This window comes from Megascapheus bottae, chromosome 2 (assembly GCF_031878675.1).
Source record: "Megascapheus bottae isolate mThoBot1 chromosome 2, mThoBot2.hap1, whole genome shotgun sequence".
Classification (NCBI taxonomy): Eukaryota; Metazoa; Chordata; class Mammalia; order Rodentia; family Geomyidae; genus Megascapheus; species Megascapheus bottae.
The window spans coordinates 47,107,776-47,227,737 of NC_143510.1; the positions used below are offsets into that span (position 1 = coordinate 47,107,776).

Genomic DNA, 119,962 nt, shown 5'->3' on the forward strand with positions numbered 1-119,962 from the left:
CTATTTGCAATTTTTTTCTCTGAGTCTTATAATTTCCTGAATGATGACATCAACTAAGGAAAGAAGAGGGGAGAGGCCAGATGAAGAACAGGTATGAAGAACAGCTGATAGGACCAGTTGGCTCAGCTTAACTACCTAGTTTGTACACACAAGGAAAAGCGAAGTGCGGAGAAGGGAGGCAGCTTTCAGAAGTAAACTAGCCTTGTGGGGGAAAACTTGGCTTTGTTTAGTGTTTGTGAGTCCTGTTAGGAAGAATCCACAAAGCAGAAGGAGGCTGGAGACTGTCTGTGGCAGAGCTGGCAGGACTTAGCTGGCAGGGTCCATGGCTCCTCTGCCTGGACAGTCTTTTTTTCTTTCCTCTAGTCCTGGGGCACTATTCGAGTTTTTATTCTCAAAGCTAGTGCTCTACCATTTGAGTCATAGCTCCATTTCTGGCTTTTTTGGTGCTTACTTGGAGATACATCTCACAGACTTTCCTGCCTGGGCAGGCTTCAAACTGAGGTCCTCAGATCTCAGCCTCCAAAGTATCTAGGATCACAGGAGTGAGCCACTGGTGCCCTTTGGTACCACTAACTTTTGAACAGGCCCAGCATGCTCCCTGTCCAGGTACTTTTTCCCCAGCTGAGATGGCTGTAGTGCTAATACAGCAAGACACGTTGATCAGCAGTGGTGGGGTGCTGAGCATGCGTGCTGTCCAGGCAGCCTTCAGGCCTGAGTGTTATGGTGAGTGGGCCAGAGCGGGCTGATTTACTCACATCATGTTGTCCAAGCTGGCAGGGAGTAGGGCTGGTGGCTCTTGGTGGTCTTGCCTAGTTCCAGGCCCAACAAGAAGTCTCTGGAGACTCTAAAACAGTTCCTGAAAGCCTGGGTTTCTCTGGCCTCCCCTTCCTAAACTGACTTCTAGAGCTGGAGGCCTTGACACTATGCTATCACTGGGCTCATATAAGCATTGAGTGCATGCTCCCCCCCCTCCCCGCCCAGGCCAGGGAACAACCCCAACCCCAGACACAGTCCAGCCCCCCTCCCCACTGAAAGTGTCTTCAGCAGTTCCCTGAAGGATGATCTCATAAGGGTGCTGGGTCTCACCCCTCAACCTGGTGCTTCGGCAACACTCATCCACCTAACCTGACCCACCCAAGAAGCCAAGACAGGGAAGGGAGAAGGAGCCTCCACGTTTTATTAGGGATACTGCAGAAGCTGAGGCTGGAAGCAGAGCAGCCATGTTTTTAACAACATAAATTAACCGCAGTGCGGGTTGGGGTTTGGGGACTTGGCCAGGCGCTTTAATATTTAAAAAACGAACAACAACAAAAAAACAAAAGAACAAAAAGACAAATCAACAAGACCCCAAGATATGGGGAGGGAGGGCAGCACCATCCAGACAGCAGGGAGGACCAGGGCAGAGAGAGAAGGCAATTTGTCCCCCTCACCCCAAATTCCATCAGCACAGAGCCTTCAGAATGGCCCCATGGTAGTGGGGGGGGGGCTTTGGGGCAGGAGAGCAGCCAGGTTGGACAGAGATGGCACAGCTGGCGGGCAGGAAGCCCAGCACCTCAAGATGGCTCAGCCTGAAGTGGGAGGTGGGATATAGTGGCCTCGAATCCCTAATCCCTAAAGGAAGAGCTTTACTCTGGGTGATCGAAGGGACCGAGGATGGGGTCTCTCCCTGAGCTGAGTTGTCATCTCATCCACAGCAGCGGTGGGGTATGCCAGGGACTCCGGTCTTCTTATCCACCTGCCTCCTTGGTCCCTTAATAGGGGGGCCTCCACGGGCTCTAAGGTGTGGAGGGGGAAATGTAGGTCCAGTCTGTAGTCCCCAGCTCCAGAAGGGCTTTGGGGGACACAGCCCCTAGCCTTGACTCCCACAGGAGGACAGCGAATCATAGAGTGAGTCACTGAGAGACTCTGAGGTCTCCAGACCTGGAGCACCCCCACTGGCCACTCTGCCTTCTTCACCCATGTCCGATGTGCTGGGGGTGCGACTGCCCCCAAATGCTGGGCCCTGGGGTGTAGAGGATGGGCGGTTGGGCTCCAGGCTTCGCTTGCGATCCCCAGGCAGAGCCTGGAAAGAATAAACAACTTGAGAACACTCTTTCCTTTCTACCTCCAGGTCGATTTTGTATGCGCACATGCACGTGTGCACACGTACACACACACAAAATCCTGGGGTGTGAACTCAGGGCCTAGATACTGTCCCTGAACTTTTTTGTTCAATGCTGGCACTCTACCACTTGAACCACAGCTCCACTTCTAGCTTTTTTGGGGGGTGCATTGGAGGTAAGAGTCTCTTGGACTTTCCTGCCTGGGCTGGCTTCAAATTGTGATTCTCAGATCTCAGCCTCTTTAGTAGCTAGAATTACAGGTTTGAGCCACCAGCACCTGGCCTCCTGGTTGATTGTAGGAGGAAATGGGCTCTGGGGGACATTACTACCCACCAAGGCGGAGTGCTTTTTAGACACACTATGACCATACACAGTCCCAAGGTCGTGTGTGTGTGTGTGTGTGGGCGCGCGTGTGCACGCACGCGCGTACACACGCGCGTGTATCTACACAACACTTTTCTCTAACTCAGGTAGCTGAGCTGCCCAGACACTGAAGGGTAGTCTCAGCCCATTTCAGGCCCGGGAAGAACACAAACTGTGTATATATTTCCCATCATCCCGCTCCTCCCTTCCTGCAGGTCTCACCATGGGTGCCCTCGGCAGCCCCTCCAGCTGTCGGGGTGCACAGAGGAAGGGGTCAGCAGAACTGCCAGCTGCCCTGGTGTTAGGGAAGGTCCAGTTCTTAGCCAGCTGGATAGGCGGGGCCGGGCCTGGGTCTTCACAAGGATCTGTCCAGGAACAAAGGGAAGGTGGCTGGAGCTGTCCAGCCCCTAAGGACTTCCCACCCACCTTTGCGAGACTCACCATCTGGGCAGGCTGGATGGCCACGGTGGCTGGGAGTAGCAGTGAGTAGTGCGGGGAAGGCTGGCATGCTGGGGTGCCGCCCGCTCACCAGCAGCTCCTCTATGCCTGGCACCTCCCGCTCCAGTGTGTGGGCACGGCGAGGGACTTTGGTAAGGGCTGCAGGCCGTGCTGGGGGCACCCCTGGTGGGGGATCCAATCGTGCTGGCTTGGTCTTGGGAAGATTCTTGCTGGGGGTCCCACTACTGCTATGGTCTGGGGGTGGGAAGGTCCCGATGCCACTGTCCAAAGTTCGAGTCAAGGAGCCACAAGCTGGGGGTGGGAAGGAGGACAGTGTGGTGTAAGACAGAGCTTCCCCCTCTGCTTCCTTCCTCTGCCTTCAGGTTCCGCCACAGTCAACCCTCCTGGCCCAACAGGCTCCTCTGAGAGGCCATCCCCCCTCCCCGGCTCTGCCAACTGGCCATGGACTTGGAATTGGCACCCCTGGATAATTCAAGAGCCCCCCCCCACTATCTCAGTGCTAGGGCACCAAGATGGAACAAAGGCTTGGCACCTGCCGAGGTGACAAGGAGTGGAATGGAGGTAACGAGGCGCCTCCCACCCTCCATCCACAACCCTGCTGACCTGTGAAGTGTGAAGTGGGCACCGGCTCTGCCAGGCTATCCTCTGAGGGCATCTCTTCCCGTCTGCCTGGCTCACTGTTGGGCTGTGTGGGGACAGGAGACTTGGATGACCCCTCTAGCCCCTCCCTGAACCCACCGACTCATCCAGCAGCTTGCAGCTCTACCCAGTCACATGCTCTATCTAGTCCCACCCAAGAACTTACCTTTCCAGGTGTTTTTCCACAGCCCTGAAGTGGGCCCACCAGGCCATTCCGGGGTCCACAGGCTGGCCAGGGACTCTTGGGGTCAGTGGACGCTGGCTGGAAGTCCCCATACTCAGGCTTGGGCTCCCGCCAGTTCTTAGATGGCAGTTCCTTGCCATCCACCCTAGGGGCAACAGTGTACATGGAGGTGAGGAAGGCTGGTGCCCGGCAGGGATGCCAGCTGTTGCTGCGGTTTGGACAATTCACAACCCTCAAGTCTGCAGGTATTCCAATTTAATCCTAATTGTGGGGAAGGAAATGAAAGGGTGGAAACTTAATCTGACTATGGCCATTGGGGAGCCATCAGGACCACACATAGCCAACGAGGTAGAGCCCTCATGGTTGAATCTTGTTGGCTTTGGGGAACCAGAACCACACACACACACACACACATACACACACGCGTGCGTGCACGCGCCATGTGACATTCTTCACCACCGCAGGACTTTGCCAACAAGAAGGCTAATACCAGATGTGGGTCCTAGACCTCGTACTATCACAGCCATGAGCCAAAGTGAACTTTTCTGTATAAAGTAGCCTCCCTCGATTATCTTTCTTTTTGGTTATGGGGCATGGGCATTGACCCTGAGCTCTTTTGCTCAATGGTAGTGCTGTACCACATTGAGCCACAGTGCCACTAACCGTTTTCTGGTTAGAGGTAAGAGTCTTATCTAACCCAGGCTGACTTCAAACTGTGACCCTCAGATCTCAGCCTCCTTAGTTAGGATTATAGGTGTGAACTACCAGACTGTGGTGAAAAGTGCATACAGCCTGGCACCCAGGTGCTTGGCCTCAAGATACCACAGCCACCACAGGAAAAGGTGGCCTATCATTGGTGGTTGTTCTCACCAACTCGTTTTTGACTCTAGTAATGGGCAGGAGAACCCTAGAGAAACAGCCAGGGTAAGGGAGAAAGGTAGAAATCCTCCCCCAAAGTTACCCAGAAACTGCAATACTGGTAGACCAGGCTATGGCCTGGTACACAAACAACACACCTACTTGTTCCCTTGGCCCTTCAGAGCACACTGGCCATTCAAACCCTAACTGGGGTCCCATCTCTTTACCCAGCAGTCCTAAGATGAGTGAGCAGGTCCCCTCTGTAAATCACATTTCTCCTTACAGTGGGTGCCAAAGGGTAAGATGGGAAGGGGCCCTCCTCTCTGAAAGACTTTCAGCAGCCCAGAGATAGAATGTAATGATCATCTGACTGTCATATAAAGGTCCTAGACCTCATCTGATGCAAGACAATTCAGAAAAATGGGGACCATGAACTCTTCTCAAATGAGAGCCAGTGTGCTAACTTGTTGGCCATAAGGATGACTGATCTTTCCTCTGGGCCTTCACCTTCTCCCTATGCCCACCCCATCTCTGGTGGCCCTCCGGCCCCCACAGATCTCTGGGAAGCCCAAGTTCCTGAGGACAGCAATGATCCAAAGTTGGGTGTATCCCAGCCCTCACCTGTTGAGCAGCTGTTGCATGAAGGTGTCTGCCCCTTGGTACATGCCAGCCAACTGGCCCTGCATCTGCCCCAGACCAGGGCTAGGTCCTGGGCCTGAGCCCCCAGGTCGTGGGCGAGCCCGGCTGCTCAGATAGGCCTTCTCCTCCTCCAAGGCCCGGCGCAGGTCTTCTGCCTTAGCCATCAGCTTGGAGATGTTGAGGCTCTCGGCCTCCAACTTCCGGGCTTCCACTTTGACCTCCTTCCGGAGTGGGGAGCCCCCACTAGCTCCTTCCTTACTCTTGGCAGTCTCTGTGCGGCGGTTCAGGGCAGGCAGCTTGCTCTTTTTAAGGCCAAACCAGCTGGCGATGCTGCTGGTGTTACGATGTTTGGCCTCAGAGCTCGGTGCCCGTTCCTGGCCCTGGAGCCTCAACACGTTCTCCTCAATGCCCTTCATCACCTTCTCCTCGATGGCTGAGTGTGGGACTGGCCCCTCGGGGCCCTGGCTTGGGTCGGTGGGGCCAGGTACTGGGGATGTAGGCTGTCCCGTGGAGCTACCACAATCTGCCCAGGGTGGGCCCTTCCCCTTGTCAGGTTTGGGGGGCTCCTTCGTGACTGGGGAGGTCCCAAGTCGGGGTACCACCTTGGTAGGTGACTTGGAGGGTAGCTTTGTAGGGCTGCTGTGAGGGCTCTTGTTGGGCTTGCCAAGACTGGGGGTTGAGGTTGGCACTTTAGCAGGGGTGCGGGGCACCTGAGGGCACAGGGCCCCTGCCAGTCGGCTCTTGGCTAGCTCTACTTTGGTGAGGCAGCTCCTTGGTGAGACAGGCTCCAGGTCCACCCGGGCCCCCATGGAGTGGGATGAGTAGACCCGAGGGGCCCCAGGATCCCCAAGTCCAGGTTCCTGTGGCTTCAGGCTGCTTGTGCCTAAGGCCACTGTTCCCCGAAGGACTCCCTTAGCTTCTGGCTGCTCAGGGGGTCTGGTGGTGGGGGGTAACACGTCTCCAGTGTTCTCCCCTGACCTCCCTGGTCCCCGAGCCTTCTCAGTGCCTGGCCTGGCTGGCATCCCATTCTTCTCAGGGCCCAGGGACCCCTCGGGGCCTGTCTTCAGTTTCCCAAGGGCTGCCAATCTGTCCCGCAGAGGTGTATAACTGGGATCCCCGGGTCGCCGCCCTGACCCCTGGCCGAGCTTCTTGGAGGAGCTGCCAGGGGTCCTGCGGCTGGGGTGGGGAGACTCTGAGCCTGCCTTGTCCGGGTTTTTCTCCTGGGTGCTCCCATAGGAGCAGGATTCCGGGAGGCAAGGGCTGGAGACACCAGGGCTTCTGAGGACCTCAGGGGCCTGTGGCACCTCCAGAGTCAGCTGTTGGTAGGTGGGCACCTGCAGTGGCGATGGAGGTGGCTCTGGGGAAGGTCCCCTAAAGGTGCTCCGAGAAAGGTCCAGAATGTTCTCATAGCAGGGAGACACCACTGGTCCTGGGGACAGGGTGGTGGACAAGGCTGACTGGGGGGGTCTGAGTTGTGCAGAGTCGGTGGAACAGGCTGAAGGGCTGGTGGGCAGGCCCTGTGTCCCCTCTGGGGATAGCTCTCCCCCACCCAGACCCCTGCGGGCTAGTAGTGGCGAAGGGCTGCCATCCGAACCACTGTTGCGACAGGGGATTCGGGAATTTCGGGGGAGTTGGGGGCTGAGTTGGGGGCCTCCTGGGCTTGGGATCTTCTCTGAGGCTGGAGGCAGCTTGAGGAACTTGAGACCTCTGGCTGGAGAGGGCAGAAGGGGTCCCTGGGCTTCTCCAGGAGAAGGGGGCCCAATTTGGAGCTTGCTTTTCACCTGAGATGAGGAGTGGGGCTGGCCAAATCTCGAGCCCAATGGGGCGTCTCCTGTACCCACAAACATGCTGAGAAAAGGGAGAGGCCCCTGGCTCTCTGAGGTAGCACCAAAGCCCAGCCTGTTGGCCTCTGGGGTAGTCCCACCCCAAGCTGACTTTGGGAGGCCTTTGGGCTTGGTCAGCTGTAGGGGCCCCTGGTCTGGGGAGGTTGGCTGCCCAGTACTTGGGTGTCCCCCGTTGAGCGGGCTAGCTGCCCCAGCTAGGAAGGCCTGTAGGTAAGTTTCCGTGTCCTCAAGGAGTTGGCCCAGGTTCAACTGCTTGCGAGCCAAGGCACCTAGAAGGGTGTCAGGGCTGGGTGCCTCGTTGGGGTCACCTGCCTCATCTGAAGAGGAGGAAGAGCTGCTGCCTGGGGCACAGTGTGGCCCAGAGCTAAGACCCTGGGCTGCTGGTGGGGCCCTAGCAGAGCCCCAGTGTTTCCCAGCACCCTCTTCCTCCCCTGGGGCCCCCAAGAGGCGCTCCCAGTGCAGCATACCTCCCAGGCTGCCGGGGCCCAGGAGCAGATAGGGGGTCCAGGGTGTGGGCTCAGGCTGGGATGGGCCACACAACTCGCCATTGATAGGTTCTGGAGAGCCAGGCCCCTGGCCTGGAGGCTGCCAGGGGGTCGCAGGTGAGCACAGAAGCAAAGGGTCCGTCTCTTCCAGGGCTCGTAATACCTCCAGAATCTGGGCTTTCTTCCGAAGGAATGGGGACAGAGCATCCAGTGATGGGGGCGGGGCAGGGGGGGGGCCTGGGCCTCCTGGCCGCAACTGCTGCTCCCAACACACCTGGGAGAGACGGGGAGAAAAAGCATGAGGAGGGAATCCTCCTCCAGTGCAATAGGCCTAGGCCCTCGGCCTCACCAAATATATCTGTTACGGGGCTGGCCTGGCTGGTCTGTGTCCTCAAAAGTAACTCACAGTACTTAAGATAAGATGGCTCGGCTCCTCCAAAGATGGCTGAATCCTGGTTACATTAGTTCTTAGACCTGGCACCTTAGTGACCCATCCTCCCCAGCCTGCCATCCCCATCGCTGTTTGGATCTGCAAGGCTGACCAGCTATACTGACCTCTGACTTCCATGCTTCTTCTGAAAGGGAGGCTATGTGGCAGGGCTAAGACCTCTAAGTTTTGCGATAGCTAGTCTGCCTGGTCCTGAACTTTAGCAGAATACTGGGGATGATTCCATGTGAAACTTCCCTCATGTTACCTACCACTCTCTTTTTTATTTGGTGCAAGTCTTGGAGTTTGAATTTATGTGTCTGGTAACTGTCTCTAAGTCCCCTTACCCCTCCCCCCAGGCTAGTGTTCTACCATTTGAGTCACAGCTCCACTTCCAGCTTTTTTTTTTTTTTTTTTGTGGGTCAGGAGGCTTGAACTTGGCCTGGGTGCTGTCTCTTCAGCTCAAGGCTACAGTCCTACCTCTGGGCCTGGGCGATGTCCCTGAGCTCTTCAGCTCAAGGCTACCACCCTACCCTTGAGCCACAGCCCCACTTCCTGTTTTCTAATGATTAACTAGAGATAATAGTCTGTCAGCTTGATAGCTGTGCAGGCTGGCTTTGAACCGTTATCCTCAGATCTCAGCCTCCGGAATAACTAGGATTACAGGCATGAGCCACCAGGCCTGGTCAGTTTTTGAGTGGTTAATTGGAAATATGAGTATGTCATGGGGCCTTTTCTGCCCAGACTGGCTTTGAACAGTAATCTTCGGATCTCAGCTTCCTGAGGAGCTAGGATTACTGGTGAGCCACAAGTGTCTGGCTCTAGCTCCACCTTAAGACTGACACCATGGTTAACTATATCTGTTTTGGGGTAAACTCAACAATATTAAGTCCTAGTTCCACTTAGCTCTATGACCTTCAGCAAGTTATATGACCTCTAAATTTCATGGTATCATCTGTAAAAAAAAATGAGATGTAATTATGTTAAACTCCATAAATAAGACAAAAGAGTCCCACAGGGCTCTGCACAGTGTCTGGCACAGAACGAATCCCTAAGGGCAACTATGACTCTCACCACATTACTAATGTGTTTGCTCACAGGCCAGTGGCTGGGGTGGGACCTGTTTTTCTCGGTATAAAGCTGATAGCTGAGGACTCTACACACTTCCAGCCTGGACAAGAGCCTGTGCCTGAGAAGCAGCCCTTTCCCTGGGGCTTGTTAGAAACTCCAGTGGAACATGCACTGACTAGCCTCTAGCCAGCAAGGCCACCAATCTCTTACCTCTCTCTGTCCAGCACAGCGCCCTAGAGGCAATGAGGTGGCTGGTCCTTCAGCAGCACTCAGGGAAGGAGAGGCTGGTGGCTCTGAGGGTGGCTGGAGTGGAGTGAGTGGGATCTGCAGAGAAAGAAGGGTTAGCACGGCAGCCATCTGGCTTCTCAGACTTGGGTTTTCCTATCTAGGTAGTCCCCTCTTAGGATGTCTCCTGACCCCAGAGATGGCTCATCTTGCCACCCCTATGTGGGTTAAGAGCAGCCTCAGGAGAGCACAGCACACATAGATCTGAAAACAGTATAGGCCCAGATGTTAGGAGGTGAGACCGATCCAGAGGGCAGTGGAAGAAATCAGAATCCACCTTGAGTCCAGCATACTTTGTTTTTCTGGGGGACTTCCTAACCTCTTGCAAGGGAGGCTATCACAAAACTCCCTTCCTGTCCTGGCTACCTGTGATTGGAGGATTGTAGAGAATGGCCTTAAGGAAAGGGAGGTATCATTTTGGGGCCCTTAACCTGGTCTCATGTGAAACAACTATAGAAGACTGTAACAAATTTACAACCTGTCCTTGAGAATGTGATTCTTTCTCCCAGGACTCTCAACTGAGGATGAGCCCCCTTTAACTCTTCCCTTCCCCTCACTTCTACAGAGCTCAAATTCTGCAGTAACTGAGCCTTGCATCTGGCTGCGTGCAACCAGCTCCTTTAGCTCAGATCTTCCACCTGTGCCATTCCAACTTGTCTCCTTAACCCAGGAGAATGGCCTTTCAGTTTCCTACATTCAAAGAAGTTAAAGCATGTCTTTTCTTTTCCTAAAGTATCAGTGCTGGTCCCAAGGCCTCTTTGCCCTGGATCTTTGATTATGCTGTTCATTCTACAAGGAAATCCCTCTTCTTGGTCTCTCTGAATTTTTTTTTTTTGCCAGTCCTGGGGCTTGAACTCAAGGCTAGTGCTCTACCACTTGAGCCACAGCACCACTTCCAGCTTTTTCAACGTATGTGGTACTGAGGAATCGAACCCAGGTCTTTGTGCATGCTAGGCCTAACTCCCAGCCCTTTCTGAACTTTTTGTAAATCTCCCAGTCATCCAAGTTCAGGTCCAGTGTTACCTAATCCTGCAGGGACCTTCTCTGAGGGCCTGTCTCCCCTCCTTGGCTCTAAGACAAATGGGACTGTTGTAATTTGCTCTTCAGACTATCTTGGAAACCTGGGCCCCAGTGGTTCCTGCTTTCTGGGATCCTATCTATCCTACACAGGCCATAGTCCTGAGACGGGGCCTTGCTAGGCACTAGTCCACAAGCAGAGCTTAATTAGTACTGTACAAAGCAACTTTCAGCACATCAAAGCACAACCTGGGAATCATATTAATAATATAAACGGTTGCCATTTATTCACTTTCTCTGAAGTGTCAAGTCTACACATTCTCTTTTTTCTCTCTCACTTCTCTCTCCCCCCTCCATCTCTTCTTATGCCAGTACCACGGCTTGAACTCAGCACCTTATGCTTTTGCTTAGCTTTTTCTTTTAAGGCTGGAGACCTATGACTTAAGCTACAGCTCCACTTTCAGCTTTTTGCTGGTGAATTGGAGCTAAGAGTCTCTTGGATTTGTCTCCCAGGGTTGGGTTAGAACCCCTAATTCTCAAATCTCAACTTTCTGAGTAGAATTACTGGTCTGAGCCACAGCACCAGCATATTTTCTCATTTAATCCTCATAACAACAAGCAATATAGGTACTTTCATATCATTTCTAAGAGAAAAACCCTTGTAGTTCTTCAGGTCAGATACTTTGTATACTAAGTTAAAAGCAGTTAATTCAAGAGTTTATCTGAGGCCAGGGTTCATGCTCTTTCTATTGTATCATATCACCTCTGAGGAGTTGAAATCTATTGGCTAGAATCCCAGGAGTCCCAGAGTTCACTTAAAGCTGCTCTGTTATCAGCAGTCATTTTGAAGAGGTGTGTTGTTTTGGGGATGAATTTTAGAGATTCTGTGGTGAACCCTGAATTAAGGAGAGAACTGAGTAGAGAGAACTGCAGTCTCTGTGCTAATTGGGATCCAGTTCTGTACCACCTTGGATGCCTGGATCTCTAGAAAGGCTTCTTCAGGGACCAGATATCCCAGTCAGAGGAAAGGTTCTCTGTTCAGGGATGAGGGTCAAGAGCTGCTTGTGTTGCTCAGACATACAAATTCAGACAGAGACACCTCAATATACAGAGAGTGTTTCTCTTCTGGTAAATGCCCTCAGAAGTAACCTGCTGTTCCCCTCTGCCACCTACATCTGCTCCTAATTCTCCTTCCCAAGAATACCTTTCCATCCTTGGGGTTTGTAGCAGAGTAACCACTGTGACATCTTTGTGTGTGTGCGTGTGTACTCATACATCCAATCCTTGGACTTGAATTCAGGGTCTGTGTGCTCTCCTTGAACTTTTTTTTTTTCTCTAAAAGCTAGTACTCTACCACTTGAGTCACAGCTTCACTTCTGGCTTTTTTGGTGGTTAACTGAAGGTAAGAGTCTCATGGACTTTTCTGCTCTGACTGGTTCAGAGCAAAATCCTCAGAATCCTCACATCTCAGCCTGCAGAGTAGCTAGGATTACAGGTGTGAGCCACCAAATCTAGCTTCTGTGATATCCCTCTTCTCCTTCCCCGACTCCCAACCCCAATTGTGGGGCTTGAACTCAAGGCCTGGGTACAGTCTCCGAGCCTTTTCTGCTTCAGGCTAGCACTCATCACATTGAGCCACAGTACCACTTTCCTTTTTCTGAGGGTTAACTGGAGATAAGAATCTCATGGACTTTCCTGCCCTGACGCTTTAAACCACAATCCTCAGCTCTCATCCTCCAGAGTAGTTAGGATCCCAGTTTCTGTGACATCTTGAGCCCAGGATACATTCTGCTGCTCCTAGGACGTTCAGGGAGTCTGGGATGGCAAGAGAAACCAGTGTCTGTGAACGTGTGTGTGTGTGTGTGTGTGTGTGTGTGAATAGGTACAGATACTAATGCTATCTGTGCACACAGTAGTGATGAAATCTGCCCTCCTGCTTTTGCTGTGACAGAAGCTCGGGGCTGCCTTATGGAGGGCCACAGCCCAACTCTGGCCTGGAAGAGGCCATGTTACTAGCCAGAGTTTCCTGGGAGCTTCAAATAGCAACATTTGCAGTCTCCACCCATTTCCCCACAACAGAGCAAGAGCTAGTGAAAACTTTCTTAGGCAATAAGAAGGAATGCAGCCCAGCTAGTGGGAACACCTGGAAGGCATTGCGGGGGGGGGGGGAGCTTGCAGGGGATACCTGTTTTTACCTTTCCTAAGGTGTTAATCTATAAGGCTGGGCAGGCCTTCCTCTGGATGGCTACAGCCCCCACTGTGGAGGAAGGATGCTGGGGGCCTGCTTCTGTGTGAGTGGGAATCCTGGAAGCAGGTTCTGAGAGGAAAGGAAAAACCCAGTGCTCACCTGCGGGGGGAGGGAGCCAGTCGTGAGCTGGAGCTTTTGCTGAAACAAGGCGCTCAGCATCTGGTTCTGTCGTTCCAGGTCAAACACTCTCTTCTTCAGCTTGATGCACTCCTCCCTCAGGTCCTGCCCACCCATGGGTGGAGGAGGTGAAAGAGAGGGGAGAATAGGATGACTATAGTTTCACCCCAGCAGCAGCGGAGTTCCTACTAGAGGACCTGGGTGCCCACTGGACCACACCCTTCCGTAGCCATCTCCCTAGTGAAGGTAGCTAAATTAGCAGTCAGAAAAGAGGAGTCCATTCTCTGTCACTTTCCCATCTTTGGAGTCAACTACTTTCCCTAAGACTGGTATTTATACAAGAAATATTGCTTTGAGAGCTATCACAACCTGGAGAAACAAGTTGGGATGAAGGTAAGGGAAGGACTGCAGTCCAAATCAAAGTTTCCATAGTTCAGACTACTGATCTTACCTAGTCTTAACCTGGCCTCCAAGTAGAAAACAATGCCCTTGAGGCAGAAGGAGTGGAGTCAGTAGAGGGCCAGTAGGCCATCTTCTCCACACCTCTTCCATAGCTCCTAATGTAGGCTTAGGGGAGCAGGCTTTGGGATCCCATAGAAGGAGCTCCCAACTCTGTGCAGGGCTTTCCCCAGGGTGGGAATGTTTCCTGTGCCCACTCACCTTCTGGTTCAGCAGTGCCTGTACCACATGGTTTGCAACCTGGGGACAGAAAGCCCTGAGAGTGAGCTGACAATCCAGGTCCCCCCGACTGGCCAGCCCCAGCAGATTTCTCACTAACCTCATCCAGACAGCGCTCATAAGTCTCCCGCTGGTTCTCATTGGCCTGGGCAAGTGCTGAGTTCTCTGCCTGCAGGAGTGAGGAGGAAGAGGGAAAGAGGAAAGCTTTGGGGATCTTTTTCTTCCATTGTAGATAAATACCTTCTGAGGAAGGGAGGCAAGGAATCAACCAGGAGACCCAACTTCAGTGAGACTAAGGGCTTGGGGAGAGATGGTGCTCAGGAGAACTTGAGTGGGAGGTGGCAAAGGGAACTGACTTTGTTGAACGGCAACTCCACTGTACAACTACCTTGTTTTTAATTAAAACAAAACACAAAGGAGAGGGGCAGCTATAGAGACAGAAGATGACCTTGGAGGCAGAGTGAATCCATACTATGAAGTTATCCATAGTATGGGAGTCCCTATTTATCAGGATGTTCATGACATCAACAATGCTAGGCACCGGTGAGGACAGAGTATTCAGAATGGGCCAGGAAGCTTGGCCTGCACTTAGCCCTTTAACTTCTGAGCTATGGGTCATCCAAATGTTTCCTCCTGGGGCCTCTGTGACCATCTCCCCTCTCCCACTCCAAGCCAGCAGGAACATGAAAATGGGAGATAGGGAGAACTGAAGACTCATTTTCTTTTTTGCCAGTCCTGGGGCTTGAACTCTGGACCCAAGCACTGTCCTTGGGCTTTCTCAAGGCTAGGGTTCTACCACTTGAGCCACGGCACCATTTCTAGCTTTTTCTGCCTATATGGTACCAAGGAATTGAACCTGGGTCCTCATGCATGCCAGGCAAACATTGTACTACTAGGCCAAACTCCTGGCCCACTTTTGAAGACTTTAATGGTCAACTCCTGTGCATGCTTCTGGGCTCTGAGCTTGCACCTGGGATAGATAGCTAAGAGCAAGGAAGGGCTTCTCAGAGAGCTCTGCTAAAGAAATGCTTGGCTCCCTCCGAGGTAAGGCCAGATAGCTCCGGTCATGGGAGGGTGAGGAAGGCCTATTTGCACTCATTGCTCACACAGGGCATCTCTGCCTCCCCTGGGCTCCAGGCAGCACTGCCATCCCACCAGCCTCCTGCCACATACCTCCAGTTCCCGAAGTCGGTGCAAAAGCTCCTGGCAGGTGCTGGACTCCATGCTGTCATCACCAGTGGACCCTGGCCTCAGGTTTCCAGGACTCCCAGATGGCTGGTCCATGGCCTCTGACATCACGCCCTGTGAACAAGTGAGAGATGACTCCAGGGCAAGAGGAGGAGAAAAGGAGGAGAAGAAAGGGGAGGAGGATAGAGACAAAGCTATGCTGTGTCCTGTTGTTTAGATCAGACTTTGTAACAATTCAGGGTCAGGCTGCTCACTCTTCTCATTTTGAAGCAGAGACAAATGCCCTATAAAACTCTGCTCTTACAAGTACTTATAGACATTGCTCAGACAGACACTGAGCAAGGAGCTAATGGGATTGGCTTCAAAATGGCAAATTAATCATTCTCCTGTGCCTCAGTATTTACCAATTACAAAGTAACAGTAATGTTACTTAATTTACAGAGTTGGCAAACAGAAATTGGATCTATAAAAGTGATCTAAAAAAGTTAGAAAACAAAACTAATACTTAAGCATGGTAGCACCTACATCTACTTCTCAGCTACTCAGGAGATAGATATATTAGGTGTTCAAAACCAGCATGGGTAGGTTTAAGAGTTGACCTCAAAAGCATAATATAAAAACAAAAGCAGGGCTAGGAATATGGCTTAGAAAAGATAGGGGAAACAAGGTGCAGGTGGCTCATACCTGTAATCATAGTTACTCAGGAGACGATTTGAGCATCTGAGGATCATGGTTCAAGGCAGAAAAGTCCCTGTGAGGCTCATATATTCAATTAGTCATTCAAAAACTGGAAGTGGTACTGTGGCTCAAAGTGATAGAGTGCTAGCTTTCTCAAGGCTAGAGCTCTACCATTTGAGTCACAGCACATTTCTGGCTTCCAGGTACCGATTTCTCTGTACCTGGGTCTTCATACATGCTAGACAAGAACTCTACCACTAGGCCAAACTCCTGGCTCCCCATTTTTCTTCTTTAAACCAAAGGTTCTACTTGGCTTTTCTAGTAGGAGCCAGGTGAAAACCTGCTGCTTAGTTCATTCACTCACATGCTAAACTAAATGATCCTGTCTTCTAATTCTGAGAAATGGGAATGATTCTTCCTGGCAGTCACTATGAGAGTCAGAAGCAGCCTGCAAGGGTGTGCATGTGACTTGGGTAGTTGTGAAGATAGCTACAGCGGGGATGCAGTATCTTCAGACCCAACCTTGGACTTCATGTCACTTGTTGGGTAACCTTGAGGCCAGGCTCTTCTTCCTGGTCACAATAGGAAAGAAGACTCTAGAAGGAGTGAAGAGCACTGCCACGGAGGCAATAGTGGAACAGCTCCTTTTACGCATGCTGGTCTTTCCATTGGAGCCTTTATTCCTCCTTTGTGCTGATACCGGGGATTGAACTCAGGTCACAGGCACTCTCCCTTCACTTTTTCAATTAAGGCTGATGTTCTACCACTTAAGCCACAACTTCAGTTGGTAGTTAATTGCAGATAAGAGTTTCAAACTCTCCTGCCTGCGCTGGCTTCAGAACATGATCCTTAGACTTCATCCTTCTGAGTAGCTAGGATGACAGATATGAGATACCAATGCCTGTCTGCAGAGGCCTCTTGATAGTACTTCTGCTTGATTGGGCCTTCAGTCTCTAGCTCTGTAATGGTTTCCTCTACCAGGCTGTCAGCTCTATGGCCATGAAATCCCAGGTGTAACAGTTTGCATGCAAAACACAGATTGGTTACCAGAAACTAGTATGTCATGGATCAAACTCAACCAAGGTTCTAACCTGCACTGTGTGACTTTTTTTTTTTTTTTTTTTTGTGAGCCTTAGGATTAAACTCAGGGCCTGAGCACTGACTGGCCTTGGGCTTCCTCAAGGCTAGAGCTCTACCACTTGAGCCACAGCACTACTTCTAGCTTTTTCTATGTATGTGGTACCAAGGAATTGAACCCCAGCCTCCACAAATGCTAGGCAAGCACTCTACCACTAGGCCAAACTCCCAGCTCCTGGCGACTGGTTTTTAGCTGCTATCCTTTGTCTTCCATCCAAGTTCCAGTTTTTCTTTTGCTTTTTTTTTTTTTTTTTTTTTTTGCCAGTCCTGGGCTTAAGCTCAGGGCCTGAGCCCTGTCCTTGGACTTTCTCAAGGCTAGAGCTCTACCACTTGAGCCTCAGCACCACTTCTGGCTTTTTCTAAGTATGTGGTACCAAGGAATTGAACCCGGGTCTTCGTGCATGCTAGGCAAGCACTTTAACCACTAGGCCAAACTCCCGGCCCTTCTTTTGCTTTCTTTCTTGTTTTCAGTGCTGATCCTGGGTTTGACAGGGCCTGGGCACTGTCCTTGCTTAAACCAAAGCTCGACATCTGGCCTTTTGGTGATTAATTTGAGACAAGAGTCTCATAGACTGTCCTGCCTGCGCTGGCTTTGCATCCTGATCCTCATATTTCAGCCTCTTGACTAGCTGAGCCACCAGTGCCCGCTGGGTTCCAATTTTTCTATTAGACAAAAGTGTTCACTCTCTCTTTCTACACAATTATTGTGGAAGTTTCCAGAAGGTGGGTAACTCTTCTTATTGCTCCATTGAAAACCCCACAAGGTGCCCCAGCCCTTTCCCGGTCTCTGTACTAGCATACACAGGCCCCAAAGCTCCTCACCAGTCTCTGTCCTCACCCACGCCGGCACGTTCACACTGGCAGCCAGAACAGTCACCTCACCTGTGGAGAAACAGAGAGACATGTCAGCCACATTCTGCACAAGCAACCCTGGCAGGTTCCTGCTGTGTGCCAGGTGGTAGGGCACAAAGATGAACAAACCAGAAATCTCTGCCTTTCTCATTGCAAAGCTTCCACTCTATTGGTGGAGTCAGACAAAATCTGAGATGTGATCATAGGCAGAGACTTATATGAAGTCTGGAGTTAAGCCCAAGATGGGAGAAGCACTCAAGACAGAGGAAAGAGTCAAGGTCCCACTCTCATCTAGGAGTCATTCAGCTAAATGTCACATGTTGCTTTCTACCCTTCCAAAGCATGCTGTGATCCCAAACAGAGTTAAATGCTACTATTGATTGGGCACTGATGGCTCAGGACTGTAATCCTAGCTGCTCAGAGGCTGAGACAGGAGGATCATGGTTCAAAGCCAGCCCAGACAGGAAAGTCCCTGAAACTCTTATTTCTAATTAACCAGCAAAAAGCTGGAAGTGGAGCTATGGCACAAGTGGTAGAATGTTAGTCTTGAGCAGAAAAGCCAAGAGACAGCATCCAGACCCTGAGTTCAAACCCCAGTACTGGCATAAAGAAGCAAATTCTATTATCCTATTATCAATGCCTATACTTTAGATGCACAAACTGAGGAACAGAAGTCACACTGACATACACTGACTATATGCCACATGCTGTGTAGTGCTGGAACTTTCTTCTGCATCATCACATCTAATTCTCCTAACAACTCTGGTAGGAGGCAGCCTGGGTCTGGGAGAAGAAGCCAGTTCTGGAGGCAAAGGATGCTTGCTGCCCAAATCACATGGTTGGTTCACACAGACAGGCCTGAATGTCTCTCTCCTCTGTAGCCTCTTTGCACACATATATCAAATTTTACTTGGCCAGCCAGCTCTATGGAAAAACTTACATGAAAGCTTCATTCAGCTGCATGGCCCCTGCAGCCAAGAGACTGCCTAGAAAGTCCTAGAGCTTTGTAGGCAGATAGATCTGAGTTAAAATCCTAACTCACCTAGAGAAAAAATCTCCCACTCTCCCACCCGCTCTCTCTTTCTCTCTCTCTCTGCCAGTCCTCCTGGGCTTGAACTCAGGGTCTGGGCACTGCCTCTGAGCTTCTTTTGCTTAAAGCTAGCACTCTACCACTTGAGCCACAGGACCACTTCCAACTTTTTTCTGTGTATGTGGTACTGAAGAATTGAACCCAGGGCTTCATGCATGCTAGGCAAGCATTCTGCCACTAAGCCACATTCTCAGCCCCTAGAGAATCTCTTTCCTGGCTTGTGAATTGGGTAGTGGACAGAGTACTGTAGAACAAAGGTGATAATGGATACAGAAGATAAGCATGAACTAACTGGAGGTTCTCATATGACATGCTAACCAGGGCAGTGAAAAGCCTGAGGTTCTGCAGTCTGCTACTCTTGGCTCATACAAGGTGACCTAAGTCCCAGACTTCTCCCTTTGGGGTGTCAGCTGCAGATCTCAGGTACAGCCTGGACTGGCCTGCCCTCTGAGGCTCTATCCTCACAAACCTATTGACCACCCCCCACCTCCACCCTGCCATTTGCCAGCCCAAGGGCCAACACAGATGGAGAGAGGAAGGAACAGCTGGAAATTCTGAGGTCAGGGGAAATAAGCAAAGGGAGCCTCTCTCTGATTTTTTTTCCCTTTTGGTTGGAATTGAACTCAGGGCTATGAGCATGATAGGCAAATACTTTACCATGTGTCATGCCCACTGCCAGTCTGAGATGGAGACTCAGCACCTGATACTTTTGCTCCTTGGCCAGTGCTTGCTCTACACACTGAGCCATACCTCAAATTCCAGTCGTTTGTTATTTCAACATTGTAAAATGTATTTGATATGATTTGGTTTGTCCATGACATTATTACGGTTGATACATTTAGAAGTGTACAAGCCTGGGAATAAAATGACAAAGATTTGAATAAAAAAATTCTCCTTCTGATAATCAAAGGGATTATAATCAAACCTAAAAAGGCTTCAAGTTCCCTTCATAATTTAACCAGTTCTGCCCCTTAACTCCAGTCTCCCAACATTCTCTTCGGAATCCACTGGGTGGCAAGTCCCAGGGAATAGGACTAACAGTGACCAGAAAAGGATAAATCTAAAAACCAGGGGAAACCCAAGGTTTTGTGTTCTTCACACAAAAATATAATCCAACTAAACAATAAAGGTTGCAGCTGGGTGCTAGTGGCTCACACCTGAGATCTAAGGACCATGGTTCAAAGTCAGCCTAGGCAGGAAAATCCATGAGACTCTTATCTCCAATCAATGATCAAAATTCTAGAAGCAGAGCTGGGACTCAAATGATAGAGCACTAGATTTTAACACAAAAACTCAGGGACAGTGCCCAAGTCCTGAGTTCTAGCCCCAGGACTGGGGGGGAAAAAAAAAGAAGATTGCTTAGCAGGATGTTTTTTCCTGAAATAATAAAAAGCATCCATGTCCGGAGCAAAAGCCAGGCTGTATGCAAATGTAATGGTTTTATGTGCTGAGGTGAATAGGAACCCACAAAAGCCAGCCACTGTCACCTCCCCATCTGAGCTACACCAGTCCCCAAATAGGAGGCTCTCCCAGTTCTTTTTCTTTTTTTTTTGGTTGGTCATGGGGCTTGAACTTGGCCTGGGTGCTGTCCCCTGAGCTCTACAGCTCAAGGCTATTGCCCTACCCTTTGAGTCATAGCCCCACTTCCTTTTTTCTAGAGGCTAATGGGAGATAAGGTTATTTTGTACCCTGGCTGGCTTTGAACTTTGATCCTCAGATCTCAGCCTCCTGAATAGCTAGGATTACAGGAGTGAGCCATCACATCCAGCGAGGCTTTCCCAGTTCTAAGCCCTGGAGGCTAAGCTATACTACACAGCTCTATGTGCCTGAGAGGCTCCGGAAGTGCTGGCCAAAGGAAAGCTATGAGTCACTCTCACACTGCTCTCATGCCACAGTGATTTGAGCCGACTCAGGATGGAGTCTGCAGGTCTGCCACTGCACAGGGAGGAAGCTGTGAGCCTACACTGGTGAGGAGTTGCAGGAAAAGAACTATGACATTTAAACTTCGTGGTGGTGTGGGAAGGGTATATGCCTTTAAGTAGGACCAAACTGAATATATGACTTAAAAAAAAAAAAACCAACCAGGTAGCAGTAGCTCATGCCTGTAATCCTAACTATTCAGGAGATTGAGATCTGAGGATGGAGGTGTAAAGTGAGTGTGGGCAGCAAAGTCTGTGAGACTCTGAACTTCAATTAACCAGTGGAGCTGTGGCTCAATGGTAGAGTGTTAGTTAGCCTTGAGCAAAAAAGGTAAGAGACAGTGCCTAGGCCCTGAGTCCAAGCTCCAGAACCAGCAGCCCCCCCCCTCCCCAAAAAGCCAGGTGTAGTGGCACAAACTTAAAATGCTGAGCTGGGAGGATTGTGAGTTCGAGGTCAGCTGGCTGCATAGTGAGGCCCATCTGTCATTAAAAACAAAGCAAAAACAACCAACCAAAGAAATAAAAACCTTCCTAGAAGTGTAGGAGTGGCTCAAGGGCCAAAAAGCCAAGGCGGAGTATAATGTCCTGAGTTCAAGCCCCAGTAATGCACATACGGCGCACACACACACACCAAAGAAGGAAAGGAAGAAAAAAGAAAAAAATAAAAACCTTTCCTGGCTCTATGCCACTGGAATATCAGAATTCAGCAAGACACTACACTACCAGCTCCAAATCAAACATCATTAAGAACTTGACTGTTCAAGGCCTAGGTTTCATGACTAAACCTCAGAAGAAAAAGCCAAACCTAAATCGGTTCCCAAGTGGCTGTGTGAGGAGTCAGTGTCTCCCTCCCTTCTCCCAGGGGCTTTAGCATTCTCCACCTCTGACCTCTGTAATTAGCATCCCAGCCCAGCTGGGAGCTGGGGAAAACCCAGGCCTGGGTCTCCCAGGATGGCTTTGGTCTCAAACATTCCTCTATGTATTTCCCCAACTTCTGTTGGGTCTGGAATACTCCATGCAGTCCAGGCTGGGCAGGGATGGGGCCACCAGGGCTGGGAAGTCCAAGTTGAACTGGAAGCTTCTCCAGCCAGAGCTGCCAATGAGAGAGGCCCTTCCCTCCACAAAGGCCTGATTCAGAGGGAGGTGACCTCAGTGCTCAGAGGAGAGAGGAAGGGAGGGTGAATAGCAGCAGCAGCAGCAGAAGCAGCAGCAGAAGCAGCAGCATGCTCTTTGGGGGCAACCAAGGATAGGAAAAAACTGCTGCTCTGGAGTGTCTGGGTAACCCGGGGACTTCGCTGAGTACACTGGGTGCTGGCTATCTCTTTGACTTAGTAGGTTATTTAGGGCCTCTATCTCCCACTTCCAGCCCAGGTCCCCACACATATGACACACCGAGCCACAAATTTCCCTTTAAAGGAGGGTCTGCAGCTCCTATCCCTCCCCAGGCAGGGCACAGGGGCCAGAGAGGTGGCAGCAAGCCTGCTCTCTATCCTTCTTGACCCTGGTCCTTAGCCAAGGTTTTCTGGCTCCCGTGGAGCCCCTCATTTCCCAGCTGTTTTCCCCAGAGTCCTCCAGGGAGAGAAGCCAGGGGCTAGGGAATGGGGGAGGAGGTGGGCAGCTGCAGGAAGGCAGGGATGGAGAAGTGACTCGAATAACAGACATCATTCACAGCACCAGCCAGTCCCCTCGGCAACTCTCCCAGCTGCTTTCTGGAATCCCAGCCTGTCACACCCAAAAATCTACTTGTAAACAGCAACTTCTGCAAACACCTCTTTGCTCCAAACTCAGCCCTGCACTGCCATGGTATGTGGGGAGGGATAAAAAAGACAAGGCCAGAGCATTACTGGTTCAGAGTGACTACTTCATCTGTGGCCCAATGGGTCTTTTAGCTCTAAGAATTCCAACTGGTCTCAGCCTTCCACAGGGAAAGAGGATAAAGAGGGTAAGCAAGAGTTTCCTTCTTCCCACCTTACAACCATCATGTACTTGGGGAAAGGACCACTGCAAGCCTTCAACTTCCTCTTCACAAGCACTCCAAAACCCTCCCGTGATGGTGCAGCTTCTTTTGAAGCAAGAATGAAGCAACTACAGCATCAGGCCTTGCCCTTCCAGGCATGGCAAGAGGAAGGATACTGCATTATGATCAGCCCCCAAACTTCTAGGCATTCTTCATCTTTGCTCCCTCCTGTCCTCTGTCCAGAGCATAACCCAACAACAGAAATAGCAGCTGCAGGAGGTGGGGAGAGGGAAGGGGTTCAGACACAATGGGTTTATTTATAGGGCTCCACACCAGGGGCGCTGCAGCCAAGCAGCCTAGGCCCCATTTCCCAAAGGCCAGTGCCTGGCTAAGGCAATGGGAAAAGCCCCTAGCAGGAAAGCACAGCCCTAAGATAGCCTAGCCCAGCTCTGCTGTTTCCTTATTTGCTGTGTGCTGCCAGGGAAATTACTCAACTTTTTTTTTTTTTTTTTTTAAAGTTAGTTTGGCTTGAATTTGGAGCCTGAGCTCTTTTTGCTCAAGGCTAGCACTCTACCACTTAGAGCTGCAGTGCCATTTCAACTTTTTAGGGACAAGTTCCTTTCCACTAAGTGGAGGCCTCCAAAGAGTGGCCAGGACTCCATGGTGCTGTCAAGGGGTCCACAGGTCCAAATGATTTTGACAGGATCACTACAGGTATCTGCCATTTTCATCCTCACCCCTGAATGCATAGTGATGTTTTGCAAAGACTGCTACAGGAAATCATAGCAGGAGAGTACAGCTGCCTTCTGCTAAGTCAGACATGAGAGACTTTCAAAAATGAACGTCGGCACTCCCCACCTCCTTTTTTGTTTTACAAATGATTAGTTATCTTTCATAAAATATTAACATATGAATTTACTGTTATTTTTAAATGAATGGGCATGTTTAAAACTCTTTAGTTTGTGTGTGCATGTGGTGTGTGTGGTATGTGTCTATGCCAGCACTGGGGCTTGAACTCAAGTTTTTGGTTAGCTTTATTTTTTTTTTTTTTGCTCAAGGTTGGTGCTCTACCCTTTTAGCTATACCTCCACTTCTGGCTTCCTGTTGGTTAATTAGAGGCCAGTCTTTCAGATTTGTCTCCCTGGCAGGCTTTGAATCTGGTGCCTCACATCTCAGTTTCCTGAGTAGCTAGGATTACAGGGGTGAGACACCAGCAGTGCTTGGCTTTATCTGATGTTCTTGCTGATCAGATAGAAATTGTGGTTTGAGGGAAGACCACCACAGAGAGTGTTTTTCCATGAGCTGTACTACAAGGTGGAGATATCTTACTACTGATGAGGCTTTAAGCTTCAACTCTGTGGGTTTCTCTACTGCAAAGTTACTAGATTTCCTTTTGTAATTAACAAGTATTTTAAAAGGCAATACTTCCAGTTAATGCAACTATCTAATTTCTCCTTAATCTTTCACCTACTAGTTTTAGAATTCATCAGTGGATCATGTTTTGCTAAAACTACTTTGGTGTTCCTCTTGTTCCTTTTACAATAATTACTTGGAAGTTTCCTGTAAGGGATTGTCTTTCTTTCTGAGTATGCATGTATTGCTTCATGAATTTAATTAGTTAATTACAGATGTATGCTGCTATGTACTAATTGAATTTTTATTGTTTGGATTGTAATCTACTACAATCATCACTTATTTCATTGCTCTAACTCTGCTCTAGCCATTGAGAATTATTACAGATTGGCTTAGTGACTTTTAAACTCAGGGCCTGAGAACTGTCCTTGGGCTTTTTCCTCAAGGCTAGCACTCTGCCACTTGAGCCACAGCACCACTGTTTTTTTTCTATGTATGTGGTACCGAGGAATCGAACCCCATTCTTCGTGCATGCTAGGCAAGCACTCTACCACTAGGCCAAACTTAAAGCCCCTTCACCCCACTTTTTCAAGTTGCTCCACACCAAAGCAATCTTCCCAAACAATAAATTTGCTTATGTCCTTCCCTCTCCAGATCTTCTCATGACCTCCTCCTGCTCTGAGGACATAGCAAACTCCTCAACACAACCTTAGAAGCCTTGCCTTGTTCTGGTCCAGGCACAATTCTTCTGAAAAGCTGTCGTTGATCAGTCACTGCCTAAGGAAATTCCTGCACAACTGTACTTCAAAATGCAATGTGTCCTCTGCTGCGACAGTTCTGTGAGGAGGAGGGACTTCCTGTGTCCTGTCAGAAAGGGAGCTCCTTGAAAGAGGAAGGCACTTCTGTATTTCTGACTCCCCCCACATGCACTGCTAGTCTACCCTTCTTCCAACAAGGTCCCAAGGCCCTGAAGAATTTTCCTTTGGGTGCCATAAGGATGACTGATCTTTTGTTCCAGTCAGAAAAAGCGCAGAAAGAAGAGCCAGTCACATTGGGAATGTGAATAGACTTCCTAATTTCCCTATCCCCATCTCTCCTCCCAATGGCTCCAAGCCATATAGAGGGCAGCAAGAGATAATTTTAGCTTTGTCTCTACTGTTGAGGTGTGGTGGGGGATGTAGCTCAGGAGTAGAAGCTCCTGCCTAGCATTGCCTGAGCAATGAAAACAAAACAAGGAAACAAACACCCCAACAACCCAAGTAAAATCTCTCAGTTGACTCCCAGACCACAATGGCTCCTTCTGACAAATAGGATATTCTAAAGATTATTTCTAAACAGATGGGAGACAAGGTATTGAGAGAACAGTTGATTCAGAGATGGGTCAACTAACTCTTCTGGGGCTTTTTGGAGGTTTTGGTGGAATAGGGGGCATAAGACATACAAATTCAGTAGCATTTGTTAAAAAGAAACAATGAACTACTGGAAAAAAGAAGTTAAGAAAACAATCTTATAATAGTTACAACATAATAATATTTAGGAATAAATTTAACCAAGAAGGTAAAGGACATTTAATATAAAATCATTAAAGAAAGGTAGCAGGGCACTAGTGGCTCATGTCTGTAATCTTAGCTACTCAGGAGGCTAGGATCTGGGGATTGTGGTTCAAAGCCAGTCCGAGCAGAAAGTCTGTGAGACTCTTTCTCTCCAATTAAGTATCAAAAAAGCTAGAAAAGTAGCTGTGGCTCAAAGTAGGAGAGCACTAAGATTGAGTGGAAAAACTCAGGGACAGCACCCAGGCCTTGAGTTCAAATCCCAAAAGAAAAAAGAGGATTAAGTGGCTCATACTTGTAATTATAGTTATTTGGGAGGCAGAAGTAGTGGTCAGCCTGGGCAAAAGCACAAAACCCTAACTAAAAAAAAAACAACAAAAAAACCCTAAACCAAAAAAAAACCCAAAAAGACAGAAGCAAAAAGAAGGACATAATTTAAATGGGAGAACATCTGTCTAGCAAGCACCAGGCCCCAAGTTCAAATCCCAGTACTACCACCATAAAAAGAAAGGAGGAAGAGAAGGAACTAAAGATATACATAAGAAAAAAATAGTGTGTATTTATGGGTTGGATAATACTTTTAAAATTTTTGCACTTCTTAAATAGATCTACAGATTCACTGCAATTCCTATCAAAATTCCAACAACATTTTCTACAGAAATAGCAATCTTAAAATGTATATATAATCATAAAAAACTGAATAGACAAAGCAATCTTGAGCAAAAAGAATGTATCTGGAGGCATTATATTACCTGCTTGAAAAAAAACCTGCTCCATATCTATTGCAATCAAAACAGTAGAAGATATAGAAAAGCAGACACTAAGCTGGGTACCCATGGCTCATGCTTATAATCCTAGCTATTCAGGAGGCTAAGATCTGAGGATCACAGTTCAAAGGCAGGAAATTCCGTGAGACTTATTTCTAAGTAAGCAAAAAAAAACCAAAAAAAAAAAACAAACCAAAAAAAAAACCTGACATGGAGCTGTGGTTCAAATGGTAGAACACTATCCTTGAGAAAAATAAAAAGTTCAGGGTTGTGCCAAGGCCCCAAGTTCAAGCTCCAGGACACACACACACACACAGAGTAATGCTAGACCAATAGAACAGTACACAGAGCCCAGAAATAAATCCACACATAAACTGATCTTCCACCAAGTTGTCAAGAATATACATGGGGAACGAAAGATAGTTTTCTTCAATAAACAGTATTGGAAAAGCTGGGCAGCCAGGTGTACAAGAACCAGAACTAGGTCAAAATCATCGAAAGACTTAAAGGTAAAACTGAAAACTACAAAACTACTACAAGAAAATATAGCAGAAGCACTCCATGATACTGGTATGGATAATGAGTTTTGGATATGAGTCCCAAAGAAAAAACAAAAATAGACAAAAAAGATCACATTAAACTAAAAGTTTCTGCCCAGCAAACAATCACCAGCATGAAGATGTAACTTATGAAGAGGAAAAAATACTCAGAAACCATGCATCTGATAAGAGGTTCATACGCATAATGCATAATGCATTTCAAACAACTTAATAGCATGAAAACAAATAACTTGATTTAAAAAATGGGCAAAGGAGCCAGGTACTAGTGGCTTATACCTGTAATCCTAGCTACTCAGAAGGCCAAGATCTGAGTATTACCATTTAAAACCAGCCCTGGTAGGAAAATCCACAAGACTCTTATCTCCAATCAATCACCAAAAAGCCAGAAATGGAATTGTAGCTTAAGAGGTAGAGTGCTAGCTTTGAGCAAAAAAGCTCAGGGACAATGGCCAGGTCCCAAAGCTCAAGTCCCAGGACTGGAAAAAAAAAAAAAAAAAAAAAAAGAAAGAAAGAAGAAAAAAAAGGGCTGAGTGTTGTAGCTCATGCCTGTAATCTGAGCTACTCAGAGGCTGAGATCTGAGGATCATGGTTCAATGCTAGCCCAGGCAGAAAAGTTGAAAAACGCCCTTATTTCCAATTAACCTGCAAAAAATCTGAAGTGGAGTTGTGGCTCCAGTCACAGAGTAGCATCTTTGAGAGAAAAAGCCAAGTGAGAGCTTGAGTTTCTGAGTTCAAGTCTCAGTACCAAAAATGGTGAAGAGAAAAGGAGGAGGAGGAGGAGGTAGTGGAGGAGGAGATGATAGTGATGGCGACAAAAAAATGTAGACAGTTGTTAAAAAAAAAAAAAAAAAAAAAAGGTGGGGCCGGGAGTTTGGCCTAGTGGTAGAGTGCTTGTCTAGCATGCATGAAGACCCGGGTTCAATTCCTTGGTACCACATGCATAGAAAAAAAGCCAGAAGTGGTGCTGAGGCTCAAGTGGTAGAGCTCTAGCCTTGAGAAAGTCCAAGGACAGTGCTCAGACCCTGAGCTCAAGGCCCAGGACTGGAAAAAAAAAAAAAGATGTTTACCATGACTCATTATGGGGAAATGCAAATGAAAACCATAATGAGATATTGCCTGCTACTTATAATAATGTCTGTTATCAAAAAGATGAAAGATAACTAAGGTTGGCCAGGTTATGGAGAAAAGGGAATCACTGAATGCTGATGGTGGCTATATGAGTAGTACAGCCATTATTGGAAGTAGTATGGAGATTTCAAAAAAACAGAAAGAACACATGATCCAGTATTCCCACTACTGGGTATATAGCCAAAGGAAATGAAATCAGTGTCCCACAGATATCTGTTTTCCTTTGCTAATTGCTTTATTAGTCACAATAGCCAAGAGATGGAATCAGTCTAAGTAAACACATGTATAGAATAAGGCAAAGTAGAATGTGTATGCAGCAGAACACTAATTTTAAAACTAAAGAAATCTTGTCATTTGCTATAACATGAAGGAATCTGGGAGACATACTTAAATGAAACAAATCAGGCACACAAAGACAATATACAGCAGGACCTTATAACATATAGAATCTGAAAAAAATAGAACTTATAGAAGAAGAGGATGAAGTAGTGGTTACCAGAGTCTATGGATAGGGGGTAATGGTGACACTAGTTTAAAAATATAAAAATTCCAGTTAGTCTGGGGGCAGGTGGCTCACATCTGTTATCTTAGCTGAGATCTAAGGATCATGACTGGAAAGCTAGCCTGGGCAGGCAAGTCCATGAGACTCTTAGATCCAATTAACTACCAAAAAGCTAGAAGTAGAGCTGTGGTTCAAGTGGTAGAGGGCTAGCTTTGAATACAAAAAAGCTCAGAGATAGGACCTAAAACTGGCATAAAACAAATAAAAACTCTCACAAAATCAGTAAGGAGGTAATATCTACGTTAATTAGCTTGATTTAATCGCTCTACAATATATTACATACATTATGCTGTACTCTACTACTTGATCCACAGTGCAACTTCTGGCTTTTTCTGTTTATGTGGTATGGAAGAATCAAACCCAAGTGCTTCATGCATGCTAGGTAAGCACTCTAAGACTAGGCCAAACTCCTGGCCCATAATTTTTTTTTTTTTTTTGGCAAGTCCTAGGCTTGAACTCAGGGCCTCGGGCTTTTTTTTCCCAGCAAGGCCAAAGCTCTGCCACTTGAGCCACAGCACCACTTCTAGCTTTCTTTGTATGTATGTCATACCGAGGGTCTTTGTGCTTGCTAGGCAAGCATTCTACCACGAGGCAAAACTCCCTGCCCTCAGCCCATAATTTTTTGTCTATTTTGTCATTGCAAGCAGCAGGAAGGACACACAGAAGAAGGCATAAACCTCAGGTGTATATAGAAACAAAACTAAGAAGAGCCGAAGCTAATAGCTCTGAAGGAGTTTCCTACATCCCTGGCTGAGGCCAGTTTCTAACTCTTCTTCCTGCCTCTGGGTACAAGAAGGGAGTCAGCAATATTTCAAGATCCTGAGAAACCAGAGCCAGGTACGGGATCTCACAGAGGCAGAGCCTGCTGGGAGGTGACAGCAGAGCTGATGGCTGGAACCAACATAACTACCTACTGTCTGTTTGACAGGAGATGGAATAGCCTGGGAGGCTCATAGTTGCCTCCTCCAAGGGCTTGAAGGCTGTACCCAGAGGTCTATCAGAAGTGAGTAGTTATCTTCTAGCCCTTATGCCTATTCCTCAGTGCCTGGTGACCTGCATATCATCATCAATCCTTTCTTTGTTTTCCTTTCCTTTCAGTGCCAGCCCTGGAGCTTGAACTCAGGACTTGTTTGGCTTTAGCTACTCAAAGCTGATGTGACTTAAGCCACACCTCCGCTTTCAGCTTCTTGTTGGTTAATATGAGAATTGTCTGCCTAGGTTGGCTTCAAACCATGATCTCAGCCTCCTGAATAGACACTAGAATTATAGGTGTGAACCACTGGAGCCCAGTATCTTGACCTCTTCCTATGAAAGGAACAGATTCTGGACAGCTGACTCTCTTTTGCACCCAAATAGTTCCAGCGCTGACCCAGTGGGCCAGCTCTGGGCCAGCCAGAGCTCAAATGTCACCTCCTAAACTGCCATTTTGCTCTGGGAGGAGACCAGCTCTGGTTTACCCACAAGTTCCCACTAGGCCCTGCTCTCATTTGTGCCTACAAATAGAAGTCTGGCTTTTTGGATTCTAGCTCTGGCTTGCCAGGAACCTAGGTAAAGACCATAAACTCCTGTGGGCCTCAGTTTTACTGTTTGTAAGAAGAGGGTGAATTCTCTTTGACATCTCTCTCTCAGCAGGGGAAAAGATAAAACTATATAATTCCAAATAGATCTCAAATTATACAGGACTCTAGACATTCACACACAGTAAGACCAAAAGAAGATAGATACTCTTAGGGGAGGAACACACTGGCACAATGCCTCTGATCATATAAAATAGTATTTTTCAAAATTAACTCCATTGGAAAAAGAGCTTTTTTTTATTTCTTTTTGTCTGTTTATCTGGCTTTTTAGGGGAGTGATGGGGGAGCACAGAAATGTAGGGACAAAAGATAAACAAATGTAGCAACGGTATTAACTATTCAATCTATGTTGAAAATGAACTCTCTAACTTGTGGGAGGGGACAGGAGGGACATAGTAGGGGAGAGTGGCAATGTCCAAAAAGGAATGCACTCATTACCTAACTTATATAACTATGACCCCCCCAGTATTTCATTTTTATAATAACACTAAAAATATTTTAAAAGAACAATGACAACTGTAGAAAAGAATGGCAGCTGAGGATATATCCCCCAGCCCTCACTGGCCAAAGCACAGTAATGGGGGAGGGGGTTAGAAGTTCAATGGGTCTCTGGGTAAAAAGGCCTCCAGCTCTGAAGTAGCCTTTTTTTACAAGCCCACAGGCTTCCTGGGAAAGCAGTGGGGGAGGGGGAAGTAGAGACAACAGAGCCAAGAGCTTTAGGCTTCTTCTAGCTTGGGGAAAAGGAAGTGAGGTGCTGTCTACAGAGGAAATGAGAAGCTAACAATCTTCCAGCTTCCCTTCAGTCTATAAGGAAAGCAGCCTGCAGCTTCAGAAATCTTACAGGCCCAGAGTTAGGAAAATAGAAGCATTGGTGTGTGTGTGTGTGTGTGTGTGTGTGTGTGTGTGTGTGTGTGTGTGTGATCTCCAAAATCACCTGATGTAAGACCAAATAGAAGCATTGGTGTGTGTGTGTGTGTGTGTGTGTGTGTGTGTGTGTGTGTGTGTGTGTGTGATCTCCAAAATCACCTGATGTAAGACCCCAAGGCCCCAGAGACTAGGAGAGCCTGAAAGAAGAGAAGCTAAGCAGATGCGGCAATGCATGATCTGCAGTGTTAGCTCAAGGCTTGTCAGTAGCAGCAAGCCACATCACACTCCCTGGCATTTGCCACTCCTAACCCTGGTAGAGCAAGCCCTCTGCTCGCTCTTCCCACAAGTATCCTTTTCTTAGTTTTGTAGCTTGACACAGATTCATGCTAATGGGCTCCAGTATTGTAATCCAAGGCTACCACCTTGCCCTTGAGCCAAGCCCCACTGCCAGTTTTCTAGAGATTAATTGGAGGTAAGAGTCTCAGGTCCTTTTGTGCCCAGGCTGGCTTTGAACCTGGATCCTTAGATCTCAGCTTCCTGAGTAGCTAGGATTACACGGGTGAGCCACTGCGCCCGGCTGAATTATGTTCCAGATGCTGGGTACAGGGGTTCCCACCTGTGATGCAATCAATTCAGAAGTTTGCGATCAGGAGGACTGTGGGTCAAGGCCAGTCCGGGGAAAAAGTCATTGACTTTTCTCATCAAATAAGTGATCATGGTGGAGCACACCTGAAGGAGGAGGGCGTGCGTGCGTGTGTGCGTGTGCGTGTGTGCGGTGCGTGTGTGTGTGTGTGTGTGTGTATGTGTGTGTGGTAAAAAATGTGACCAAGTGGGGCACCAGTGGCTCATGCTTATAATCCTAGTTACTCAGGAGGCTGAGATCCGAGGATCACAGTTCAAAGCCAAAGCACAAAATGTCTGTGAGACTCTTATCTCCAATTAACTGAGAAAAAACCGGAGCTGGTACTGTGGCTCAAGTAGTAGAGTGCTAGCCTTGGGCTGAAGAGCTCAGGGACAACACCCAGGCCCAGAGTTCAAGTCCCATGACCAACCAAAAAAAAAAATTGATAAGTCTTTTGACTGCTTGGCTAAAATATGCTTTGGATGATAACCATGGAATGCCAATTAAACCTAATTCCAAAGTTTCCACTGGAGCATTAATATTTAAATTTGGCTTCACTCAGTGGAAAATAAAAGATGTGATATATACATATATAAGCAGATTATACATATTATATATACCAGATATTTATGATATTAATTCATTGATAACTTTTGTGCTACATAAATTATACACTGTTCTGAATCCTAAAAAAGTTAATAAATATTCCATTGACAGAGGATTTCCTATTTGCTTTCTTTCATAAATAGATGTTTTATGAATATATTTAAGACATTATAATCTTCATTTCATGAAGCTATAATAAGTAATAAATGAATCTTAATTGAAACTAAAAAAAAAAACCCTGAGAAATAACTAAAGCAAAAAGGACTGAGGATGTGTCTGGGTTATGGCTAGAGAGGTAGAGCACCTGCCTAGCAAGTGTGAGGCTTTGAATTCAAACTCCAATAACTCCAACAAAACAAAACATACATCTGCTGGCTAAGTGAATGTCCTAGACACAGCTTGAAAATTCCTCAGAGACTGGAACTAAATGCTGACATTCATAGTACATGGAGAATGAAGACTTCTCATAGTTTGGGATCAACTCTGCGAGCCTGGGGTGGATCTAAATGTTTGGGTATGCACCATTCCTCTCCCCCCCCAAAATAAAAATCATTGGTTAAGATCCTGTCAAGGGGATGGTATAAAATAGCAAAGGAAGCCAGGAGCTGGTGGCTCCCACCTATAATCCTAGCTACTCAGGAGGCTGAGATCTAAGGATCACAGTTCAAAGCCAGCCTGCGCAAGAAAGCTCATAAGACTCTTATCTCCAATGAGCCCCCAGAAAAGTGGAAGTGTAGCTCAAAGTAAGAAGAGCTTAAGGGGCCAGGAATATGGAGTAGTGATAGAGTGCTTAGATAGCATGCATGAAGCCCTGGTTTCAATTCCTCAGTACCACATACATAGAAAAAGCCAGAAGTGGTGGTGTGGCTGAAGTGTTAGAGCTCTAGCCTTGAGAATCCCAAGGACAGCACTCAGTCCTGAGTTCAAGCCCCAGGACTGGCAATAAATAAATAAATAAATGAAGTCTGAGAGATACCCTATGGCCCCTTCCTGCATGTAAGAAGGAGACGTTGGGTCATAAGACATTGATTATGCTAGCACTCTGATCTTATGATTTTTAGCCTCCTGAATTGGGAGGAATGAACTGTTGTTGCTTTTAAGCTATGCAGTTTATACTAGTTGTTATAGCAGCCCAAGAAGACTAAAACAGCTAGAAACGGGAGTGCTAAGTGCCAGGAGAAATACACACACCAAGTGCTATCAATAGGTAAAGTGATATATAAAACAGATATGGCTATATGCTGTGTTTTAAAAAGAAGGGGAAAAAAGAACACGTTATTTATATTTGACTCTGTATAAAGAAACTCTGGAGAGAGTGGATGTGGTGACACATAGCTATAATCTCAGCACTCAGGAAGTAGAGGCAGGGTGATCACAGACTATAGAGAGAAGGTCTGTCTCAAAACAAAGTACGAGGCCACCTGTAACTGTAGCTATTTCAGAGGCTCTGGGATCTGAGGGTCACAAAAACCAGGCTAGACTGGAACTTGCCTTGAGTAAAAAAGCTCAGAGTTGGCACCCAGGCCCTGAGTTGAGTGCTTGGCTAGCACTTATGAGGCTAGGGTTTAATTTCTAGCAGTGAATAAAAAACAGCTCTGGAGGAATAGATAAGTAATTGTCTATGGGGAAAGAAGGGAATGGAGAGGAGAGTATGGTTCTTCAATGTACTTTATGAGTCATTTTGTATTCCTCCCTCCCCCGCCATGTTTGCCAGGTAAGTGCTCTACCATTTGAACTATGCTCCTTCATTTTGATTTTTGGGGGGGTGGGGCTTAAACTCAGGGCCTAACATTTGATAGGCTCATACTCTACTACTTGAGCCATACCTCCAACTTAATTTTTTGCTGATTTTGTGTGTATGTGGGAGGGGGGAGGGGACCATAGGGCTTAAACTATGGACCTGGGTCCCGTCCCTGAGCTCTTTAGCTCAAGGCTACTGCCATACCCACTTCCCATTTTCTAGTGATTACGTGGAGATAAGAGTCTCACACTTAGTACCCGGGCTGGCTTTGAACCGTGATTCTCAGATCTCAGCCTTCTGAGAGGTGTTAAGCCACTGTGCCTGGCTTTTTTTGCTGATTTTTTTTGGCTGGGGGGGGGGAGAGATGGAATCTATTAGACTTTTCTGACCAGGTTTGCTTCAAACTTTGATCCTCGGGTTGGGAGTTTGGCCTAGTGGTAGAGTGCTTGCCTAGCATGCACAAAGACCCGGGTTCGATTCCTTGGTACCATATACTTAGAAAAAGCCAGAAGTGGTGCTAAGGCTCAAGTGGTAGAGTTCTAGCCTTGAGAAAGTCCAAGGACAGTGCTCAGGCCCTGAGCTCAAGCCCAGGACTGGCAAAAAAAAAAAAAAAAAAAAAAAACTTTGATCCTCACAGGTAAGACACCATTTCCTGGCTCATTTTGATTTTTTGTTTTATTTTGTTTTTGCCAGTCCAGGGGCTTGAGCTTTGGGCCTGAGTGATGTCTCTTAGCTTCTTTTGCTCAAGGTGAGCACTCTACCACTTAAGCCACAGTGCCACTCTGGCTTTTTTGAGTACTTTAGAGTCTCATGGAATTTCCTACCTCGCTTGGCTCCTCACTGCAATCCTCAGATCTCAGCTTCCTGCACAGCTAGGATTATAGGTGTGAGCCACCAGGGCTCAGCTTTCATTTTGACTTTGCAAAACTATGCTAGTGAAAAACTAAAACCTTTTTAGTTTATTTTTTTCAGTACTGGGATTTGGGTTTGAACTCATTCTCTAGCACTTGAGCCATACTCCCAGCCCAGTTTGCTTTTAGTTATTTTTCAAATAGGTCTGATGCTTATGCTTGGGCTTGGATTGGACTGTGATCCTTTTTTTTTTTTTGTGGGTCGTGGGGCTTGAACTTGGCCTGGGTGCTGTCCCTGAATTCTTCAGCTCAAGGCTACCACACCCTACCCCTGGGCCTGGGCACTGTCCCAGAGCTCTACAGCTTAAGGCTACCTCCCTACCCTGGAGCCAAGCCCCACTTCCCGTTTTCTAGAGTTTAATTGGAGATAAAAGAGTCTCAGGTTTTCCTGGGCTGGCTTTGAACCTTGATCCTCAGATCTCAGCCTCCGGATTATAGACGTGAGCCACGGCGGGGGTGGAGGGGAATCCTCCTTTTTATTTTGGGATGATACATGGATGATACATGTGCACCACTGTACTAAGCTTTTATTGGTTGAAATGGAGAGCTCGCTAACTTTTTGCTTGGGCTGGCCTCAAACATCAACCTTCCCAGTCCCCCCATCTTCAGTAGCTGGAACTACAAATGTGAGCCACTGTATCCTGAAGTGGGTGGATGGGACTTTAAATTGGGTATGATGTTGCATGTCTCTAATCCCAGCACCTGGAGGCTGAGGCAGGAAAGTCATGATTATGTTTGAGGCCAGTCTAGCTACATAGCAATAGCAAGAGCCTGTCTTCAAAAAGCCAAAGTAACAGGGGCTGGGACTGTGGCTTAGTGGTAGAGTTTGCCCTGATTTCGATTCCTTAGAACCACATAAACAGAAAAGGCTGGAAATGGCACGGTGGTAATAGTAATAGAGTGGTAGCTTTTGATCAAAAGAAGCTCAGGAGCAGTGCCCAGGCCCTAAGTTCAAGCTCCAGCCAAAAATAAAACAGAACATAAACAAAAATAAAACACTTTAGAAGGGAACTGTGGATATATTTCAGTGGTAGAGTACTTCACCTATTTAAATTGCTTTCTTTTTTTGGTGTACATGCCCGTGCACGCACACACGTGTGTGTACATGTGTGTGTGTGTCTGTGTGTGTGTGTGTCTGTGTGTGTGTGTTGTGTGGAGCTCCCCCCCCCCCCACAGTCCTGGGTTTGAGCTCATGGCCTGAGCACTGTCCTTGGACTTTCTCAAGGCTAGAGCTCTACCACTTGAGCCTCAGCACCACTTCTGGCTTTTTTCTATGTATGTGGAATCGAACCCCGGTCTTCGTGCATGCTAGGCAAGCACTCCACCACTAGGCCAAACTCCTGGCCTCCAGTGTGTGTGTTGTTTGAGACTGAGTCTCTCGTATGCAGCCCAGGCTGGCATAAAACTGGGTGATCTGGACAGACGAATGTGGGGTCTTGGACCACAGGACAACAATGCCCTTCACTTCTTTTCTTTTCTTCCCTAGGACTACGGCAGAGGTTCCAAAACTCCAAGCTGTAGTGTGAGCCCAGAATTCAGTCAGGGACACTTTTTTTTTTTTTGTTAGAGCTAGGAATTGAATCCCAAGTGTCATACATCCTCTACTACTAAGCTACATTTCTAGCCCAGTCAAGTCCATCTATGCTGATGTAAGAGCTGGGTTCTTTTTAGATCCCTGGGAAGGGAGCAAAATCTAGTCAAGAGCAGAGTTGGGAGAAACAAATACCTCCCAAGTTGAGGGCTAGGGGAAGAAGGCTGGGCAGGGGGAGAGTTTGGAGTAGATGGGGGTGAGAAGGGCAAAGTACTCCTGCTACAGGCAGGTTCTGGGGGTGTCTCAACAGATTCCTGTACAAAAGGCCCAATTACAGCCTGTACATTAAGCCATCTTGGGGTGAGGTGAATCAGCCCCTAAGAAACCAAGAAACCACACCCCAGGAGTGCCAGGGTCCCTCACAGCCCTGTCTAAGAAATGAATGTCATCAATCGCTCCCCCAGAGAATCGAGATCAGAAGCAAATTTAAACTGAGACTCAACATGTGAGGGACAGGTAAACTCTACAGGCAAAAAAAGGAGTGTTGGTATGAGGTCCTTCCTCCATCTAAAGTTGCTATAATTTTTTTTTTAAGTGTTGGGGATCAAACCTGGGACCTTTTGTATTCTAGGCAAGTATTTCTTTTATCATTAAGCTACACCTCAGTTCTATAATTTTTTAAAAAAATACATAGAGTAAAAAGCTCAGTGAAAACCGCAGAACCCCTATGTCTTGAGGACCAGTATAAAGCTAAGAGTGCTGGGCCGCCTGGCTCTTTTTAGCAGTTGCTAGGTTTTTAGAAATCAGTAATAACAGCAATGATAATTCACCTTAATAACAGCCTGGCCTCTCTGGGCCTCTTTCATCTACATAACTCCCAGAGCTAGAAAAACGGTAATTATGGAGCAGGTACCACACCCCAATGATGAGGTGTTATTAACCTGTGAGCACTGGCTGGGAAACTGAGGCCCATGGAGAAGGAGCATGCCTCACCTGGTGCAGAGGACTTAGGTACCAAGGGCTGTGGAGCAATGGGAACCTGGAGGTGCTGGTTGCACACCTCCAGTGTTTGGGTACACATTTCAGACATAGGTCTGGGGTTGAAGATGAGGAAGGATCTGTCCATGTGTCCCAAACTCCTTCCCTGGACCTCAGCAGGGTCTGGGGGGCATCCCTGGCTGGGAATCAGGGATTCTGTTGTGGAGCCCTTGAATCACCCTTCCAGAGTGTGGCAAAGCAGGCTGATGGCTGTCTGAGCACCTCTGCTATCTGGGGGGCATTCAGGAACCACAGGGTAAGGGCTCCACCCTCCGCAGCCTTAGGCCTCCGGTACAAACTAAGAGGAGCAAATGGAAGAGGGTACCTTACAACTTTGCGGGGAGGATCCCCATTAAGAACACATCAAGCCAGTCGTGGTGGCTCATGCCTGTAATCCTAGCTACTCAGGAGGCTGAGATCTGAGAACTACAATCTGAAACCAGCCTGGGCAGGAAAGCCCAAGAGACTCTTGAATTTCATGAAAAAACTGGAAGTGGAGGTGTGGCTCAAGTGATAGAACACTAGCTTTGTGCAAAAAAGCTCAGGGATAGTGTCCTGACCCTGAGTTCAAGCCCTAGTACCAGCACCAAAGAGAAAAAGAAAAAGGAAGGAAATAGATTTGGGATGGGGTATACATGCAGATGCCCTGGATATTATCCCTAGGACATTAGGAATAAAAAACATCATCAGGAGGCTGCTTCTTGGGAACTAAACTCACATCTGCAAGCCTCGTCCATTTTTGGCACTGAACCTAATGCAATCCTCTCCACACAACCTGGTCACTCTTGCAGAAACCTACATAGGAAGCCCAGCTGATCTATGCTGTCCAAGAGGTAGGGGAGTCACAGAAGACCAAAGTTCTTTTTCCAGTGATGAGGGAAGGAAGCAACAGAGCGCAAACTAGGTTGGAGGGTAAAGTGAAAGGCATGTCACAGGCAGATAACCCATGGCCTATCGTGAGCCTAGCTCTGTGCAGATGCTGAAAACTAACAAAAGCTCTGCTACAGGGAACATAGAAGGGACAAGCCAGGCTGTGAACAATGAATGACCTTGTTCTTTAGACGGCAAGATAGTATCTAAAGGAAGATATGAAGGGTCTTATTCCAAAAGACTTGGAAGTTTTTCTTCAGCAGGAGAGACAGCTGACCAGAATCCCTAAGGTTCTGGGTTAACTGGTCTAGAGGGGGCCATGAGTTAACACTCTCACCTTCTAAAGGCCAGCTTCTGGCAATCTAGGTTCAAGAATTTACCCTTTCAGATTTAAATGCAATGTGGCTCCCTCATGAATGAAAAATTTCAACAGAATGCAACCATGTAAAATTAGACCAGCAGCAGTAGCCTGTGTCTCACACTCACCACCACATGAGTCGCTTCCCCCTCAGGACTTCAGTTTCCCCATTTTTAACATGAGGGTGTTGAACTAGACGGTCTCTAGGATTCCTTCCAGCCTGTGGAAGCTCCACGGTTGTTTTGATGTGGTGGCAGAACTCCGATTGATTTACATAAATTTGCATGTTCAATCAGAAATCCTAAACTCCAAGTATAGAAAATCCAATCAGTCCATTAGTGCAGCCAGACAGGCTAGAAGAGCCTGCCAGGTTTGGGTGAGGGTTGTCAAAACTGCCTGTGGTAATAACGGTGATTTGAGGGGAGGGGGATGGGAAAGTAGAAGTGAAAAAGGGCATCTGTTCAGAGGACTGATGGGCCAGGGACCCAGCTTCAGCTGTTCTTGCTCCTCCTGCTTCTAACGGGGCCTCTGGCTGGCTAGCCTCAGAGCCACACCCCAAGACAGAACAGCAGCTTCTGCCTAGCAACAGCTGCATCTTTCACTCTGACAGGGACTCCACCATCCACTTTCTGGGAAAGTGACCTCCCTGGGAGCTTCCATTACCATTTCAAGGGCTCACAGCAGTGAGAGGGGTTTCTTGGGCTCTAAGCTAGATACTTCTTGCTGCAGTGTTAGCTACAGAGGGCAGCAGGGCCTGTGGCAAAGAGCTCCTGAGGCCCAGGAGAGCCTGCAGAGGGCAAAGCAGTACAGAAGAATGAGCCTCACATCCCAGAGCCTCTTTAACCACCACCTCTCCTTCAACACCCCCTTTGCCTGGGAGACCAAAGCTGAAAACAAACAAGAGCATAAGGCCTTTGGGCTCTTGGGCTGGAAAGCAAGTTTCAACCTGGAGAACCTAGCTCCTGAGAAGCCCTGCCTAACTCCCCAGAAGGGAAGGGGGCTGGGAAAAGTGGGTGAAGGAAGCTTCTCCTGGGGGCTGGGATGGGTGAGGGCAGCTAGGGAGATGGCTTTAGTCTGTTGCCTGAGAGTTAGGGCTCTGAATGTAGAGGTGAGGTAGGTGTAGGACCAGGAGGGTGGGTTGGGCAGCAGCAGTGGGGCCCTCTTGGTTCTCTTCCCACAACAGGGTGGATGAGTGTGCTGGGCACCCTGGCGCAGATCCTAAAACAAGTCCCAACAGCTGAGGTGCAAACTGTCTCCTGGGAATCTGCTTACCCCCGCTGGCCCTTGGCTGCCTCCTCCTTTCTCAGCTCCGCCCCAAACACTCAACTCAAAGACTAGTCCAGCCAGGATGTCTCAGCAGAGGCCTTGATGGGTGGGCCAAAACCAAGCCAGCCAGAGTTCATATCCCAAGGCATCAGGGATGAGCAGAACAATGACTTATTCTTAGGCAGGAAAATAAGAGTTTTGCTTCTCTCTACCCCAAGTTATAAGTCGGGCACTGGTGGCTTGTGCCTGTAATTATAGTTGAGAGGTTGAGATCTGAGGATTGTGGTTCAAAGGCAGCCAAGGCAATCTGTGAGACTCCAATCAATCAGCAAACCAGAAGTGGCACTCAAAGTGGTTGAGTGCTAGCCTTGAGCAAAAAAGCCCAGTGATAGCACCCAGGCCCTGAGTTCGAGACCCATGACCAACCAATCAAAAAAAAATGCCAGTGGGCCATTCTCTCTACTACAGTTATGTACTAGTGGAACCATTCAATGTTAAACTGTGGGTGGAGATTTTAAAGCTTTCCAGTCAAACTGGCTTTTTGTTTTGTCTTTTTTCCTGGTGGTACTGAGGTTTGAACACAGGGTCTCATGCTTGTGGAAGAGTCACACACCTCCTCCCATCTGGCTTTCCTTTTGTCAGATAAGGTCTTGACCTTTTAACCTACAGGCCTCTAACCTGCATCCTCTCAAAGAGCAACTGTTCCTGCTGCTGGATTCTAATGTTGAGTTTTAGGAAATAAAGGAAACTAAGATCTAGAGAAGCATACTGTTTGGCCAAGGTCACACAGCAGGCAAAGCAGGGGATCAGAGCATCTTGTTTTTAATCTAATACTGACACAGGTTTCCACCTGCCTACCAAGAACTACCTTATTTTCTGCAGTGTAGGACATTATCTCTAGGTTCTCAACTAGAAGGATGCTGGAGGACAGAAAACACGCACGGAACACACAATGAAAAACTGGAACTGCCTAAGAATTCCTCTTCAAAATACATGTTGTTTCTTTGAGACAAAAAATACACTAGTCCTAGATTATTCTTAGGGAAAGAGGGAGGAGAATGGATTTGAAGTTTGTGCTGTCCTTCTGATCACACAAGAAGGGGGCTCATAAAGCCAGCTGGCATGCCTATAAGAAAGGGTCTACAGGGGCCGGGAGTTGGCCTAGTGGTTAAAGTGCTTGCCTAGCATGCATGAAGACCCGGGTTTGATTCCTCGGTACCACATACATAGAAAAAAAAAAAGTCGGAAGTGGTGCTGAGGCTCAAGTGGTAGAGCTCTAGCCTTGAGAAAGTCCAAGGACAGTGCTCAGGCCCTGAGCTCAAGCCCAGGACTGGCAAAAAAAAAAAAAAAGAAAGGGTCTACCACAAGGCAACTGGGTACCTTCGTTTTCCCCAAACTTGTTAGTCATACAGTAATTAGATATGACTCTTTCTCCACCATCCCTCAAGACCACTTCTGTCCTAAGCCTTTGCCTCCAACCACATTCTTAGGCTGACAATTGTGCTTAACACGAGGACTTAGGGAAAAGGGGAAGAAGTAGCAGGGAGAGAATAAGAGAGACTACATTTTTAAGTCAGGGAACTCCTTGGTCTAAGACCCCTGACTGGCTAGAATATAAGAAACAGCAGCTGGGCAGGCTGGGTGGGCTTGGCTGATCCAGGCCTGGGCCTACTGGAAAACCAGGCCTGTGGAAGGTGAAGGCCGTCTGTACCCTTGGGGCAGTGCCAAGGCTGGAGAGATCAAGGGGCTGCTTCGGGCTCAGAATAAGTATGGGATAGCTGGGGTTTGCACTGACTTTCTCTGAGGCAGGCCAAACCAGGGGAGTGTCAGGCACAGATAAATTCTCTGCATTCTTCTCGCACCGCAGTCAGGACCTGGAGAGCCTTTTCTGCCGGTGCTGTCCTGTCCCTACTTTAGTCTAATCCTTCTTCCTCCCTTAGTCGTCGAAGTGGAGCTCTAGTGACTCCCTCCTCTCCACAGCCCCTCAAAGCGGGTGAAGGGCTGCACCCCAGGCCCGGGTCTCTCCGCCTCTCCCCGCCTTCCCCACGCCCTACCGCCCCGGGCCACAGGGACTAGAAGGAGAGCGCAGAGAAGCCCCAGGCTTGGCTCCGCGCCTGCGCTTTGGGGGAGAGCCCCCCACCCTCAATCCAGCACCGCTAAGTGGCACCCGGACTGTGGGGTGCGGGTGGGGTGCGATGCGCGGGTGGGGCAAGGTCAGTGCTTTCAAAGAGCGAGGGAGACTGGCCACCGGAACATCCCCCACTCCCGAAAGTTTCCCTTCCGGGGCCAACGAGTGTGCGCGAGGATGGCGCAGGGGGGCGGGAGGGGGTGGGGTGGGGGTGGACAGAGTCGCAACCAGGACGCCCCCCCACCTCCGAGAGTGCGGCAGGAAGGATGGGCAGGCAATGGGGTGCGGGCTGGAAGCCTTGATGCCATTTAGGAACCAAGGCTACCACAAGAGCCTTTCCCTCAACACCTCTCTCCCCCGCGCCCAGAGCTTACAGACCACCCCAGCCCAGCGCTCTTTAAATCCCAAAGAAGAGTAGAACTCACCGAAATTAGGTGTCGAGCTAGACCAAGACAGGCCGAGTCTGCTGGGTCCATGGCCGCGGCTCGGGGGCGAGAGGAGGTGGGGGGGCAGAGAAAGGGGGGGTACCGGAGCCGCCTCTTGGATGTCAAGGCTTTAAAGGGGCCAGTGAGCCCCGCCCTTCACACAGACCACGCCCCCCATCCAGCGTAGCCAATCGAAGCCCACTCTGGATAGGCGCCCCTCCCATCATCTTCCAGATGTTCCCAGGACGAGAGCTAAGTCTGCCCGGCCGGCGCGCGCCGCTTCCGCCTGGGTGGGAAGGGCTTCCCCTCCCCCGCCCCTGTGGAGAAACCTTCTCCCTAGGCCTGGCTGGGCCTAGTAAACCTCGCCACCGCCCGGGTTGGCGACGCCACGCTTGGCTCAGCAGGGGTGAACTGGGGAGGGGGAGTCTAGAGCCGCTAAAGCGAGGTACGCCCTTACCCACGAGCATGCGCGTCTGCTTCAGTGGGGTTGGGCTTGCACGTGTATATGTGGTTGTGAGCGTTGGTGTTTGTAATTTGCCTTCCTGCATACGTGTTGGGTGTAAATCCATGGGAAGAGGCTTGAGTGCCTTCGTGGCCTTAAATGCTCCCGCCTACCCAAGGATCGGGTCTTCCCAGCCATCTGGAAAGCCGCATGGGGGACAGGCTCGGCTTACCAGAATGCTGAGCTGGCCGTTTTCTCACTGGGAAATTAGTGCAGAAAAGGCATACAGGCTTGTTTTGGCCATAGTCTATCTCAGAGAACGCCAGTTCCAACCACCTGCGTAAAGCAGCAAGGTCAATGTTCTGCCCAGGCCCTGTGTAGTCAGAGCTCCATTCAATACCGTTTTCATTGGTCCTTAAACATCAGTTTGCCCTTGTCTATAATCCTCATAACCTGCACTCTACCCAGATATGAGGTTATGAACTGAGTTCTGCAGGGAATTAGAAATGCATCCTCACAGTGTCTGCCTGTTTTATTAAAATTGCTTCTGTTGAGGGTATACAAGGGACATGACTTAAAGCATCATATTAGTCCAATAAAGGAACATAAAAACAGAGGAAGCATAGATTTTTCAGATTAGTTAAGAGTTGCTCTATAGAAGAAGTTTCTTGTTTAAAATGTGCTTGGAAGGAACTGGGAGTTTGGCCTAGTGGTAGAGTGCTTGCCTAGCATGCACAAAGACCCAGGTTCGATACCTCGGTACCACATACATAGAAAAAAGCCAGAAGTGGTGCTGTGGACAAAGTGGTAGAGCTCTAGACTTGAGAAAAACCCAAGGACAGTGCTCAGGCCCTAAGACTAAGCCCAGGACTGGCAACAAAAAAAAAAAAAAAAGAAAGAGAGAACTTGAATAGGAAAGAGACAAGATAAGAAAAGAAATTAAAGAAATTACCTGCCTAGACAGTGAGCAGATCAGTGGCAAGTTAATGCAGGAGGTTCTGTATGGATATCAGAATGAGAAAATGGATGACAGATGACAAAAGGAGTAGCATGCATGAAGCCCTGGGTTCAATTCCTCAGTAGGAAGTGGTAGCCTTGTGAAAGCCCAAGACAGTGCCCAGATCCTGAGTTCAAGCCCCAGGTCTGGCAAAATAATAATAATAATAATAATAATAATAATAGTAATAATATGATAAAAGGAGTCTTCCCCCCCCGCACCCTGGTCTTGAACTCAGATTTTGCTTGCTGTTACCTCCTATGTGCTAGGATTAGGATTACTGGTGCATGCCACCATACCCATTAGTTTATTTTTTTGGTGTTAAGAGATCAAACCCAGGACTTGTGCATGCAGGCAGGTACTTTACCACAAAGCCACATCCCAGCCCTTTCTTTTTTTTTTTTTTTTCGCCAGTCCTGGGCTTGAGCTCAGGGCCTGAGCACTGTCCTTGGACTTTCTCAAGGCTAGAGCTCTACCACTTCAGCCTCAGCACCACTTCCAGCTTTTTTTTTTGTATGTATGTGGTACCAAGGAATCGAACCCAGGTCTTCGCGCATGCTAGGCAAGCACTTTAACCACTAGGCCAAACTCCCGGCTCCATGCCCTTTCTTTTTTTAAATCTTATTTCTAGATAGTGGCAACATCTGAACTCTACAGCTTTTTTTTTTTTTTTTTTTTGGTCATGGGGCTTGAACTCAGAGACTAGGTGCCATCCATAAGCTCTTCTGCTCAAGGCTAATGTTCTACCACTTCCCGTTTTCAGGTAGTTAATTGGAGATAAGTGTCTCACAGGCTTGCTTGCCCAGGCTTTGAACAGGGATCCTCAGATCTCAGCCTTCTGAGTAGCTAGGATTACAGGCATGAGACACCAGTGCCTGGTCAATGGGTTAGTCTTGGGAATATAACAAAAATTAGACATGGTCCTTCCCTCAAAGAGCTTAGAAGTTAAATATGACTTTTGATTCCTAAGATTCTGGGTGGAAAATCTTAGTCTTCCAGGAATTTTTGTTTTGGGGTGTTCTCAAATAACTGGACTTTAACAAGTAAACAGAATATCTAAATGATATTTTACATCGTCATTCAGATGTTTACTTGTTTAATAAACACAGTCAGAGCACCTGCATTTTCAGAGCAAGTCCCTGCCTTACTTAAAAGCTCTTGTATACTTGATGTTTTAACATTCAGTTTGGCAGATTTTTTTTTTCCCTTTTTTGTGATACTGGAGTTTGAACTCCTAGCTTTGCATTTACTGATTAGGCAACCTGAGCCAATCAGCTCAGACTGACATTTTTTATGTTTTACAAACCTTTACATTCTTTCTCTCTTCCTTTGTTTATATCTCTGGAAGTACAGGAGTTTGAACTCACAGCCTTCTGTCTCCTAGGCAAGTACTCTGCCACTTGAGCTACACCCTCGGCTCTATAAAACTTCAACTTAGTAACAACATATGCTCTATCATCTTTTTCAGTATTTGTTAAGATACTTTCTCAGTGCTATTATCTACTTAAATTATTAAAAATTAGAAGTTCCAGCTGGGTGCTGGTGGTTCAGGCTTGTAATCCTAGCTACTCATGAGGCTGAGATCTAAGGATAGCAGTTCAAAACCAGCCTGGGCAGGTAAGTCCCCATGAGACTCTAATCTCTAATTATAACCACTCAAAAACTGGAAGTGGTGCTGTGGCTTGAGTGGTAGAGTGCTCATCTTGAGCACAAAAAGTCTCAGAGATAGCACCCAGGCCCTGAGTTCAAGCCCCATAACCACCAAAAAGATAAAAATCAGAAGTTCCGGTTACTTCTTTATTCTTTATATGCACCAATAATCATACACTGCCCTTTGTAATAGTTACAAAACAAGCTAGGTGTCTTAGGTGTCTGGAATTGTAAGCTGTTAGCAACAAACCAGTTTGGTGGTCTGGTCAAGCTATGTATGTAAGTGCTGGTTACATACTTGTAGATGATCTCAGAAAACCACCCCCTCGCTGCTCACATCAGTCCTTGAATGAGGTCCCCACTTCAATACTATGTGGTCATTCATTCAATGATGGAGCATCTTCACTTCTCAGAAGCTGATATTGTAGCCATTTAGCCATTGTGCTATACTGCTGGATAAGATGGTTTAAGTTTAGAACTCTTGACAGCAGGAGATAGCCAGGTGAGTTAACTGACCTCTAGACACATTCTAATTTGGCTGTTCTCCAAGCTGGGTTAATTCCTGAGTACATTTTAATGTCTTCCCTAGTCAGTAGGGGGAAGGAGTTTGTTAAATGTTTGCTCAATAGCTTGTTACTACTGGTACTTAATTCTACTCAAGACAATCATGTTCCTTGGATTCTAATAGCAGTGCTAATATGAGCTTTGAAGCCTCTTACCCAGCACAGGTATTATAGATCTATCAGATCCATGGACACCCTTTTCTTTACTTCTCATGAATTCAAAGCATTGAGCCTTATCTCTGTATTAGGTGTATATTCATATGGTAATAGGCAAGTAACATGGAGTTCATATGGAATATGCTTGGAAAGGCCAACTATGAAGATCATGTTTTATCGACAGGCAGTACAGATCCCTTGAACAGTTTTAAGTAGGGGTGCTGGTATAGTGGCATATTCAGATCTGCATTTTTGGAAAAGATCACAGTGTAAAATAGAGAAAGCAAGACTGAAGTCAGGGATACGGAAATATTTTCTAGAAGTTGTGTGAACTGGAATAGAAAAGCAATAGAGATGATAGACAGACCTTCAACAATAAATAGTAGTAACATCAACAGAGCTTTGGGAGCAAGCCTGGGACTGGCAAAAAAAAAAATAAATAAAATAAAAAATAAATGTGTCCCCAAGAGATCAGAGCTTCCCAATTATTGTGCCTCAGGGTTACTGAGAATGGGGAAATTCAGCTCTGTCACCACAGTGATCATTGAGACAACCAAAAATTAGCTTCATTTCCAACAGTTCTATATACCCCCCGCCCAACACTGCTTTCTTTAAAACCTGCACAGCCAAGTGCCAGTAGCCTAGTTACTCATCAGGCTCAGATCTGAGGATAACAGCTCAAAGCCAGCCTGGGCAGGAAAGTCGGTGAGACTCTTACCTCCAGCTAATCACCAAAAAGCTGGAAGTAGAGCTATATAGGGCTCAAGTGGTAGTATCAAATTTGAGTGAAAAAGCTCAGGGACAACTTCCAAGCCTTAAGTTAAAGCCCAGGACAGGCACAAAAACAAGCAAAACAAAACAACAACAACAAAAAACCAGCTCTGTAACCCTGAATCTTAGCTCCTAATTACTTTCTTAATGAAAATAAATTATTGGACACAATAAAATGCATGTTGTCAGAGATATTTCTGTTATATGCCTTTGCTCTAATAAGCCTCTAGCACAAATATAGTGCCATCAGAAGGTAAGTAGTAACATTTTACTTTTGTTTAACACCATAGTCTGTAAAAATCCTTTTATGTTCTATAGGTCATCTGGACATAGGAAAAAAAAACAGTGTAATTTAAGTTGTACAAATGAGTAAACTATTACTGCAGAATAGGAAATGGATTAAAGGCAGGTGACAAAATAAAATAAAAAAAGCAAGCAAGCAAGCTAAACATCAGTGACTCATGCCTGTAATCCTAGCTACTCAGGAGGCTGAGATCTGAGAATTGAGTTTCAAAAGCCAGCCCAAGCAGGAAAATTCATGTGACTCTTCTCCAGTAAACTTTTTTTTTCCTGCCAGTTCTGGGGCTTGAACTCAGGGCCTGAGCACTGTCTTTGGACTTTCTCAAGGCTAGCGCTCTACCCCTTGAGCCATAGCACCACTTCTGGCCTTTCTAGTGTATGTGGTACTGAGGAATCGAGCCCAATGCTCCTGGACCCTCCAATAAACTTCTTTTTTAAAAAAAGAAAAAAGCAGTGGCATTGTGGCTCCAATGGTATAGCCCTGTCCCTGAACAAAAAAGCTCAGGAACAGGGCTGTGAGTTTGGCCTGGTGGTAGCATGCTTGCCTAGCATGCAAGAAGACCAGGATTTGATTCCTCATTACCACATACAGAGAAAAAGCCAGAAGTGGTGCTGTAGCTCAAGTGGTAGGGTTCTAGCCTTGAGAAAACCCAAGGATAGTGTTCAGATCCTGAGCTCCAGACCAAGATGGCAAAAAAAAAAAAAAAAAAAAAAGCTCAAGAACAGTGCTCAGGCTCTGAGTTTAAGCCCCAGATTCAGCAGAAAAACAAAGAGGCTCACACGGTAAATTTTATGCATATTTTACAATAAAGAAATGTATAAACTTTTCAGATACAAATCACTGTCTCTTGGTTCATAATTAATCAAAACTTTTTTTGGTGGTGCTGGGGCTCAAACTTGGGCTTTGCACATGCCTAGCAAGCAGCCTTAAACATCTAAATGATAATTAATGCATCTTCCTGGTATCTGTGATGACTGTGCCACTAGGGCCTGTTGGAGACTTTCCTATCCATAGAAAAACAAGATGCTTTTTCTACTAACCACTTTCAACCAGTCCACTAACTTCATTATAGGATTACGTTGTAAGGCTTTGCCTTTATGGCAAGTATAACAAATCCAGAAAATACCTATGGAAACTAAATCTGATGTAAGGTTCCCAAGGAATGGTTACATTCTCAGGTTAGTATGATCTAAAGTATCATTGATCTCCCAAGTGCTGGTGATATGGCTCAAGGGTAAATTATTTGCTCATCACACACAAGAGAGTAGTTCCATCCCTAGCACCACAAAACAACAAGCCACCTCCAAAAGCAGCCCATTCCACTTCCCCCAACCAGGATCCCACTCTTAATTCACTTCTCTATGGATTCGTTTCCATAATTTCCCCTGGAATTGTCCTCAACAATTTGGAACAGACACTAGTTCTTTCCTTTGTATGCAGTGGTTATTGTCCCAAAAAGCTTCAGCCAGGTGTTGAAGCTTCCTCACTGTTCCACATATAACATAATTCTCAGTATAAAACCTTTTCAGTATCTTTCTTGATTTTCCTTTCTTTCCATATCACTGCCTCCAGAACCCTAGTCTGTTTGCTTCTTTTTCTTCTTCTATCAATGATTCAGGCATTGGATGTGTCTCTATGAAATGCTTTGCCCGGAAAAGCAGAAGGCTTCGGTCCCAACTGGTGTTGCCAAAGCAGCACACTAATTCCATGCCATGGTCTTGGGTCAGGATCTGCACAATCTGATTGGCCATATCACCTCGGATGGTAAGGGAGCGGAAGTGGTCAAAATCATGGAGTCCCAGCTTTCGGAGGCGCCTGGCAGCTGCCCGATAGCACTTCCAGGGCTGTGGTTCTACAAGAAGGTAGTGGCAGAGGGAGGAAAGGTGGCCCAGGAACTCCCATAGGCCATGGTCTCCATGGTTCAGATGAATCCACATGGTTACTGACATGCAGAAGCCAATGTCAAAAACTGAACGTCCAAATTGGCTTAAGAAAGAGGTCAAGAGAACCTTCCGGGTCCTTTGGTTCATGAAGTCCAAGGTGATAAAAGTCAAGGCGTCCGGAAATGGACATTCTTTTTCAGCTCGTTCCACCAGGACTGGATCTATATCACAACAGAGGAGGCGGAGTTCTCTGGAAGCATCTGAGCAGGTCTCTTCATCTAAGGAAAGGAAGTGTTTGTATAGAGCCACACTCAGATCCTAGAGGAATCCAAAAGAGTTTTGTCATTGCAGCGCTCAGCCAGTGAGTGAAAGAGATATCTGTCATCCCCTGAGCCTGCCTCCTAGACTTAGAAGTTATGACGCTCCAAAAACTAAGAAAGTTGCACCATTTTTCATAAACAGCCTTTCAGTGCCCTCCAGGGGTCACAGGCTGTAATGCACGATCTCTATATTTGACAACAGATGGTAGACTAGTTTGCCTGGCTGAAAGGAATAGTCCAGTGCCTCAGCAAAGGAAACGAGAACAGTATTTCCAGCTTAAGTCATATGCTGGTAATCTTAAAGCCTTTTTCTGAATATTTCAGACCCACAGGAAAAGGAAAGGGGTCAGAAGCATAACTAATGTCTCTTAATAGTTGAGGAATAGAGCAAACACCTTCTAACAACAACAAAATCCTATTTTTTCAGACCTGTGGTCATCAAAGCCTGAATTCTAAAGTTTCCATTCAGCCTCCACTCTACAGTTTCCAATGTTACTGTCTTACATACTTCACTATCTCCTTCCGAAATTTACTCTGCTCTGTAGATGCTATTAATCATTTATTATTGACCTGCTTCTAGCCAAATCCAATGCTCTGAGATTGTCACCATCTTAGTGCCCTTTTGACTTTTTTCTTTTTGGTCATGGGGCTTGAACTCTAGCCTGGCTGCTGTCCCTGAGCTCTTCAGCTCAAGGCTACCACCCTACCCTTGAGCCACAGCCCCACTTCTTCTCATTTTGTAGTGATTAATTGGAGATAAGAGCCTCCTTTCAGCATTGTCCTGCCCAGGCTGGCTTTGAACCGAGATTCTCAGATTTCAGCCTCCTGAGTAGCTAGGATTTCAGGCGTGAGCCACGGTGCCTTTTGATTCTTAAACCAGATATTATAATTTTTGAGTAAGATACTCAAATTTGTGATGTAGCTTTTCAAGGCATTTTCTTATTTACTACCTCTGCATTTTTTTTTTTTTTGCTTGAATTCTGGGCCTGAGTGCTGTCCCTGAGCTTTTTTTCAGCTCAAGGCTACCATCCTATCCCTCCTATCCCTCATGCCACAGCACCACTTCCAGTTTTCTAGTGGTTAACTGGAGATAAGAGTCTCTTGGTCCTTAGTGCCCAGGCATCACTTTGTGCCAGGATCACTTTGAACCGTGATTCTCAGATCTCAGCCTTCTGAGTAGCTAGGATTACAGGTGTGAGCCACTGTGCCTAGCACCTCTGCAAATTTTTGTGAGGAAAATGCTCAGTGGAAATGACCCATATGTTCAATAATAGTATGGACAAAAATGGCATAACCATTAAGATAGAATACCAACTGGATACTGTGAGCCAGACTTGTCATACCAGCTATTTTGGACACAGAGACAAGGAAGAGGGGGAAAAAAATGAAGATTTCAACTCAGCAGTAAACTAGACAAAGTAGCATGTGCCTATAATCGCAGCTAGGTAGGAGGCCATAGGATAACAGTCTGAGGTCCGTTTTGGGCAAAACTACAAGATCCTACCTGAAAAATAAAGAAGAAAAAAAAAGGTTGGGGGCATGGCACAAATGGTAGAGTTCCTCTCTAGCTGGTATGGCTGGAATATTTTCTTTCTTTCCTGCCTTCCTTCCTCTCTTTCTTTCCTTGTGATAGTCCTAGGGCTTGTACTCAGGGCCTGGCCACTGTTTCTGAGCTTTTGGCTCAAGGCTAGTCCTCTACCATTGAGCCACACTTCTGCTTCTGGCTTTTTTTTTTTTTTTTTTTGCCAGTGCTGGAGCTTAAACTCAGGGTCTAAGCACTGTCCTTGGACTTTCTCAGGGCTAGAGTGCTACCACTTTGGCCATTTCCAGCTTTTTCTATGTATGTGGTACCTAGGAATCGAACTGAGTCTTCATGCATGCTAGGCAAGCACTCTTACTACTAGGCCAAACTCCCAGCCCCTGCTTCTGGCTTTTTGGTGGCTAATTGGAAATAAGAGTCTCAGACTTTCCTGCTTTCACAGCCTCCTGAGTAGTTAGGATTAGATATGCACTATAGTACACAGCCTAAACAGCAACTTAAAATGATGGAAATGAATGAACCTGACAATATATATTTCTCACAGATATATCTCCCTGAGTTACAAAGAAAATATGTGGCATATTTTCATTTATATGAAGTCCAAAAGTGGGTAAAAATTAAACTACACAGAAAAGTAGTAAGCTATAAAGAAAAACAAGGAAACAGTAATCTTCTGGGCCAAGAGGGGAGTTTTGAGTCAAGTGCTATAATCCTAACTACTTAGAAGACTAAGATCTGAAGATCAAAATTTGAAGCTAGCCCAGGCAGAAAAGTCTGTGAGATATTTTTCTCTGATTAACCATAAAAAAAGTCAGTAGAGCTATAGCTTAAGGGGTAGAGCACCTATCTTGAGTGAAAGACCTAAGGGACAGAATATACCCAGGCCTAGAGTTCAAGGGCACATGTATACATTACATACAAAGGGTATTTGTTTTATACACAGAAAAACACATACAAGGAACTTCTGAGGTACTAAGACTGTTTTATTCTCCACGCCCCCCCCCACCCCCCAAGTACTGGGGCTTAAAATCAGAGTCTGAGCACGGTCCTTGGACACTTTTTTGTTCAAGGCTAGCACTCTACCACTTGAGCCGTGGCACCACTTCCAGCTTTTTCTGAGTATGTGATGCCTAGGAATTGAACCCAGAACTTTGTGCATGCTAGGCGAGCACTTTACCACTAGGCTACAATGCTGGCCCAAGACTGTTTTACTCTTGACTTGGACAGTGGTCATAAATCTGTGTTTCATAAGTTATATAGACTTAAGGTTTTATTGATTTTCTTGTGGGTCATGGGGCTTGAACTCTGGGCCTGGCTGCTGTCCCTGAGCATTTCAGCTCAAGGCTACAGCTCTACCCCTTGAGCCACATCCCCACTTCTGTTTCCTAGTGGTTAATTGGAGATGAGTCTCAAGTTCTTTAGTGCCTGGGCTGGCTTTGAACCTTGATCCTCAGATCTCAGCTTCCTGAGTAGCTAGGATTACAGGAGTGAGCCACTGCACCTAGCTAGACTTAAGTTTTATGTGCTTTTCTGTACACATGAAATAGATCACTTAAAAACTTGCATTTTGGGGCCAGGAGTTTGGCCTAGTAGTAGAGTGCTTGCCTAGCATGCACAAAGACCCAGGCTCGATTCCTCAGTACCACATACACAGAAAACGCCAGAAATGGTGCTGTGGCTCAAGTGGTAGAACTCTAGCCTTGGGAAAGTCCAAGGACAGTGCTCAGGCCTGAGTTCCAGTTTCCCAGGATTGGCAAAAAAAAAAAAAAAAATCTGTATTTTTAGAAGTATGGTTCAGAGTCTAGTGACTTATTTGTCCAATGTCATACGGTTAATACATGGCAAAACTTAGGTCAAATTATATTCCTTCCTCTATTCCAGGCTTTTTAAAAACAAAAACAAGCATCAACTAGAAGTACAGATGTTAATTTGATAGATATAGAGTAAGAACTAAGAGTGTCTTTATGAGGGGGGAGGGGGAATGTGAGGGAGTTCTAGAGACAGGGTCTTACTATGCAGCCCAAGCTAACTTAGAACTACTATTTGTAAAAATAAAATATAAATGCTTGGGTGCATACAAGTATTAGTGGTTAGACTTACAGCTGGATTTACCCTAAATTCCAGATGTATTTTTTACTATGCTGTCATCTCTACATGAGGGTTCCAGGACTCTTAAGGATAGGAAAATCTATGAATGCTCAAATTCCAAATGTAAAATGGTGTAATATTTAGAAAAAATCACCCTATACATATCTACTATACTTTAATGTCTAGATGGCTTATAATAACTACATGAATAGTAATGACTGTATTATTTAGGGCATAATGACATGAGAGGCAAGCTTCAGATAGCACTCTATAATCTAAGATTCTTTTTTTTTTTCATCAGTCCTGGGGCTTGAACTCAAGAGCCTGGGTGCTGTCCCTGAAGCTCTTTCTGCTCAAGGCTAAGGCTCTACCACTTGAGCCACACTGCTTCCTACTTTTTCTGAGTAGTTTATTGAAGTCTCCTACCCTGGCTGGCTTGAAACCATGATACTCAGATCTCAGCCTCATGAGTAACTAGGATTACAAGTTTGAACCACTAGCACCTAACTCACATGAACTTGAAGCATCTGTAATTATAGGTGAGATTCTATGCTTCTGTAGGAAATTTAAGTGGTTAGCTGAGAGCCTTTTCCTATTTTGCATGTGGTTTGATTAAACTCATTTTGTTTATGACTTTTGCAGTAAGAAGAGTGACAAGGCTTCCTCTGCTTCACTCTTAAACAGAATGCTGTATTTTCCTTCCCAATTCTTTCCATTGCCCTCCATGTACTTTATCAGGAATGTTTTTGGGTGTGTGTGCGTGTGTGTTGGTACTGGGGCTTGAACTCAGGGCCTGGGCACTGCCTCTTAGCTCTTTCACTCAAGCCCAATGCTCTAGCTACAACTCCATTCTGGCTTTTTTGGTGATTTAAGGTTTTCTTTTTTTGGGGGGAGGGGGTGAGATTTAAGAATCTCACGTAGTATCCTGCCCAGGCTGGCTTCCAAATGTGATCCTTAGATCGCAGCCTCCCGAGTAGCTAGGATTACCACCATGAGCCACCAACACCGATCTCTCAACAATGATTTGTAAAATAAATATGCACCGGACCTCAGGGTCTGTCCTGAACTATGTAAATATTAGCACACAGGACCCTCAAATTCCAAGCATGATTCTGTCATCGCTGGCTCATCTCTCAGTGAACTAACTAACTACATGCTCTCATTCGGGGTCCCTCCAAATTCCCTTTCCTCAACAGGTGGCTAGCCACTGAGCCTGAGGTAGGAATTAGGTGACCCTCCTCACCAGGGGTCTTTGGCTGTGAAAGCCAGGCAAAGGTGGCTCTTGCCTGTGACTGGCTTCTCAGGAGGCTGAGATCTGAGGATAGCAGGTGGAAGCCAGCCTGGCGAAAGAAGGCGCATGAGGCTCTCGAATCAAGCACCCAAATTCCGGAGGTGGAACTGTGGCTCCAGTGCGGTGGACCCTTGAGGTCCATTTGGGGCAAGACTTGCGGTGGGGTGGGCGGCCGCGGGGCTCCCGCGCTCCGAGTCCTCTCCGTCACTCACCCCGGAGTTACACCCCACGTCGAGCCCCACGATCGGTCTCGTCTCAGGACCCTCCTCGGGAGGGAAGAGCCGTCGAAGTAGCTCCGGGGGCAGAAGGCAGAGCCGTTGCTCGGGAGGATGGAAGCGGGAATAATGAGGGAAGTTTCCGAACGGGGCGGCCCCTGGTTCCAGAACTCGCGAATCCTCGGCCGCGGCGGGAGCCTCAGCGCCCCCTCCCGCCAGCCTCGCGGACGCCGCCATTAGCTTCACTCCCGCCCGGCACCTCAGCGGAAACGGAAGCGGGAAAAGCTGGGGTGGGCGGGGCAGAGGCGGCTCGGGCGCCCACTGCGCGTGCGCGGAATTGCACTTGCGTGACAATGTGTCACCGGGGCCGAAGGCAACCTTTCTCCGAGCGTTCCTACCGCGTCGTCTCCTTCGTACAGTCTGACACTTGGGCGCTTAATTAGAGCAAAGCGCTTGTCGGTTGATATTTCTACCCCCTTTCCTTCGTGCTGGGGACTGAACACAGTGCGCGCTATGCCGGACCCTGACCGGCATGAGCCACGCCCCCAGCTCTTAGTATTTTGCTGCCCAGACAGTCCAGCGCTGGCCTTGAACCCAAGATCCTCCTGTCTCCACCCATCAAACACAGCTGGTCTACCTAAAAACCTCCTTCCTTCCTTCCTTCCTTCCTTCCTTCCTTCCTTCCTTCCTTCCTTCCTTCCTTCCTTCCTTCCTTCCTTCCTTCCTTCCTGAGGGTGATGGGAAGGCTGGAGAACTGAGGAATCATTCTGGGCAGTTAGAATGGTGCAGCACACCCAACATGGTCAGCAGAGTTGTGTTGACTTCTTGCCCATCCTAAAGGTTATCTTCTGCTGTATGCGGCCAACAGTTAAGTATGATTCGTATAGAAGTTCCAGCAGGGGTTAAATTAGGTCTTTTTTAAAATTATTAATTTTAACTTTCTTTTCTTTGGCGGGGGAGGGAGTGCCAGTCCAGGGCTTAATCTTGGTGCCTGAGCTCTGTCCCTGGGCTTTCTTTCTTTCCAGGCCTGGGCTTGAGCTCAGGGCCTGAGCACTGTCCTTGGACTTTCTCAAGGCTAGAGCTCTACCATTTGAGCCTCAGCACAACTTAAGGCTTTCTTTTTCCTATGTATGTGGCACTGAGGAATCGAATCCAGGTCTTCATGCATGCTAGGCAAGCACTCCCAGACCCCACTTTGCTTTTTTCTAAACACTTTTTTTTTTTTGGACTAGTATAGAGTTTAATTTCATTAAGGACATAGCCATGCTCTGTGTTCTCAAAACTTGGTCTACCAGAAAAATAATAACCAACAGATCCAAATGATGAAAGGCAGGTTCTTCTTGAGCAAAGGTTTCTCCAAAAATGAAGACAGGTGTGAGCCTGATGGTAATATTGGTGATCTAATATGTCTCAGAAGTGACCCCATAAAGTCACTTTCATTGAACCCACTGGTTAGTTTTCTAACCTGTGCTCATTTGGGAGAACCTGATTAATCCAGGTCTCAGGCCATAGTCATCTCTAACACCTCTGATAGCTGTAGTTGTACCTACTTGCTGTGTACTTTGTCCAGCCAGATTTTGTGGTGCTGAATGCTTAGACAATTCCTTGGGATGTGTGAGGGGGCTGGAGTGGAGGGTGGAGGTGTCTCCTCTCTGTAAAGGAAAAAATCCACCATATTACAAATATAAAAATAGCTATGAGGACTGGGAGTTTGGCCTAGTGGTAGAGTGCTTGCCTAGCATGAACGAAGACCCGGGTTCATTACCTTGGTGCCATATACATAGAAGAAAAAGCTGGAAGTGGTGCTGTGGCTCAAGTGGCAGACCACTAGCCTTGAAAAAAAAAGCCGAAGGACAGTGTTTAGGCCCCATGACTGGCAAAATAAAACAAAAAACAAAAAAAAACCCAAAACTGTGAGTTTGTAATGAGAAATCACAAATTTTAAAAAGCTGACATGAATCACAAGCATCACAAAAAATTCTCATAATAATTAGGTTAATTAACTGCAAGTCACACTGGAATATTATTTTTTTCCTTAATTTTTTGGCTTCACACTATTTTATTACTTCTTTGCTTGATAATGATATTTTAGAGGGATCAGAAAGATAATTCAGTCTTAGCATGGTGGATCAAATTTGTCATTTATAATTTGATGACTTAAAAATATGTACCAATGCTGGGTGCCAGTGACTCATGCCTGTAATCCTAGATACTCAAGAGGCTGACATCTGAGGATCACTGTTTGAAACCAGCCTGGTCAGGAAACACCATGAGATTTTTATCTCCAATAAACTAAAAAAAAAAAAAGCTGTAAGTGGCATTGTGGCTCAGGTGGTAGAGTGCTTACCTTGAGCAAAATAAGCTCAGGGACAGTGCTCAGGACCAAAGTTCAAACCCCAAGACTGCCAAAAAAAATTTTTTTAAGCCTAGGAATAAAAAAGAAAGAAAAGAATGAGCTGTGTATGGTGGCACACACCTGTAATTCCAGCACTCCAGAGGTATAAGGAGGAACATGATACATGCTACATAATGAGACCCTGTATTAAGAAACCAAGGGCAGGGCTAGGAGTTTGGCCTAGTGGTAGAGTGCTTGCCTAGTATGCACAAAGACCCAATTCCTTGGTACCATATATATAGAAAAAGCCAGAAGCGGAAGTGGTGCTGTGGCTCAAGTGGCAGAACGCTAGCCTTGAGAAAGCCCAAGGACAGTGCTCAGGCCCTGAGTTCAAGTCCCAGGACTGGCAAAAACTAAAAAGAAATAAAAAGAAAAGAAGAAACCAAGGGTTAGGCACTGGTGGTTCATGCTTGTAATCTTAGCTACTCAGGAGGCCAAGTTCTGAAGATCTCTGTTCAAAGCCAGCCTACTCAAGGACATCTGTGAGACTCTTATCTCCAGTTAACCACCAGAAAACTGGAAATGGCACTATGGCTCAAAGTGATAGAGTGCTAACTTTGAGCAAAAAGAGCTCAGGGACAGTGCCCAAGCCCTAAGTTCAAGTCCACAACCAATCAAAAAAAAATTAAAAAAGAAGAAAGGAAGGAAGGAAGGAAGGAAGAAAAGAAACCAAGGGGCTTGGAGGTGTAGGTCAGTGCTGCCTGACTTGCACAAGCCCTGAGTTTGAGCCCAATATCTCAAAAAGTAAAAACAAAAACAATCTCCCCCAGATATGTTATTGAGTATATTTGATTAGTGCCAGTATGTGATGGAATCCTCAGTTTATAGTCTCATGGTTGATGATTGGAATAATTTTCTTCAGAGTGTCTTCTGGCTTCAGGTATTTCAAGCCTCAATTCTCTTCTCCTCCCACATACTTCCTGTGCTAGGTGCTGTGAGACTTGTTTATATCCTCATTTGACCTCTGGCTGTGTACATACAGGCCACAGCACCAGGTGAGTCACATAATGGGTGGATAAGACATACTCTGTACTCCTGGAAGGTATTCCTGGGCAATGGGTAGTAACTATGCATGCAAGTGTCTGAATCTAGGAATAGATCCCAAATGCAACATATTCCCAACTAAACTTTCCCTTAGCTGGATCTCAAAAATGCCAATGGCCACTTCTGTGTGGCTCAGCACAAGGGGAAATGTGAAGGAGGAGTTATAGATAACAGGCAACTGCAATAGAACATACTACGCGTGGGCTTCATTAGCTCCACGGAAAATCCACATTTGCCCAGGACTGGCAAAAAAAATAAAAAAAAGAAAGAAAATAGGCGTTGGAGGCATGGCTCAGTTGGTGGAGTGCTACCAATGAGCAAAGCATCAGGTACTGAGTTTAAGTCCCAGTCATGCAGTAATAACACACACACACACACACACACACACACACACAGAGAGAGAGAGAGAGAGAGAGAGAGAGAGAGAGAGAGAGAGAGAGAGAGAGAGAGAGAGAGAGAGAGAGAGAGAGAGGGGAGCGGTAGAAACTAGAACTCTCATGTGATCCAGCGATCACACTAATAGATATGTATACAAAGGAAATTCAGTTTGCTAAAGAGACTTTACTCTTTTCTTTTTCTTTTTTTTTTTCTAGTGTTGTGCTTGAACTCAGGTCCTCTCACTCTTGTTTGACCTTTTAGCTACTGTTGGACTACTTGAGCTACACCTCTACTTCTAGTTTTTTGCTGGTTAATTGGAGATAAGAGTCTCTTGGATTTGTCTGCCTGGGATGGCTTTGAACCAGGAACCTCAGATCTCAGGCATGAACTGGCTGCACTTCTATGTTTCTTTCCCCATTGTTCACAACAGCCAAAGCATGAAATCAACTTAGGTGTGTATTGGTGAATGAATGGATAGCGAAATTGTGGCTTATATATAGAATAGAATTTTATTTAGCCATAAATAAAGGAATAAAATCCTGTCATTTGCCACAGGGTAGACGGAACTGAAGGACATTATGTTAAATGAGAGATAAATAATGCATGTTCTCATTTATATGTGAAAGCTAAAAAGAATCGATCCCAGAAATAGGAGAGTGAAGTAATGGTCACCAAACACTGGAAAGGTGCCAGGAAAGAAGATGGAGAGAGGATGGTTAGTGGGTACCAGGAGCATCTTCTGTGTTAGCATGGTACCACTTAATTAGACATGTTCCAACATGAATGATATATATTTCGAGGGAGAGACTAAATATGCTAATCTGATCATCATACATTATATATGTTTTGGAATATCATACCATACTTCATAAGTATGTAATATTATAAGTTGTTGTGGTTTGGGGCATTAAATGTCCTCCAGGGACTCATGTGTTGAATACTTTGTTCCCCACTGATGGCGCCCTTTGGGAGGTGGTGGAAGCTTAGAGAGTTGGGGCCAATAGAAGGAAGTTAGGACACACCCATACGCAGCCGCCTCCCTGCCTGCATTGCTCATCTCAGCACTGGCTTCTTGCTGGTCTATGCTGGTACATGCCCAAGTTCTTAACACTCTGTAGGATAAAGCAAGAGGATCACAAGTTGGAGGTCAGCCTGGCTACCTACTGGTGAGACATTGCCTCAAAAAGAAAAAGCATCACAGGGCCAGGAGTTTGGCCTAGTGGTACAGTGCTTGCCTAGCACGCAAGAAGAACAGGGTTTGATTCCTCGGTACCACATACATAGAAAAAGCCAGAAGTGGTGCTGTGGCTCAAGCAGCAGAGCTCTAGACTTGAGAAAGCCCAAGGACAGTGTTCAGGCCCTGAGATCAAGCCCCAGGACTGGCAAAAAAAGAAAGAAAAAGCATCTATTTAGAATTCTGTGGTCTACATGCCTATTTTCTCTCCTCAGATGAGGGTGGCATCCTCTCCCTCATCCATGGCATCTATTGAAGTGTTTTCTACACCTTAGCTACCTAAGAAAAGCTACTGTTTTTTTTCCCCTTCACTGTCTGCTGCCTCTTGCCCTGGTTGCTTTTTCTGTCACCTTCCCAGATGTGGAAAGTTGACAGTTGCAGTTGAACTTACACCAAAATCTTACTAGAGAAAAAGGATAAAGTCCCCAGCAGTTCCATTGTGATGGTGACCCCTCTCTCATGCTGTCCCCACTCTGAGACCTTCACAAGAACCTTCTATTCCTACTCCTACTGGGAAATTGATGTATAAATTTGGACAAGTCTGCAACTTCTGCTTCTTAGTTTCCCCCTAGTTCAATGAGGGATTTGGAAAATATTAACTTCCTCCACTCTTCTTCCCTCTTTCTCTCCCTCCCTTCTCTTCTTTGCTTTTATCTTTCCCTTTCCTTTGTCTTTTCTCTTTATTTTCCCCCATCTTCCCTTCCATTTCTTTTTTTCCAGACCTGGAGCTTAAACTCAGGACCTGAACACTGTCCTTGGGCTTTCTCAAGGCTAGAGCTCTGCTGCTTGAGCCACAGCACCATTTCTGGCTTGTTCTATGTATGTAGTACCGAGGAATTGAACCCCGGTCTTTGTGTATGTTAGGCAAGGACTCTACTACTAGGTCAAACTCCCAGCCCCCATTTCCTCCTTTCTCCTTCCCTTCCCTCCCTTTCTTCCCTTTCCTTTCCTCTACTCCTTTTCCTTCCTATCTTTTCTTCTCCCTTCCTTCACCTTTTCCTTCCCTTCCTCTTGTTGAGAATGTCCTGCAGAAGACAGCTCTAGAATGTTCCAGTTGTACAGGTTCACAGCTGCTACTTTTGAGGGTCTGTTCCAGTATTTTAGGCTCAAAATAAGGGAGAGACTTGTAATAGAACTATCAACCAAAGAGCAGTCTCTCATGACCCAGTGAGTACCCAGTCAGTCCAGGATTCCTTCTAGCTCTGGGGCCCTGATAGTCTCTGAGAGGGGTTTATTGAGCAAGTAGACAAGTTACCTGCATGTGTGCGTGCATGTGTATGTGTGTGTGTGTGTGTGGGTGTGTGCTTTAATTCACGTGCTGCTACACCAGAAGTTACTCAGTACAGTTGTTCAACTGTTCAGTTATAGACTCTGGGAGTCTTAAGCCATGAGCAAAAGGCAGACAGAATCATTAGCCAGGTGGCCGTGGCACAGACTTGTAGTCCTATCTACTTGGAAAGTTGAGATTTGAGGATCACGGTTTGAAGCCAGCCTAGACAAGTCCATGAGGCACTCATGTCCAATTAACCACCAAAAAGCCAGAACTGGAGGTTGACTCAAGTGGTAGAGCACCAGCCATGAGTGGAAAAAACTCAAGGGCAGTGTTAAGACTCTGAGTTCAAGCCCTACTAGTGGCAGGCATACACCACACACACACACACACACACACACACACACAGAGTAAATAAACAAAAAAACTAGCTCAGGTGTCCTAATAATGCTTTTTTTTCTTTCTTTTTTTTTTTTTTTGCCAGTCCTGGGCTTGAGCTCAGGGTCTGAGCACTGTCCCTGTATTTTCTCAAGGCTAGAGCTCTATCACTTGAGCCTCAGCACCACTTCTGGCTTTTTTGTATGTATGTGGTACCGAGGAATCGAACCCGGGTCTTCATGCATGCTAGGCAAGCACTTTAACCACTAGGCCAAACTCCCGGCCCCTAGTAATGCTTTTATTCTTATCCCCAGTCAGTTATTACCCTGGGAAGGTGAATCCTGGGAGGGGACAGGTGAGACCTAGAGAACCTGGAGGAATTGAAGCCGGAAGGGCAACAGTGCATCTGGAAGTATGGCAGCCAAGCCCTTGCTCTAGTGCTGTTCTCAGATATGCCGGAAAAAACCCAGGGCAGGTGGCTGTGTAGGAGTGGTTTCACAAAGACAAGTAAACAGTGCCCAAGAGATGTGACAAAAGGGACATTGTTGGACAAAAAGGGCCAGTGACTGCTAAAAGGAAATCCGACCGTCAGTTCCTTCCTGCCGCCTCCCTCTCTCCTGAACTCTTATTTTTCTACCCACTCACTGTACAAGGCTCTACTTTTTCCTCATTTGGCCACTAGAGGGCAGTGCTTGTGTTTTAAAAAAATGCTAACTTTCTCCAGGTGGGTCAGAGACGATTGCTGGCTCCACCTAGTTTAAAAATAAATAAATAAATAAAATAAAAAATTAAATGTAATCCTGCCCTTCCTAGCTCTAGCCCCGCCCATGCCAACATGAGCACCCAGCAGGTGTCTTACCTCTACAGCTTGTGGCACCTGCTCAACTTTGTCTTCAGTTTCTCATAATCTGTAACCTTGCATTCCTCATAATTCCTGTCCTTCCCTTGTCTCCCACCCCCACCATTCCTCCTAAAACCCATCCAGTCACTTGGATGGTAGGGTAAATGGTCACAGGTGGGGCACCTGAGCTTGAGCTCTGCTCCTATGGACAACTCAGCAGTGCCTTAGCCTGTGCTCAGGATCCTGGATAGGATCCTCCCGTCCCTCCCCCCATCCCTTAAAAAAGAGCCATCTTTGAGATGTCTGTGGTTTGTGCCCAGGTCATGTTACTTTATGTCTGAGGGTTTACTCCTCCCCCAGTCTTTTGGAGTTTAGGTTTGGAAAATTTTTCTCAGCCCCCAGTTTCTGCATAAATTATCTCAGGAAGAGGAGGACTTGGACAAGTGGATTCTGGGAAGCTGGCCAGTATGATAGTGGCAATGACAAGGTGGGGACCTTTGTACCCCTTTCTAGAACGACAGCCCGAGATAAGGAGAGGGACCTAAGGGCAAGGGAGGAAAAATGACATGGGGTGTAATAAATGTTGTGGTGCCTCTGCCTGTATCACACTGGCTGGGGCCATTTCCATTTTGTAGGTAGGAAAACTGAATCACAGCTCATGCTTTAATCCTAGCTATTCAGGAGGCTGAGATCTGAGGATTAAAATCCATAAGACTCTTATCTCCAATTAACTACCGAAATGCTGGAAGTGGGGGTGTGAGTCAAGGGGTAGAGTAATAGCCTTAATGAAAAAAGATAAGGGAAGCCTGGGCACTGGAGGCTCATGGCTGTAATCCTAGCTCCTCAGAAGGCTGAGATCTGAGGATCAAGGTTCAAAGCCAGCAGGAAAATCCATGAGACTCTTATCTCCAATTAACCACCAGAAAACGGGAAGTGGCGCTGTGGATCGAAGTGGTAGTGCTAGCCTTGAGCTGCAGAGCTCAGGGACAATGCCCAGGCCCAGACTTCAAGCCTTACGACCCATAGGGGGGAGGGAAAAAAAAGAAAAAAAAATAAGGGACAGTGCCTAGGCCCTGCATTCAAGCTCAGAATCAGAGGAAAACAAAATCAAAAATACCCTGAAACACAGACAGTAAGAAACCTTTGCCTAATACTACAAATGTGTTGGCAGGGAGACTAGAATCAGAAACCAGAAATCCTGCTTCCCAGATGGTAGCCAGGAGGTGGAAAATCTGAGTGCAGAATCTGATGATGCAAGACTGAGTGGCACTGTGGACCACTCCACCACTCAAATCAATTTCATTCCAGCCCCCCTTGCTCAGACTGGAGGACTGGAGGGCATAAGCGATGCCATTTTCATGAGGCAGTGGTGGTGGTGGGGGAGGGGGAGGCTGAATCCCAGACCCTCCATTGTTAGCTCTGTGACCTTGGACTCATAACCAAGCCTTTGTGAGCATGCTGGCTCTGCCCTCCCTCTGCTGGAGATGCAGGGGATTGCTGCAATGGATTAATTGAGCCAGCCGGCATACCACGTGTGGTCCTTGGGTCCTTCTCTTCTCCAATACCCGAGACAAATAAAACTTCAAATGCTTTTGCAATATTTCTTGAAAGTTACAAATAGGAGGGGGAGAGGAGGATTGGGGTACAGAATAGATAGCATTCCTTATCACAGTTCCTAGGAGGCAAATGGGAACCCCCCCCCCCAGATATGAGGAGGGAAAGAGTCAAGGGAGGGGTCCCAGTAGCTACTCAGAGCCTCTTTGCTTTCACTCAGTAACTTTCCACTGGCTCAGAGTTGGCCACGTGCAAATGCTGGCTGCATATGGTCCCAGGTGTGGCCCCCTGGTCCCCTCCCCAGTTGGCATTTGGCCAGGGGTGGGGGGCTGGGTGACTGACGCACTCCCTGCCTGAGATCCCAGCCTCCTGCAGGCTGATAAAGAAGTCTGGCTTCATCTCATGGGACCAGCTCAAGGGACTGGCCCTGGCTGTTAGCATCAGCTGGACAGCTTCCAAAATGGAGAGATGTGGAGATAAGGGGGCAAAGGCTCAGGGACTGAGCCGAGTGACTGGCCGGGGAAGCTGGGGGATGGGATGCGGGCACAATTCCTTGAGGCCTCAGGAGACCTGGCTGGAGGTGAGCCAGCAGGTGGCAGCAGATGGTGGAGAGCTTAGTAAACAAGAGGTGCAGGAGGGAAGGGGCGGCCTTAGGTGAGGGCTGGGCGGGGGGCAGGGCAGAATTCTCCCACATGAGGCTGGCCCAGCAGTGAGAACCGCCTCTTCAGAGTTCCCACACCTTATGTGGATGGGAGCAGCCCGGGGCCTGGGGTGGGGAAGAAGATGTGTGTCTTCCAAACACTTCCCAAGAGGATGTAGGCCTGGATAGCCCCACATGGCTCTCTGCCATCACCTCTGGTCAGGACCCTAGAGCCAAATGAGGAAAATGGTAGAGGCCAATTACCTTGGCCTCAGGGCTCAAGTCCCGAGAATAAGCCACTGATCCTGGAGCTGGGAGAAAAATGGGCATCTTGGGACCTCATTACCCACCCCTCCCCTCATCCCCTCATCTCCTAGCTGTGCCCCACCCCAACCTCTTTCTTACACTGTCCTTGACCCAGAAAAGAAGACAAAGGACAGTGTGGCCAGGGTCACCTAATATGGCAGCCCTAGGAGTCTTAGGGGTCATTGGTCACAGCCACGCTTCCTGGGTCAACTTCCCACCACTGGGCTCCCCCTCCTTGTCCTGTGAGTCCTCAAACAGAAAGGGGTCCTCTGCCTTGATGGTCCCAATTGAGAAGATGTAATTGGGGAGAAAGGGGGTGGTACAGAGGATCGTGTGGCCTCAGTGCCATGGCGCCCAAAGGGTGGCGTATGTACAAGCAGCAGACGGCAGGGTGAGGGCTGGCCAAGGGGGCGAGTGCTGGCCACAGGCTGGCTGCAGCAAGTTTATGTGTGGCATTGCGGGGGCACAGAGAGGTCACAGGACCGGGTGGGGGGCATTCTCTGGAGGAAGATGGGGGTGGGAAAGGCCTCTCATTCCCGATTGGTGCCAAAGAGCTGCAGGAAGAAGGTGAAGATATAGATAATGTCTAGGTAAATGTTGAGAGCTCCAAAAATATACTCCTCAGGGCTCAGCGAGTGGCGTCGGTTACCCATCAGCAGCTGGGTGTCAAATGCCAGGAACTGAGGAAGGAGAGAGAGAGGAAGGTCAGAGGTCAAGCACTGCGACATGAAGGCAAGCCCAATTATTGTTTACTTTTGGATGCCCGTATCTGAAGGCTTGAATTCCGAGTCTGGGCTCTGTTCTTGAGCTTTTTCATGCAAGGATAGCACTCTACCACTTGAGTCAACAGCCCCATTTCAAGCTTTTTTGGTGGTTAATTCAAGAGAAATGTTTTATGAACTTTCTTCCTGCCTGTGCTGGCTTTCAGCCTGAATCCTCCAATCTCAAGGATTACAGGATTAGCTAGGATTATAGGCTTAAACTACATGCCCTCTGCCTCCACCTCTGATTTTCTTATTTTCACCTTTATCTGGCTGCTTAGTCACAGACTGGAATCTAGAACTTTCTCAACACCTTCCACCCCCAAGTTGATGCAACACCTATTTACAGAGCACTTACTATGTGATAAGCACAAAACTCTGAGGCTGGGCAAAGAGCCAGAGATATGGAATCCCTGCACTCAAAGAGCTTAGTGTGTTAGTGTGTTGAGTGGAAACCCTAAACATTGCAAAGTGCTAGAGTGAGAGGTGCTGACCTATATGAGTAGCAGAAATTTAGGAAGGCTTCCTGGAAGAGGGGACCTTCAAGCTGAGCTGAAGCTGTTGTTTGTTTTCCCATTTCCCTAAATGCCCTGTGCTGTATAGACATCAGTCTATACATCTATACAGCCTATACAGATGGATGTCTAACAAATGTTCATTCAGTCCCTGCTGGCTAGTAACTTGAAGCACTGGAGCATTCATCTTCCTTCATTTCCTTCCTTCCTTCCTTCCTGCCTTCCTGCCTTCCTGCTTTCCTTCAGTATTAGGGACTGAACTCATAACACTTGAACAATCCTCTAGCTCCTTTTGCCTTCATTATTTTCAAGGTACAGTCTCTATGCCTTAGTTACAGTCTTTCTATTTGTGCTTCTCCATGTTGTTGGAGATGACAGCAGGCATACACACTGACTAGCCATTGTTTGAGATGGAGTCTCACAAACTTCTTTTTGCCTGGGCTGGCTTCCAACCATGGTCCTCTGATTCTGTCTCCCGAGTAGCTAGGATTATTGGCTTGAACCACTGCACCTAGTGCAGCCTGCAATTCTTTAAATCCATTCATACTTCCACTGCTTATAGGTGGAAGACTTATGTTCCTTGAGTCCTCTGAAACTCATTCATATATAAAAAAAATGTGTGTGGGTAACAGCTGTAGCCAGGAACTTGCTGAGAGTTGAAGAGACACTGAGGCACACAACACTGGGTCAGCTTTGGGGAGATTCACCGCAGAGAGGGGTATACTTAGAGAGAATGACAAGAAACTATGATTAAGGTTGTGGAAGAGGGAGTTTCTGATTGGGTGGGAGGAAGGTGTCCAGGAGAGGTGACATTTTACTGGAGGTGTGAAGGATGAGTAGGAGTTTGTGGACAGAAGTCCTAGGGGAGCCCTGGGGACTAGAAGAGGTCTCCTATGAAGAGTGAGGAATTCAGTGTGCCAACAGCAATGTGGGAAGGGAGAGAGAACAAAGCAGCTGGACTTGACCTTGAAATCAGCACAGGCATGCTGCCCCCCAGCTCCCTGAATCCACATTCTTCTTTGCTTTAGATGCAGCCCTGTAGAACCTTGGCATCAGTGCCAGAGCCCCCAGTGCCCGGGGCATCAGAGACACCAACAGGAACAAGCCCATCAGCAGTGGGTCATAGAGGCAGGTCATCTCTGAAGGTGGGGCAGAGGGGAGTGGTTATCAGCTCAGTGATGAACAGCAAACCTGTAGACTGTCCTGCCCCTTATTAGCTGCCTTGGGCAAGGCATTCAATCTCTCCAAGTCTGTAAGTCCAGAGGTGTAAAAGGAAGATGAGAGTATTTGCCTATGAGGCTGTCACGAGAGTCAGATAATGTGTGCAAGGCATCTGGCATGGTGCCTGACACACAGCCAGGGCTTAATGAATAGGAGCTGTTAATGGGGCTCATTGTTATTGTCTGCAGAAGGAGAGATGCTCTCCTGAGGACAGGTAGATACTGCTGATAAGGCTCAAGTGGCCCTTAAATCTCATCAGGAAGGCAGAAATGTTCTTAGGGGAAAGCTGTATGGCCTTAGCAGAAGAAAACAGGAGAGCTGTGGCCAGGGCTGGAAGGAGCCAATGTGGGTGTGTCAGGACTCTGAGCTTAGCAACACTGAGAGACGTGTACTCAGGAATCCAGACTATAGCTACCTAGATTTGAGTCCTGGTTCCATCTCCAAGTCAGATCAGTCACAGGACCTCAGTGTCCTCATCTGCAGCATAGGACAATAATAATAATAATAATAATAATAATAATAATAATAATAATGCCCACACTCCTGTATCAGTGTGCATTGGCATCAGCTGTTACTATTCTGTAGTATTTTACTTCATTGTACTCTATGGCATTCCATTTGCATTTCCAAGTAAATTTTCTGTCTGCAGAGAGAGGGGGGGAGGGGTAACGAGACGGACTCAATGCTATAGGCTGTTTGGCAGTCACAGCTGCCAGCATAAGTTAATACATTTCTGAGCTGGCTTATCAATCCGTAGTTTGCTTGGTTGATTTCCCAGAGTCTGGTCACCCCTGGGTGAACTAATGAAATTGAATCTCTCAACCTAGAAGCCTTGGCCCTTAATCAGGTCTTGGGGTGGCCTCTCCAAGGAGGCTGTTTAGAACAGCCAGCTTTGCTTCTCTCTACAATGAGAAAAGGAATGGAGTGACGGCGGCCTCTGCCTTTGCTCTCTGGCCTGGACGCTTATTTCCACAGGACCTGCTGCTCTAGATGCCAACACCAGTGCCTGGTTCCAGCACTGAAACCTCAGGCCTGTGAGTTGATGGAAGACTTTTTGCTCATTTAGTCTCAGTTTTGACTGAGTACCTACTATGTCCGCTCTCATAGTACTGACAGCTTAATGAGGTCACAGAGCTATCAGAGCTTCTGGTCTGAGCATGAATTCATTACAGAGGAAAGTAATCAACTGGGTTCCCTCTGTGATGGAAAGCGCTGGTGGCGAGGGTCTTAACTGACAGCTGGTTATCTCGGTTACGGCTGATATCTTAGATTTTATTTATTTATTTATTTAACATTTTAATTTTAAATTGAGAGTTAAAAACTGAGTTGATTGCCAACACCTTAAAAAATAGGAGGGGCAGACAATGGTGGCTCATGCCTGTAACCTCAGCTATTCAGGAGGCTGAGATCTGGTGACTACAGTTCAAAGCCAGCCTGGTCAGGAATGTCTATGAGACTCTTATGTCCAGTTAACTACCAAAAAGCCAGAAGTGGAGCCATGGCTCAAGTGACAGGGGACCAGTGCTTTGAGTAAAAAAGCTAAGCGACTGTGCCCAGTCTCTGAGTTCAAGCCTCAGTACTGGCACACACATACACACAAAGAAATGGACACCTCCACTAAGAATTAAAAAACAAAACACAAAACCCAAGACAACAACAAACAACCACAGAACAGCAGGTGCCTGAGTGAGCCATCTGAACATAAGAACCTGCAGAAAGGCACGTGGGGTGAGAGTGACGAGCAGTGGCAGGACCAGGATATGAGGCCACTTTCAATGGAGTAGCTAATACCATAGGAAGCAAGGAATGCCCAGAATGACTACAGACTTGCTGACAGTCACTTACCTAGAGCTGGAACCTGATTGTGGTGGTGGGGCAGGGTTGGAGGGCAGGTGGGGCAGCTTCCCCACTGACCAGGTGTGCATGCACTCAGATCCACAACTACACACCTGGCCTGACCCTGCTCTGTCAGGACTCAGGTTTAGATCTGTTACCCTTCTCCCCCCAAAAACACCAGCCTCAGAGAAGCTGAGGCACTCTGAGAGAGCTGTGCCATGGAAAGGTTACCAACAGACAGGCACCGAATACAAAGAGCCTGGGCTGTAATGTGTTGAAACAGCATAAAAAGAAACTCGTGCATGGAGTCCCTCCTACAGCAATGCCAGCAGGGGTGCAGAGAGGGGAAAGTTCCAGGCCATTCTCAAAGGCTGCTTCTAACAGTGATTTGTTGGAAACAACCCAAACACTCAACAGGGGACTGGCTAACTCAACTGGCAGTGGTACTGAGGCGGAAACAGCTTTGATAATTGCTAGCACAAGAAAGAAAGCCAGCTGCCGAAAAATCCCTACCATCCCATAAAACTAGATAGTCTCTCCTAGGAGACTATCTAGAAAGGTCTGGAGGAAGATTCTACTGTCTACAGGTGTGATCATGTGTAAGTTGGGAGGAGAACATGTTCTAAATTATGTATATTTGTGTGTGTGTGTGTGTGTGTGTGTGTGTGTGTGTGTGCGCGCGCGCGCGCACGCACACGTGTGCTGAACTCAGGGCCTGGCTGCTGTCCTTTAGCTTTTTTGCTTAAGGCTGACGTGATACCATTTCAGCCACAGCTCTGTTTCTGGCTTTTTTTTTCTTCTGGTGATTAGTTAGAGATAAGAGTCTCATGGACTTTCCTGCCTTGGCTGGCTTTGAACTACAATCCTCAGATCTAAGCCTCCCGAGTAGCTGGAATTACAGGCATAAGCCCTCAACATCCTGCAACACACTTTAAAAAATAGTAAATAAATTGACTGCCATTTGATTCTCACTAGAAGCTTCTTTGACAGGTGTTGCATTATAAAGTGCAGAGGGGAAAAGGGATTTGTCCAGGTCATGCAGCCCAGAAGATAAACTCAGATCTTCTGGCTCTCGTAGCAATTATACTATGTATGTGTGGGAAGATCCACTGCCATACACAGTGATCTTGTGCTTTGGGTTTAGTTTTGGTTTTTTTTGCCAGTCCTGCGGCTTGAACTCAGGGCCTGAACACCATCCTTTGGCTTTCTTAAGGCTGGAGCTCTGCCACTTGAGCCACAGTACCACTTCTGGCTTTTTCTTTGTTTGTGGAACCAAGGAATTGAACCCCGGTCTTCATGCATCCTGGGTAAGCACTCAACCACTAGGCCAAACTCCAGATCCCAGATTCATTGTTTTTTTTTTTAAAGGCAGGATCCCACTATGTAGCCCAGGCTGGGATTTGATTCGTAATCATCCCGCCTCTACTTTCTGTGTGCTGTGTTATAGGTGTACATCACACAGGCTGCAGCAGCATTGGGGATTCTTCCAAGAGTCTGCCAGCTCTAAGTCCTGGGCCTCAAGCCTGCAAAACAGTGGTATAAGGCAGCAGGGGAGGGAGAAGAGGCTGCTGAGAGGTCTTGGTTCCATCTCTAGCCATCTCTCCCCTTCACTGACTTCTTTGCCTTAACTGGTACAAGCAATAGTTGCACCTACAGGTAAGCCTCTAAAGAGTCAAAGTCTAGAGGCATTCTAGCCAGAAATTCTGGTCCAGAATGAAAGGGGAGGGTGTAGAAACAAGTCTGAAAGTGCCACATGGCCATGAAGAATGGGTGTAAATGCAACATAGTGCTTGAGAACACTGACTGGTAGATAGCTACACAGACGTGGATTTGAAGTTATTCTTAATTAGTAAGAGTTACTGAGCATGGTGGTGCATAAAGACAGAAGAGGATCAAGTGTTTCAGGCCTTCCTGATCTACATAGCTGATTCCAGGCCATTTTGAGCTACATAGTGAATCTCTGCCTCTAGAAACCTACCCAGCCAGGTGCTTGGTGGCTCATGCCAATAAAGCTTGCTACTTAGAAGCCTGAGATAATGGAGATCACAGTTCAAAGCCAGTCCCGGCAGAAGAGTCTATGAGACTTTTTCTCTAATTAACATCAATATGCAGAGTTGAGTTTGAAGTGGTAGAACCCTGGCCTTGAGCAATAAAGCTAAGGGACAGTGCCCAGATTCTGAGTTTAAGCCCTAGAATTGGCACAAACAAAACAAAACAAAAAAATGGAAACAAACAAAAAACTCCAGTTCTCCATCAAGGATAATTTGCTACGTTTTTCCTATGACCTTCACATCTATCAATCCACTTAAGGTTCATGACAACCTGAGCATCAACAGCACTCTTGCCCTATTCTACAGATGAGGAAATGGAAGCACAGAGATGTTACCTCATTTGACCAGTTCACATAACTAGAAAATATGACAGAGAAGGGCTTGGAAGCTGGTACGTTGGCTTCAAACCTTAGTTTCCCAAGTAAAAGGTTAACATTTACAATAAGAATAAAAGCTCCCACCCACCATAAACCAGAGGCTAATCCAAATTGCCTTTTATTTTTCTTCGTCTGTGATCTTAGCCATTACAACAGCCTTGTAACATTGGCTCCATTTTTATTTTTAGTTTTTGCTGGTTCTGGGCACTGAGCTTCTTTCCCTCAAGGCTAGCACTCTACCATTGAGCCACAGCACCATATCCGGCCTTTTCTGCTTATGTGGTACTGAGGAATTGAACCCAGGGCTTCATGCATGCTAGGCAAGCAATCTACCACTAAGCTACATTCCCAGCCCTAGCCCCATTTTAAAGGTGAGCCAACTGAAACACAGAAAGGTCAAGTAACTTGACCAAGGTCACCCAGTGGTAAGGATGAATGAGGCCTTGAATGTGTGGTACACTAACCAGCTGGCTAGTTTCTTCCCACTCAAGAGCACCTCCCTGGTTCTGCCTATAGTATCTCTTCCTGGCTCTATTCTAGGGAGCCCCATTTAAGGTGATATGAGAACAGTAGTTCCTCTGTCCCTGCCTTGGTGGCTTGCAGGTGTGGGTTTCCCTGCTAGCACTGGGCAGGACTTCCAACCCTCTTCCTTCAGCCCCCCCCCTTAGGAATAGAGGCATTTTTTTCACCACCCTCTGTCAGATTGCATTAATATCATATCCAGGTGTGAGCAGGGCATGGGTCCAAAGTCTTAGTTTCCCCCCTCCCCGCCCCAAAGGTGAGGCCTGGGTGGGGGGGACTTGCTCACTGGTCATTGTCCACACCCTCTCACCCCTCCCAGGGAGAAAGCCACTCCATTTCCAGATGACTGAGTGAGACTTCAAGGGAGGCAGCCCTGTGAGAAAGGGTGGATAAAAGCTCTCATGGACTTTTTCCAGCTTATGTAAACTCTCAGTGTGAAAGAACGTCTAAACTCAGAATGGAGAAAAGATGTCTAACTTAAAATCACACTATAGCCTTAGATGGCACAGCCATCACTACCTCCAAGTAGGTTCTAATCGAGAACAAGGTGATATTTATATCATACAACTGAATGGGAAAGGCAGGATGAGGGAAATGACAGTCTATTCTCTTAATTCTCCCAGATGCTGTTCATGACTGGGGAGCATGGTTGGATAGAACTGCCAAGCCTCACCGTATACATGAGAGACTGAGAAGGCCTGTCTAGGTCTGGAGACAACCTGGGCCTCTTTTCCAGCTGTGAAATGGGCAGAGAAATAGTAGGCTGAAAGCACTCTTCTCCAGGCTGTGAATACTGTGTGTGTGTGTGTATGCACGTACATACATATGTACCTGCTCTCTCTGGGCCTCTGCAGAGACTAATGACAAATGGCCATTTAGGGGTCACCATCTAGCACCTCTACAAAGCATCCTTCACGCTTGGCCAACCCATTAGGCTCCACAGTATTGAATCTTTTTTTTTTTTTTTTTTTTTTTTGGTCATGGGGCTTGAACCCTGGGCCTGGGCGTTGTCTCTGAGCTGTTCAACTCAAGGCTACTGCCCTATCTCTGGAACCACAGCAACACTTCCGGTTTTCTAGTGGTTAACTGGAGATAAGAGTCTCATGGACTTTTGTGCCCGGACTGGCTTTGAACTATGATCCTCAGATCTTAGCCTCCTGAATAGCTGGGATTACAGGCATGCGCCACCACGCCACCACGCCCAGCTGATGTTGATCAGTGCCTAATGTTGACCACACATATCCCCCTACCACTCTGTTCCTGACTCTGGGACATAGCCTCTGAACTGCTCTTCCAGGTCCTGGCCTATGCACTTGATTTCTCATTAATCTTTTCCTAAGTGGGGTGACTGGTTTATTTCTTAGCAACGCTCAGTGACTTCTGAGATCCTCAAATTGGCCAGGCTGGGCAGGGAAGGAAATTTTCTGTTCCTGACAGGCTCATCACTTGATTTCTAAAATCCTACTCCTATTTTTTTTCTCTTTTGGGTCCCCTAGGTCTTAAGGACTTGGCTTCCTGATTTGCATGACTCAGAGGCTTTAGCTTCCCCAAAGATAGCCCAACTCTAAAATGGAGCAAATTTCCAAGTCACAGAGACCCTGGAGGCTCAGCTCTTGCTAGAAACCAGCTGGCTAAGGTGTTTGATCCCTGCCCCCAGTCAGTTTTGCCTCAGCTTCACAATCCTGCCTGCTCCATCACACCAGACCAGCCCATGAGTACACACACACACACACACACACACACACACACACACACACCACACAGCACCTAAGGAGAGGGCACAAGAGGGGCAAGACAATGTGTCCAATGCTTCTTCAAGGCAGGGCCTTGCAGCTGACTCACCCACTTCCACTGGCATTTGAGTTCTGGCTTCCCGGGAGGGGAAGAGGAAGGCTTCCTGACAACGTACAAGCACTGGATGTGGGTCAGGGCTAGGAAGAAAGGGCTTGCTCTTCAGAACAGGATCAAAGAGAGCCCTGAGAAGCCCAGGCTTCACTCTCTTCAGCTGTGGCCCAGTCCAGCTGAGTGGCCCTACTCTCCAAGGCAACAGAGTCTCTTAAGGCACGTCTGAGAAAAATCTAACTGGAAAAAAAATCACTAGGTTCTCCCACTCCTTTAAAACTTGACTGATATGGAAGGTCCTTCTAGAAGTCTGAGATTCTCATCTAACTCACTCTTCACCCCTTTCTTTACATGCCCTGCTGACTATAGCCTGCAATTCTTGTCTAGCTGCAGGGTGGCAGGGGTATGAGAGAGAGCCCCTGCCCTTTAGTGCTGAGAACCCCCACAGGCCAGGGTAGGGGATACCTGGATGGGTAAGAGGAGAGAGCAAAGGGTCCTGGGATGGAGCTGGGAGGAAGCCATGGGACAAGTGGTGCTGGAAGGAGGAGACACAGCGCCAGAGCATGCTGTTGAAATGGAGTTTGTGAGTAGAGGGATGTGAATTTTCATAGGGCAGCCATTGAGGACCCTGTCCACCTGAAACTGAGAGAAAGAAGGTGGGAGGAGTCTGGCTGCCCCTTGCCCTTGACTCTCCCCTGTACAGGGACACTGAGGAGCCTGTCTTCCCTCCTTCAACCAGATGGACCTGTCCAAGTGCTCTCTTGGCCACTGTTTATGTAACTTGCAATATGATCCCAACCAAGGCTTTCTGGTGCGTGGACTGAATGAGACATTAGGAGGTAATTGAGCACCGCAGTTCCTCCTTCTCCTCCCTGTGACTCACAGAAGACTGCCTGGGCACTGCCTCATTCAGCTGTGCAACCGGGCCATTTTAGCACCTCAGGGGACCAGCCCCACACCGCACCACACCTTCCAGGCATCCATTCATCCAAAAAAACATCTGTGCCAAGTGCCATGGCATGGGCTATTGTAAATAAAGCAGACCTTCAGAGAAGGGGGATACAGAACTGAAAGCCCCCAAAGGGCAAAACAGGGCAGCACTCTAGGGTAGGAAAGGTGTATTTGTATTAAACTGCACTACGTTTGACTGTTGGATTTAGCACCAGAGGCAACGGTGATCTGAACAAGGGCACTTTTTTTTTTGTCAGTCATGGGACTTGAACTCGGGGCTGGGTGCTGTTCCTGAGCTCTTCAGCTCAAGGGTACTGCCCTACACCTTGAGCCACAGTACTACTTCTGGTTTTCTCGTGGTTAACTGGAGATAAAAGTCTCATGGACTTTTGTGCCCAGGCTGGCTCTGAATCGCGATCCTCAGATCTCAGCCTCCTGAGTAGCTAGGATTACAAGCATGAGCCACGGAGCCTGCCTAAGGAAACTTTTTTGTCTGCCATCACTGGGACTTAACCACAGAGTCTGAGTGTTGTCCTTTAGTCTTTTTTTCCCCTCAAGAATGATGGTCTGTCACATGAGCCACAGCTCCATTTCCAACTTTTTAGTGGTTAATTGGAGCTAGGAGTCTCATGGACTTTTCTGCCTAGGCTGGCTCTGAACCACAACTTTATATCTCAGACTGTTTCATAGCTAGGTAGATGAGAGCACTTTGAAAAGTGGTGGGCTGAGAGAGCGGATCAGTGGCACAACATATGGTTAACATGTACAGGTGTGGACTGAACCATCCATGCCCAGGCAGCCAGGGGCTGGGGGAGCTGCAGTAGGGTGGGTGAAGGGGGCAGCAGAGATGTCCTGTGAGAATCAACTGCTGGCTACCTAGCAGGGGATGCTCTGATCTGCCTCACTCCAGCTCCTGCTGCAGTGTGGAGGAGGCTGTGTGCCCAGCAGGGGAAAAAGACCATGATGACAAGCCCTGGGAGAAAGTCATAGTAGCTGAGGACCATGAAGATAGACTGCACTCAAATTCTAGCTAGGAGATAGAGAGGTTGGAAGCATGGCTCAGTGGGTAGAATACCAGCCAGTGAATGGATGTGTCAGGTACTGAGTTTGTGTCTTGGTCTTGAACCACAAAAAATACATAGGAGATAGAGATACAGAATGTATAAGCAAAGGGAGGTATAAACAAAGGGGAATAGTCATGAATGTCACCAAGGTGTTTGTCCTGAGAGACAAGAAGATAGGAAGGCTGTGGGGAAGCAGGCAGTGTGGGAATGAGCAAGAGATGGGCCCAGCAAGTTTGATTTGGATGTATCAGACTTCAGATGAGGAGTGGCATTGATTAGGCTACGGAGCATCCTTGTCTGGAACTCAAGCTGGAGATGGCAATGTATGCCATCAGCAAAAAAGGATGGCATTCAAAGCACTGAGAGTGCCTGAGCTCCTAGGCAGAGAGGAGGAAAGAGAAGAGCCAGGGCCTGCTCAGGGCAGGTAGCACAAAGGGACAGGCTAGAGAAAGACTAAGTGAAGGGTTGCCTGGACACCCAAAGAAAAACCTGCTTCTGGGGAGGAACAATCAGTCATTTGTATCAAGCCCTGCTGGGTAAAGAGGGAGACTGAGCTTGACTACTGGATTAACAATATGGAGGCCATTGGTGATCTGAATGAGCACATTCAGATGGATTAAATGGAGTGGGAGTGTGGCTCAGTGGTTCAGAGTATGCCTAGTATGCACAAGAGTTTGGGTTGAGTCTTGAAACCCAAGACATACACGTGCATGATGGTTAACTGGTGAAGAATTACCTAGGTACATATAATCCCAGCTACTCAGGAGACTGAGAGCTGAGGATCTCAGACAAATGTGTGAGATTCTTATCTCCAATGGACCAGAAAGAAGCTAGAAATGGAGGTGTAGCTCAAATGCTAACATGCCAATTTTGAGTGGAAAAGCCAAGCAAGACCACAAGGCTCTTGGTTCAAGTCCTAGTATCAGCATAAAAAGGGAAGGAGGGACTAAGCTGGATGTAGTGATGTGTATCAAGAACCAAGCCACCTGCATAGAGGCAAAGGTAGGTGGATTGGGTCAAAGACCAGTTCTGGGAAAAAAGGTGAGATGCTATCTGAAACACACAAACAAACAAACAAACAAACTAGGGGTTATTTAGCTTAGTGAAAGTACTTGCTTGGCAAATGGAAGACCCTGAATTCAGTCCAAAAAACCTAAAGTAAAGTTCTAAGGGCTTCATGAGCATGAAGCCCATAGTTCAAACCCTAGTATCTCCCTTAAAAGAAATGGGAAGAGAGAAGGGAGGAGGGAAAGAGGGAGAAGAGTCAGGAATGGTGAGTGTGGAGTCACTCTGTGCCCTGCTCCATGTTGAGGATCAAATCCAGGGCCTGTGTGTGCTACTCAGATATTCTACCACTGAGCTACATCCCCAATCTTAGATTTGTTTTTTTTTTTTTTTCCGGGTGCTGATCCTGGGGTTTGAACTCAGGGCCTGGATGTTGTATTAGCGTGCATTTTTTTGCTCAAAGCAAGCACTCTACCACGTGAGACATAACTCCACTTCCTCTGTGTGTGTGTGTGTGTGTGTGTGCGCGCGCGCGCGTGTGTGATTAGAGATATTGTCTCACAGACTTTCCTTCCAGGGCTTTGAACTGCCACCCTCAGATCTCAGCTTCCTCAGTAGATGGATTACAGGTATGAGCCACCGGCACCCATCTCCTAGATTCTTTTTTAAAGGAATCTTGTTTTATATGGAGAGCAGAGAATGGAGCAGAAGCATCAAGGGATATGGAACAAGAGTGTTCTGTGAATTTTCTTTTCAGATAGGAGCTTTCATGCTTGGCAGGAACCATTTATTTAGGAGAGAGGGCAAGGCGGATGATGTGAGAGAAAAATTGCAGGTGACCTCAGTCTTTCCCGAGTCTTACACCAATAGCAGATGTTCTCTTTGAGAGCAGCCAGCGGGTACTAGAAGTGGTACCAGGGTGGGGTACAAGACACTGGGTCCTGGACCTAGATCTGCCCCTTAGCTATGAGACTCGGCTGGCCCTATAACAACCAGGACTTCAAATGTGAAAGGCTCTCTCTCTCTCTCTCTCTCTCTCTCTCTCTCTCTCTCTCTCTCTCTCTCTCTCCTTCCTTCTTCCCTCCATCTTCCCTCCACTCACTCTTTGGTTTCACTATTGGAGTTTGAACTCAGGGCTTTGGGCACTGTCCCTTGAAGGCTATTTTTATAACATCGGTGCTGCCTTCCTCCCAGAGCTGTGGTAGAGATCCAATGAGGCAATAAAATGGAAAGTGTTTTTGTGGCATGTAACGGGTGGAACAGATGGCTGGGATTATTTTTATTATTCTAATAACACAAGGGATTATTAAGCAGATTTAAGGGCTTATCATCCACTCAGCCTTATTGTAGGTGCAGCTCCCACACGTGCGTGCCTGACCCGATCTTTGTGAAGCCCAGTACACACCCTAGTCCTCTCTGGATGATGCTAGTTAGCCCTCCTCCAATCCCACCATCCCCCTCTGTGTCCTTGACCTCAAGTGACCCCACCACTGTCCTCCACAAATGCTGACCTCCCAAACCACACTGCCCAGGTGCACACTTCCTCCCTCCCTCCCTCCCTCCCTCCCTCCCTCCCTCCCTCCCTCCCTTCCTTCCTTCCTTCCTTCCTTCCTTCCTTCCTTCCTTCCTTCCTTCCTTCCTTTTTCTCGGTTCAGTTCCTCACTGGATCCTCTTTTTGGTGTGTGTACCAGTCCTGGGCTTGAACTCTGGGCTTAGGCACTGTCCCTGAGCTATTGTGCTCATGACTTAGCACTCTACCACTTTGAACCACACCTCCATTTCTGGCTTCTTGGTGGTTTATTACAGATAAGAGTCTCATGAACTTTCCTGCCCATGTTGGCTTCAAACAGCAATCCTCAGATCTCAGCCTCCTGAGTAGCCAGAATCATAGGGATGAACCACTGATGCCTAGCCATCACTGGATACTTTTGAAGAGTATTTTGTTTTGAAACATATGGTCTGGATGGAAGGGTGCTGGTCCTCTCTTGGTGCCAAGAGAGTGTCTTAAAGTGCCAAATCATCACAATTTGCCCAGCATTTAGGGGCTCCCTAACAAGTAGAAATTGTAATAATGAAACTGGGAATGAACCAGGTAGATTATGGGATAAACTGGCATCCTAATTTTCAGCAAGCCCATATGTAGTTGACTTTATTATTATCTTTCTGGGACATTTTGGGCCAGTGGTCTAATTTCTGTGGAATCTGATTTTTCTCATCTCTAAGAGGAAGGATTAGAACTTTGGACCTTCCCAGCCTTCAGAGGCCAAGGCTGCTAGTCCTTGGTGCATGTGGATGCCTTCCTGTGAAGGTGGCAGAGATGACCTGTTGGTTGGGACCTCAGACACTGTCACACGTAGGTGCTCAGAGCCTATCTGAGAAAAATGCCTGGGTTGCGTTATTCATGGCATGAATCTGCCCCAGATCACTTCCTGTCTCCTGAACCTGCAGTAACATTCTATCCAACTTGTGACTCTGAGTAGGTCTCTGGAATCAGTTCCCAGCTAACCACTTCCTAGCTTGCTCTACAACCATAGTATGTTATTTGATGTCACTGAGCTTTGATTTCCTCACCTTCATTTGCTAACAGTAGAATCTATACAGAGAGCTTTCTCAGGCAGAGCATGTGCTCAATAAATATTAGCTATTATTGCTTACCATAATCGTCTCACCATCATCAATCCTGTTCAGTGAGGAGAGCAAAGAACAACCTCAAGCTAGTAGAATTTCTCACCAGATAACTCTCCCTGACTCTAAGCCTTCCTTTCCAGATTGTACTTGGAGAACATTAGTCTACTGTTCAGGATACCCTCCGACCACCCCCCACCCCAGAGAGGGAGGGGCGCCTCTTCCATGTAGATATCCCTGCCCAGGTCAGCTAATCTGTCTGAGACCTCAAGCAGAATTCTCTGAAGGCAGCACTGAGCTAACCCAACCCCTAGTTGCTTTAAAAGGAAGCCCTGTACACGAGGAGGAAGACAGGGGTGGTAGAGGGACGTGATGAGAGGATCATAGAGCTGCAAATGTTTCCTTTCCCCCGGGGACTAAGGCAAACTTACCAGCGTAAATACGCCTGCGCCCAGCACAGCATAGACTGCATGCAGCCAGGGCACCTGTGGGCAGAGAAAACTGAGCTTAGGATCGGCTCGTGAACAGGGCTGAGTCCAAAGGATGAAGGATGTGGACAACCTCTCGCTTAATGTGGACTTCTTAGGGAGGAGTCCATGATTTTCTGGGTGCTCATGGGGGTGGTATGGTATGATGAGGTGACCCCAAGATAATCACTGAAGGACTGGCAGGGAGCTCTGAACAGACCTGCTTTTAAAAATATTTATTTAGGGCCGGGAGTTTGGCCTAGTGGTAAAGTGCTTGCCTAGCATGCACGAAGACCAGGGTTTGATTCCTTGGTACCACATACATAGAAAAAAAGCTGGAAGTGGTGCTGAGGCTCAAGTGGTAGAGCTCTAGCCTTGAGAAAGTCCAAGGACAGTGCTCAGGCCCTGAGCTTAAGCCCAGGACTGGCAAAAAAAATTATTTAGGGAAATGGGGACAAAAACATGAGAAGGGGTATCAATATTTGTGAAGTAATGCACCTTCTAGCTGGTAAATATAATGTAACCCTTCTATTAATTACAATAAAAATATTTATTTAGGATCGGGGGTTTGCCTAGTGGTAGAGTGCTTGCCTAGCATACATGAAGACCAGCTTCGATTCCTTGGTTACCACATATATAGAAAAAGCTGCAAGTGGTGGCATGGTTCAAGTGGTAGAGCACTAGCCTTGAGAAACTCCAAGGACAGTGCCCAGACCCCAGAACTGGCAAAAAAATTATTTATGTAATGTATTTTGCAGGTACTGGGGTTTGAACTTAAAGAGTCTCATAAATGTTCTATTTGTTTTGCTTGGCTAGTGTTGTACCACATGAGCCATGTCTCTAACCCTGCATTTTATTTATTTGTTTATTTGTTTATTTATTTATTGCTAATCCTGGGCTTGAACACAGGACCTGGTCCCTGTCTCTGAGCTTCTTTTGCTGAAGGCTAGTACTCTGCCACTTGAGCTACAATGCCACTTCTGGCATTTTCTGTGTGCATGGTACTGAGGAATGGAACCCCAGCTTTATGCATGCTAGGCAAGGACTCTATCACATTCCCAGCCCTCTAGCCCGCTCCCCTTTTTTTCTAGTTATTTTGGTGATAGAGTCTCCTCTGGATCTCAGCCTTCTCCAGTTAGGATTACAGACATGAGCCTATAGTGCCAGACCTGATATTTCTTCCCTTTATATAGCCTTAAGGCTCTGGCTGGAATTGAATTCAGTCAGGTCCCTGTCCTGTCTTCAGCCTAGGTTTGCTAGAGGCTGCTTCTGCCTCCCAGTTTACCCACACCTTTGTCTAGTGCAGGCTCTGTCTGTTTCTTAGTCAGAGGGCTCCCTGGGTGGGCCTGGGGGAGTCTGGAGTCTCTGCCAGTTGTGCATGCTTCTGGAAGCCCCTTCAAACCTCTGCTTCCCCAGGTCTTTCCCTAAGTCTCAGAGGCACCCAGCCTACATGCCATGTTAGTCCTTCCCCCTCCCAGGAAGCTTTCTAGAAGATTCCTGGAAACAAAGGCATCCCATTAGCCAGACCTCAGTCAATAATGGGTTCTTTGAAGTTCTAGGGTTCCTTCCTGTAATCCCTCCTCCTCATTGTAGATACATAGAGGGCCCCCAGGCCAGCTCCGGGACCTCCTTTCGTCAACAGGATCCTGGGACATGCCAAGGAAATGCCAGTAGAATCAATCTTGATGTCCTGGATAGGGAGCCAAATGCTCCTGGACTGGGGCTGTTAGGATGGCGGTGGGTTGGGGCATAAAGGAATACGCTTGGCAGACAATCGGTGATGAGGGGACCAAGCCTGGCTGAGTTTGGTAGGTAGCCCACAATAGGGGTCCAACTGCTTCTTCTCTTCCAACTTCCCAGGATTCAAACCTCATGCCCTTCCCGTGATGGCCCTAATTTACCTTTACGATCATGGCCTGAGTACCTATACAGTCTCAACTGGCATTCCCCAGGGCAGGTGGACGTCACTAGAGGAGCTGAGAATTGCCGAGTCTAGGGGGTGGGGGCTCTGCTTCCGTCCCACTGGCCATCCTTCCACTGACCAGGATTCTGCCTCTCTGAACTCAAGGCTGATCCCTACCCCCTAGTTCATGCCCTCTCCTCTCTCAGCCCTGCAGTGGCATGGGAGAATGCGAAAGGTGAAGCCGGATGCGACTCATGGGGCCAGGCAGGTGCCCAGACCTGCCAAGAAAGAAAGGCCTCCTTGTTTGCTTGCTGACACTGCCAACAAGCCTGAAACAGGTGCCAAAAGGGGTTGGACAGGATGGCAAACTAGGGCTTTGGCCCTAGGCCTGCCCTGAAGGGTGCAGGAGGGAACAGCACCCTGGCAGTGGGCCCTCTCCACCCTTCCCATGGGCCTACAGCTGAAGATACACTCACATATTGGAAGGGCAGGAGGATGGCCAGGATGAGGCCGCTGAAGAAGAGGGTCATGAGCAGGACGAAGAGCACACCCTGGCAGGAAGTGAAATCAAACTGCAGACAGAGGAGGGAGACAAGAGGGGGCGGTCAGCACTGGGCCTGAAGCCATGGAGCCCGATCTAGACTATGTGTTGATCACAGGTTAAAGCCACATCCCCCCTCCCTCCACACTCTCTCTCACTCTTTTCTTTTTGTCCAAGACTTGGACTTGAATTCAGTATCTGATGCTTTTGCTCATTGGCTGGAGTCCTACCAACTGAGCCATGCCTCCAAGCCCACCATCTTGAGTTCACTCCCAGAATCTGGCATATCTCTTCCCTTTTCCCCAAATGGCCTCCCCAGACCCAATTCACCCAAAGACCTCTCTCCCTCTCTGTCCCCCCCCCCAGGGCCTAAAGCTGCAGCAGGAGACTGCCCCTTGCCCATGGGCCCAGGAGCTGACCTTGGTCTGGAAGCTGAAGACGGTAACTGAGAGGCAGACGAGGGCCGTGATGCCCAGGCACAACAGCACGGATGTGGTGTTGTAGTAACTGAGAATGGGGAGGCGGTCAGTCTCTGCCAGCGCGCTGCTCTCCCTCCAGCTCTCCTCTCAGGCCACCCATGTCCACCAGGACCTGATCTCATGAGCTATGGCCTTAACCCTAGCCCTATTCCCAGGACCTTGCAGCTCTAAGCTTCCTCAGGCTTTCTTCTGATCCCTCACTTCCCCCTCCCCCTCCGGCATGCTCAGACTCACTGTCCTGTTAGAAGGATCTAGAATAAGTGAGATGTTGGTGGGAAAGGTTTGTGCTGCTGCTTGGAGGTGATTTACAGGTAATTGCAGGATCGGGGTGGTGGGGAGGAGAGATGTGTGCGTACACACACACACACACACACACACACACACACACACACACACACACACACACACGTGCCAGTTCTGGGGCATGCAGGTAAAGCCAGGCCACTGTCCCTGAGCTGTTTTGCTCAGGGCTACCACTCTACCACTTGAGCCACATCTCTACTACTTAATTGGAGATAGGAGTGTCACAGACTTTTCTGCTTAGACTGGCTTCAAACACTGATCCTCAGATCTCAGCCTCTGGATTACAGGCATGAGCCAGTGGTGCTCGGCTCTGGGGACTTTTAAGCTGCAGGCTTAGGGGAATCACCTTGCTCCCACCATCTTTGACCCCTACCCCACCAATCTGGGTAGGTCCTAGAACCACTGGCCAGGTGAGGGCTCAGGGAGTGAGCTCTAAGCTGAAGTTTCCTGCCGGCTGAGTCCCTCCGACTCCACCCAAGTGACTGTAGGAATGACAGGGTTTGGGGACAGTGACCCTCAGGTGTGGCCAGATTCTGGCTACAAGTCTGACTCTCCTCTCCGTCAACTTGTCCCCCTTACCTGGACAACATCCCAGTGAGGTAGGCCATCGACAGAGTCTGAAAGAAGAGACAAAGTAAAGGAATGTCCCAGTACTCAGACTTGAATTGCCCAGCCTCCCTCAAGTCTCTGCCTCGGCCTCTACTGATACATATGGCCCTCCACGCTAAGTCAGCTGCACTCCGACATAGGTTCGTGTTCAGGACTCAGCTCTGAGACTCCTCTGTATAAGCCTCGTAAGAACTAGAGCACAAGGAACAGAGAGTAAATGCAGAGGGAGAGGCCAATCCCGTTTGGAAAGGGAGGGGGGTGTCTTGCTGCCCCCGCCCTCTAGTGATCCCACATAGGATGTCCCCAGTCCAGACTCCTTCGCCCTCAGAGCCCATGAAGCGCCTGTCCTGTTCACACAGCCTCCCTCTGTCTCCAGTTGACTGCAGTCACTTACAAAGATGGTCAGCAGAATCAGGTTCCATGGGAAGTGCCTCCTACAAGGAAAGTCAGGGCTTCAGATCAGAGTCATTCACAGAGGGCCTCATCCCCCGCCCTGCCCTGCACACTTATCAGAGTCTTTGTCCTCAGCCATACTCTGCTGTGCCCCCATCTGTCCATCCACCCTGCTCCCATCTCAGGGGTGTCAAGTGAAGGAGTGAAGGACTGGACTGCTGGACAGCCTTAGAGAAGGATGGGGCTCTCCCTGGGGTACCCAGCACATTGGTGGTAATCAGGCTGGGCCCAGACTTTCAGAGATCCCCAAACTGTAGCCATACCTGGGTCCAGAACAGCAAGCCAAGGTCAAGTAGGTTGCAAAGAACACAGCACTGTGAGAGACAGGCAGATGGGTAAGTTCTCCCCCAGATGAGACCCACCATCCAGCCCCTGCTGCATTCTATGCTCTGCTTCCCTTTCCTGCTGGGTACCGGGCAGGATGGTGGGGGCAGGGAGAAGGACTTGATTATCTTATATACTTGGTGATCCAATTCCAGAAGAGAAGAAGAAAGAGAAGTCTGCTCCGAAAAATGCTGAATCGGGAGAGCTGTTTCTGACCAGGCTATTTTATTTGTTTATTTATATGCTGGTTCTGGGGCTTGAATTCTGAACCTGGTTGCTATTCCTGAGCTTCTTTTGCTAAAGGCGAGCGCTCCACCACTTGAATCACAGCACCACTTCCGGCTTTTTTGAGTAATTTATTAGAGTAATTTATTGACTTTCCTGCCTGGGCTGGCTTCAAACCACAGTCCTCAGATCTCAGCCTCCTGAGTAGTTTGAATTACAGGTGTGAACCATGGGTGCCCGGCCACTACTTGTTATTTTAGATGCTCCTACATTGCATTTTCTTTTTTTGCCAGTCCCAGGGCTTGAACTTGGGGCCTGAGCACTATTGTTGACCTTTCTCAAGGCTAGTGCACTACCACTTGTGCCACAGCACCACTACTAGCTTTTTCTATGTATGTGGCATCAAAGAATCAAACCTGGGTCTTCGTGCATGCTAGGCAAGTACTCTACTACTAAGCCAAACTCCTGGTCCCTCTACGTAGCATTTTCTATGTGCTAGGCTGAGATTGTGTGTGTGTGTGTGTGTGTGTGCCAGTACCAGGACTTGAACTCAGGGCCTCACATTCTTGCAGAGCTTTTTTTGCTCAAGGTGGGGGCTCTACTGCATGTGCCACATCTCCACTATGGCTTTTTGATGATTAATTGGAGATAGTAATCTCAGAGGCTGGCTTTGATCTGTGATTCTCAGATCTCAGCCTGATGAATACCTAGGTGAGCCACCAACACCTGGCTTAGGTATAGTTTATAAAGTGCATCATGAACACTAACTAATGTAATCCTCATCGCTTCACAGCAAGACTAGGTGACTTTTCCAAGGTCAGGCAGTTGCCATGTTTCAGAAACAGGATTGGAACCCAGATGCTTTGGCAGATGCTTTGGCTCCAGGGAGCTCCTTTATAACCACTATCTCACATTGCCTCTTCCGGTCACTGACTATAAGAATCTTTTAGTTACTTTGTTGTTGGTCAGACCTACTCGGCTGTGGTCTTAGCCATACCTGGCCCAAGCTGGAAGCAAGACCTTTGAGACGAAGGAGTCATGTGTGGTGGGATACAGAAGGGGCTCAGGGGCAATTCAGAAATATTACTAGGAGGCAAGGGAGGATGAGAGACAAAGACAAGGGTAGGGTGAGTGTCACCATCAATGCATGGTGGCACTGCCATCCTTTCTCCACCTCCTTCCTCTGTCTCTCACCCACCCTTCCTAGCAGCAATTCTAAACATCTTCCTCCTTCTCCAACCCCTCCTAGGCTGCCTCACTCTCCACAAAAGCTACCTGATGAGTCCCAGAAAGATCTGAGATAATGAGATGGGGCTCCTCTGGCTCTTAGCCTGTCACCTACAAACCTCACATGGTGACATGACACTCCCATCTCTCTCCTCCCTCTGCAGGACAATCTCCCCCACTCCCAGCCTCAGCTCTGAGATTCATCCTTTAACAAGACTTTTCTTTTCTCTTCTCTCTCTCTCTCTCTTTTTTTTTTGCCAGTCCTGGCACTTGAACTCAGGGCCTGAGCCCTGTCCTTGGGCTTTCCTCAAGGCTAGTGCTCTACCACTTGAGCCACAGCACAACTTCTAGCTTTTCTATATATGTGGTACCAAGGAATCAAACCCAGGTCTTTGTGCATGCTAGGCAAGCACTCTGCCACTAGGCCAAACTCCAGGCCTCTTTTCTCTTCTCTTTCCCTGGTCTTTTCTTCCTTCCTCCTTCCTTCTTTTCCTCCCTCCCTTCCTCCTTTTCTTCTTTCCTTCTCTCTCTCCCTCCTTCCTTCCTCTTACTTTCCCTTCTCTTTTCTTTTGTGCCAATCGTGGAGCTTGAACGCAGAGCCTGGGCTCTGTCCCTGAGGCTAGTGCTCTACGATTTGAATCACAGTTTCACTTCTGGCTCTCTTGCTGGTTAACTGGAGATAAGAGTCTCTTCGATTTGTCTGCCTCGGCTGGATTCAAACTTCAATCTTCAGCCTCCGGAGTAGCTAGGATTACAAGTATGAACTACCAGCGTCTGGTCATGATCTCTTTCTGTAACCCTACGGAAGATTTTCTCAGCCTTCTTATCTTCAACATCTTCTCCTGGCTAACTACAATTTCTATCTACCCTGTCAGCTGAACTTTAAAAAAAAAAAAAAAAAAAGGTGTCTCCACTCATGTCTTCTTCTCCATGTCCCTAATCCAGCAAACTCCACCTCCACCTGAATGAGAGAGGTGCCTTGGCCGCAGCAGGGTGACCTTGTTGAGTGGATTTAATGCTTACCTGGCCTAACTTGCCATTACTTTACCTGACTTCTTAATGTCTGGTCACTCCTATTGTTTCTCTGGTTCCATAATGACACACTTTTGGGTCCCTCTCCTCTCCCTGGACACTCTTTGGTTTCTTTCAGGGAATTTAGACATACCCGGTTCCTTCATTACAGGCTCTACTCTCTTCACACTTTCACGAGTTGGGCTCATTTGAACCCCATATTTCACATCTTTGTTTTCCTTCTCCATCCTGAACTGAGGCATCTAGCTGCCCAATAGGCAGGCCTGTGTGTGTGTGTGTGTGTGTGTGTGTGTGTGTGTGTGTGTGTGTGTGTGTGTCCTAGGGTTTAAACTCAGAGTCTGGCACTGTCCCTTAGCTTTTTTCACTCAAGGCTGGTGTAATTGAGCCACACGTGGTGTGGTAAGAGCTTCCACTTCTGGCTTTTTGCTGGTTAACTGGAGATAAGAATCTCATAGACTTTCCTGCTGGCTTTGAACCACAATCCTCATATCTCAGCCTCCTGAGTAGCTAGGATTACAGCCCTTAGCCACTTGAGTTTTCAGAAATGCATCACACTCAACTGGAAAGAGCTGAGCTCTCTGTCTACTCTGTTCCCTTTTTCTACCCCTACTGTAGAAGATGCCATGCATCTGCCAAGCTACCCAGCTAGAGGCTTCAGCATCATCCTCCACGTTTATCCTGACACGCCCAATTAATCACCTGGATCTGTTAATCCTCCTACTCTGACACTTCACAAATTTGTCCTCTTCCCTCCTTCTCTACCACCTTCCTTTGAGGGTGGGCCACTCCTTTCTCTTTTCGGCTTCTTCTGCCTCCAGCCCTGCCCTCCACCCTCCATGCTACAGGGGAATCCATCCATTCCGTGGCTCCAAAGTCCAGCAGCTCTCTGGCTCTGCTCTCACCATGCCCCGCCCTTCTACTCCACCCTTCTCGCCACAACCTGCTCAAACTTCGCCTGCCTCTCTGTTCCTGCTGCAAAGGACTGGCTAACAAGGACTCTGGAATCTTCCTCTTCCAGGAGGCTTTCTCTGCTCCATGGGGTCCTCCCAACTGATCCCAGATCTTGCCTACCTCACCTGACTCCCCAGATACTGAAATATAACATCTGATGACAATCTGTCACTTGGTCATCTTGTATTCCCACCAGGTAACCAAGGGGGCTGGCACCTGGGAAGTGCTCCTTAAATATTTCTGAGTGAAATGAAGAAACAAAGCAGAACGAGGCAACGAAGGAACTGAGACAAGCCTATCCACTTGTCACTCTCTCATGCCAGCCAGCAGATGTGTCCAACCCATCACCTTGTTCATTTTTTGGTCTCACTCGAGTCACTGGTCAGTTCATCTCAACAACAATAACAATAATAGTACCCTTGTCTGTATTTCTTGGGTGTGGGTCCTGTCATACTGGCCAGACTAGAAGCTTCCTGAGGACAAGGATCTTGTCTCCTTGTCACTCCAGTCTTTCAACCCTTAACAAAGAATTAGGAGATGGGCCGGGAGTTTGGCCTAGTGGTTAAAGTGCTTGCCTAGCATGCACGAAGACCCGGGTTCGATTCCTCGGTACCACATACATAGAAAAAAGCCAGAAGTGGTGCTGAGGCTCAAGTGGTAGAGCTCTAGCCTTGAGAAAGTCCAAGGACAGTGCTCAGGCCCTGAGCTCAAGCCCAGGACTGGCAAAAAAAAAAAAAAAAAAAAAAAAAAGAATTAGGAGAACCCAGAAACCCCAACATCTGGGGTCTACAGTGCAATTTTTGAGCCAGATGCCAGCACTCACAAACATTGGCCTGCTACTACTACTCTGTGGTTGTAGATGAGTCACTTACTAGCCAAATCGGAACTCCCTAGTTAGTTGAACAAGAAGATGGGTACTGGCCAGATGAGAGGATGCGGATGAAGCATTTGGCATCAGCACAGCTCCCGGAGCTGCTATTATTGTAATTAAAAACTGTCTGGTAGACAGCTTCCTTGCTCCATCTCTACCTCAATTTCTTACTTTTCCTCATCTCCTCTTCCTGACTTTTCCTTTCCAAGCTCTGCATCCATCCTGGCTCACTGGGAACAACCAGACAATAAGGTGAGGACCCAATGGAGGGAGATGACAGGGACTTTGGAAAGCAAAGCTGGTGTAGTGTGTGTGTGGAGCAGGGAGAGAGTCTGGTGCCCCAAGGGGCAAGAATGAGTCACGAAAGGGTGAATAGCTGAATCTACGTCAGAGCTTGAGCCTCAGGGCCTGGGATGGTTTGTTTACAATGTCAGAATAGGGAGTGAGACTCAGGTGAAGGTTAGCTACCAAACCCAAAGTCCTTCCCCAACTTGTCCTGTTCTAGGACCTGCAGACAGCAGTATACAGATGATACGTGCATGAGTTTCACCATCAGACACACCTGAGTTTCTATCCTGGCTCTGCTACTTAGGAAGCAGTAACTTCTTTCTGCCTCGGTTTCCTCATCTGTACAATGGAGGGGTGTAATTATAGTACCTGTTTGTTAAGTTATTGAAAGGATGAATGAAAATTATTTGAAAAGCACTTTGCACAGGGCCTCATGATTAGGAAAATAACTTAAAAATTATCTTTGTTATTGTTGCTGTTCTAAAAGGAAGGAAATTAGGGGCCAAGCACCAATAGCAGATATCTATGATCTTAGCTATTCAGGAGGCAGAGATCTGAGGAGCTCCAGTCAAATCCAGGATAAGCAGAGAAGTCCATAAGACTCATCTCCAATTAATCACCCAAAAGGCAGGAAGTGAAACTGTGGCTCAATGGTAGAGTACTAGCTTTAAGCAAAACAAAACCAAAAACAGAAAAACCTCAGAAACAGCAGTCAGTCCCTGAGTTTGAGCCCCAAGACTGGCATATACACATGTATACACACACACACACACACACACACACACACACACACACACACACACACACACACACACAAAGACAGACATTAGGACAGTGTCTGGAGGGACCATTTTGTGTGCTGAAGGCTATAAGGACACTCCAGGATTCCAACAGGAGTTGCTCTGGAGCCAAGTGGGATGAGTTGAAGAGTGAAGAGAGGGCAAGGAAGAATCCCAGGTTGGTTTCCTGTAGGAAAAGGGCATTCTAGTAGTGGGCCTCCAAGTACCTTCGATGCTTTGTGACACCCTACTCAGTCCACATCTACTTTCTTTCTTCTCTCCACCTGTGTCTACCCTGGAGCCAGCCAGTACATTTCTGTTCTCTGCCTGGGCAAGGTGAAGAGGCAATGTTCTAGATCCTACCATTTAGAGACCAAATTCTTATGACCCCCCCCCCCCCCGGCCCCTGGCCAGGCTCTCAACACACACACACACACACACACACACACACAGAGTGAACTAGACTCTGCTGAGCTTGCTCGCTCCTGGTCTGCCCACTGTTTTCATCTACATAGAGCATGGGATCTCCAAAGCCCTCCCAAAGAAAGCCAGAGAGCAGCCCAAGAACTCAACTCCTAAGTTCTTAAGGGGCTGATCAGGGCTGCCAGGCGGTGCTGACGTGTTGGGAGCCATGCCAACCTGCCATGCGGGCTGTCTGGGCTTGGCTGTCCCTGGGGTCTCATTAGCTTTATACACAGTATTTCCCAATGCCCCCAAGACACAGGCCTCCCTGCTGGAGGGCATCCTGTCCTGTGACCTAGGAAAAGCCCTAAGCTGAATCTACTTTTCTTCTTGTTGTTCTTTTCTTCCTTGCCAGTCCTGGGGCTTGAACTCAGGGCCTGGGCACTGTCCTTGGGCTTTCTTCAAGGCTACTGTTCTACAACATGAGCCACAGCACCACTTCCAGATTTTTCAGTGTATGTGGTACTGAGGAATCAAACCCAGGGCTTCCGCATGCTAGGCAAGCACTCTACCACTAGGCCATGCTCCCCGCCCCTGAGCCTACTTTCTTATCCGATTCTCTTTCCCAAAACAGGCAGGGCAGTATAATAGGTCAGGATGATCTACATCCTTCACCCTGCTGTCTGAGATCCCTTACCGGTCCTGAATCCATCCAGGTCCCTGTGTATTACACACACCATATACAGTCTCACACCCATGATTTTTGCTTTAAGCCATTCATCTCTTGGAAATAATCAGCCCTCTTGGCGGATCCTTTGAGGTACACCTCTTGATGTGGACTAAGAAGCTGGTGTGTGCTAGTGTCCCTCCACCCATCCTCCTGCACACTGCACTTGAGCACGTGGCTAGTTCCACCCACCACCGCCCCCTGCAGGCAAAGGCCTCTTCTTCCCTTGCAGCCTCAGCCTTGGGTTGGGCTCACCTTGGCAGTGGAGGGATACTAAGATTGAGCAGCATTTCTCTGACCTCAGGGAGGATCTTACCTAGAATCATGCAGGTAAGATCAAACCTCTTCCCCAAGTTACCTACCATATTCCTTTAAGAGTATTAAACAGAAGCCAGTGGTTCAAGGGCTGAAAAGAAGACTGCCAAGCAGAGGGATTAAGGATACATGCCTTAACTTGAATCCCAGATCCACCATGGACTGTGTAACCGTAGGTAAATCACCACTGACTACCTGTGATACCTCGGGCAAATTACCTAACCTCTCTGAGCCTTCGTTTTCTGAGGTAATAGTAGTCAGTGCATGTAAGTATCAAATGCAATAGTGCACATCAAGCACACAGAACAATACCTAGCCCTTATTAGGCACTCTTTAAGTGGCGGTTGTTATGATTAATAATTTCATAAGCATTAATAACAATGTTCCGAAGAGTAGTAATATTATCATTAGTGTGCTTCAAAGTGTTCCGGGGCCCTCCCTCTAGAGCCAAGGTACTATGTATCTCCAGCCTCGGGTCTCTCAACTTGTGCAGGCACTAGAGCCTAGCCTTATCTCTGCCTGCTCCATCAGCTCTCAATAACCCCACGTGGAAATTCTGGTTAGGCTCTGTAGCCAGTAGCATGGAACAAGGCTGGAGGGTTTGTGATGAGAGTCTTCACTGAGTTGGGGGAAGGCATGGGCTTGTACTCCCTCCTCATGCCTGGGTCTTCTCTGGGAAGGGGTTGGGGAGGGGTATACTTACTAAGATGCCCAGTACCAGCCTGGGTTGGCCTGGACATAGTCCTTAACAGGGTCACTGCAGAAAAAGGAGGGATGGAGAATCAGAAATGACTTGAAGTCTCTGCTTCAGGACCAACATCTGGCACCACACCCCACACAATTCTCAAGATTCCAGAGGAAGGGAGAGGGATGTGATCCCGGGAGGCCCAGGGACCCCAGGTCCCAGCACAGGCTGGAACCCAGATGTCTGGCTGCATGGCAGGTAGAAGGGTCAAGCTGTGTGTCTGCCTCATGACACCTGCTGCCCAGGGGGCCACTAAGTCCTCCGCACACTGGGTGGGACCTTCTCACCCTTGGCATCCTTAAGGGGGGAAGGGGATTGGTTCTACTGCCCCTCCCCATCCAATCTCTCCAAGGGTACAGTTTTTTTTTTTTTTTTTTTTTTTTGCCCAAGGCTAATGGTCTACCACTTTTGAACCACAACTCCATTTTCAGCTGACTGTGTGTGTGTGTGTGTGTGTGTGTGTGTGTGTGTGTGCTTAATTGGAGATAAGAGTCTCACAGACTTTCCTGCCCTAGCTGGCTTTGAACCATGATCCTCAGATCTCAACCTCCTGAGTAGCTAGGATTACAGGCATGAGCCACCAGCACCAGGCTACCAAGGGATCACTCTAAAAGAAAGAGATCCATCGAATGGCCCTAGAGGTAGCAGCCTTTGCCATCAACTTACCAGAAGGTGAAGAGAGCCACAACACCCAAGGTCACCAGTAACTGGATCAGCAGGATGGTATAGACCTGGGAGGAGGGCGAGGAGCAGGAGGAACTCAGTTTGAAGCTGGGTAGTCAGTCCCTTTCCTCCACTTAGGCTCAGGGAGGCACTCCTTCCCCCTCCTCCCACTCCAAGGAATCTACTGGAATCTCTAGCAACATTTTCTGAGCTCCTGACTTATCTCCTCAGAGGTCCTGCACAGACCCAGGACAAGGAGGAGAGAAAGATATCTTATAACCAGGAGCCCCCCCACCCCGACAAAGGGAGCAGCCCCCACAGGACCCAGAGATGTGCAGAGGGCTCTGAATGAATGCCTCCCAGCAGGAGCCACGAGCTGAAGTGGGGATGGCTTCTGCAGGCAGAGGCTGCTCCCCACTCAGCTTACTCAACCCTCCCCAGTCCTAGAAAGCCAAGGGAAGATAGTTACCTTTCTGATGAAGACTCGGCGAACTTTCTGGTCATCCCAGCTGAAGGTAGAGAACAGTTCATGATGTCCAGCAGGGAAACCACTGTCATAGCTGGAGCTGCTGCCTGGTGGGCAGGTGAAGGGCTGTGAGCCACAGATCCACCTGCCAGCTGCTCAAAGCTGCCCTCCCCCTGGGTTCTGCACACCCACTGGTGCCTTCCTCTCCAGCCCACTCCAGCTCACCCCCATCTCTCATTGGTTCTTCCTTCTCTGAGTCCCAGAAATGAACTCTTTCCCCTCCCTTTCCCTCCACCCTGGCTAGGGTTCTGCCATACAAATGTGTCCCTTCCCTCTGCTCTGTCCCTCCCCATTATGGACCCTGACTTCCTGTGGCCAAGAACCAGAGAAGGGACAGCTATTTTCTAGACCACTCAGCATGATCTCTGGGTCCTGGTTTGCTTTGAGACCTTTAAGAGTTGGGGACCGAAATCATCAGAGCTCCTTTCTTTGTGTCAGTTCTGGGGCTTTAACCTAGGGCCTGGATGCTGTCTTTGAACTTTTCTACTCAAGGCTAGCCCTCTACCACTTGAGTCACAGATCCTCCTCTGGCTTTTGGGGGGTAGTTAATTGGAGATAAGGGTCTCATGGGCTTTCTTGCCCAGGCTAGCTTCGAACCATACTTCTCTGAGCCTCTTCTGCCATGGAGTGGTAATGCCTACTTCATAAGAAGATAAGAATAAATGTCTATGAACTCTGTGCCTGGTGGGGCCTGTGCGTTTCCTCATGGCTCTTCCCAGGTCTTCACATGTATCCACTTTGGTGCTGCCACACCAGGTCCCCCTACTGCCTACCACTCAAATTCAAATTCCTAATAAAGTTTCCATGGGAACCAGATGCTTGTAATCCTAGCTACTCAGGAAGCTGAGATTTGAAGATCTTGGTTCAAAGCCAGTCTGGACAGGAAAGGCCCTGAAACTCTTTGTGTTCAATAAAGTACTGAAGAAGATGGAGGTAGAGCTGTGGCTCAAGTGGTAAAGTGCTAGCTGTGAACAAAAAATGCTTAGGGATAATGCCCAGGTTCTGAATTCAAGCCCCAGTACACACACTCTCTCTCTCTCTCTCTCTCTCTCTCTCTCTCTCTCTCTCTCTCACACACACACACACACACACACACACACACACACACACACACACACACTCCTATAACCTTCATGATTGGAGTTCTTCAGACTCCTACACATTCCTCTCTCCCCTTTTGCACCTGAGTGCACTGTTCAGCCAGCTGCTCTCTTGCCCCTGGACCTTTGTGTATCCTATTCTTTCAGCCTCAATATTCTCTTCTCTGTCTCTTCACCAGTCTCACCAGCAGCATCCTTCAGGGCTCATTGTGGATACCCTTTGCTCCAGGAAGCCTTCCTGGACTGGTAGGTAGGCCAGGTGACCTGCCGAGGCCTATGTCACTGCTTCTGTGTCACTGTGTGGTAGACAAGTCTGCTCTGCAGCCCTGTGCACTCCCAAAATGAGTTCACTGCTGATACTGCAGGCATCATATGCGAACCAAAGGCATGTAGCCTTCTCTGCCTTGACAGTTTCTTGGAAAATATTTCTTGAAGCAAAGCAGCAGTCTCAGCATCCAAGGTAGGAGAATGAGGAAGAGGCGATGGAAATACAAACAAACCTACTGGGGGCCAGACATCCTCCCTTTCACCCTTCACCTCACTCACATTTCTGCCTACTTCTTCTACAACCCAAATGGCCAGGTTGCAGAGGGGAGACAGAGAACAGAGAGACAGAGACAGAGAGAAAGAGCAGCCGGGGGCAGAGAGAAGGGCTCCCATATATCAAACCTTTTGGGATTTGCCAGTAGGTGACACTAGGGTTAGTTCTTGGGCCTTTGCGCCCAGGGGCTTTGTGGGAAGAGGTATAGACCATAGTAGTGGTCACTCTCTCCTGGGAGCTGAGATCACTGTGTCTAGGGCATTGTCCCTGGATCCCTTCTAGAACTCTGCAGGTGACAGGGCAGGAGGGGGGAGGGGAGGTTGAGAGGCCTCTTGGGGACTCTAAAGTGACTGAAGAGGACAGAAGAGCCCTTCCTTGCAGCCTATGGACAACTGTGCATTCCCAGTCCCAAGGCAAACAGTGGCTCTGTCATCGTTGTTGTCTTGATCCACAGGAGTGACACTGCAGGCCAGTGTGCCAGTGACTATGTCTAGCTGCAAATGATACTGGGCTCGTGCCCGCATTCCCTGTCGCACACTGTGCCTCAGAAGACAACAAAGGCTGGGGAAAAGGCAGGGAGACAAGTGATTGGGGAGGTAAATCCTGGGCCCTGCCCCCAGATCCCTAGCAACCCTAGGGCCTCTGTAAGAACCCCACCTCACTAAGGTTTCAGATTACCCACTGTGTACTGTACCCCTGTCACTGATGCCAGGTCCAGCCTTAGCTGTGTCCAGCTGCAGGGTTACACTGCCCGTTTCTGATCACTCACTCCCCTGACACCTTGTCTGCAATCCTTTCTTCTAGATTAGACCCAAGCTTTTGTCCACTATCTATCCCTTCTACTTGCCGTAGCTCAATCATATCTAAGACCACCCAGACTGCAGACATCACATTTCTCTTTTCTCAGAGTGGTCCTCCAAAGCTTACGCCTTTGAGAATACAGCTCTGCACAACCACCACGCAGTACATCACATGTGGGCAACTTCCTCCCACCCAGTCCCCACTCCCACCTTCTGTTCCTTACTCCAGAAGCTAAGAGACTTACTGGGATCCACATAGGCCCAGCTTGGGTGGAGAGGCACAGCCGTGGGGGCTGGAGGGAAGGCCCCAGCCTTCAGTCCCTCCCCAGAGGTGGCCTCCTCGTAGGACGGTGGGGCTGAGGGCACTGCTGGAGCCTCCTTCTTCTCACCATTCGTCTGCTGCTGCCCCTCTGTCCCAGGGGCCTTGTTAGCCACGGAGAGCTGTGGGGTAGAGACAGAGAGATAGTCACCAGGGAACAAGAGCCTTCCAATCCCTCCTTCCCAGCCCCTCGACTCCTAGAACCTCCCTAGGTGTTCTTTTACCTGTGCTAGGAAAGATGGAGGGGACAGATGAGAACCTCCCTAATTTATAGACGGCAGAATTGAATCAGCCAAGGGCATACACTGGCTGGGATGGGCACAGGAAAAAGAAAATTCTAGCCAGGTGCTGGTATGTGTAAAACTAGCTATTTAGGAGACTGGGATCTGGGATCACAGTTCCAAGCCAGCCCAAGGGGGTAAAAATCTACAAGCCAGAAGTGAAGCTGTGGCTCAACTTGATAGAGCGATAGGTTTGAACCTCCCCCTCCCCCCCAAAGCTCAGGGATAGCACCCAGGCTCTGAGTTCAAGCCCCTGGACTGGTACCAAAACAAAACAAAAAAAGAGAAGGAAAGAAAGGATGGGAGGGAGGGAAGAAAGAAAGAAGGAAATTCCTCTCATGGGTGAGCTTCCATGGTTCTCTTTCCCTAGGGTCCAGGAAAGTATCTAGCCCACAATAATCCCTTGAAAGTACTGAATAAAAGCTTCTCTCAGCCCATCTTCCTACCACTTTGCTTGCTGTACTTCAGTCCCCATTCTCAAATAAGGGAACCGAGAACGGGAGAGTTAGAGTGACTCATGCAAGGTCACATCTGTGCACGGCCTGCTGGTCTGTAGGGCATAGTCATTGTCCACTGGGACTGGACAGCTTCTGTTGGGCTAGAAACACATAATGAGAGTGAAGGATGGGAAAGCGAAGAGCGACAAAGAGAGGTGGAGAGGGACTTGAGAGGAAAGAGGAAGCTGACCATAGGGTGGAGGGAGGGTAGGGGCCCCCTTGTCCTCAGCCTCTCCCCCAAACAGAATCACAGAATGTCACTGCTGAAAGGAGTGACCTGGAGAAGACATTGCTTAAACAGATGAGGGAAGTAAGATTGGAAAGGAAATGAACCCATAGCTGGTTAGGACTCAAACCCCATAGGCCCCCAGTTCCATGATGGGTAATTTTGCCTTGGTGGAAGGATATAAGCCAGGACAAGCAAAGGAGAGCTTGGCACCGACCTCAGAAGGTGGTGTTTAAGTCTGGTTCCTCAAAGACCTGGTTGAATTGAAGGACTGCTGAGAAAAACTGTGGGTGGGATCCTTGCAGAATGCTGGCTGGGCAACCCAATCTTCTGGTTGGTTCTATGTAGTGCAAGGACTCTGCAGCTGGGGGGAGGCTTCTGTTTCTTCCAGAAAGTTTGTAATGGGAGCTGGGGAGTGGGGCTGAGGAGGGAGGGACCAGTTACCCCAGTACAGAAAGTAGCAGGGACAGTGAGGTGAGGCTCACATAGGAGCTGTTCTTCAGTTATACCATTCACAATATCTCCAGACTTTGGAGAAGGACCAACTGTGGGAGTGCATCCTTCCCACTCCCTGACCCCCTTCATCTATGGGCAGGCCCAGGAAAACCTATCTCAGTCCCTCCCCAGCCATGCAGTCCCTCCCCTCAGCCTTCTAGTCCCTCCCCCTACACCCACACGCATAAGGCATTCCCAAGTGATGTCTGGCCAATGGCAGGAGGTGGTATTACCCAATGACATCATTTTGAGGTTCCAAAGAGAGCTTAGCTCAAAAACAGAGAAGGGGGTGGTGTTAAGGGCTTAAGGGAAGGATGTTATTGGTTCTGTGGCTAGTCTTGGAAGATGGAAGTGGGAATGGGGAGGGTCTTTTCCTATTTTCTCTGCCCAATCCTTAATACCTCCAAAGAGAGGGCCAGAGGACCCTCCCCCTTTGCCCTAGGCCCTAGTGGTTGTATAATTCCACAGGCTGTTGATGTTACATAACCAGACTGGGCCAGTTAAGTCTCTGCCCAACCCCTCCTCTCCAATTGAGGCTAAAACTGGTGGGGGAGGGGGATTATGCTTTTATTCAGTCTATCTAATACTGGGCCAAAATCAAAACAAAAATAAGAGCATCCTGATGCAGGGTTATCACAAGAACCCCCAACCATAGGTGATGTATCCAGCAACCTGGATGAGGAAGGAAGACTGCAAACTGGGGGAGAGAGATTCATGGGGGTGGGGGGAGTTTCAAATGCCAGACATAAGTGGTTAGGTCTGCCATGGAAGTGACGCCCATAGGCACTGTCCCTCAAAACTCATGGTGGTACACATACATGCATACACACAGACACACAGACACACAGACACACACGGTCACAAAGAGTCACAGGGACCACGCAGGCTGGCTCCTTACAAGGGCCTGGTGCAATGCCAAAGCAGATGGGGGAAAGAGAGATGGGAGTAGAGAAAAGCTTTGGGGATGGGAAGAAAGAGCAGACTTATTTCTTGAAATGGGCCTTTTTGGGGGGGAATCCTCTGATCTCAGCGAGGGGCCACAGAGGACCTACACACTGGAGCCCGGGAAGACTGCGTAGAGTGGCCCAGAAAGCTTGCTGTGGATGACAGGGATACAGGGAGTTCAGACGATGGAGGCTGGGGGCAAGCGCGGGTGGGGGGTGTCAGGGAGTGGGGAGAAAGATGCCAGTACCTTTCCCTGGGTCATGGTGCCGTCTCTCGAGGAAGGGGGAGTTTCCCGGAGGCTGGGGCGGCCGCTGGGTCACCGCAGCCTGTCTGCGTCTCTTTCCTTCCTCCGCGTGGGTTCTAGCAACATCCACTGCAGCCGGGCCAGGCGGACCGGAGCGTACCATCCGCGCCGGGGCGGGGGGGAGAGGCCGGGAGGAGGATGCTGCAGAGAAGCAAATTCAGGGAGGAAGCTCACAACCCCCCTTCTCTGCTGGGGCTCCCCAAGTACCTTCACTCCTCCCCAGGGACAAGGGGTGAGGGATTCTGTGGAGCAGCCCAAGTGGATGGGTCCGAGTGGGGGGGAGCAGGCGGAGGTGGAGGGGGGAGGACTCTGTGACATCTGACCAGCTGATGCTGCCTGCCTGCCAGCCTGCTGGTAACCGGAGCTGGTGTCAGGGCCTCCGCCATCTCTGCTGCAGACAGGCTCCATCCTCTTCTTTTGCCTCCTCCTTGTTTGGATGTGACACTGTTATTTGTCTCTGTCTCTCTCCTCATCGTCTATTTCATCATCCAAGGGAGATACTTCTAGGTCTGGCGTCAAGCCTCTCCAAGCCCCTCTCTTTCTGCCTTCCCTCAGCCTCCATCACTCCCATCTCCATCCTTCCTCCATTCCAGAATCCGGTCTACTGTTCTCCCCAGCCTTGTCCTGGGACCAGGTCCCCTGTTCTGCAGCTACTGCAGTGCTGCTGTAGGGTTTGCAGTCTCAAAGAGCTGGACTTCAGCCTCAATTTAATTTTCCCATTGGCCATGGGACCTTGGCAAGGCCCTGAACCTCTCTGAGCTGAGAACAGATCTCTGCCTTCCTAGATGGACTGTAGGACCAGGACTTATGGCAGTGAAACTACACTGGAGAGCAGGCATTACTGCTAGCGTGAGTTGCTGGTAGCTACCACAGTGTGGCACAGTCCCTTACCACAGTGTCTCCTGCTGCAGCAGGATGAGCATTCGGGACATCCAAACCTCCCCTAGAAAAACCAACACTCCAGACAGGTGAAGGAGTGAGGCCCATCACTTATTTCCTGCTTCCTGGTCATCTCCCAGCTCCATCTACCTGCCTGGATGAGCAAAGAAATTTGTATTCCTCCTATCCAAGTCCTTCCTTCCTCCTCCTCTTCTTCCTCCTCCTCCTCTTCCTCCTCCTCCTCCTCTTCCTCCTCCTCCTCCTCTTCCTCTTCCTTTTCCTCCTCTTCCTCTCTTCATCTGGTTGTAGTGGGGTTTGAACTTAGGAGTTGTGCTTATGAGGCAGGTGCTTTACTACTTGAGCCAGTCCTCCCTTTTGTCCAGATAATGTCTCATGTTTTTGTCAAGCTGGCCTCTGACTTTGACCCTGCTATTTACAACCACCCATGTAGCTGGGATGGTAGGCATTTTTCTGTCCTGACTAATCCATTTCCAAGTTCTCACGTATACATTTAAGCCTGGTCTTCCCATGCAGATGCGCCCCTCAATCGCTGCATGCCCAAGCCTGTCCTCCGGAAGTCCTTGGCCCCCAGCAGTGCTGCTCCAACTGTACCTGGACCATGCCAGGTCTGGGTGTCCTTTCTTTTACAGTCTGCATTCCAGCTGGGCACTGGTGACTCACATCTGTAATCCTAGCTACTCAGAAGGCTGAAATCTGAGGATCATGGTTCAAAGCCAGCCAGGAAAATCCATGAGACTCTTATCTCTAATAAAGTACTCAGAAGAATCTGAAAGCAGAGCTGTGGCTCAAGTGCTAGAGTGCTAGCCTTGAGCAAAAAGTTCACAGGGACAGCACCCAGGCCCTGAGTTCAATTGCCATAACACACAAATGAAAAAAAATAAATATCTGGCAGGGCATGGTGGCTCACATCTGTAATCCTAGCTACTCAGGAGACTGAGATCTGCAGATCAAGGTTCAAAACCAGCCTGGGCACTAAAGTCTGTGAGATTCTTATCTCTAATTAGCCAGGAGAAAACTGGATGTGGTGCTGTGGCTCAAGGGGTAGGGTGGTAACCTTGAGCTGAAGAGCCCAGGGACAATGCCCAGGCCCAGAGTTTAAGTCCCACAACCGACAAAAATAATCTGCATTCTAGAGGTGTTTTCCTGTTTGATGGCTCCAGAATCATTTCCTCCAGGAAGCCCACTTGTCCCTATGGCCAATTTAGATGTCCCTGTTCTATAGTTTCAGAAGTCCTTGATGTGGCACCTGTCACATGTCACTTGTGAAAATTATCTGTCTCCTCATTAGATTCTAATGACCCTATCTGTAGTATTTTTGTGTTGCAGAATTGAATACCATGCCAGGCATGTGAAATCCACCCAATGCATTGTAGTTATTAATATTTCCCAGCTATAGATTACACAGAGACTGACTTTGTGTGGGCCTCAGCATATTCCTGTTTGCCAGTCCCACCCGTTCCTTTTACCTCATGTACTCGGCTCCAGCTGCCCAGTCCTCTTGGCTGTTTCTTATCTGTTCCTCTTAGTTCTAGGCCTTGGCAATCACTGTGTCTTTGTTCAGAACCCTGTGTGTACTTCCCTTCTTCAATTGCTTTGCATCTTTGCTTAGACCTCACCTTAGTGAAGGTTACTACACAGTGGTAGCCATACCGCTGATATGCTTCTAACCAACACATTGGCACATTGGCAAGGTCCCTTTTTCCTGTGCCAGCTTCATTTTTCCTACAGCAATTGTCATCGCTGACTTATCCCCGCCCCCAGAGGGAATAGAACTAAGGTTGAAGGCCTTGTGCTTACTAGGTAGCTGCTCTACCTCCTGAACCATGCTCTCAGCCCTGACTTAGATTTTTTTTTTGGTACCAATCATGGAGCTTGAACTCAGGGCCCGGGCACTGTCTCTGAGCCTTTTTTGCATCAGGCCAGCACTCTACCACAGCTCCACTTCTGGCTTTTTGGGCGGTTCCTTGGAGATAAGAGTCTAGTGGGCTTTCCCGCCTGGGCTGGCTTTGAAGCATGATCCTCAGACCTCTGCCTCCTCAGTAGCTAGGATTGCAGATATGACCTATCAGCACCCAGCTGCCTCTGAATATTTGAGGACAACCATGGAGAGTGAGGCTAAGAGTGGAAGGAGAGCAAGCTGGGGAAAGAAATTCCCTATATGGTCTTCAACAGCCTTTCTAGGTGAGAGAGAATACTCTCAAGGTATTTTCGGCTTTCCCCAGGGAACGTGTGAACCCCAATCATCCCCTCTCTTCTTTCTCGCCCACACCTTGGCAGTCCATTCCACTTCTACTTCTGTTGTTGACCAGCTGTGTCTGGAACCAGTGCCAGAGAGGAGAGGGGGACGAATGTGTGGACAGACTCCTCTTCTCACTTTATGGCTGTGGAAGTCCAAAGTCAAGAGATGAGTGACTAATGCAAAATTCCATGACATGCTGGGGTCAGCCCAGGGTGAAGAGTATATTCCACCCAGCTCAGGGACCCTCAGCCCAAGAGGAATTCAGGGACCACACATTTGGGAGGGCGTGTCTACAGACTTTCAGGACAGCACAGTTAGGACTACCCAGTCCTTCCTGACTCCCATCTGCACCACTCTCCTGCCTGAGTGTGGGTGAAGACAGAACCCACGCCTTTAAAGCCAGGGATGGGGAGGCAGAGGCTGGGCCCAGCCCAGCTTGTTCACAGTGGCAAGTTTCTCAGGATAGGCCATAAGAACATTTTTGAGAAACAGAACTTTGTCTCAAGTAGTAGAGTGCCAGCAAAAAGTCAAGCACAAATCTCTGAGGTCAAGCCCCAGCACAGGCACAAAAACAAAGCAAAATCATAACCTCCTCGAGCTTCTGGAAAGTGGAGAGTCATTAATTAACTGATAGTCATGAGCACCTTAGACCGAAGCCTCAGCCCATGGGGCTTACTTCTTAGTAGATTGCTAATGCCCTTGGCAGAGTGGCTGTGAGTGACAGGAAGGTGACCTGGGAAGGAGTTGTGTGTCTCCAACATCAGTTTGCATTGGCTGAGAAACCCCTTAAACTCCTCCCCTTGCAACTATAAGCCCTTTCTTGTGCTTCCTCCTCAGCAACCCTGTGAGTTCCTAACTACTCGAGGCTAAGCAGTTAGGATCCCTGATCTAAGGAGAGTCTTACCTTCAATAAACCACCAAAACAAAACAACAAAAGCAGAAGTAGAGGTAAGGGACCGAGAAAACTGGGAGAGAAGGGGGTGACAGTGTCCAAAAAGAAATGTACTTTTTACCTGTACTTTTTGCTTATGTAATTGTAACCCATGTAATGTACAGACAGTTATAGCTTATAGTAACAATAAAACATTAAAAACAAACAAAAAAAAAGTAAGGGAGAATGCCCAGGTCCTGTTCAAACCTCAGTATCAGCACACAAGAAAGAAGGAAGGAAGGAAAGAAGGAAGGAAGGAAGGAAGGAAGGAAGGAAGGAAGGAAGGAAGGGAAAAGAAAAAAGAGAGGAAGGAAAGAAAAAGAAGAAAAAGAAAGAAGAAAAGAAAGAAAGAAAGAAAAAAAGAAAGAAAGAAAGGAAGGAAGGAAGAAGGAGATTCTGGTGCTTGGTTCATAGCTCCTCTGCTGGAGTGTCCTTTCCTGCCTCCCCATCCCTCATCCTAAGACCTGCTATAATAAGATAAGGTACCTAAAACATGGGAGACAAGCCCTGGCCTTGGCAATTGGCAATGTCCTGAACCTCCCTAACCTCCTCTTTACCACTTAAGGGACTGATGTATCCCCCAACCTTCTTTCTGTCCCCCATACCTTCTTTCAGTTTTTATTTTTCTTTTTTGATACTGGAGATTGTGAACCCAGGATGTTCCACTTGCTAGGTAAGCACTTTGCCACTGAGCTACAGTCCAACCCCTTTTATTTTTCCCAAAAAAACTCTCAGGGGGAGTGAGCCAGCCAGCCAGCTGAAACTTGGGTGGTTGGATGGGTCTCACTGAGTGCATGATGGTGATTTCTTTTGTGTGTGCCAGTCCTGGGGCTTGAACTCAGGGCCTGAGCACTGTCCTTGGGTTTTCTCAAGGCTAGAGCTCTGCTACTTGAGCCACAACACCACTTCTGGCTTTTCCTATGTATGTTGTACTGAGGAATCGAACCCTGGTCTTTGCGCATGCTGGGCAAGCATTCTACCACTAGGCCAAACTCCCGCTCCCATGATGGTGATCTTCAAGTCCCTTGTGCCTGGCCTTGTGTCCCATGTGCTGTACTCCTAGGCAGCATCTGTTGTCTCCTTCCTAGACCTAATCCCTTATTGAGCAGAATAAAGGGAAAAAGCCCGACTTTTGTGGAAATTGATATTCTAGCCCTGGCTTAGCCCATCACTGGCAAGAAGTTCTTAGATATTTTGTGTTCTAGGTCTTGATGTCTTGCCCTGTCCAGTTCCTGGCATGGTCATGGGTTCTGTCACCATCACACACACTGCTGTGTTTGTGCATTTCTGTTTGTCCACCAAAAGGAAAGCCTCTCATCCTTGGTCCCCACCCTGTCTATCCCTTGTACCTGATAGGGTTCAGGAATGAAGAATATGCCCTTTGGAATCAACATGATTGTCATGTGGGTACAAATTCTGTCATTAAACCAGTCTGAGCTTCTGTTGTCTCCTCTGTAAAGGAGACCTTTATTAATCAGTTCACCTGACTATTTGTTGAGGGCCTAGTGCATGCCAATCCATGAGGTATAAATAGCTGTGACCACAGCCATCTCTTCTGGGAGAACCTGTGCACAGGGCTCTACAAGTGTCGGTATGTGGTAGGCCTGACATGAGAGTTGTTGTAAGCATTAATTAGGACCATTTACTGACACCACACACTGGCACCGTGCTAGGTGCCAGGGAGACAAGAATATGGAATGCCGCCATTCAGCTCTCCCAGTTTGACCACATCTATTCTGTATTGAATGGGCACTATCTTCATCTTAGCTCAGAAACTTATAACCAGCTCCTTCTTGCATGCTGGAATCAATTGGAAAATTCTAGAATGTCAAGTAGTCCCTCACTTTATTTCAGATAGAGCCTTGGTGTGATCAATGATAATCTTCATTGTGCTTTTGGGAGATTCAGACAAAGGAGAGCTTGAATCTGGTTGGGAGTTAGGAAAAGACTTGGTTTGTATCTTAAAAAAAAAAAAGGTGGGGGGCAGAAATGGGAGGATCAGGCACTGGTGGCTCATGCTTGTAATCCTAGCTACTTAGGAAGTTGAGATCTGAAGACTACGGTTCAAAGCCAGCCCAGGGAGGAAATTTTGTAAGACTCATATTTCCAATTAACCACAAGAAAAACCAGAAGTGGTACTGTGGCTCAAGAGGTAGTGAGGTAGCCTTGAGCTGAAGAGCTCAGAGATAGCACCCAGGCCAGAGTTCAAGCCCCATGACTGACAAAAAATTAAAATAAATAAATAAATAAATAAACTAAACTGCACATCATGATGCCTTCAAGGGAGAATTGTCCATGGATTGGACCTCAAGGTGTATAGTTAAGATGGGGAAAATTTACAGACGCATAAATCATTCCAGGAGAAAATGATTAGGATTCGGTAAAGGATGACCTAGTAATCGAAAGTGTCAGAGGGGAGAGGTTTGTGAATTGAGCCTTGGTCAGGACAGAGATAGACAGAGGAGCTGTGGTCTGCAGCTGGAGGATAGAGTGCTCCATTCATACTCCAAGCCCCTCCGCTCCACAGCGGTGTGATAACAATAGCTGCTATGGATTGGGCTTTCCACATGGCCCAGGCCCTGTGCTGAGTGTGGACCGGAAGTCCTCCCAGCAGAGGAAGGACTCTTGCCATCTCCGTGTGTGTGTGTGTGTGTGTGTGTGTGTGTGTGTGTGTGTGTGTGTGTTCTGGTTTTAGGGCTTGAATTCAAGACCTAGGCACCATCCCTGAGCTGTTTTTTTCCCCAAGCCACAACTCCACGGTCAGCTTTTTCATGGTTAATTGGAGATGAGGCCCACAGATTTTCTTGCCCAGGGTGGCTTTAAACCTTGATCTCCAGATATCTTAGCCTCCTTCATAACTAAGATTACAGGTATAACTCACAGCTACCATATTTGTTTTTACAGACAGGAAACTGAGCCTTAAACAGGTTCAGAAACCTGTTAATGGCAGCTCCTTCACTGAGCCAGGAGACTCTCTGAACAGTGGGACATGTCATAGGCACTGAGCAAGGCTGCTGTCTCCTCCCTTTCTTCTGAACTGAGAGAGCCAGGAGCCTCGTGAATATTTCAGTGGTGTTCTCTAATGTGGAGGACATGAAGCTTGTTCTTCGCAGCACTTGAACTGTGAAGACATCTCAGGGCCTGCTGCAAATGTTTGATCAGTGCATTTAAAAAAAAAAAAGACTTGCTTCAGAGCAGCTGACTGTTGCTAGTGCGAGGGAGATTTACAGACATATTCAGGTGTGGGGGGAAGCATGAGTCCTCCCAGGATCCATTTCCCAAATGAAGCCACAGCCCATTCCTGACAGCCGTCCAGAGGTTTCTCCACCTGGAGAAGTGCATACACCGCCCTGTACACTGGGTCCAGCACCCTGCCATGCTAAGGGTCTCAAAAAAGCCTGTGGAACACCCAGAAAAGAAAACTGAGGGCTAGGGACTAGGGGTTCACTCCTAGCTGCTCAGGATCCTACTGGTAAGATGCTAAGTCTTTAGCACAAAAGCTCAGGGATAGTACCAGTGCCAGGCCCTGAGTTCAAGCCCCAGGACTGGCAACTGGCATACACACACACACACACACAGAGAGAGAGAGAGAGAGAGAGAGAGAGAGAGAGAGAGAGAGAGAGAGAGAGAGAGAGAGAGAGAGAGAGAGAGAGAGAGAGAGAGAGAATAAAACCAAAACCATGGAAAAGGGCTATGCAAGGGCAAGTTGACCTGACTTTTCATGTCCAGCAATCTTTGAGCATTCTTTGGCCTCCCCAGATTATATCCAGGTGAACACACCTACCTAGATGCAGGAAGGGGAGAGACAGAAGAGGAGTGCTGAAGCCTGGATAGAGTGGGCTCTCCAGATATCCTCTGGCTTGAGGGGTTTATGATTTATAGGAGGTAGACAGCCAGCAAAGAGAGGGAACATTTGTTTAGTGTAATTAACTATTTAATATTAATCTGGGCACTCGAAATCTTAGCAATTCAGGAAGCTAACATCTGAGGATCATGGTTCAAAGCCAGCCCAGACAGAGAAGTCCATAAGACGTTTTATCTGGTATTAACCAATTAACCATTTTATCTCCAGTTAACTTCTGTCTTTGTTGCCAGGAGTGGAGATATGGCATAAGTGGCAGAATGCCAACCTTGAGCAAAAAAAAAGCCAAGCAGGAGAGAAAGGCCCTGAGTTCAAGCCCCACACTGAAATAACAATAAAGATGATGGTAACAACAGTAATAATGATAAGAAAAAGAAGAGGAGGAAGAAGAAAGAGAATAAGAAGGAGGAGGAGGAGGAGAAGAAGGAGGAGAAGAGGAGGAGGAGGAGAAGGAAGAAAAAATTGAGAAGGAAGAGGGAAAACAGTAGAACTGGTGAGTCCTGAGAGCCTTTGGGCTACAGTTTGCCTCAGGCACCTGGACCACGTATGATTTTCCATTGGGTGATAGCCACTGTTCCCGGCACGGGGAGGGTGTTGAAATGCGAACACCAGCTCCCCACACACTGCCAAGATACTCCCAAGAGGAGCCCAGAACACTGGAGAGCCATGCAGCAGAGGCTCCCCACAGCCCTCCAGGGAGCTGGTAAATTAACTGGTCTCTGAAGAACAGGTGGGATGTGAAATGAAAGGCGACTGAAGAGCAGGTCTCTGGGCTCCATGTGTGCCCACATCAGCGGTGGCTAAACCTACAGGCAGGGAGGGACCTTTGAGCTCCCTGGGCTTTCAGCCCTTCAATTCTGATTGGTCAATGGTCCGCAGCTTTCCTGTCAGGGAGCCTGGCATGGATGGGTCGCACACTTAATTGAGCACTAGGTGGTTTGTCCAAAAAAAAGCTGGCGGCTCATGCCTGTAATTCTAGCAACTCCAGCAGCTTGGGGAAGAAGAAAGCATTCAGCTTGACACCCTCTGTCCCTACTTCAAGCCTGGGCTGCACCCTTGCCCAGTTCATGGGTCAGCAACTCTTAAGAATACCCTCTTCACACACCTTGATTCTCAAGGTGGGGTCCCACTGACAAGTTCCCACAGTCCCCACCTTCAACGGGCCTCTTCAGGCCCAGTATCAGGGCAAGGCCATGATGCAGCAAGATCAGAATGGACCTGGGAATAGAGGAAGCAGACCAGCGTGGCTCAGGTGGGTACATGGTCAGCTCTGCACACCAGCAAACAGTTGATAAGAAATATGGAAGTACCCAGCAATATGGAAGGCCGAACCGCAGCTTTTGACAGACACTGACGGCTCACTCACAATTGTAATCCTAGCTATTCAGGAGGCTGAGATAGGAGGATCTTTGCTTTGAAGCCATCCCGGGGAAGACAAATTCAAGAGACTCCTATCTCCAATTAATCACCACAAAAAAATGTTAGAAGTTGCCAGGTGTTTGTTGGTTCTTGCCTGTAATTACAGGTACTCAAGAGGCTGAGATTGGAGGATTGCAATTTGAAGCTAGGCCAGCAAGACAGCCCATGAAACTCATATCAAGTTAACCACCAAAAAACCAGAAGTGGAGCTATGGCTCAAGTGGCAGAGCAAAAAAGCTTAGGGACAGTGTGCAGGCCCTGAGTTCCGGCCCAGGACTGGTAGGCACATACCCATCCACAAAAGCCAGAAGTGGAGTTGTGGCCCAAGTAGTAAAGTGCTAACCTTGAGTGAAAAAGCTAAAAGACAGTTACCAGGTCCTAAGTTCAAGCCCAAATATTGGAATAAAAAGAAAAGGAAAAAAAAAAAACAGACTTATTACATTAGTCATGCCAAGTACAATGGCTCGAGTTTATAATTCCAGCAACTTAGAAGGCAGACTTGGAGAGTCACAGTGTTGTTTTTTTTAAAGGCTGTAGTAATCATGAATGTTTGTGAGACTCCATATTGGCCATTGTCTGGATATAGTGGTACTTGCATGTCATTCCACAAACAAAGTATCTGTAGGAGGGTTGAAGTCCAGACATAAAAGGAGACCCTATCTTAGAAGTAACTTGATAGAATGGTTCAAGTGGTAGAACAGTTTGCTTAACAAACACAAGGCCCTGAGTTCAATCCACACTCATATCAAAAAGTAAAGTTGTACTATCATTATTATGCACCCCAAATTAAGAATGGTTTATTCATATCAGAATACCTAGTCATTGTCTTAATTCTCACTTTTTCCCATTCTTCAAAATTATTTACTTAAATTGAAATACAAATAAAGGCCATGGGTTGCTAATGACTGATGTCTCTAAGTCTTTTCTTTTTGTGTCAGTCCTGGGGCTTGAACTGAGGGTCTGGGCACTGTCCTGAGCTTGTGTGCTCAAGGTAAGCACTCTACTTCGTAAGCCACAGCATCACTTTTGGCTTTTTCATAAGATTCTCACAAACTTTCCTGCCAGAGCTAGCTTTGAACCATGATCCTCAGAACTCAAGTCTCCTGAGTAGCTAGGATTATAGGTGTGAGCCACAAGATTCTCTGTGAGCAGCCAGATTCTCCAAGTCTTTCTAACATGTTTCTGGGTTTTTTTTTTCTCCTTTCTTTCTTTCTTTCTTTTTTTCTTTCTTTTTCTTTCTTTTTTTCTTTCTTTTTCTTTCTTTCTCTTTCTTTCTTTCTTTCTTTCTTTTTTTCTTTCTTTTTCTTTCTTTTTTTCTTTCTCTCTCTTTCTTTCTTTCTTTCTTTCTTTCTTTCTTTCTTTCTTTCTTTCTTTCTTTCTTTCTTTCTTTCTTTCTTTCTTTCTTTCTTTCTTTCTTTTTTTGACAGTCTTGGGCATGAGCTCAGGGCCTGAGCACTGTCCTTGGACTTTCTCAAGGCTAGAGCTCTACCACTTGAGCCTCAGCACCACTTCCAGCTTTCTTTTTTCCCTTTGTATGTGGTACTGAGGAATTGAACCCTGGTCTTTGTGCATGCTAGGCAAGCACTCTACCACTAGGCCAAATTCCTGGCCCTTTGTTTTTTCTCATTTCTTTTCCCTTGTGATTTATTGAGTGAAGGTTATTTTTCCTGTAGTTACCTCCAGCTATGAATCTGTTGGGAACTTGGATGCTGCCTTTGGGGTGAGCCCTTTATTGGGGAGTGGTGGTGTTCTTCTGTCACAAGACATTTGTAAGCAGTGTTTGAGGCTGGATGACTGAGTCTCTCACTTCCTTAGATTCTACCACTCCCCTTAGTATGGAAATCAAGAGAAACTTCCTTTCTCACCAATTTAGTTCATGGGAGTTAACACTTTAAAGTTATACAGGAAAAGGTCAAATCAACACTCCTCCTTTACTTAGTTTTCAAATTAATGAGTTGTTTTTCTGGCTATTTGGAGATGGACTATCAAGAGATTTTCTGCCCAGGTTGGTTTCAAACCCCAATCCTTCCATTCTCAGCCTCTTGAGTAGCTAGGATTATAGGTGTGAACCACCAGTGTCAGGTAGATAGAATGTTTTTTGTTTTGTTTTAATAGCTCATACCTGTAACCCAGTGACTCAATACATTGAGATCTGCCGAGGATCATACTTCAAAGATAATCTGGAAAGGAATGTTTTTGAGATTCTTACCTCCAAAAACCATCAAAAAGCTGGAAATGGGGATATGATTCAAGTGGTAGAATGTTAGCTTTGAGCAAAAAGCTCAGGGACAGTGGCCAGGTCTTTAGTTCAAGACCCAGGACACACACACACACACACACACACACACACACACACACACACACACACACACCACCAGTTTCTCTGGCCTTTTATCTAGGGAATGAAGGTAATAAAAATAAGGAGCATTTGGGCTGGGAGTGTGGCCTAGTGGTAGAGTGCTTTCCTAGCATGCACGAAACCCTTGGTTTAATTCCTCAGTACCATTGATACAGAAAAAGCTGGAAGTGGTGCTGTGGCTCAAGTGGTAGAGTTCTAGCCTTGAGAAGGCTCAAGGATAGTGCCCAGGCCCTGAGTTCAAGCCCCAGGACTGGCTAATAATAATAATAATAATAATAATAATAATTATTATTATTATTATTATTATTATAAAGGAGCAGCATCAAGAAACCAGGAGAACTCTGACCTTGCACTGGTCCAGTCCAGGATGGAAACCCAATTTCCTCTCACAAGTTGGGTGACCTATGTCAACTAAGTTCTCTTTCCTTATCCTTCAAGTAAAGAAACAGTTTATAATAACTAATGGTTTAAAGATATGCTAGGGCCGGGAGTTTGGCCTAGTGGTTAAAGTGCTTGCCTAGCATGCATGAAGACCCAGGTTCGATTCCTCGGTACCATATATAGAAAAAAGCCGGAAGTGGTGCTGAGGCTCAAGTGGTAGAGCTCTAGCCTTGAGAAAGTCCAAGGACAGTGCTCAGGCCCTGAGCTGAAGCCCAGGACTGGCAAAAAAAAATAAAATAAAATAAAATAAAGATATGCTAGCATTTAATCAGCTCAATGAAGGAGCTATTTTTTTTCAGTTGTGGGGCTTCAGGTCCTGGGCACTATCCCTGAGCTCTATTGCTCAAGGCTGAGTGCTCTACCACTTTGATACACAGCTCCATTACTGGTTTTCTGGTGGTTAATTGGAAATAAGAGTCTCCTGGGGACTCCTGCCATGGCTGGCTTTGAACTGTGATCCTCAGATGTCAGCCCTCAGAGTAACTAGGATTATAGGCCTGAACCACCGGTGCCTGGCATTTTATACTTCTTATGAGTGCTGGAGCAGGGACTTGAACTTGGATGGTTTCATTCCAAGGCCCACGGTTCTCTTGAGGTGACTATGATTCAAGAGTCATGTGATCACTTGTCATGTGCCTGCTGGATACTTTGCCAGGCCCGTGGCCTAACTCCATAACCCACAGGCTTCACCAATACCAGGTGACCACAGCATCAACCATCGCTGGTGCACAGTTAATGTCCTCCCTGGTTGAACAGGAAGTGCTATGCAAGTGAGGGCTGGGTCCTCACTTGTACTGAGGGGATGACCAGGGCAGGGCCTAGTGCCCACCAGGAAGGGGCTGCAGTTAGACCAGGCTGTCACCCATGGCGTGCTTATGGCAAGTCTATGAATCGCAGTCTCCTGCCCTCCCCACACAACTCTGCTGTGATCCTGTCACCTCTCATCCATACCTGTTTTGCAGAGATTTGTGGCCATTTCCATTATTGTTCCAACCCAGCAGCCCTAGTCCAATAGGGCTGATCGTAACAAAGTCTCTCTGCTTTCCTTATTAGTTGAGTGACTGGCTTTGCAGGGAGGGGACCCTGGTGCACAGGGCAGGAACTGATAGGAATCCCTAGGGTTCCCTGACACAAAGCCCCTTCCTTCCCTCCTTCCCTCCTTCCCTCCTTCCCTTCCTTCGTTCCTCCCCTCCTCTGTCCCTCTCTCCCCCCCTCTTACTTTTTGTCAGTTGTGAGACTTGGACTCAGGGCCTGGGTGCTGAACCAGAGCTCCTTTGCTTAAGGCTAGCGCTCTCTCACTTTGAGCCATAACTACACTTCCAGTGTTTTGGTAGTTAATTAGAGACAAGAGTCTCACACACTTTCCTGCAGGGCTGACTTTGAACCACGACCCTCAGATCTCAACTTCTTGAGTAGCTAGGATTAGAGGAGTGAGCCACCAGTGCCTGACCAGCCACTCCCCCCCCCCGCCCACTTTTAATCTCTCTGTATCCTCTCCACTCTCCTAAGAAGTGAGCTTCATAAGTTGCAGATGAGGAAACAGATTTAAGAGAGATCAAGAAAATGTGCCTGATTCACTCAACCAGGAGGTGGCAAACAAGGGTCTAAAGCAACTGTACAGTTTTATATCAAGTACTAACAAGGCAGTGAAGGGCTCTGAGTTCAAATCCCAGTACCGCTCCCCAAAATTTTGTTACTGAATGTTGGAGATTCATTGCTACAATCATAGCTACTCAGAAGGCTGTGATCTGGAGGACTGTGGTTTGAAGTCAGCTTGAGCAGAAAAGGCCATAGACTCCATCTACAAAATACCCAGTGAAAATCTGGGCTGGGGGTAAGGCTCAAGTGATAGAGCCTTGGCTGAACAAGCAAGCCAACCAAGTGCAAGGCTTTGAGGTCAAACCCTGATGCTGGAAAATAAAAAAATTTAAAAGGAGGGGTTTGGAGCAACAGAACCCGAGTCTAGATACCACCTTTGTTGCCATAATGGCTCTCTAAGTGTCAGATTAAAGAGTTCATCAAAGAGAAAGATGAATCTCCACATTTTCTACTTAAATGATTCTGGTAAGATTCCATTGAGACTATGTATGCGAAAGTATGTGTTAAAGTATTACGTAAACATATGTTGAATGGAAATAAAATACACACACACACACACACACACACACACACACACACACACACACACACACACAGAGTAGGGTGGTGATACTGACTGCAGTGGCTCAGGCCTGTAATTCTTGCTACTCCTGAGGCTGAGATCTAAGGACCATGGTTCAAAGCCAGCCCAGGCACTAAAGTCATGAGACTCTTATCTCCAATTAACTACTAGAAAATGGGAAAACTGGGGGGGGGGGTTAAGATTAGGGCAGTAGTGGATGACACCTGTAATCCTAGCTATTCAGGAGACTGAGATATGAGAATTGAAGTTCAAAACCAGCCCAGGCAGGAAGGGCTGTGAGACTCTTGTCTTCCAAGGTTAGGGTCATGGCTGGGTTCTCCGGGCAACGGGAGAGAGGACGATCTCAACCCAGGCAGAGGGAACGGTTTGTGCAAAGGTATAAGGTGTGGGTGGTGACTAACTGCAGCTTTAAGGAAGGGTGTGGGGACAGGAGTGGCAGCAGATTCTAGGAGTGGCAGGGGCCAAGGAGGAAGAACCTAGGGTTCCAGGCCTAAGAGCTAGAGCTTTTGTCCTTGAGTACAGGGTGCCATGGGAGGCAGTGGGTAAGTGGTCTGCAGAGAATGACACAGCTTACTGGGAATATCCAGAGCTCCACCCCCTTCCTGTCCACCCATTTCACAGGCTAGCAAAGAGATTCCCAGTAGTCATGCGACTTGTTTGGCTCAAAGAGCCTGGGTTCTTCCCAGGCTGGACCAAAAGGTGCCCCCACATCTGCCTAAGGAATTATAATAGGTTCCAGTTGGAGAGAAGCCCAGGATTGCTGGCTGGGCCCTGACTATGTATGCTGTGACCTTAAACAGGACGGGCTCTGCTGCGATCCTCGGCTAGCGAGGCCACTGTCCTAGGCCAGGATCACAATATCCGACATTTGGGAGAACTTGTGTAGGGGAGCTGACTCAGGTAGCCTGTGGGAGGGATTCTGGCTGGCTTGTCTTTTTATTGTTGTTCAAGTTAAGCTCCAGTCCTAGAGCTTGAAATTAGAGCCTGGGTGCTGTCCCTGAGCTTTTTTTGTGCTCAAGACTAGTGTTCTACCACTTAAGCCACAGCTCTACTTCTAGCCTTTTGGTAGTTAATTGGAATAAGAGTTTCATAGACTTTCCTGCCGGGGCTGGCTTTGAACCACCATCCTCAGACCCCTGCTTCCTGAGTAGCTAGGATCACAGGTGAAAGCTACTGATGCCTGGCTGGTTGGTTTGTTTTAATAAATTCCAAAGTAGACTCTGGAAATACACTGATTAGAAACAAGTGGATTACCTAGGTCCTTTCACATTCAGTTCAACCAGTTCAATACACAATCAGCAAATAAACAAGAGGCTAAATAAAGTTTCTAGTGGTTAGAGGTAGTGTGGAAAGTGGTGTGGGGTCAGGTGATTCGAAGTGCAGGGTGTGGACAGTTCTGTACTCAGGTGGCTGGGCAGGGCTAGCCCTGCTGAGAAGGGCAGTAAGAGGGGGTGAAGGCGGTAACTGAGTGGACATAGGGGGGAAGGAGCATTCCAAGCAGTCAAGGACAGAGAAACATACACAGAAGGTGGCCATTATGACTGAAGCAAAGTGACCCAGAGTTGGAGTGGGTTAAGAGGAAGGGGCCAGCTTGGAAATGTGAGTAACATGCTTAGGTTTCAGATTACCTTTAAAATCTTTATTATTGGGCCGGGACTTTGGCCTAGTGGTTAAAGTGCTTGCCTAGCATGCACGAAGACCCAGGTTCGATTCCTTGGTACCACATACATAGAAAAAAGCCGGAAGTGGTGCTGAGGCTGAAGTGGTAGAGCTCTAGCCTTGAGAAAGTCCAAGGACAGTGCTCAGGCCCTGAGCTCAAGCCCAGGACAAAAATCTTTATTATTATTATTATTAAATCTGAGACTGGGACTCAAACTCCATATCTGATGCCTGCTGATTGGCTGACACTCTAGGATCTGAACCATGCTTCCAACCCTTGCCTTGAAAATAACATGACTGTGACTCTGTTCCTTTGCTTGTCCCTCCTCTGCTCCTCCCCATTCACCTTTAATTTTAAGGACCCACACACCCATCACAGTAAATGCCAGAACAGCCCATGTCAAAGCAATGTTTGTAAAGGTTTGTCTGTTACCTCCTTAATCCTTGGAGTCTTCTATTTCTCTTAGTCTTCTGACCCACCCAAGTATCTGCCCTGCCCTTCCTGGTTCCTTCAAGTGGGGTGGGGGGCAGGTACTTGTGACCTGGAGGAAGAAGAGCAAGGAGCTAGGTGGCTTGTGTCTATGTCCCCCCCATTTCAGGATGGCAGTGCTTCATGGTGTAACATGAAGCGAAGTAGGGCCGCTTGTCCATAACTTTCCCTGTAAGTGGGCTCCTCTTGGGGCATCTCCTGGGAAATCCCAAGGCGAGCAAGACTATCCTTGTCTCCTGGAGCTCCCAGCCAAAGAAGAAGACAGGAGGAGTGGGAACTGTGCAGGGGAGGAGGTAAGCACATGCCTAGAAAATTCTAACATGCATCCAATGTCTTGTGTGGGATTCTTGAGGGTTGGTATGGTGGAGTATATGACTTCTCTGCCTCACGTTGTTGCAGAATTCAGCTGGATCTCTCCACAAGCTGCTGGCATCCTTGGAATGCAAGACTTTGAAAAACCACTGGCTCAATATACATTTGCTAAATGAATGCACTGATGAGTTTTTGCCTGTCAATTGGGAAGCATAATCATGATAATGTCATGTGCTGGTAGCTCACACCTATAATCCTGGCTACTCAGAAGGCTGAGATCTGAGGACCACCAGCCCAGGCAGAAAAGTCCATGAGACTTTTATTTCCAATTAACCAGAAAAACAAAATACTGTGGCACAAGTGGTAGAACACCAGCACTGGGCAAGAAAAGTTAAGGGGCAGACCCCAGGCCCTGAGTTTAAGCCTTACTATTGGCATAAATATACATACTCCTACAACACACACACACACACACACACACACACACACACACACACACACTGAAATAATGGTAATGCTGAGTGAAGAATGCTCAGAGCCTGCCCTACCTCTCCTCTTCCTCTGATGCTCCCCCAGCAGTGCTCACACATCCCCTCTCTGCTCACTGTGGTGCCAAGTATGCTGCCAGGCCACCATGTTAAAGGAGCACCATGCCAGCTAGCGGATATGACCTTGCCTGCAAAGGACACACAGCTGATGTAATGGTCAGTTAAGTGTTCCGTAAATGTCCTCTCAATTTGTGATGAATAATCAATGGTTAGGGCTGCCAACTTTAGTGAATAAATATAAAAGACTTGGTTACATTTGAATTTCAGACATACAACAGATAACTTCTAAGGAAAGTATGTCCTATACAATATCTGGGGTATACTTTTGCTACTCAGCATATATCTGAAATTCAGATATAACCATGTCCTAGATTTATCTAGCAACCTATTGATGGGATCATATTGATTGGCTGGGGCAGGGAGGTGACAGGGCTGCAATAGCAGAAATGGCTCTTCTAAGGCTGGAACTGAATCAGATGGGAGAGTAAATCAGGGTCAAACTCCACTGGGAACCAGGGTTTTGTAGCATTCTAATTTGTTTTTTTTTTGCCAGTCCTAGAGCTTAAAGTCAGTGCCTAGACACTGATGCTGGGCTTTCTCAAGGCTAGTGCTCTACTTCTTGAGCCACAGCATCACTTCCGGCTTTTCTGTGTATGTGCTACCAAGGAATCGAACCCAGAACTTCATGTATGCTAGGCCAGCACTCTACCACTAGGCCACATTCCTTGCCCTATAGTGTTCTAATTCTTATCAAAGAAAATTATTGCAAATGTGTGTTTTGTGGAAACTCAAAAGATTTTTGAAGCTGTAAGGTATAAGTCATAAATAGACACTCAACTCCCCTTATTTTGTAGAAAATTCAAGACTTCTAGAAGCTACATAATTTACTCCAATCTGTGAATTAGCACTAATCTGTGCACATGTCACTCTCAGATTCCATACTTAGAACCATATTTGTCTCTAGACCCTGGCAGTCAGCTTTGAGTGAGGTATGCAGTAGATGCTCAATAAATGTATATTGGTTGAAAACCTTGTGAGAACTAGAAGGCATTTTTGCTTGATGGGACAAGGTCTGCTAGGCACAGGTGTCCTTGAGAACCAAATTAAGCAGCTGGATCTGACTTCATTCAGCTTCTGACCTCTTCCTACCACACCCTGCGCTGCCATTACCCAGGTCTGTCTGGGCCAGACCCAGCACAGTCACTCTACCTTTGTCTCCACCCTTCTACCCCAGCCTTCTTGCCTGGCCCAAACAGTTCCTAAATATTTTGGAGTTTCACACTGGGTGGGACCCAACGCTGAGATTCCTGGAGGTCAGGGAATGGCCTCATCTTTTGACCCCTGCACAGCACACAGTGAGGGCTTCTCTATAGCCGTGAGGATGCGGATGATGAGAATGAGGACAGGAAGAGGAAGAACTGTGGTCTTGGGGTTCTCTATCCTGTGACCCTCTGCTAGTGCAAATTCCCATGCTCGTGGTTAAGTAGGGAACAGCAGGCGTGACTCGATTGCTCTTTCCTCCACTTTCCTGCCCTACTTCCTATGATGGGAGGAGAAAGAGGAAGACCTAGACTCAGAGAGATCAAGCTGGACCCAGAGAAGGGTGGGGGCTTCCTCTGTGAGCCTTTCCTTTTCCCATCACACCAGACAATAAAGAGGCCTTCTGTTGACTTCATCATCCTTCTCCATCCTAGCTTTCCTCTCGTTCTTCTCCTAAGCAGCTTCTAGAAGGAAAACTAAAGCCCAGGCCAGGCCTTCTGACCCAGATTTCCTTGGCTTTGGGGCAATCAAGGTTAAGAAACTGACCAGGTAAGGCAAGCTTGGTTGCCACACCTGCCAAGCCACAGGAAATCTCAGGCTCCAGAGATCTCCTGAGCCAGACACAGCCTGGGACCTTAACTTCTTGACCTGGATGAGCCACTTCCAAGAAGATACGGACCAAAAAGGATGCTCTGCTCATCTCTTGCATTCAGGACTGCAAGTTCAGCTTTGCAACCTCAGGTGATGGTGTTGGATAAGAAGAATGGTCCTGATGTTGGCACGCTTTGGGGAACAGACAAGAGACGGCCCAGAGACAGGTGCTGGTAGCTCATGCCTGTAACCTAGTTATTCAGGATGCTGAACCCTGAGGATCATGATTCAAAACTAGCCTAGGCAGGAAAGTCCGTGAGACTCTTCTCTCCAATTAACTACCAAAAAGCTGGTAATGGAGCTATGGCTCAAGTAGAAGAACACCAGTGTTGAGAGAAAAATCTCAGATTTCTCAATCTCTGAGTTCAAGCCCCAGTACTGGCACAAAAAAAAAGGAAAAAAATAAATGATGACTGTGGCCACAGGACTAGGCCCAGCCTTCATTCCTGCAGGAGCCAGGCAAGTTCTCGTACATGTGATTGAATACTGAAAGGTTACTGATCACAAAGTGTTAAAAAAATATATATCCTATGTATCTACCTTTGCATATTTCCTTGTTTGTTTGTCAAAGTCTCACTAGATAGCCCAGGTGGTTCTCAAACTCACAACCCTCCTGCCTCTACCACGTGAGTGCTAAGATTACGTGATGATATCGCCATGCTCACTTCTATCTGCCTACCTTATTAATATGCTTTCTCTTATTACTATTTTTCTTTAAGTAGTTGTACAAAAGAGTTTCAGTTAAATAAATTGTAATTATAATCTATTTTAGGGGCCAGGAGTTTGGCCTAGTGGTGAGGTGCTTGCCTAGCACGCAGGAAGACCTGGGTTTGATTCCTCGGTACCACATACATAGAAAAAAAAAGCTGGAAGTGGTTCTGTGACTCAAGTGGTAGAGCTCTAGCCTTGAGAAAGTCCAAGGACAGTGCTCAAGCCAGGACTGGCAAAAAAAATGCATATTACATTTTAGTCAATGTCATCCCTTCCTTTGTTTCTCCTCATCTTTTCCTTCTCCACTAGTCCCCTCAAGTTTCTTGGGCCCATTTTCACATATGTACCTGAAATCTAATGACTACATTTGCCCACCCTTTCTCTATCTGTCTTCCCTTCTTCTTTTTGACCTTGCCCTCCCTCTGATAAAACAGGTTTCAACTTCCTTGTGTTCATTTTGTTGAACTATTCCTTAGTTGTTCAGAGTTACACCACTGGAATCCTCCCCTGAGTAAATAATCCTCTAATCAATTTGTTTGTGCATATATATGTATATATATATATATATATGTACATGACCCTGTGTATATTTATAATTTAGATCTGACTTCTACGTGTGATTTTGTCTCTCTGAACCTGACTTATTTTGTTTTAACATACTTTTTCTCCAGGTCTATCCATTTTCCTGAGAAAGACATAATATATTTTCATTGTTTGTGCATGCCAGTTCTGAAGCTTGGTCTCTATCAATGAGCTTCTTTGCTCAAAGCTAGTGCTCTGCCACTTGAGGCATGGCTCCACTTCCTGCTTTTTTGGTAGTTAATTGGAGATAAGAGTATCAGGGACTTTCCTGGATGGACTGGTTTTGAACCACAACCTTCCTATCTCAGCCTCCTGAGTAGCTAGACATAAGGGCATGAGCCATCAGTGACTGGATATGCCTTTTTTTTTTTCATCGTGGGGCTTAAACTTTGGGCCTGAGCACTATCTCTAAGCTCTTCAGCTTGAGGCTAGTACTCTAACAATTGAGCCACAGCACCACTTCTGGTTGTTGGCCATTAATTGGAGATAAGAGTCTCAAGAACTTTCATGTCCTGGCTGGCTTTGAATTATGACTCTCAGATCTCAGCCTCCTGAATAGCTATGATTACAGGTGTGAGCCACTGGCACCCTGGCTTGGATATGCTTTTTTAATTGCAAGATTTTATTGACACTAATTTTTACATCATATTTCAAATGTCATGTTTAACAAATAGGCATTCAAGAAGGGAATCTCTATATGTAATCACTGGCACATAGATTTTAGAACATAATTAAAATTAAGTTGAGAGTTTGTATGTCATAGATACATGTTGGTCTGTATAATATAACATTATGTCTATAGAGTATGATAGATGAAGAAAATTCATATGGATACACCACATTACTTGGTCCATCCATTGTAAGGTACAATCTACTTTGATAAGACAAAACCTAAAAATGTATAGAGCTAAGGTTTCTTAAAATAGAGCTGAAAAATGCAATCCCCCCGAAATC

At 47.5% G+C, this 119,962-nt stretch overlaps 3 protein-coding genes and 1 long non-coding RNA gene across 5 annotated transcripts; 1 reads left to right on the forward strand and 3 right to left on the reverse strand.

Annotated features, from left to right (window-relative positions):
* Window positions 1-1,154: 1,154 nt before the first annotated feature.
* On the reverse strand, window positions 1,155-14,729 carry Nckap5l (NCK associated protein 5 like). Its single transcript, XM_090325460.1, has 11 exons — window positions 14,590-14,729; window positions 13,517-13,585; window positions 13,399-13,437; window positions 12,721-12,843; window positions 9,282-9,395; window positions 5,227-7,847; window positions 3,730-3,892; window positions 3,528-3,609; window positions 2,907-3,215; window positions 2,688-2,830; window positions 1,155-2,062 (listed from the first exon to the last, which is right to left on the reverse strand). Exons 1-11 carry the CDS (start codon window positions 14,710-14,712, stop codon window positions 1,850-1,852), a joined length of 3,999 nt encoding a protein of 1,332 aa, XP_090181586.1. The 5' UTR covers window positions 14,713-14,729; the 3' UTR covers window positions 1,155-1,849.
* Window positions 14,730-47,608: 32,879 nt separating this feature from the next.
* On the reverse strand, window positions 47,609-54,564 carry Bcdin3d (BCDIN3 domain containing RNA methyltransferase). Its single transcript, XM_090325472.1, has 2 exons — window positions 54,312-54,564; window positions 47,609-49,178 (listed from the first exon to the last, which is right to left on the reverse strand). Exons 1-2 carry the CDS (start codon window positions 54,549-54,551, stop codon window positions 48,537-48,539), a joined length of 882 nt encoding a protein of 293 aa, XP_090181598.1. The 5' UTR covers window positions 54,552-54,564; the 3' UTR covers window positions 47,609-48,536.
* Window positions 54,565-63,441: 8,877 nt separating this feature from the next.
* On the reverse strand, window positions 63,442-98,653 carry Faim2 (Fas apoptotic inhibitory molecule 2). 2 transcript variants are annotated; one of them, XM_090325484.1, is made up of 12 exons: window positions 98,406-98,653; window positions 95,641-95,836; window positions 92,898-93,001; window positions 92,432-92,496; window positions 91,724-91,777; window positions 84,143-84,193; window positions 83,821-83,860; window positions 83,397-83,434; window positions 82,455-82,542; window positions 81,971-82,066; window positions 79,556-79,609; window positions 63,442-65,034 (listed from the first exon to the last, which is right to left on the reverse strand). In XM_090325484.1, the coding sequence occupies exons 1-12, from the start codon at window positions 98,418-98,420 to the stop codon at window positions 64,885-64,887; spliced, it is 951 nt and encodes a 316-aa protein (XP_090181610.1). In that variant the 5' UTR covers window positions 98,421-98,653; the 3' UTR covers window positions 63,442-64,884. The 2 variants fall into 2 exon arrangements, with proteins under 2 accessions (XP_090181610.1, XP_090181618.1); XM_090325492.1 differs by lacking the exons at window positions 95,641-95,836; window positions 98,406-98,653 and adding an exon at window positions 94,724-94,842.
* Window positions 98,654-114,258: 15,605 nt separating this feature from the next.
* Window positions 114,259-115,478, forward strand: LOC150066810 (uncharacterized). Its single transcript, XR_016539291.1, has 3 exons — window positions 114,259-114,394; window positions 115,054-115,237; window positions 115,344-115,478. It is a non-coding gene; the product is annotated as an uncharacterized LOC150066810 (long non-coding RNA).
* Window positions 115,479-119,962: the final 4,484 nt, after the last annotated feature.

Bases quoted from the DNA above. Each gene is read 5' to 3' on its own strand.
- Nckap5l (XM_090325460.1), bottom strand. From the start codon at position 14,712: ATGTCAGAGGCCATGGACCAGCCATCTGGGAGTCCTGGAAACCTGAGG. The intron at 12,844-13,398 runs GTGAGTGGGCAC...ATGGGTGGGCAG, and splicing joins AGGCACTGCTGAACCAGAAG to GACCTGAGGGAGGAGTGCAT. The intron at 2,831-2,906 runs GTGAGTCTCGCA...GTTCCTGGACAG, and splicing joins CCATCCAGCCTGCCCAGATG to ATCCTTGTGAAGACCCAGGC.
- Bcdin3d (XM_090325472.1), bottom strand. From the start codon at position 54,551: ATGGCGGCGTCCGCGAGGCTGGCGGGAGGGGGCGCTGAGGCTCCCGCC. The intron at 49,179-54,311 runs GTGAGTGACGGA...GGATTCCTCTAG, and splicing joins ACGTGGGGTGTAACTCCGGG to GATCTGAGTGTGGCTCTATA.
- Faim2 (XM_090325484.1), bottom strand. The intron at 82,067-82,454 runs GTCAGCTCCTGG...CTCTGTCTGCAG, and splicing joins TCTTCAGCTTCCAGACCAAG to TTTGATTTCACTTCCTGCCA. The intron at 79,610-81,970 runs GTGAGTGTATCT...CTCTGCCCACAG, and splicing joins TCCTCCTGCCCTTCCAATAT to GTGCCCTGGCTGCATGCAGT.